Genomic DNA, 144179 nt, shown 5'->3' on the forward strand with positions numbered 1-144179 from the left:
AAAACACACGAATACATTAAAATGATCAATAAAAATCTCCAAATTCAATACATTTTTTAGGCAACATTATTACTAAACAAAACACCTAAATTACTCATTTTTCCCCTTGGGTGCTTGAAAATCCATCGCATTTTGATACCTCGTCGACTTCCTTCTTCCTTTCTTTTTTTCAACATCTTTGTGATGTATCACGTTTGGAAAGTTAATACCCGTCAGCCAACGAGAATCTCCTTTGCTTGGAATGGCTTCGAAAATACCATTGTAAACCATCGATACATTGTCTAACCTATAGATTTCATCAACCAACGATTCGTGGCTCAATTTCAAATGCACGCAACATGCTATAACATGAGAACAAGGAATACGACACGTTTTCCATTTTCCACAAGAACACAATACTCGAGAATCCTAACGGTATGCCTATTCCCCCCTTTTGGTCAACTTTCCTTGTGACTACTTCAAACAACAAAGAATTCCGAACATAAACTTTAACACTATGACCCCTAGCACGCACAATTGACCGACTCAACCTCTTGCTTGCATGATTAGTAAATAATCGACCTTTAGATAATTCGGTTACAATTTCCAAACGCCTTTCATCAAAATACTCAATCGTCTTCAAAAATAGTGCTCTAATCAATGAACTAATCGGAAGCTTTCTAGCATCAAGGATCGCGTTGTTCCAACTTTCCGCATGGTTGGTGGTCATCATGCCAAAAAGTTTCCCTACATCATATGCTAAAAACCATTTACTTAATGGTTTATCCTCAAATTATTCCTCCGTCCTAGGCTCCACAATCAATAGTTGTTCCCACAAAAAATCAAACTTCCTCTCTTGCACCTAAGAAGCCAACTCAACTAACCTATTTTTCAATCCCTTTCTCCTATGTGCAGTAGCAAAATTTGTAGCCAAGTGTCTAATGCAAAATCTATAATGGTCAAGGGGCTCGCACCATCCTGTTTGTTGTATAGCAGCAATAATCCCAGCATGTCTATCATAAATAACATAAATTCCATGTCTCATACCTTCCACAAATCTCCTCAATCTATCCATGAACCACCCCAACTAGAAATATTCTCTGATTCGACAATAGCAAATGCAAGTGGAAGAATATGACTAAAGACATCCACTGCCACATCACTCAATAGTACACCTAGATATGGACCTTATAGGTGAGTCACATCTATATGTATGACAGGCATACTACGTTCAAATCCATCAATGCTTGGTTTGAAAGTCCAGAAGAGTCTCTTGAATGTCACTTCCTGTTACAAATAAAGACATAATATACTCGTTAACTACAAAACATTACATAAATATGAAAAAGAATTTAAAAATCTATACGATACTAGTATAAAAAGATAGAATACCTCTAAGCTCCCACGATCTTCCATCTCATCCTCCTTAAAAACCCAATCAATCTTGGTTCCCATATTAAAAAATTGCAATGCTTCCATCAGAAAGGGGAGGTCTTCATATGATCCTTCCCAAGATCCATGTTCTTCATCCATTGCTAGATTTTTGGCATCTCTAATCTTCTTTCTTCCCGGTTGGTAACAAAAATACTTTTCTGCGTTGCCATCAACACTTTTTCTTTAACCGTGGGATCAACTACGATTTAATCCTTAACTAGTTCAAGAATATCATGAGATGTCAAATTAGGATGGTCTTGAGTAACGGTGGTGCACAAATATGTTAATCCCAAACAATCTAAACAAGAATTACAGAAGGGGGTTGAATGTAATTATGACTTCTTTTCAATGTTAAGAACTGTTCTTTTATAAATATATAATTGTGTTTGATTTAGCAATGGTGCGGAATGAAAGTAATATTGAAATCAAATCACAATGTAAATAAATACAAGTATTTAAAAACTTTCTGGTGGATTGAACTTTTCCACCAGAGATATATATTAAGTAGAGAACTATGTGTTACAAAATGTACACACCTGCTTACAAGTTGAGCAACAAGAACAGAGAAATTCTTTACAGATTTTTCCTTATCTATTTCTCTGGTAAAATACTTTCTAACTTGGATACTGTTCAACTTGCTACCCTTAGTTTATATATCACCAAGTTACATGATAAAAATATAAGATAATAAGACACGATATTTCTAGTCTAATTACAGGCTGCTACACTTCTCTTTCCAGCATCTTTGAATATCTTCTGTTTAGCATGGAAGTGGAAATTCTTTTATTCTCTAAAACCTGAATTAGGCTGCCACATTCCATTTGCATATATTCAATGCATGTGACTGTCAATTCACTATCAACTGCTCTTTTGAATCTGAACATCCGTTGAAACTTTGGTTGATCATCCGTTGAAACTCAGATTGATCATCCGTCGAGACTTATGTTGATCATCCATTGAAATTTTGTGAGTCATCCGTTGAGACTGTCTTCTTACCATTTGATTCTATTTCATTTATACAAGATTACAAGGCATCCAATATTTACAATTAACCATCCTATCTTGCATATAAATTTAGTAGTCAATCATGACTCAAATATTCTACAACATCTAGTTCACTAAGTTACTTAAGTATGCAGAAATGTACTACTAATCTTATTGTTACATAAACTACTCTTTCAATGGATGTTGAATTGATCATCCTTTGAAAGCTACAATTTCACTTAAATAAAATCTACTAAGTGTTTTATTCAAGTTATCATTAAGTACACAAATATTCCTAACAATCTCCCCCAATTTATGTCTACTGGAATTGTAGCCATAAATTAAGAGAAACTTGATGATAACAAAACACTCTATGAGTACAGAATAAGATAAAGTAGATCAAAATTTACAAGTGCTGCAGTTTATTCAAAAATATCACAAAGAAAGATTTGTAGAGTGTCTTACAGATCATTTTCTTGATGGCCTTGACTTTTTTCCCAGCTTCACAGCATTCTCTTCAATCTGATATTGGAGTTGTCTGAAAAATTCTGATTCATCATCATTTGTTAGATCCACCTTTTCTTGCATCTCCTTGGGAGTTTCATTGCTTGCATTTTTTAGCTGGTCTTCCAATTTGAAGAATCTTCTAATGTATTTTTCATCCTTGAACTCCATAATCCAGTATGGCCTCAAATGCACCCTATCTCTAGTAAAAGGAATTGTCAATACTCTTGGGAGTGCATTTGGTCCTCTCCAGTTATTCCTTATCTCCTCAATCTTATTTAGTACCATTTTCTTGGCAACTATATTGAATCCAAAGTTTTTCTTGATTGCAGAGAAGATGGTTACTGGAGTGGAATAACCTTCATTGAGAATTCTATGAAGTGGCCATGTAAACTCTTTACCACCCTTGTACTTGAAGACTAGTCTCTTTGGAAGGTGCTTGCAGGCATCAATAGATCTGACTTCTTCTAGCTTATCCAGATAGAGATTTATGTCTGAAAATTCCTTGATGTCACATATGTAGAGTTGATCTCCCTTGTTGACATTAGGCTTGGGTTTGGCCACTTGCTTGGATTTTAGCTTGGAAGGCTTGACTGTTAAGACTACTCTTTCCTTTGTCATCTTTTATTTGGCAAAGATTGGAAGATTTATATCAGGAAGAGACAAGCTATACCAATCTATAGGTTCATCCTTGAGAATCACAGGTTCACCATGAAAGGTGATGTTAGGATTAACCTTGAATTCATCCTCCTTCATTGTAGGTATGGCTGGTAGACTTGAAGTTGTAGATTTGACAGGCATGTAGTCTTCCTTATCATCATTCAAATCTATCTTCCTCTTTGCATGGATCTTGTATCTAAACTTCCTCTTTGGCTGTTTTGGTTCTTCCTTCTTTCCTTCATCTAAATTTTCAGTTGTCACAGCAGGCAATGTAACTTTTGTAGTTGCAGGCTTCTTGGCTAGGTTCTTAGCTTCTAAAACAGCTTTCTTTTGTTGTTCTTTAAGCCTCACCTTTTCTTCTTTCTTAGCCTCTGCAAACTGTGGATGTCCAGCCACCACACAGATTAGTTTACTATTCCTGTAGATCTTAGCAATTATGTTCTTTGACACTGTGTCTCTGGGATCTTTGGATAAGGCTATACCTGGCAAGTAGCTTCTTTTCATCTAGCCTAGGGGTTTCATAAGATAGGTCCAGTGGATTTTTGTCTAAATTCTTTGGATAATTTCTTTTTGGTTGTAAAATCATACTGGCCTTTGGAGACTTGATTGATGAGGGTTGACCCATTTCCATGTTCCCTAGGCTCATTTCATTGACTGAAATTTGTCTCAATTTGCAGAAGTGAGAAAAGACCTTGTCTTGATTCTCAATTGGACCAAATTTCTTCTTGATATTTTCATCAAGCTTCTTCCATTTTGCATCCAGTTCTTGCTCAACTGCTGCAACATCAAGATTTTTAGATTTTTCATTTGATTCCAACTTAGCAACTGTTATCTTGATCAGATCAATGCTATACAAGGCTGGTGGCTTGGTAAAAGCAATTGCTGGAACAATCACCTTGCTAACTTGTATGTTTAGCACTTACTCCCCCTTACTTGTTGACTCCTCCTGGCTAACTGGAATGATAAAATCTTTCTTCCCCTTTTTGTTAGCATCAAGTTGAGTGGAGGTTGAGGTTTGTGCAACCACTAGTTTTTGAAGGAGCTGAGTTAGTTGGGCTTGATGTAGATGGATTTGAGTAATTGAGGTTTCCAGAGTTTTGAGTCTTTTGTCCAAGGAGTCCACCTTGCTGGCTAGATCAGAATATTTCCTAAGTTGTATGTTGATGTCAAGCATGGTTGTATTGGGAAACTTAACATCCAGTCTCTCAATAACATCCTTCTTGACTTGATCAATTTCTGTCTTCAGCTCAATGACATCCAGATTTTGTTTGAGAGATTCAATTTGATGTAGTTGGAGAGAGTTTAGGTGTGCTTGTAGAAGTCTCTTGGTGTTGGCATTTGTAGTAGTTTGAAGAGCTATCTGAGTTTGTTGAATGATGTGAGACATAGTGGATTTGAAATGGTGCCCATCACATGTTTTGGAAAACACCCAAGATGGCATGTTTGATCTTGAGCTAGGGCCTGCATCTCCCCTATATCCATAAACTCTCCTTCATTATCATCTTCATCCCCAAAAATATCCTCAGAACCACCAGTTTCATAATCAACATCATCCCCAACTTTGGGTAGCATGGCTGTGATAGCATCCTTGGCCCTTTGGATAGAGGTAGTAGTGTGTACCAAGTTGAGCATTCTTTCAGCAGCCACATTGTCCTGTTCATCCAAAACTTGATAAGCTGAGATAGGGTGAGTAAATGCATCAGCTTCATAAGAAACAGAGTCTAAGATAGCTTGATATTCTTGCTGAAATAGCTGTTTCTTTTCAGCCTCATTGACATCCATTAACACACTTACAATGGGCTCTTCCCATTCTTCTATACCTGATTTTCTCTCATAATCTCTCTTTTCTTGCATCAAGGGCTCCCCCTGGCTTCCCACCTTCACACCCTCACCTTCACCTACTAAGGTGGGACTCCACTCGCTCACTTTTGCCAAGCTGGAAGAAATAGCTTGCATAGTTTCACTCATTTCCTCTCTTTTTTCCTGAGAGCAACTCAGCCTCTCACTCTGTTCACTCCCTTCCCTCAATCCTAGGAGTGACTGTACAACCACTAGATCATCCGTACTTGTGACTGAAGTTGAAATTTGAAGTGGTGCAGTGATATTCAACGGATGAAAAATATCCGTCGAAATAGTAGTTGAAAGTTTCAATGGATGACTGCTGTTAAGCACATCCGTCGAGATACAGTCACTATTAGACAGATGAAAAATATCCGTCGAGATAGTAGAAATGATAGAGTTTGGAGTAGAGACTACCGTAGAATCTGTGGAGATTGATTTGAGATTTTGCACAGTATTCTCAGTAGAATCAGAAAGAAAAGGCAAGTGAGCCAACAAATCATCTAAAATATGATGCTCACTTGCTTGAGATTTTGGCTTCTCCATGAGAGTTAAAGATGGAGAATCAGGAATTGATGTATGAATCATATCAACATCCATAGAATTTATGGGTGAGTTTGGTGTGTTAGGTGATTCTATAGTTAAAGATTTTAGTTGTGACTCCATATTTGTTGGAGCCACATCAATCTGACTTTGAGAAGGTGCATATACTGAGTCTTTGACTACATTAGGCACAGTGTGTGCACCTTGTGTATCCCCAATAGTTTTTGATTTCTTCTTTTTGACATAAATTTGGGATGAGCTTGTGTCCCTAACCCTTTTGGCATGTGCTCTTGGTTGTGAGCTTTGTTCAATAGTAATATCTTTTTGGGAGGATGCAACTATTAATGAGCTAATATCCTTATTAAGCACTACAGTTTGTTGGGAAACTGTAGTATGGCTAGGCTGGGATGCACTCACCTCTACATCCTTATCCTTAGGGCTTCTTTGATGTTCACCCTATCCCTCACCAGCCTCACTTTCCTTCACACTCCCCTCTTGGCTTTGTGTGAATTTTACAACTAGTTTCTTTTGGGAGAAACTAGAGGAGGCTTTCTTTGATTTGGATTTGGAGATTTTTGGTTTTGTGGCTTGGGTAGGCATTTGTTTGGTCACAGTCACGGATGTCATTGCCACAGTTGATTGCAAAGAAGTGATAGGTTGAGAAGTAGTAGGAACATAAACATTTACCTTACTTACCTGAGGTTATTCCATGATTGGCATGTATACAAGGGGAACATCCTTGTGGTGATTTGTCCTGTTTAGATCAGCAATTACTCTTCTCGCTTGGACCCAACAAGCTAACTTGTTTGTTGGGTTCTCAATTAAGAGATTCTCAGAAATAAAATTAGCTATCATCATGAAGAATCTAGCATAATAAATAATCTTAGACCTCTTCTTAATATCCGCTAATTTACTCCCTAACTCATACATAATAGAAGTGCTAAAATTGAAGTACTTAACACTAAGAAGCATGTAAAGCATTTGTACAAATGAGTAAGATACAGTATCGAAATTATGAAGTTCCACAGTACCATTCATAACATGCTCTCTAAAGAAGTGGCACTTGATGTCAATGTGCTTGGTCCTAGAATGTTGTACTGGATTTTTAGTAATTGCAATGGCACTTGTGTTGTCACAGAAAATAGGAATCCTATTCACCTGTAGACCATAGTCCAAACGTTGATTTTTCATTCATAAAATCTGAGCACAACAACTACCAGCTGCAATATATTCAGCTTCAGCTATAGAAGTAGAAATTGAGTTTTGCTTTTTACTGAACCAGGATACTAGCTTATTTCCTAGAAATTGGCAAGTTCATGTTGTACTTTTTCTATCAATTTTACAACCTATATAATCTGCATCAGAGTAACCAGTTAGATCAAAGCCAGAATCTCTAGGATATCAAATGCCAAGTTTTGGTGTTCCTTTGAGATATCTGAAAATTCTCTTAATGGCTATTAAATGAGATTCTCTAGGATCAGCCTGAAATCTAGCACAAAGACATGTAGCAAACATTATATCTGGCCTACTGGCTGTTAAATATAAAAGTGAGCCAACCATGCCTCTATAACTTGAAATATCCACAGACTTTTCAGTAGTGTTTAATTCAAGTTTAGTTTCAGTGGTCATGGGAGTTTTTGCAGATTTGCAATCCATTAAGTCAAACTTCTTCAAAAGATCATGAATGTATTTGGTTTGACTAATGAATATTCCATCACTAACTTACTTAACTTGTAAACAGAGAAAGTAAGTTAGTTCTCCCATCATGCTCATTTTATATTTACTTTGCATTAGTTTGGCAAACTTTTTACAAAGTTTTTCATCTGTAGAACAAAATATAATATCATCTACATAAATTTGAACAAGTATACTAGAGCCATTAACAGTTCTAAAGAATAGATTTTTGTCAACAGTACCTCTTGTGAAGTGATTTTCTATGAGAAACTTTGACAAAGTATCATACCAGGCTCTAGGTGCTTGCTTCAATCCATAAAGTGCTTTCAAGAGATAATAGACATATTCTGGAAAATTTGGATCTTCAAAACCAGGAGGCTGACTAAGATAGACTTCCTCCTCCAAGTCTTCATTTAGAAAAGCACTTTTGGCATCCATTTGATAGACCTTGAAATTGGCATGGGCTGCATAGGCTAAGAAGATTCTGATGGGTTCAAGTCTTGTAATAGGAGCAAAGGTTTCATCAAAATCAATTCCTTCTTATTGACAATAGCCCTTAGTAACCAATCTAGATTTGTTCCTGACTACCATGCCATTTTCATTCATCTTGTTTCTGAATACCCACTTAGTGTCAATAGGATTTTTTTCTTTAGGCTTAGGTACCAGCTTCCATACTTTATTCCTTTCAAATTGGTTTAGCTCCTCCTGCATAGCTAAAACCCAATTAGGATCCAACAGAGCTTCCTCTATCTTTTTAGGCTCTTCCTGAGATAGAAAGCTGCTATATAGACATTCATCTTGAGTTGCCTTCCTTGTTTGTACTCTTGAAGATGCATCACCAATGATCAGTTCAAATGGGTGATCTCTAGTCCATTTTCTCTATTGAGGTAGATTAGCACTAGATGAAGAGGCCTCATTGTTGTCTTGATGTATGACAGAGTTTTGATTAGAACAAAACTCCCTTTGAGTTTGTGGATCTTTGACTTGTAGTTGGGGTCCTTTCTGATTGTGATCTGGATTGGCCCTCAATTTCTATTGATGGTTCAACGGATGTTGAGTTTTGCCTTTCGACGGATGATGCAGATTGTCTAATACCAATTCTAAGGTCCCGTAAGAGGGCTATTTTAAGCTAGAAGGGGGGGTTGAATAGCTTAATTACCAATTTAAAAAATTTTGTGGCCTTTTAAAACTATTTTATCCCTTTTTAATACTTTATCGAGTGGTATGCAGTTTATATGTGCGGAAAATAAAGTGCAAGGAAAGAAAATACCACACGGTGATTTTATCCTGGTTCGCGATGGCGCAACCTCTAATAGATTTGCTCACCCCTACTCCAGTCCCCGAGCTCCTCTCCCGGACTCAGTATTTTCCCTTATAATAAACTCGCTCCTTTAGTAGGCGGAGAAGCCTTTACACCCTTTACAAGTATTTGTCTTGGTGCGTAACACAAGGGTCACCACCTCAAAATAAATGTAATACCTACACAACTTATCTTAGACAATAACTCCCCGCTATTTCTTCAAAGTTGTTGTAGAGCCTTTGTATGGACTTGGCTTCCTTAGCTTTTGCCGGTCTTGGATCTTAGTGATCCGGTCTTGGGTCTTTCCTCTTCTTCACGGTGCGAAGACTACTAAATGCCCGTTAGTACGTCTAGGACTTGGGTCTTAGAATGAGAATCACCTCACATCACTTCACCTCACTACAAAATTAATAAGACAATCCACGAAACAAAACAAGTGGGAAAAGATTTGTTTTGAACTAGTATGTTACTGTACTAGCCCACAAGTAGTATAATATCCAAATAAGAATATTAAAACTAATTAGTTATACTTGACTTGAAATAATACAAGATGGTCAAGTATATTTATAATTACTCCTTTATAGATTTAATAAAGTTGTGGAGTAATATGAGAAGTCCCTTTTTATATTAAGCACTTATGGCTTATGACTTCTTGAGTATTCTTCTTCTTTCGATTAAGTATTTATGGATCGAAGAATACTTTAATTACAACCTCGGAATTGTAATTTTACCTTTAAGTATTTCAACTTAAGGTTTTAAGGTATACTTGTATATTGACGATTATAAGGTCAAAGTATACTCTTTTAACTTCGAGCACGTTTATAAGATTTATGAGTCTTAGCCAAGATCCAATTAAATAAGTGCAAGTAATTGGCTTAAGATTGTGCTTTCGAAGTTTGGACGAATAATTACGAGTATTTTATAGATATCGTAGTATAACCCCACTGAACACTGAAAGATGTTCAAAGGGGCTTATACGATATGACTCGTAATTGTTTATATACACGATATGTGTTAGCCAAGATCCAATTAAATAGCGTAAATTAATTGGGTAACTCGTGGATTTGATTCGTCCTTAATTTTAACGGATGATTACGAAGTAGTTTATATGGAACAAGCTATAATCCCCGGGAACACTAAAGATGTTAGAAGGGATTACACTTTTACTTCGTAATATTTTATATGTACGTTATTAGTTAGACAAGATCCAATTAAAGAGCATTAAGTAATTGTCTAACTCGTATGATCCGTTTTAAGTTTTGACAAATTACGAAGTGTTTATATGAGACAAGTAATAATCCCCCGGAACACTAAAGATGATAGAAGGGATTACACTTTTGCTTCGTAATTATTTTATGAGCACGAATGAATGTTAGCCAAGATCCGATTAAAGTGCAAGAAATAATTGGCTAACTCGTACTTGTGTCAAATATAATCTCCCCCTTGGAGATAAAGTACTTTTCTTTTTAGATCTTCTCATTGGAATGATTTTTTACGAAGATCAAGTACTTATTCGAATTCCGAGTTCAAATCTAAGTTCTCCCCGAGAACTTCCTTTATAAGAGAGCTTGTATTAGAGCTTAAGATAAAGTAGAGAAGTTAAGTACAAAGCTTAAATACAAAGAACTCAAATAAGAAGCTAAAACTAACCACTTTTGAAAAACTGTCGGAAAAGTTTGCCGGAGGTTCGGCCGGATTTTGGCACTTTGGTCGAACTTGGGCAGCCCTTCGGGAGGCCGGGAAGTGGTAGTGGATGAGCTCACTTGGTGGGATAAAGCTTGGTTGGGTGAAGCTAAGCTTGAGTTTCAAAAACCTTGTATATATGTAAGTATATAGAAGAGAGAGAAGGTTTTTGAGAAGAAGTGTGTGTATAGAATTTGAAAGAGATGAAGAGAAGCATTTCTTGAAAAAATCCCAGCAACTTTGTGGCTCTTTAGCTTGTTGAAAATGGGTTGGGGTGGGGGTTTATTTATAGGAGAAGTTGGGTGGAATGAATGGTGAAGATTTGAGAAGGAATGGATGGTGGATGGAGTGTATCACATGGATTGATGGCATGGCAAGTAGGTTGTGTTTCTTTGCAAGTGGGAAGGAAGCACAATCTAGTACTCATTCAAATCTCAGCTGATATATATATATATATATATATATATATATATATATATATATATTAAATATATATTTTCCTTTTCTTTTAATCATTCCTTAATTACTTTAATTAAGGATTAAGCACCATTAATTATGACCACCCCAAAAACACTTAAATAAATATCATAAAAAATATGATAATTACCTAAATAATATAAAATGATGTCCTGAAAGTTTTGGTCAACTTTAGTCAATGGTAGCTAGGTCAAACTTGGTCAACTGTGGGCCCAACTGCCTCGATTTTTGTGCCGGGAAAAAAATTCTCTGAAAGCTACGAAATTTTTACCATACTTAGAAAATACCATTTAAATGATTCATACCAAATTTCAAGTCATTCTAGTATATGGAAGTATTTTATCTAAAATTAGAACTGTTTTGTCAGCCTTTCTTCCGAGTAAAAATACCATTGGTCTTGAAATAAAGGAGATGGATCTTTTGACTAAAGTTTTGACTTGTATAAATACTTAAAATATATTTTCTAATATATGAGATATATTTGGGTGATAGGAAATGTGTTTGAGTATTTTTTTTGAATAATTTTCTCCGAGAATTGCTGATTTTACGAAACGGGAGAAAATTACTGTGAGTATACAGAAATGAGTTGCAGAACTGGATATTAATATTCCAATCATGAATATTAATAATATTTGAATAAAAACTCTTTTGATTATATGTAGAGATATATTTTGGAGGGAAGAGTTAAATGTTTTTGATATAGCACGAGACTTCTAAAGAATATCTCTGATATATTCTTTATTCGAGCTTTTTGCCATATTCCTGTTGCAACACAGATCTAAGAAATATCATATCTTGATGTTTCTTCTTCAATCATATTTCCTTAGAGATATATTCCATAAAGATATAGTTTTGATATTTTGCAAGAATGAATATCTCTTTTATCTGTTTAAAAGACATGATTTTGCTAGTTTGACTTTGATTTGGATCAATTAAATTCATGTCCTAATGGAGAGGATCTACGTGAATGAAGAAATTACTGATGAAGATGATGATCTTGCTCTGACTTCAAGAAAAGTTTTTAAGACAACCTCTGACATGGCTCAAGTTGTTCAGAGTCAAGAGATAATAAGTTCTGATATTTCAAAGAAGCAAGTAACCTCTGACATAGCTCAAGTTAACTTGATATCAGAAGATAAATCAAAGACACTCCTACCAGGATTCACTAAAGCAAAACAGAATCAACCTTTGAAGACTGTTGCAAGTGGTTTTGAAGCAAGAGTGGTTACTGGAAAGGAAGCAAGAGATAAAACTGGATTGGGAAGTGCTGATGAAAGAAGAATACAAAACACTACCAATGATCCAACTTCCTTGAGTGAACCAGGTATTGGAGCAACTCGTGAGAGATTGAATCAACTGGAATCTGTACAAATGGTTTACCATACCTACTTGAAAGAACACATCTTGTTGTACTTCATGACAGATGGTAGGGTTTATCATATAAGGGAAAATGCCATTCCATTGAAGTATTTTGAAGAACTGGAGCATGTATTATTCTTACTTCAAGTGAATGACAGATAACTGAAAGTGCTACAAACTATTTGAAGAATCAGATTCAGAGACAGAAAAGGCTTTATTCTGTTAAGTCTAACAGCACATATCTTCCAAAGTACAGAGATCACAAGGGTGATAAAGTTGAAATGAAGCCAAACACTGTCAAGATTATAACTACCTTTCCGGGTTACAGGGCTGTGGAATTCAATCTTGAGTCTGATAAGGCATATTTGATCAGACTGGATCAGGATGTAAGAAAAGCTAGAATTAATGATCTCAGGGCTGCAATCTTTCAAATTGGTGAAGATACTGCAGAACTTAAAGATGCTAAAAGGAGGATGATTGATGAACTCAGATATGCTGAGAGATGTTTGTTGAAGAACTATCTCAGAACAACTCCTGACATCAGAGAGATCAGAAGATGAAGCCAAGTCAAGATCTACAACTGCTTAAATTCTGATATGAGTACAGACTGAAGTTGTTATCAGAAGTTAAAAACTGGTAAAGCTTTAAGGACTGTAAGTTGTAGTTATCTAGTCTAATTCTCATGCATTTGTACTTAATGTTTTTGACATCATCAAATATCTGTTAAACTTGTATATTATGCTAATTTACAAGTTGGGGGAGATTGTTAGATATATTTGATAATGTCATGGCTAATATGATTTATGTTTAGTTTTTAGATCTTACTTAAACAGGATAAATCAGTACTTACTGGAAGTCAAGACTTAAGGATATCAGTACTTATATTATCAGGAGATAATCATCAGAAGATGGATATCAGAACTTAAGTACTGAAGGACGTTCAGATAAGGACAGCATCTGATTAAAGGAAAGAAGATCGAGACAAACATAAGAAGAGATATGCATGAAGAAGGAATTCTATGAAGAATAGAATACTTGGAAGAAAAGATATCTGATTGATATATTTTAGGAAGCAGAATTATATTCCATATCAATTAGCGATTATCTTGTAATTGTGTAGTATATAAACACAGACATAGGGTTTACACTATAAGTGTTATCATATTCGAGAAGATTATTCATTGTAACCCTAGCAGCTCTCGTGATATTTGTTCATCACTGAGAGGTAACAGTTCCATACTATAATAGAGTTTATTGTTTCAATAAAGTTTATTTTCTGTTACTTGAGTTATTAAAGTTCGATTTGATTGTACTATACACTGTATTTACCCCCTCTACAGTGTGTGTGTGACCTAACAAGTGGTATCAGAGCCTGTCTGTTAACACACAAACAGTTTAAGATCCAAACACAATCATGTCTGATACAGAAACTCCAACTAAGCCCACCAAAACTGAAGAACCCCCAAAGACACAAATTTAAAGTCGGTATGAGACTATCAGAGTTCCCATATTGAGACCATCTTAATATGCCATATGGAAGGTGAGGATGACCATGTTTCTGGAAGCTACAGATCCAGAATATCTTGATAGAATCAAGGAAGGACCTCACAAACCAACCAAGCTCGCAGTTGCAGTTGCAGGTGAAGCAGCAAAAACTGTACCAAAGGAGAGGAGTGATTACACTGCTGAATATATCGCATCAATTGCTAAGGATGCTAAGGTACGACACTTACTGCATAGTGCCATTGATAATGTAATGTCAAACAGGGTAATAAACTGCAAGACTGCAAAGGAGATATGGGATGCTCTGGAAACAAGGTGTCAGGGAACTGATACAATTAAGAAGAACAGGAAGACAATACTCACTCAAGAGTATGAACACTTTGACTCAAAGGCTAATGAGTCATTGACTGATTTGTATGATAGATTTGTCAAACTCTTGAATGATCTGTCACTGGTTGATAAGGAGTATGATCTTGAAGATTCAAACCTTAAATTCCTGTTAGCTCTTCCTGAATGCTGGGATTTGAAGGCGACAATAATAAGAGATGACTACAATCTTGATGAAACAACTCTTGATGAAATTTATGGAATGCTCAAGACTCATGAACTTGAGATGGAACAAAGAAGCAAGAGAAAAGGTGGAAAGTCAAGGACTGTTGCTCTTAAGGCTGAAGAAGAATCCCCCAAGGCAGCTACCTCAAGAAAAGACAAGGGTAAAGCTCTCTTCACAAAGTCTGATACTGAGTCATCAAGTTCTGAAAGTGATGATGACTCAGAATCTGAAAGCTTGCCTGAGACGGATGCTGATGAGGAGATGATGAAGCTGTGTGCTCTCATGGTGAAAGGGATCACAAAGATTGCATACAGGAAGTTCAGGAAGGGAAAGAAGTTTTCCAGGAAAGGCACAAGTTCTGATAAGAAGAATTTCAGAAGATCTGAAAGCAAAGGAGGAAAGTCTGACAGAGGAGATTATACAAATGTCAAATGCTACAACTGTGGTGAGAAAGGCCACATATCTCCTGATTGCAAGAAAGTGAAGAGTGACAAAGACAAGGCTCTTGTCACAAAAAAGAAAAGCTGGACAGACACCTCAGATTCTGAAAGTGAGGAGAATTATGCCTTGATGGCAAATGCTGATAAGGCAAGTGCTGAAAGTAGTCCTAAAGCTGCTGAATCAAAGGTACCTCAAACTACTTATGCATTTCATACTGATGATATAAATGAGTTGAGAAGATATCTTAAAACCATGTTTGTTAGTTATAGAGATCAAACTTTAACATATGAAAGATTAACTTCTAAAAATCTTGTTTTTAAGAAAAGAAATGATTTCTTAGAAAAGGAGTTAGTTATGTTCCATCAAACTCGGAAAGATAGAGCTGATGCTTTTTATGTTAGGGATGAAGTGCTAAAAATGAATGAATCTCTAAAAACTGAGTTAGAAAAAGGAAAGAGAGGTTATCAGGACTTGGACTAACTCTGGCAGAACAACTCAGAATTTGTTAAGTAGTGAAAACTGGAAAGAGGGCTTAGGTTATGGAGAGGATAAGAATGATAAAGGAACTGAAGGTATTAAGCCTGTAGTTGTTAAACAAAAGCCAAAGTTAAGACCTGTCAAGTTTGTAGCTGTAAAGTCTGCTAATGAGATATCAGAAGTTAAAAAGGAATTAACTTCTGACAAACTAAAACAGGAAAAGACAGCTGAAGTAAACATAGGCTTAATGACTAAGAAGCAGCTTAAGCATAAGCTGAAAGATGTTAAAATGCAAACAAGGTAAAATCACCTAGGAAAAATAGGAATGGAAAGGAAGGTGTGAATAAAAGCAATGATTATAAGCCTGTTCCTGAAGCTCCTAGGAAAACGTGTCATAACTGTGGAAGTTCTAACCATCTGGCTTCTTTTTGCAGGAAGAATAAGAACATAAACTCCTTACCTTCAAAGTCAGGAGTTAAGAGTCAGTCTGTTACATATAAGCCACAAAATCCTTGTTTTCATTGTGGTAGTTTATGGCATTCCATTTATACTTGTAAGGAATATCATAGTTTGTACTATGATTATTATCAAATAAAACCTTCTTTAAAGAAAGTTTCCATTGTTCCTTCTAGTGTAAGTTCTGATTCAAAGTCTGATAGTGTAAATTCTGATAAGAAAAATGTTAACATAAACTCTGATGCTAAATCCGCTGTAAATGTTAACAAACTTAATAAGGCCAAAGGATCCAAGCAAGTCTGGGTCCTTAAAACTAATCATTAGTGGTCTTTGTGATTGCAGGGAAATAGGAAAAACATCCTAGTTCTGGATAGTGGATGTTCAGGACATATGACTGGAAATAAAGCCCTGCTATCAGACTTTGTGGAGAAAGCTGGCCCAAGTGTTTCTTATGGAGATGGCAATATTGGAAAAACATTGGGATATGGCAATATCAATCTTGGGAATGTCATCATTAAAGAAGTAGCTCTGGTCTCAGGACTTAAACACAATCTGCTGAGTATAAGTCAAATCTGTGACAGAGGTTATCATGTTGATTTCTTTGAAGAATACTGTGAAGTTGTAAGTAAATCTAAAGGCAAAGTTGTTCCGAAAGGATACAGGCGTGGTAACATTTATGAAGCTAAGCTTTCAACAAGTACTGATGGTTCTGCAATCTGTCTGATGAGTAGAGCATTAATTGAAGAAAGCTGGAATTGGCACAAGAAACTCTCTCATTTAAATTTCAACAATATAAATGAACTAGTCAAGAAAGATCTTGTGAGAGGACTGCCAAAGTCAGTATTTGCTCCTGATGGCCTTTGTGATTCTTGTCAGAAGGCCAAACAAAGGAAATATTCATTCAAAAGCAAGACTGAATCATCAATCCTTGAGCCTTATCACCTACTACATGTTGATTTATTTGGTCCAGTAAATGTCATGTCTATTGTAAAGAAGAAATATGCTTTGGTCATAGTGGGTGAGTTCACCAGATACACATGGGTGTATTTCTTGCACACAAAAAGTGAAACTGCATCTATCTTGATTGATCATGTCAGACAACTGGATAAATTGGTCAAAGACTCAGTAAAGATAATAAGAAGTGATAATGTTACTGAGTTCAAGAATTTGATAATGGAAGAGTTCTGCAAAAACCATGGAATCAAGCAGGAATTTTCTGCTCCTGGAACTCCACAGCAAAATGGAGTTGTTGAAAGGAAGAATAGAACTCTCATTGAAGCTGCACGTACAATGCTTGATGAAGCAAACCTTCCAACCTATTTCTGGGCTGAAGCTGTGCAGACTGCTTGTTTTACTCAAAATGCAACACTCATTAACAAGCAAGGAAAGACACCATATGAGATGGTGAAGAAAAAGAAGCCAAATTTGAAGTATTTTCATGTATTTGGATGCAAGTGTTTTGTTCTTAAGACTCATCCTGAACAGCTATCTAAATTTGATTTAAAAGTTGATGAAGGAATTTTTTTTGGATATCCACTTTCCACAAAAGCCTTCAGAGTCTATAACTTGAGAACAAGAGTGGTCATGGAATCTATCAATGTCTCTTTTGATGACAAGAAAATTACTGGACTTGAAGATTTTATTGATCATGATCAGCTGAGATTTGAAAATGAGGACTCAAATTCTGATACTGATAATCCTGACAATCTAAGTCCTGATACTGCAAACTCTGATGGATTAAACTCTGATGTTATTGAAACTGTGGTGACTACGCCAAAGGAAGATGCACCTATGCAGGGGGAGCATACTCAAGATCTTACCACATCTCAAGAAGCATCAGAACATACATCTGGCTCTTCAAGTTCTGATTTGTCAAGTTCTGATAAGCCAAGTTCTGACAGGTCTGAAAATCTAAATTCTGAAGAATCCAACTCAGAGAGCATAGTTTCAGGGGGAGCATCAGAAAATGAAAATGAAGACAACATGGATCATGGGGGAGCATCCAGTTCTAGAGAAAACCTTCCATCTGCAAGGAATTGGACTAAATCACATACACCTGATTTGATAATTGGAAATCCTGATGCAGGTGTCAGAACTAGAACAAGTACTTCAAATAAATGTCTTTACAATTCTTTTCTTTCTCAGACTGAGCCAAAGAAAGTGGAAGAAGCTCTTCAAGATGCTGATTGGGTGCAAGCAATGCAGGAAGAGTTAAATGAATTTGAAAGAAATAAAGTCTGGACCCTAGTACCAAGACCAAAGAACAGATCTGTTGTTGGTACAAAATGGGTATTCAGAAACAAAACTGATAGTGATGGCATAATTACAAGGAATAAGGCAAGGCTGGTTGCAAAAGGATATTCTCAACAGGAGGGAATTGATTATGATGAAACATTTGCACCAGTTGCTAGATTAGAAGCCATAAGGATATTTTTGGCTTATGCTGCTCACAAAAAGTTTACTGTCTTTCAAATGGATGTGAAAAGTGCTTTTCTCAATGGAGAATTGGAGGAAGAAGTATATGTTGAACAACCTCCAGGCTTTGTAGATTCCAAATATCCAGATTATGTCTACAGGCTTGATAAAGCACTTTATGGACTTAAGCAAGCTCTTAGAGCATGGTATGAGACTTTAGCTCGGTTTCTTCTGGAAAGTGGATTTAACAGAGGAACTATAGACAAAACACTGTTCTACCTCAACCATGGAAAGGACTTACTTCTGGTCCAGATATATGTTGATGATATCATTTTTGGCTTTACAAATGACAGACTTTGCAAGAAGTTTGCCAAACTGATGCAGTCAAGGTATCAGATGAGTATGATGGGGGAACTTAGCTATTTTCTGGGCCTTCAAGTCAAGCAGAATGAAGAAGGCACTTTTATTTGTCAAACTAAGTACACCAGAAACTTGATGAAGAAATTTGGAATGCAAGATTGTTCAAGTGCATCCACTCCCATGGCCACTGCAACAAAACTGGACAAGGATACTGGTAAATCAGTAGATATTACTGATTACAGAGGTATGATTGGCTCTCTACTCTATCTAACTGCTAGTAGACCTGATATCATGTATGCTACTTGTCTTTGTGCAAGATTTCAAGCAGATCCAAGAGAACCTCACTTAACAGCTGTGAAAAGAATATTCAAGTATCTTAAAGGAACAGCTGATCTGGGATTGTGGTATCCCAGAGAATCAGATTTTAAACTAATAGGTTACTCAGATGCAGATTTTGCAAGTTGCAAAATTGACAGGAAAAGCACAAGTGGAAGCTGCCAATTTTTTGGAGGCAGATTGGTTTCTTGGTTTAGCAAGAAATAAAAGTCAATTTCCACATCAACTGCAGAAGCAGAGTACATTGCTGCAGGAAGCTGTTGTGCATAGATTCTTGGGATGAAGAATCAGTTACTGGATTATGGGTTAACATATTTCAAAATCCCTATTTACTATGATAATCAAAGTGCTATTGCTATGACAGGTAATCCAGTTCAACACTCAGTGATAAAGCACATCAGCATTAGGTACCACTTCATAAGGGAACATGTGGATGAAGGTACAGTGGAATTGCATTTTGTTCCAACAGATCAACAACTAGCAGATATCTTCACAAAACCACTGTGTGAAGCTACTTTTACAAGATTGGTAAATGAACTTGGAATGGTTTCAGGTTCTTTCTCTAAATCTGCTTAGTTTTGTTCTGATGCATCAGACTTTATGATCAGTATTTACAGAAATTACTCTCTTTGTGTATTATGTGCTTAATTGAAAATTGCTTAAGTACTGAATGTTGTCTGATGTGACTTTCTAAACTTTGATAATGATATGTCTGTTTATGTAACTATTCAATCCTATGAGGATACATTGCTAGATGCTGACCTAGTAATCTTCAATATACTAAAGATCCCATGTTAGAAGTAGTTATTTCTATGGAAAACTATTAACACAAGCAAATTCCGATATTTAGCTTAGTTGAGTTTACTTTGTCTATCTTATTACTAAGTCACAAACTATAATCATGCTTCTCATCTGTTAAGTTCTGATGCTAGTAAATCTGTTGAATGTACTAAGTGCTGATAAACCTCACTTATCAAAAGAAAAAGAAAAAGAATCAAGGATTAAAATCAGGTAATCCTTTGAGATCTAGAGTAAAAATGTGGAAGGGACGACCCAAGTGCAATGCTGGTATTAAGTAAATATGCATCAGAAAAGCAAAATATTTTCTTGGTGACTTTTCACACTCTATGATTACTGGAGAAATACTCTGATAATAGCATAAATTCTTATAAGTAGTCGTGACTCACTTACACTGAGAAGCCACTATAAAATGGAATTTAAAAAGATGCACAAAATTAGCACAAAAACAGTTGAGGTGGACTCAAACATGCACTCATTCAAAAGTGGGCCTCAGAATAATGACAGGTTTTTAGTAAAGTTTTAGTTATGCCTTATTTCTAAGACATACTGAAGTGAATCAGACTTTACTCTATGTCTGATATTTAGCTTAATGCACACAATAAACACTCCATATAAATGATGAAAATTCCTGTGGTGATCTATGTTATTTTAGATGAACAGTTTATGTATCAAATTGCATATATTCTGAGGACAAGTTCTGATTGAACGTTCTGATGATTAAGTTCTGTAGAATCTATATCAGAATTTGTGTGAGGAATTACAAAGATAGGCATTCATTTTTCGAGTTAAGAAATTATGTTCTGATGACTGTTAAGTTCTGATATAAGTCTAAGTTCTGATATTAAACTCTGATCCTTTACTTGACTTATTTGTGGATAAAATCTAAAAACAGTCTCATTTTAAATCAGAATATATTTGGGTAGAATATTAACAGTCAATATCATTAGGGATAGTGGTACACGTAATGCATAGTAATTTTTTACTTGTTACTTGTGCGCATTTAACCCTGACTTACACTTCCAATGACTGTTTTTCGTCTTCCCAAGTCTAGGGAGACGAGGTAGAATTAATTCTACCTGTCAGCGTTAAATTTCTTTGCATCTCCTGGCATTCTCTTGCCTATATAAACGAACACTTCACATCAGCCTATACATCAATTCCTTCCTCAAACACTTACTCTCTTTTCCCTCATATACACAACATCATGGTTAACTACAATATGTTTTTAAACTATGAGACTTTCAAATGGAGTTAAGCTGTGAAGCCTGGCAGCAGGAATGGCACATCACTGCCATTCCTGATGAGATATGAGACTCAGTTCCCCAGGAGGTACTCATCCACCTCCTGTTCTTCTATATGGACTATCATCGCCATCTGGAGCGATTGGAGGAGGAAAGGCTGGAAGCTCTCCGCCAGCAAGAGCGAATTATCAGACTCGCTATTCTGTTTGTCGAGAGTAGGAAGAGGAAATAATTTATTTTCTTCTTCCTGTTTTTCTTCATCGTCAGCCTTGCCCTACTTCTTGAGCTAGGACAAAGGCTGTTGATGTTAGGTTTAGCAGCTTAGGACAATCTTGTAAAGTTCTGATGTAATTTAAATTTTATGAATGTATTCTCTTAATATATTAACGAAATCTTTTTTTTGCAAGTTCTTGTCTCTGAGATGTTTTGTAATGCATTGATAAATCCTGATAAATATTCATATTCTGATGACCATATCTACTTTGATTTAAATTAAGTTCTGATCTTACAATATCAGTACTTGTTTACTTGATTTATTTTGGTCATACTCACTCAAATTTTTTTTCAGAATATTGGTGTTGCGGTGAAAAATAATTGAATAAGTGGGAACAGTTTAAATTTTGAATTAAAACTGATTTACCTCAATTAATGGAATTACTGGGTAAGTGGAACGGTTTTTCCTTGAAAAACTGCAAGTGGGTAAGTCATGATTACTGTTTTCCCGTGCCCATTAACTATTCATTATTACTGCATGTCTGACAGGTGTCCAACGGTTATATTTTTTTTCAAAGTATAAGTAAGACAGAGAGAGGATTTTCTAATCTTTTATTGACTTTTACACTTTATCTCTCTATTTGCTTTTACTCTCTTTCATCTCCTGACGTTGGTTTTTCATACAGACATTTTATCAAACACCTAACAGGCACTCTTAAATCTCAATTATTCTCATGGCACCTAAGGATTTGATCATTGATGGGGCCAAATTTGTTCCAAATAACTATGCTACAATTCTTGATCATGCTGAAGCTCCGTCTGAGTTGCATTTTATGCAAGATCTTCTTGCACACAGTGAAATTGGGTATGCATTGACCCAGCCTTCAACCTTTTCAAGCCAACAAGTTCTGACGTTTTGGTGGACTGGGCACTTTGATAATGGTGGTACACATGGTACTCCCAGTATTGTTTTTGAAGTGGATGATTCTACACATATGGTAACTCCTGGTACAATTCGCAAGGCCCTACATTTACCAGAAGGATGTACTTTTTCCGGAGGAATCAGCTCTTCAAGAGTTAATGGCCCGTTTGGGGTATGAGCAGAGTTTGGCTAAGCTTGGGCAGTTGAAACGGGCTCATATTAGAAAGGAATGGAGCTTCTTCTTCGACTGCATCACTAAAGCTTTTGGAAATAAGTGTTCCAACTTTGATGTCATCCCTATAATGAGTCATCACATCGGGTATGCTATCATTAACCAAACTCATTTCGATTTTGCAAATGCTGTGATAGGTTTTATTGGGGATAGGATGATAGAGGATAGGAATGTAGTTTACTTTGCTAGATTCTGTCAGCTTATATATAATTTGTGTTGTGCTAATGAACCCCAACCTGCCAGTACCTTAACTCTACCATTTAAAATTGCAAAACGAGCCTTTAATGACTTGGTAAATGCCGATCTTAAGAAAAAGGTGGTTAGACCGTTACAGATTCTTCAGTCTGTAAAACAGATTTTGGTAAATGTTGATCCTGAAACCTATAGATCTGTTTATTCTGATGTCCAACCAACCACCACCTCCCAAACACCACAGCAACCATCAGAACATACCACTCATACTACTCAACCATCCTTCAGAACATATCTCAAATCATATCTCTCCACTTCACAGACAGCTCAACCCTCATCCTCAGCACCTACTGTGAACCCTTCTTCTTCCAAGCCTAAGAGGACAAAGACTGTTCCTCAAACACCTCAGAAGAGAAGGAGGATTGTTTTGAGAGATGAGTCTGATAGTGAGGAACAGGTTTCTACATCAGAACCTGTTGTAAAAGAAGCTGAGAAAGTTCCTTCTCAGAAGGATTCTGGAATTAGGGGATCTGAGCTTCTCAAAAGGCTTAGAAGAATAACTTCTGCTGAACCTCCCAAGGAATCCCCATCTTCAAAGAGATACAAGAAACATAGAGCAAAAAGGCCAGTTTCAGATGATGAGGAAGCAGCACCTAAGGAAGGAGATCAGGAATCTCTGATCTCACAAGAAAAGGAATCTGCACAAGCCCCTGCTTCTCCATTAACTCCAACTACTGAAGCAGCTACTGAAATGGCTAACACACCATCTGTGTCTCCTATTCACAAGACTGTGTCTCCTGTTGATCCAGGAACAAGTGCTGAAATTGATATTCAGAACCTGGTTGTGCCTGAGGTACTTTACTTAGAAGCTCCAAGAGCAACTAATCCATCAACAACACTTGTTACTGATGCTGCTCAAACTCCAAAATTATCTATTACACCTTCTCTACATCTAGATGATGATGATCAGAATAAAGGTGAGCATCAGGACATGGCTGTTGATCAGAACTTGGATCCAGATCAGCACTTAGAGGATGATGCTGAAGCCTCAATTGCTTCTCATACTGTTGTTTTATCAGAAGATGCTGATTCTGAAAGTTCTGATGTTGCCAATGCTGGAGATACTGGTGATGCTGCTCCAAATGCAGATGCTGATGAAGCAGGTCCTTCAGGACATGCACCTCAACAAACTATTCTTAAATCTGAACTCGTTAAGAAGTTTGTTACCAGAGAAGCACCAGTGCCTTGGAGTGAAACTCCTGCAGGACATGAGTGGACTAAGGAATAGAACTCAGTTACCTGTGCTCCATCTGCACAACATCTTGCTGAGCACTTGACAAAAGCTGATGAGATGTTAATCACTGATGATTTCAAAACACAGCTTAGAATCACTGCATTGAGTACAAAAAATCTACATGGTCTCCATTCAACTACTCATGCAGAGATACATAAGATTCATGAAGAATTAATGAAGCAAGAACAAATTCAGAAGATTGATAAGAAAAAATTCTTCCAACCTACCTTTGACAGAGTTGCTTATATTGAGAAGACTCAAGAGAATCAACAAGCTCAGATTGATGATATTCTGAAAAATCAATCTTCTCAGCAATCTCAACTTAATGAAATCCAAGCCTCAGTGGAATTGCTTGTCTCTCTTCTCTTACCTGCTGAAGCCAAAAAGGGGGAGAAAGTAATTAAGTCCAAATACAAAACTGATAAGACACTGAAGGGGAAGGATGATGAAAAAGATGACCATGGAAACTCTGGAATGGGTAGAGGTCATAGTCAAGGTAGAGGTTTCTCATCAAGAAAAGCTGAAATCACAAGTCACAGGACAAGTTCTGATACTGGAAAAAGAATCACTTCTGCTACTGGTAAAAGGATAAGTTCTGATGAACTTTTAGATCTTGATGAAGAAATGTCAAGACAGTTATTTCTTCAAGAAAATCCAGGAATGGACTTGGAGAGTTCAATGGAAGAAGAAGCCAGACTTAAATCAGAAAAAGTCAAGTCTAAATCTGAAGCTTCTGGTAAAAAGAAACTTCCAAAACTCAAAGGCATTGTGATAAAAGAAAGGACAAATACTGAAGCAACCATGGCTAAATTACAACCGCAGATAGATCCAAGGTCCAAGGGTAAAGAAAAAGTTGGTGAACCTATCAAGGTTTATGTGCCTCCTGTGAATGAAGAAATTACTGATGAAGATGATGATCTTGCTCTGACTTCAAGAAAAGTTTTTAAGACAACCTCTGACATGGCTCAAGTTGTTCAGAGTCAAGAGATAATAAGTTCTGATATTTCAAAGAAGCAAGTAACCTCTGACATAGCTCAAGTTAACTTGATATCAGAAGATAAATCAAAGACAATCCTACCAGGATTCACTAAAGCAAAATAGCCTCAACCTTTGAAGACTGCTGCAAGTGGTTTTGAAGCAAGAGTGGTTATTGGAAAGGAAGCAAGAGATAAAACTGGATTAGGAAGTGCTGATGAAAGAAGAATACAAAACACTACCAATGATCCAACTTCCTTGAGTGAACCAGGTATTGGAGCAACTCGTGAGAGATTGAATCAACTGGAATCTGTACAAATGGTTTACCATACCTACTTGAAAGAACACATCTTGTTGTACTTCATGACAGATGGTAGGGTTTATCATATAAGGGAAAATGCCATTCCATTGAAGTATTTTGAAGAACTGGAGCATGTATTATTCTTACTTCAAGTGAATGACAGAATAACTGAAAGTGCTGCAAACTATTTGAAGAATCAGATTCATAGACAGAAAAGGCTTTTTTCTGTTAAGTCTGACAGCACATATCTTCCAAAGTACAGAGATCACAAGGGTGATAAAGTTGAAATGAAGCCCAACACTGCCAAGATTATAACTACCTTTCTGGGTTACAGGGCTGTGGAATTCAATCTTGAGTCTGATAAGGCATATTTGATCAGACTGGATCAGGATATAAGAAAATCTGGAATTAATGATCTCAGGGCTGCAATATTTCAAATTGGTGAAGATATTACAGAACTTAAAGATGCTAAAAGGAGGATGATTGATGAACTCAGATATGCTGAGAGATGTTTGTTGAAGAACTATCTCAGAATAACTCCTGACATCAGAGAGATCAGAAGATGAAGCCAAGTCAAGATCTACAACTGCTTAAATTCTGATATGAGTACAGACTGAAGTTGTTATCAGAAGTTAAAAACTGGTAAAGCTTTAAGGACTGTAAGTTGTAGTTATCTAGTCTAATTCTCATGCATTTGTACTTAATGTTTTTGACATCATCAAATATCTGTTAAACTTGTATATTATATTATTTTACAAGTTGGGGGAGATTGTTAGATATATTTGATAATGTCATGGCTAATATGATTTATGTTTAGTTTTTAGATCTTACTTAAACAGGATAAATCAGTATTTACTGGAAATCAGGACTTAAGGATATCAGTACTTATATTATCAGGAGATAATCATCAGAAGATGGATATCAGAACTTAAGTACTGAAGGACGTTCAGATAAGGACAGCAGCTGATTAAAGGAAAGAAGATCGAGACAAACATAAGAAGAGATATGCATGAAGAAGGAATTCTATGAAGAATAGAATACTTGGAAGAAAAGATATCTGATTGATATATTTTAGGAAGCAGAATTATATTCCATATCAATTAACGATTATCTTGTAACTGTGTAGTATATAAACACAGACATAGGGTTTACACTATAAGTGTTATCATATTCGAGAAGATTATTCATTGTAACCCTAGCAGCTCTCGTGATATTTGTTCATCACTGAGAGGCAACAGTTCCATACTATAATAGAGTTTATTGTTTCAATAAAGTTTATTTTCTGTTACTTGAATTATTAAAGTTCGATTTGATTGTACTATACACTGTATTCACACACTATAGAGGGGGTGAATACAGTGTATAGTACAATCAGTTCAAGTTTTAGTTCATGAAATATGGTTTTAACAGACTCAAACTTAGACTAGAAACACATCTTCCTCTCTAATGAATTGAGGAATAACTGTGGGAGTTGCCTCTTGAGGCTCACAGTGCATCAGGGGCACTTGTGGCCTTATGTGTTAATTAGTGATTTGAGAATCAGCAAGATTAGAAAATGCTTCAGGCATGTTAATGTTGCAAAGTGCAAAGAAAGATGAGATTAGCATACCATAAGGCATATAATCTACAAGATGTGCATTGATCATGTTTAGAAGAATAACATAAGATATGCTAAAGTGGATTTTGTTTGTGCATAAAAGGTACATGAGTTTAATATCAAAGAAATCAAAGTACTTACTTTGATTTGGTTTTGGCATAACATTTGCCCTAATGATTAGAGCAATATGCTGAAAAGTGCTAGTGAAGTGTTTGAAATGAATACCACAGTTAATATCACATAAACCATCAGGAATGTCAGATTTACAAAAAGTGCCAAGCATTAGTTCAAATTCAGATTTGTTAAAAACAAATAGAGACAAGATGTCCTCACAAGGCAACTCACACAGATGCAAAGGTAAATGCAGTGCCATATTAATGCTTTTGTTATCAACACAAATGACCTTTTTGTTGACTGATGTAGTGAAATGCAATATACCATCTACCCCTTTTATGACATTCATGTTACAATAGAATTCTCCCATGAGGTGTGTGCAATAGTGCTTGCCTAAGTTATACATGAGACCATCCCACCTAGCCCTTCTAATTAAGAATTCCACTTCACCCTTCACATCAACACAAGTACCAGGTTGGACATTTTTGATAAGTTCAAGAAACTTTTTGGTGTTTGAAGGGTTTGACAGTTTTGGTGGAGGAGGCTTTGGTGTGTTCATAGAGGTGTTTGTGTTTTGTCTTAGGTTAGCTTTTCTGGTGTATACTTTGGCTTGCAAGGGTTTAGGAGGTCTAGGGTTAGGGGATTTAGGGTTTTGATATTTTCTGCTTTGATAGAAAGGGATGGTATGGTTTTTATATCCCTTTCTGTATTTTCTTGGAGGGAGGTGTCTTTTGTGATGGTGTTTGGGTAGTGAGGTTGGAACAGGTTTGAAGGAAGAGGTCTTATGGTGATGAAAATGATTTTTCTCCATATCTTCAAGAAGATATGGGTTTTCAATCAGTGGTCTTGGTTAAGGGTAAAAAGGGTTAGCATTTGGGTTCATGTTGCAAGTGAAGTGGAATTTATGCAACTAGTGTGTGTGAATGCAACACATAGGATATGCATGTATATATAACCATTTAACACAGATGCAAAGAGAAAAGATTTTAAAATTTAAGATTTTTTTTTTAAAAAAAAATTATTGTTCATGAACAGTGAAACACATTTAATGCATGCATGGCTGTGTTATACAAAAATCCAAGTAGATACTAGGATGATGCATATGAGAGAATGATGTAATGCAGCATATTAACACAGATTCATAAATTATTCCAGCAAGCAAATAAAGAATGTATTAAATCTTTGTCTTTGTGTCTACTTTAGAAAACAACACAGTACATAAGTACAGATTTTGGAAACTGTGAGACATAAAGTTGACATCCTAGCTTACTCTACTACACAGGAACTGTACTTTAAGTGTAGAAGCATTTAAGGATAAGCTGTGTGTGAAGTGAATTTGATTGAAGAACTGAATTTTTTAATGCAAATAAGATCTGTTACATTTATTTCTCAAGAAATTATGTTATTAATGAGATGCAACCAAAGGAATGTCATGCATATTAAACATATAACAGAGCATACACAATCAGTGGTCATTTAATTCAAATAGCATTCAAGGCAATACAATACTCAGATCATTTATATCAGATAAAACACTTTAAATGCAGTAAGTTAAAATACAATGTCACCTTAATTTTCTAAGTGGCCATTAATCACAGTAGTGATCCAGATACAGGGATGCTTAAGGCTCCCCTGTCAGGTCTTACTGTGAGCGCTGGTGTGTGAGTGTATTAGTTTATATTACACAAATTAATGTACACAATACCTTATTTGATTTTTTGTAAATGCTTAAGTATAAATAAACACAGACTAGTAAACAGTGTTGCACTAATAGTCCACAGATCATCATGCATAGACTAAGTACATTCTATCAAATAGGCAACTAGGGGTTGGAGACATTTCTTATCCAGATTCATTGTATAAGACTTCAATCAGGATAGCTTGCACATTTAGTTGATCACACATTTAAATATTTCAACAGTCTTATATCACTCATAAATGGAATAATACTAATCAGTAAGATTACACAAAGTTTAGCAGGTAAGTATTCCAAGAAACCAAGATAATCAAGTGTTAGCAGAAGGCTTTAAAACATAACTAATACTTTTTAATCCTAGACATATTCCTTTTTATTAAAAAAATTCTTTGAAAACTAATGTGTATAAGTTGTGAAAAGGAGACAAATAACATCCTGTTAATAGTACATAGATCACTAGCATTTAAACATTTCAATAGTTTTACAGAGATTAACAGGCACTCAGGACATAAATATATGTAATTGTCATTGAAAACCAAATTACCAACATTCTTTAGTACACCTTGGTAGGTTTATTTTAAAAAAAGGGATTCAAATATTACACAGAATCATCAAGGAACTAGCAACTCAATACAATCAGAACACTGACTTACTTAGTTCAAGTATATCAACAATCAGTCAAACTTGTACCAAGAATCCATCATTAACCAAGCAAATTTTGAGACCTGATTTTTAAACAATTTCTCTGAGATTTTAATTCAAACCAGCAATATAACCAAGCATGTTAAGTATACTTTCAACTATCCAGCTCATAATTTACACTTATATTTTATAGTCCGTGTAAGCTTAACCAAATTGCCCTTAACAGTGATCATTTTAAACAATCATACATTCCAGAATAATCACCCTATTTTCTTGACTCAACTTTATTTCAAACAAATGATTACCAATTCATCAGATAAACATGGTTTGAACAGATAATCCGAAATCCAACTGAAAATCACAAAATCAACAGATAACACTAATTCCACCAAATAATGTAAATCCAACAGATAATCCGAATTTCAAATGACAACAAGTTCATCAATAATCCGAACTCTACTCTTTTCAATTTGATCACACACAAACTGAAATTAAACCACATCTTTACCAAAACCAATACGACTGAAATAGACAAATATTTCACACCTGAGCCTAGAGTCTGGCCTAACTCGTAGGTCTTACCTGGTTGACTCAGTCGCAGACTGAGTCAACCTCCGATTTAGTCTTCTCCGTCGTATGCAACCATATAGTCTTCCTTTTCTCAGAGAAATTAGCATTTTCCCGTCTTCTCCTGTCATACAACTTGAAATCGAGTCAGTTTTTGCTAAATCAATGATTCAAATCAAAGATAATTGAGTGTATATATATAAACTATCCGATTTGATGATTCTCGTTCGATTTAAGTATAAATCGTCGATTTTTATCATCAAAAATCGATTTGATTTCACCAACCCAACCATGATTTTTTAATCGTATATTCTTAACTACGATTATTGCAATATAAGCATAGTATCTGATGAATTTCATCAAGAATTGAAGATAGAAATGAAGAAGACGAATTAGGGTTCTTTTGAAGAGAGACGGAGAGAAGAGGCGAGAGAGATTAGGGTTAATCGATAGACTAGAGCGTGCACTGTACCAACAGTGTACGTTTTTATATTTTAGGAAATGAACGACCCGGATTTATTAGGGTAAGGTATGGATGGCTGGGATTAAAAGATGTAATCAGCCATTGGGCTTAATAAAATTGGGCCAAAAAAAACTGGGTTGGATTTGATAAATAGTTTCTATATTTAAAATATATGGGCTTGGATATAGAAGCTTTTTGGGCCGGATAATAATTTTTTTGATTTGGGCTGGATAATAAGAAAAACTAAAAAATAATTATAAATATATCTCGATTATATTTATCCTTAAAAATTTCGATATATTTAAATATATAAATATTAAAGATATATATATATACTTTAAATAACATGTATTTAGAAATAATTAGAATATATATTTAAGACCGAAACAGATATATATAGATATATATATATATATATATATATATATAATTAATTGAAATATAATTATTAGTTTGTATAAGAAGGATTTCTAAATATTTATAAATCTCATGGAATAATAAATATTCACTTGAATAATTTTATTTTCCCGGATAATCTGGGCTATTTAAGTTATCTTAATTCGATCAATAAATTTCTTTATTGACAAATCTGAGCTTCAGATAAACTTAATAACTTGATCGGGAGAATATCCTTATTGTTGAGATTTCTTTATGATTCTCAACTGTTCTTTATATAAACCATTATTTCATAAATTCCAACATTCCTAAATCCAAGCGGAGTTTAGTGAATCTTTCGGAATTTAATGGTTTTGTGAATATGTCAGCGAGATTGATCTCAGTATCAATATGAGTCATTTTTATATCGCCTTTATTGACATGATCACGTAAAAAATGATGTCTCGCATCTATATGTTTAGATCTAGAATGTAATACGGGATTCTTGCTAAGATCAATAGCACTCGTATTATCGCATAAGATTGAGATCACATCAAATTTTATATTATAGTCAGCTAGTGTTTGCTTCATCCACAGTATTTGAGCACAACACTTTGCAGCTGCTATATACTCAGCCTCGGTTGTTGAGATGGATACGGAATTTTGTTTCTTCGAAAACCACGAAACTAAACATCCACCGAGAAACTGACAAGTACCACTAGTACTTTTCCTGTCGACTAAATGCCCGGCATAGTCCGAATCAGAAAAACATACTAAGTCAAATGGTAATCCTTTTGGATACCAAAGACCAACATCGGTGGTTCCTTTAAGATATCTCAATATCCTTTTTACCGCAGATAAATGAGATTCTTTAGATGCTACTTGAAACCTTACACACTTACAAACACTATATTGAATATCGGGATGACTTGCAGTTATATAGAGCAAGCTACCGATCATTCCTCGATATTTCTTTATGTCTACGGGAATTCCTTTTGGATCTTCCATTAATTTATCGGATGTAGACATAGGAGTAGAGATGGGTTTGGCATTATCCATTTCGAACTTTTTCAACATCTCTTTACAATACTTGGATTGAGAGATATGGATGCCTTCATCAGATTGCCTTATTTGCAATCCCAAAAAAAAGTTTAATTCTCCCATCATACTCATCTCGAATTCTTTACTCATGTTTTCAGAGAATTCTTTACATAGTGCATCATTTGTTGACCCAAAAATGATGTCATCTACGTATATTTGTTCGAGCAATATATCATCTTTTTCTTGCCTCGTAAATAAGGTTTTATCGGCCGTTCCCATCTTAAATTTATTTTCTAGTAGGAACTTGCTCAACCTTTCGTACCATGCTCTTGGGGCTTATTTTAAGCCATATAGAGCTTTATATAGTTTATAGACATAATCGGGATGTGTTGCATCTTCAAACCCAGGAGGTTATTTCACATATACTTCCTCTTCCAAAATCCCGTTTAAGAATGCAGATTTCACATCCATTTGATAGACTTTGAAATTTTTATGACAAGCATAAGCCAATAGCATTCGAATTGATTCGACTCTTGCTACAGGTGCATATGTTTCATCAAAGTATATACCTTCCATTTGGGTATATCCTTGTGCAACTAACCTTACTTTATTTTAAACTACCGTTCCATTTTCGTCTAATTTATTTTGAAATACCCATTTTGTGCCAATAATGGAAGTATCATGAGGCTTAGGGACAAGTTCCCATACTTTACTATGAGTAAATTGGAGCAATTCATCTTGCATAGCAGAAATTCAATCCTCGTCTAATAAAGCCTCTTTTGCGGTCTTAGGTTCTATTTGAGATAGAAAACTAAGATGATTCACAATGTTTTGAATTTATGACCCCATTTGAACTCCCTTCCTTAAGTCTCCAAGTACGTTATCTAATGGATGACTTTTTATAGTGGGAATTGCTTGAGGAAGTTCATCTTCCTTTTCGTCCAATTCTAATGGATTTTTATGTACGGGAGTCCCGAGATCCATATTTTCGAATTATCGAATAACCTTTTCAATATCATCTTGTTCAACATTTTCTTGGTCAACAAGATCTTTATATTTCGCCGGTGGTTTACTTTCATCAAAAGCGATATTCATAGATTCTTCCACCACAAGCGATTTGAGGTTAAACACTCGATAAGCTTTACTATTGTTCGAGTATCCAAGAAATATACCTTCGTTTGATTTAGGATCAAACTTCGTAAGGTACTCTTTTGAATTTAATATGAAGTACTTGCTTCCGAATACTCGAAAGTAGCTTAGTTTCAGAGTTTTTCCAAAATATAACTCGTAAGGAGTCTTTTGTTTTATAGGTTGTAGCAAAACCCGATTAAGAATATGGCAAGCGGTTGACATAGCCTCGGCCCAAAAATATTTAGGTCGACGATATTCATTTAGCATTGTGCTAGCCATTTCTTGGAGTGTTCTATTTTTCCGTTCAACTACTCTGTTGGATTGAGGAGTGTATGGAGCGGAAAAATTATGTGTGATACCATGTTCATCACAAAAGTTGGTGAAACTTGAATTCTCAAATTCTTTACCATGATCAGTCCTTATATAGACTATGGTTTTATTTTTTTGATTTTGAATCCTTTTACATGAAGATGAGAAGGACTCAAAAGCATCATTTTTGGCTTTGAGAAATTCAGTCCATGTGAATCGTGAATAATCATCCACAACTACCAACGTATATGAGCAACCTCCGAGACTTTGTATAGGAACCGGACCAATAAGATCCATATGTAGTAACTCGAGAGGTCTCGAGATAGATACCATAAACTTTGCTTTGTGAGAAGCTCGAATTTGTTTACCAACTTCGTATGCTTCACAAGTATGATCTTTATGATAGTTTAGTTTTGGTTTACCTCGGACATGGTCTTTAGTTGATATATTCTTAATCAACTTCATGTTGGCATGTCCTAATCTTCGATGCCATAGCCATGGATCATCATTTATAGTGATTAGGCATACGTTTACTTGCTTGCTCATATCACATGTATAAACATTTTTATTTTTAGGGCAAGTGAGAACCAACTTTCCAAGTTTATCTAAGATAGAACAATGAGTAGTGTAGAAAATTACCTTGTAGTCATTGTCGCATAGTTGACTTATGGAGAGAAGATTGTACCTTAACCCGTTGACCAATTGTGTCACACCCCCAACTTTAACAGCAAAATAAATATAGCTATTACATCATTTTAATGAAGAATACACAACCAAATCCAAGATCTTACAGTTTAGGGTTTGGAACAGCCCAACACTACCAACTATTACATCTGATTACAAATACCGAGTCCTCACACAACTATTATTACTTATTCTACCTGAGCTCGAACATAAGCATCAGCATCACAGGTCTTACGGGCAGTCTGCTTGAATCTAACCATAGCTGCTAGCTGTAATATCAGGGTAAAGCAAGAAGTGAGCCGAATGCTCAACAAGTGCTAACAGCACAACACAAAACATAAATCGAGATATACTTTTAAGAATGTAAAAGGAAAGACATAACTAATGATAACGAGAGATAAAACTATGTGAGTTGGCATCATTTTGCTTGTATCAAAACAATTTTTGAAAATCATGTCTTAATCAAAATCATTTTATGACGCTACGGATTACAGCCGGTGATCAGCCGCGAAGTAATCCCGAACCTCGCTGGGTTCTAAAACATTAACGGGAATCCCTAGGCAACTTTTAAGCCTAAAATAAGTGTGGAAAGGACTCGCGTCTCAGTCCAGATCCACTATTCAAGAAAACATTTTTATCCCCCTTTGGGACTGAAAACCCATATTTTATTTATTTCAAAAGCTGATGCCGAATTGTAACAAAATCTCTTTTAACAGTACACATTTTTATTAAGGGAATATAGATCAACTCGAAACACGGAAAATATGGTACTAAATCTCAGGGCCATGATTCACAAAACTTTACTCTATTAGGGTAACCAAAAGGTTTCCATATGTCAGAACTTGGACAGGAAAATATGGTGAGACTAATGGATAATATGAAGGGGTAATGCCAAACTGGGCTCAAAGTAATGGTTTCTCGTCAAGGTACAGGTGTTGGATCATTAAGAAGATAAGCTTCACGAATACTATGGGTGTTAAGGTAATGATCTCTAGCTTAGGATGTATATATATATCAGAATTGTCAAGCTTTAGGATAGGAAAGAGGGTATCAATCAATGAGGAATCATGTTGGTAAGTTTCTGACTATCAGAGTTCAAGGTAAGGTTCTATAGGGGTTCAAGTATCAGGATGAGATATCAATACTTAGGAATCATCAACATGTTAATCAAGAGGATCAATCAAGTAATATAACAACTCTTTATTTTATCATGGCATTTAACTATCATGAAAAGACTTTTGAACTACTTGCAATACATACTTGAGGGTCCATGGCATCTCTATGTAATTTAAAGATAAGCGAGAGATACGCTTGATTTAAACATATCAAAATGACTCAGGATAATTGCATCGATAAATATGAATTGTTTATAGTAAATATGAAGGTCAAGTTGAATCACTTGCCTTGAGATAGGCTGGTCTGGTCTGACTGGTAGGAGCGACTGGAGCTTCACTCGACTTTTATGGCAAGTTTTCCCTCGTCTCGAGATCCTACATAAATAATAATAATCCTCATTATAATATATTCTTACCATCTCAACCTATTTACAACCCGAAATTAAACACGGATGGCACTTAGGCCTATATGCACTTAATTTATATCCACCTTTATATTTCAAATGTACACACATAGCCACATAATCACATATCGTATATTAATATCAAATAACACCATAATGCAACACTAGGCTTGGATGATCTCGACTCACAACTTAAGTCACTTGGTCGCTAAACTAGACAAGATCTTCAAATTTTGACTTCCTAACTCGATGTGCCTTTCCTAAATTATCCAAAACCTATTGACCCTCACTTGTGCCTTTTTCTCTACTGACCTTATACTATCTTACAACTATGGTGGTCGACCTAATACTCACTTCTAAGTGTTCTAAAACTATGTGATAAGTGAAAGTGCTCACTGGTGCAAATTTCAGAATGACAACTATGGTTTCTTGAGTACATTAGACACTCTTAAACTACAAGTTTTCCTTCAAAACTTTTACACAAGACTCTCCTGACCTAAGGGCATCTCACAAACTTGATGTGGCTCAAGGGCCTGGCTTGGGCCTTCTTGGGCCTAAGCTAAAAGTCCAAGATTCCCCTGTTTTTCTGGGCAGAAAATGCCCTGACTTGAATTAACTTATGACACATGGTTCTAACTCATATCCTATGAACTATGGTTGGAAAAACTTCTCTGACACTCCCTCTAACTAAGGCCCAATTGTGCCTAATGAGGGCCTACCCATGACATGGTCAAATCTCCCTATTTCTAAGTTGCAACAAAACTGTCCCCTGCTGGACAGATTTTGTTATTCTACTTGTGCACCTAACCAAATGACATGTAAACCTTCAATCAACTCCTAAAACCTTTTATATACTCCCAATACTAACTTCTGGTAGCTTGGGCCTCAAATTGCACACCAATGACATGGTCAAAACTCACTCTAAACCTCAGGGTGCTATACTGATTTTTCTGCAGAAACTATAACTCTCATTTTCCAAGGTTTTGACTTGACAACTCAACTAACAACAACTCAATACTTAAACCAAGACTTATACATGGTATTCTAATGAACTAACTCCCTTATTCTCAAAATAACCTTGGTGAGATCATCCTTACCTAAGGTACAATTATGGCAAAACAAAAGAGACTACACTTCACAAATCACAAATCTTCATGCTTTTGAAACAACAAGATATATATTTTTATAAAAGATAACCACGAATTATTACCATGCAACAAGAAGTATAAATCAATATTAACACATTATTCCTACTGAAATTAAGTCTCACTAACAAAATTTTTCCAAATGATCAAAATCTTACAACATTCTAAGAGAAATCCACGTGCATGCATGCCTTCGGGTTTTTCAAACCAAAACAACACATTTTCTACATATGTTCTATCATACAATTGACATGCAAGCCTAGCATAAGATATCCCTAGATGATCACTTAGCCTGCAAAGAGTTTTATCAAATTTTCACCACAAAATTCAAGTCATTATCATATAAACATGCAAAAATTGATTTAAGCAACAAGAATAGTCTTAAGGACCATTCATTCGGCTCCCATATGGTCATGGCCGAATGAAATGGATGGGAATGGCCATTTAATAATCAAGAGTTTCCCTCTCAAGATTTGGCACTTCTCCATTCCTTGTAGTCCTCTCAAAAACAACCCTAAACTCACAAGAATCAAGGTTGTATTTTGAGTTTCACTAAAACCTTTACATGCAACCTTTAAACTTAAACTTTTCACTCATCACTCTTTGAATTATGTATGATCAAGATATAGGAAGTAACATTTACTTGATTTCAAAGTGGGAGCTTGAATGAAGAATGAAGAAAAGGGAGGGGGGTATGGCTTCGGCCAAAAAGCCGAGAGGAGAGGGGAGAGCCGGGAGGAGGGGGAGGAAAGGAGGAGTGTGGAAATGGTGGGGTGAATGTGGAGTAATAATCATGTTAGTTTGGTTTTTATTTGGCCAAAGGTGAGTGGATTTGAGATTTTACAAGAGTAACCTTCCAATATAGTTAGGTAAATTTGCATGCAAGGGTAAAGTGGTAATTTGGTTAGTAGAATGAAAGTGAGTGGGGTTGGAAATGTCTTCCTTGCCCCTTAGTTGAATTGGAAGAGTATTTGCATGCAAGGGTAGCCATGTAATTTTCTAATTATAACAAATAAAATTTATAAAGATTTATTTTTATATAATAAAATACAAGTTCAAAAATTATAAAATTTATACCATAAAATAACTTGGATTTTTAGAGACTTTATAAAATCATTTTCAAAATTTGTGAACAAAATACCTTTTAAAAGAAAGTTTTTCCAACGCTTAGAATATTCCTTATAAATCAAAAATAAAGAAATTAAATAAACTCTTGCTTTGAAAAATCATATACTACACAAAGCAAATTTATAATGCAGAAATTTTCAATCACACTAGCGTACAATCATTGAATATATTTTCATTTGACTTTAATATTATACCCAATCCACAAATAATATTACATAAAATGTCGGTCGTAACATCCTCTCCCCCTTAAGGGATTCTGTCCCCAGAATCTAAGAGAAAAGATGAGGATGCCAGGAACGCATATCAGACTCTAACTCCCAAGTCGACTCTTCGACCTTAGGGTTCCTCCAAAGTACTTTTACTAACTTTACTGACTTATTTCTAAGACTCTTTACTTGCCAGTCGAATATTTTAACCGGTTGCTCCACAAATGACAGGTCTGCCTGAATTTCTACAAGTTCATATTCTATCACATGACTAGCGTCAGGATTGTACTTCTTAAGCAACGACACATGGAATACATTATGCACATGCTGATACTGAGGTGGTAAGGCCAACTCATAGGCCACCTTTCCCACTTGACTCAAAATCTCAAAAGGACCTATATATCTAGGTGCTAACTTCCCTTTTTTGCCAAATCTCATCAACCCTTTTCTAGGTGACACCTTCAGCAACACAGCTTCGCCAATTTAGAATTGAACGTCCTTACGCGCTGGATCCGCATACTTCCTCTGTCTATCTTGAGCAGCAAGCAACCTTTTCTGAATTAACTTGACCGAGTCATGCAACTGTTGTACCGATTCCGAGCCGAGAATTCTTCCTTCTCCCACTTCATCCCAACTTGTTGGTGATCTATATTTTCGCCCGTACAAAGCTTCGTATGGTGGCATGCCGATACTGGAATGATAGCTATTGTTGTAAGAGAATTCAATCAACGGCAAATGGTCGTCCCAACTTCCTGCAAAATCGATTGCACAACTGCGCAATATGTCTTCAATCGTTTGAATTGTCCTTTCACTCTGGCCATCAGTCTGCGGGTGGTACGCCGTGCTCATATTCAACTTTGTGCCAATACATTCCTGAAATTGCTTCCAGAATCTCGAGTTAAATCGGGGATCTCTGTCTGAAACTATTGATACGGGTACTCCATGCCTTAGTACGATTTCGCGCACATACAGATGAACCAACTTGTCCAGTGATGACTTCTCATTTATTGGAAGGAAATGTGCCGACTTCGTAAGACGATCATTTATAACCCATATTGCGTCATGCCCAGATTTCGTTCACGGTAGTCCCACTATAAAGTCCATAGCGATATTTTCCCATTTCCATTCTGGAATCTTCAGGGGCTGAATTAATCCGCTTGGTCGTTGATGTTCTGCCTTTACTTTCTGACAAGTATAGCACTTCGCAACCCATTCTGCCATGTCTCGCTTCATATTTGGCCACCAAAAGTTCTTCTTTAAATCTCGATACATCTTGGTGCTTCCCGGGTGGATTGAAAATTTTGAATTGTTGGCTTCATGGAGGATCTCATTCTTTAATTCAGGTACATGGGGAATCCATATTCTGGATGAAAACCTTAGTATCCCTTGCTCATCCCTCTGAGTATTAATCTCCTCTCCAGATAACTGATTCTTCTCTTTTTCCATTACTTCCTCTTGACACTTCTTTATTTTTTCCATTAGTGTTGGCTGAAAGGTCATTGCACGACAAACTTCCTCGACTTTTCCATAAGCACAAAGTTCCAATTCCAATCTTTCGACTTCTTCAGATAACTTTTTTGATGTTATCATTATATTCAATCTCTCCTTCCTACTCAGAGCATCGGCCACTACGTTCGCCTTTCCAGGATGGTAATTTATCGAACAGTCATAGTCCTTGATCAATTCCAGCCATCTCCTCTGCCTCATATTGAGCTCTTTTTGAGTAAAAATGTACTTTAAACTCTTGTGATCCGTGTAGATTTCACACTTCTCTCCATAGAGGTAATGTCTCCAGATCTTGAGTGCGAACACTATGGCAGCTAGTTCCAAGTCATGTGTCGGGTACTTTAACTCATGCGGCTTCAACTGTCTTAACGCATATGCGATCACTTTACTGTGTTGCATCAACACACAACCCAAACCCTTATGTGAAGCGTCGCTGAATATTACAAAATTCCCTTGATCATCTGGAAGTACCAACACCGGAGCTGTTACCAACTTCTGCTTTAACTCTTGAAAGCTATCTTCACATTCTGCACTCCATTCAAACTTTTGATTCTTTCTGGTTAACTTGGTCAATGGCATGGCGATCTTTGAGAAATCCTTGACGAATCTTCTATAGTATCCGGCCAATCCTAGAAAACTTCGCACTTCCGTAGGAGTCTTTGGCCTCTCCCAACTCATAACTGCCTCAATCTTTGCCGGATTCACTTTAACTCCCTCATTTCCAATAACATGCCCCAAAAATTGAACTTCCTTTAACCAAAACTCACATTTGGTAAACTTGGCATACAACTTCTCTTGTCGGAGTATCTCCAATGCTATCCAGAGGTGCTGCTTATGTTCTTCTTCCGACTTAGAATAAATAAGGATGTCATCAATGAATACCACGACAAATTTGTACAAATACTTCTTAAATACCCGATTCATCAGATCCATAAATGCGGCCGGAGCGTTGGTCAATCCAAACGGCATTACTAGGAATTCATAATGCCCATATCTGGTCCTGAATGCGGTCTTAGGAATATCTTCTTCTTTGATCTTTAATTGATGGTATCCCGATCTCAAATCAATCTTCGAAAAGCATTTTACTCCCTTCAACTGATCAAAAAGGTCATCTATCCTTGGTAGCGGGTAGCGGTTCTTGATCGTCACCTTATTCAACTCCCGGTAATCTATGCATAGACGCATACTCCCATCTTTCTTCCTTACAAACGGAACAGGTGCTCCCCATGGTGACGTACTTGGTCGTATCACTCCTTTATCCATTAATTCTTGTAGCTGGCTTGCCAACTCTTTCATTTCTGCTGGTGCCATCCTATATGGGGCCTTTGAAACTGGTTCCGTGCCTGGAGCAAGGTTGATCTCGAACTCAATTTGTCGATCTGGTGGTAAGCCTGGTAGTTCGTCGGGAAACACATCAGGGAACTCGTTAACTACAGGAATATCTTCCATTCTGAGGCTGCCTCTCTCTGAATCCACTACATATGCTAGGAACGACTCACAACCTTTTCTAAGTAACTTCTTAGCCTGAACAACTGTAAGAAATAGTTGCTCTTGCCTCTGCCCCTTAAATACTACCTTCTCCCCACTCTTCGTCTTTAAATACACTCTCTTGGTCTTACAATTTATCTGAGCGCTATTCTCTCCTAACCAATCCATTTCTAAAATTATATCAAACTCTCCCAACTTGAAGTGTATCAAGTCGGCTGAGAACTTATACCCCGAAATATCAATCTCACACTTTGGACAAAATTGATTCACAGGAATCTTCTCTTGGTTCGCAATTACCATATTTACTACCTCACTCATAACCATTTTATCACATTGGAGCTTATCAACAAAAGATTCTGATATGAAAGATCATGTTGCTCCCGAATCAATCAATACTTTAGCTTTGACATTATTAAGTAAAAGTGTACCTGCTATCACCTCAGAATTCTGAACAACATCCTTCATCTTCAAATCAAATGTCCTTGTTGTTGCTTGCGTGGTTGGTGCAGGTGGTGGAGGTAATGCCAATACCTCAGTTGGCACACTTGCACTGGTACTTGCCACGTTCATCAGAGCTTTGACTGGTCCGGTTGCCTTACACTCTCTAGCCATATGTCCAGTCTTCCCACACTTGTAGCACGTAACTCCTGGCTTCGGCATCTTGCACTCATTTGCCAAATGTCCCTTCTGATTGCACCTATAACAGGTCATGCTCAGCTTGTTGCATACTCCGGGGTGCCTTCTTCCACAGTGCTTGCATTCCGGTCTCTGGAACCTGTTTTCTCTAACTTGCCCTTGGTTTGCCTGGTTGTTCCCTTTTGATTCTTGCCTTTTGCCCAAATTTCCCTTCTTTTGAAAATTTCCGCCCTTCTGGAAACCAATCCTCTTTATATTCCGATCTTGCGAACTTCCAGCTTCAGACTTTTCTCCATAAAATAGAACCTTCCTCTTCTTGTTATCCCTCTCTTTCCTTGACTGCATCCCATTATTCTCAATCAGAGCAGCTTTCTGTACTACTCCCACATAAGTTTCAAGCTCAAATATAGCCACCCTATCTCTGATCCAAGGCTCCAATCCTTGCTGAAATTTCTTTGCTTTTTCCTCCTCAGTGCTGGTATACTTTGTCATAAACCTTGACAACTCAGTGAACTTCTTCTCATACTCCAATACAGTCATGTTCCCTTGCTTCAACTCAAGAAATTTTAGCTCCATCTGATTCTGCATGTACTTAGGGTAATACTTGTCCAGAAATAACTTCTTAAATCTCTCCCAAGAAACCTGATGAGTGACTTCCATAGCTTTTACTGATTCCCACCAATAGATGACTTCTCCCTTCAAGAAGTAAGTAGCATATGGCGTCTTCTGATCGTCTCCTAACTGTACCAACTCAAAAGCCCTTTCCATCTCCTTGATCCATGTGTTAGCTATCACTGGATCAGTGGTATCATGAAATGCAGGTGGATTCACATTCTGAAAAGCCTTGAAGGTGACAATTTGTCTAGGTGGTACTGGTGGTTCAGGTGGTTGGTGTGGCTCACGGTTATCTTGGTTTTCAATTCGTTGTTGAAGAGTTAGTTGTTGTTGAGCTATAGCATTGGTTTGCTGTTGCAAGGTTTCCAGTAGTCGAAGAATATTTGGGTCTGTGGTGGAGGTGGTTATTGGGTTCTTCTTTTTGGGAGGCATGATCCAGAAATAAGAGTTGTGTCAAAACAGATATGAATGATAAAATGATTCGAGGGTATCGCATGGCATTCTCATTTACATATGGGGTCAAGTTTCCAAATTAAGCAGATATGATGATAAATGCATAAAATAACAGTTGAGAGCAAATGGAACAATAGCACATAATTATTGAAATTTTAAAGGTCACAGTACATAGGATTGGGACATAGTCTGATTCTAGGAATAACAGGCTTATTTAAAGGAAAAACGGAAACAACTGGGGATTCCATAGAGTCTGATAGTACAACAATATGAAAGGTAAATGGAAAGAACTAAGGCACCACTCCATCTGAACGGGGCTTGGTAGTCTTTTCCTCTCGAAGCGTCTTCACAATGCTTTGCAGCTCATCTGCCACCATCTGAATGATATACTGGCTGGTACGGTCCCAGTGCGCTGGCATCTCCTCAAGCTTAGTGTTGACGTACTGAACCAAGGTCTCAAGTCTCGCAGTCATCTGCTCATTGGGCTTCCCTTCGTAGTTTTGGCTGTCCGGATACACGTTCTTCAGTCGGTCTATCAGTCGGTCATACTTGCCCTGAAGCATGTCGAACTCGCGCCTCAACTCAGCATACACTGTGAAAGCAATAGTGTCCTCCGACCCAGAGGATGACGAGGAATGCGCCCTTTGCTGACAACCAATAAGAGGAGTATTAATAATAATTTACTTAACCTACTCTCTCGCATAATATCTATAACCTACACACAAATCCTATAACCTATTTGGGTTGTCCAGGGACTCTAAACCGTAGCTCTGATACCAAAACCTGTCACACCCCCAACTTTAACAGCAAAATAAATATAGCTATTACATCATTTTAATGAAGAATACACAACCAAATCCAAGATCTTACAGTTTAGGGTTTGGAACAGCCCAACACTACCAACTATTACATCTGATTACAAATACCAAGTCCTCACACAACTATTATTACTTATTCTACCTGAGCTCGAACATAAGCATCAGCATCACAGGTCCTACGGGCAGTCTGCTTGAATCTAACCATAGCTGCTAGCTGTAATATCAGGGTAAAGTAAGAAGTGAGCCGAATGCTCAACAAGTGCTAACAGCACAACATAAAACATAAATCGAGATATACTTTTAAGAATGCAAAAGGAAAGACATAACTAATGATAACGAGAGATAAAACTATGTGAGTTGGCATCATTTTGCTTGTATCAAAACAATTTTTGAAAATCATGTCTTAATCAAAATCATTTTATGACGCTACGGATTACAGCCGGTGATCAGCCGCGAAGTAATCCCGAACCTCGCTGGGTTCTAAAACATTAACGGGAATCCCTAGGCAACTTTTAAGCCTAAAATAAGTGTGGAAAGGACTCGCGTCTTAGTCCAGATCCACTATTCAAGAAAACATTTTTATCCCCCTTTGGGACTGAAAACCCATATTTTATTTATTTCAAAAGCTGATGCTGAATTGTAACAAAATCTCTTTTAACAGTACACATTTTTATTAAGGGAATATAGATCAACTCGAAACACGGGAAATATGGTACTAAATCTCAGGGCCTAGATTCACAAAACTTTACTCTATTAGGGTAACCAAAAGGTTTTCATATGTCAGAACTTGGACAGGAAAATATGGTGAGACTAATGGATAATATGAAGGGGTAATGCCAAACTGGGCTCAAAGCAATGGTTTCTCGTCAAGGTACAGGTGTTGGATCATTAAGAAGATAAGCTTCACGAATACTATGGGTGTTAAGGTAATGATCTCTAGCTCAGGATGTATATATATATATCAGAATTGTCAAGCTTTAGGATAGAAAAGAGGGTATCAATCAATGAGGAATCATGTTGGTAAGTTGCTGACTATCAGAGTTCAAGGTAAAGTTCTATAGGGGTTCAAGTATCAGGATGAGATATCAATACTTAGGAATCATCAACATGTTAATCAAGAGGATCAATCAAGTAATATAACAACTCTTTATTTTATCATGGCATTTAACTATCATGAAAAGACTTTTGAACTACTTGCAATACATACTTGAGGGTTCATGGCATCTTTATGTAATTCAAAGATAAGCGAGAGATACGCTTGATTTAAACATATCAAAATGACTCAGGATAATTGCATCGATAAATATGAACTGTTTATAGTAAATATGAAGGTCAAGTTGAATCACTTGCCTCGAGATAGGCTGGTCTGGTCTGACTGGTAGGAGCGACTGGAGCTTCACTCGACTTTTATGGCAAGTTTTCCCTCGTCTCGAGATCCTACATAAATAATAATAATCCTCATTATAATATATTCTTACCATCTAAACCTATTTGCAACCCGAAATTAAACACGGATGGCACTTAGGCCTATATGCACTTAATTTATATCCACCTTTATATTTCAAATGTACACACGTAGCCACATAATCACATATCGTATATTAATATCAAATAACACCATAATGCAACACTAGGCTTGGATGATCTCGACTCACAACTTAAGTCACTTGGTCGTTAAACTAGACAAGATCTTCAAATTTTGGCTTCCTAACTCGATGCGCCTTTCCTAAATTATCCAAAACCTATTGACCCTAACTTGTGCCTTTTGCTCTACTGACCTTATACTATCTTACAACTATGGTGGTCGACCTAATACTCACTTCTAAGTGTTCTAAAACTATGTGATAAGTGAAAGTGCTCACTGGTGCAAATTTCAGAATGACAACTATGATTTCTTGAGTACATTAGACACTCTTAAACTACAAGTTTTCCTTCAAAACTTTTACACAAGACTCTCCTGACCTAAGGGCATCTCACAAACTTGATGTGGCTCAAGGGCCTGGCTTGGGCCTTCTTGGGCCTAAGCTAAAAGTCCAAGGTTCCCCTGTTTTTCTGGACAGAAAATGCTCTGACTTGAATTAACTTATGACACATGGTTCTAACTCATATCCTATGAACTATGGTTGGAAAAACTTCTATGACACTCCCTCTAACTAAGGCCCAATTGGGCCTAATGAGGGCCTACCCATGAGATTGTCAAATCTCCCTATTTCTAAGTTGCAACAAAACTGTCCCCTGCTGGACATATTTTGTTATTCTACTTGTGCACCTAACCAAATGACATGCAAACCTCCAATCAACTCCTAAAACCTTTTATATACTCCCAATACTAACTTCTGGTAGCTTGGGCCTCAAAGTGCACACCAATTACATGGTCAAAACTCACTCTAAACCTCAGTGTGCTATACTGATTTTTCTGCAGAAACTATAACTCTCATTTTCCAAGGTTTTGACTTGACAACTCAACTAACAACAACTCAATACTTAAACCAAGACTTATACATGGTATTCTACTGAACTAACTCCCTTATTCTCAAAATAACCTTGGTGAGATCATCCTTACCTAAGGTACAATTATGGCAAAACAAAAGAGACTACACTTCACAAATCACAAATCTTCATGCTTTTGAAACAACAAGATATATATTTTTATAAAAGATAACCACGAATTATTACCATGCAACAAGAAGCATAAATCAATATTAACACATTATTCCTACTGAAATTAAGGCTCACTAACAAAATCTTTCCAAATGATCAAAATCTTACAACATTCTAAGAGAAATCCACATGCATGCATGCCTTCGGGTTTTTCAAACCAAAACAACACATTTTCTACATATGTTCTATCATACAATTGACATGAAAGCCTAGAATAAGATATCCCTAGATGATCACTTAGCATGCAAAGAGTTTTATCAAATTTTCACCACAAAATTCAAGTCATTATCACATAAACATGCAAAAATTGATTTAAGCAACAAGAATAGTCTTAAGGACCATTCATTCGGCTCCCATATGGTCATGTCCGAATGAAATGGATGGGAATGGCCATTTAATAATCAAGAGTTTCCCTCTCAAGATTTGGCACTTCTCCATTCCTTGTAGTCCTCTCAAAAATAACCCTAAACTCACAAGAATCAAGGTTGTATTTTGAGTTTCACTAAAACCTTTACATGCAACCTTTAAACTTAATCTTTTCACTCATCACTCTTTGAATTATATATGATCAAGATATAGGAAGTAACATTTACTTGATTGCAAAGTGGGAGCTTGAATGAAGAATGAAGAAAAGGGAGGGGGTATGGCTTCGGCCAAAAAGCCGAGAGGAGAGGGGAGAGCCGAGAGGAGGGGGAGGAAAGGAGGAGTGTGGAAATGGTGGGGTGAATGTGGAGTAATAATCATGTTAGTTTGGTTTTTATTTGGCCAAAAGTGAGTGGATTTGAGATTTTACAATAGTAACCTTCCAATATAGTTAGGTAGATTTGAATGCAAGGGTAAAGTGGTAATTTGGTTAGTAGAATGAAAGTGAGTGGGGTTGGAAATGTCTTCCTTGCCCCTTAGTTGAATTGGAAGAGTATTTGCATGCAAGGGTAGCCATGTAATTTGCTAATTATAACAAATAAAATTTATAAAGATTTATTTTTATATAATAAAATACAAGTTCAAAAATTATAAAATTTATACCATAAAATAACTTGGATTTTTAGAGACTTTATAAAATCATTTTCAAAATTTATGAACAAAATACCTTTTAAAAGAAAGTTTTTCCAAAGCTTAGAATATTCCTTATAAATCAAAAATAAAGAAATTAAATAAACTCTTGTTTTGAAAAATCATATACTACACAAAGCAAATTTATAATGCAGAAATTTTCACTCACACTAGCGTACAATCATTGAATATATTTTCATTTGACTTTAATATTATACCCAATCCATAAATAATATTACATAAAATGCCGGTCGTAACAAATTGAACGTCGGAAATTTTAAATTTCCCATTTCCGATATCTCCGATGCCGACAATGTTTCCTTTACTACTATCACCAAATGTTACGCTCCCCGCGGTAACCTTTTTAATGTTGTTCAAGGGTGACTTATTACCGGTCATATGTCTTGAACATCCACTATCAAGGTACCATATGTCTTGTTTTGTGGCAAGACACACCTACATGCATGATTAGTTAAATTTATAGGTACCCATTTGTCTTGAGGGTCCTGGGGTTAGTGCATCATATATAACATTTGATTTATGAAAGAAGCTAGGCATGGTATAATTATCATTAGGCATGTAAATATTTCTAGATGCATAAAGCCTAGTTTGAGGTAGATAATACCTAGAGCTATCATTAAATCTTGATGGAGCATGATAAACATTATATCTATTATTAGCATGGTAATTAGCATAAGCATTTCTACTCAGAGGTTGTTGCCTTCTAAATGCATTACCATTTACATGATATTGTGTGTTTCTATTTTGAAACATACTTGGTTGATGAGACCATTGTTGCCTTGGATTCTCATATTCCATATTTTTGTGTGGCACACGTTTATCATCTTTCTTGTATGATTCCTTGCGAATCCATACATGCTTCCCCTTAATTTCACCCTTCTTGAATTTGCAATATTGAATGGTATGTCCCATTTTATTGCAATAAGAACATTTATAAGATGGTGATTCGGGTGAAGTCTTTATTGGTGATACAGATCTCCGAGTATTTCCTTTAGGAGGAGAATTCTTATTATATCCCAAACCTTCATGATTATATGAGGTTTTTGTATGCACCATTTGATCCAACATCTTATTGCCTTTTGTAAATCTTTGAATGACTTTTTCCAAATTTTCATTTTCTTTCTTTAAGGCATCAATCTTGTTATTAAGGATTCTTTCTTGATCCTTAACTTGAGCTATGAGTTTATAATTTTCTTCTTTTAACCTTAGAGCTTCACTTTTAAGCTCATTGGTTTTTAATAGCTCTTTTTCTTTATCAAGATTGTTTTTATAAGATGTTTCTATATCTTGAACATTTGATTCATTTAGAATCTTTAAGTTCAATAGATCAACGTGAAGTTTACAAATATTGTCATTCAATTGTATCTTTTCACGTTCCATCTCTTCGGCTTTGAGAATTAATGATATATTCTCCATTTCAAGATTGAGTATGTTTTCTTGAAGTTTATTTACCTCAATCTTGATGAGATGGTTTTGATTTTTTAGAGATGTAATCTCATTCTCATCTTGGACTTTTGAGTCCAACATCCGTGTATATTCTTTATTTTGAGTATGATGAATTTCCTCAATTTTCATCTTCTCGGACCATAGCAAATGAAACCTTTGTTCAACATCTTTATATTTATTTTTATAACTTACTACAAGTTTAATTAAATCATGTTTATTCATATCAACGAGAGATAAACTAGATTCATCTAATAAAGATTTAATTGATATATAGTTAGATGTTATCTCTTGATTTGAAGAGGAGATTTCCGTTGAGGTGGTTTCATCTCCGAGAGCCATTAAGCATAGATTGACCACTTCTTCACTAGCTTCCGGAGCTTCTTCATCTTCACTTAGATCCCAACCATTTTCGGCCACGAGACTTTGTCCCTTTGAAAGTTTAGGACATTCTCTTTTATAATGACCGGGTTGTTTACACTCAAAACACACATCTTGTGTTTCCTCCGGAGATGATTCTTTGGGTTTTAGAGGAGTGCAAATCGGATGGTTTGTAGAGGCATTGGCATTACTATAGGTATTTATATTTTGATTGCCTTTGCCTTTATTGTAGCTCGTTGACGGATAATTACTCTTATAATTGGAAGAATAATTTTGAGAATAACTTGGCCTTCCGTTAGAGTTAAAAACTCTTTGTTGATTATTTGATTTAAGGAAGCCTTTTCCGTATCTTTGAGCTTTGCTTTGAAGCACACGATGGAGTTATCTCGTGAGTAGAGCAATTTCACTCTCATCGAGATTTTGGAGTTCCTCGTTTAACTCCTCATCATTTTCATCTTCATCAATTAGTATGGCCTTTAGAGCCATATTTTTCTTTTTATCCTCCACCTTTGGAGCAACCTTTTCCGGAACATTATCTTCTTCGTAAGCACGAAGATTTCTGAATAGGTTATCAATCTTATACTCATTTAAGTTGTGCATCTCCTTTATAGTGGTGACTTTAACCTTCCAACTAGCAGGTAGAGATTTGAGCACTCTTCTATTCTTTTCATTTTGAGTATAATTCTTTCCAAGTTGAGATAACTCATCGATTATACGAGTAAATCTTGTTTCCATATCGATGATATTTTCTCCTTCTTGGAGTTTAAAGTTCTCATATTCTTGGATCAATGCATCCATCCGAGAATCTTTTATATCAGTGGTTCCTTCATAGGTTACCACTAATTTGTTCCATATTTCTTGTGCCGACTTGCAATTATTTACTCTTTTATATTCTTTTTCTGCCAGTGCACTTGTCAGAACCATTTCCGCCTTTGCAGTTATATTGTGGCTTCTTCCTCTAAGTTGTATTCACTAACCTTCTTTTCGACGATGGTGTCATCGATAGTTTTGGTAGAAATGCGAACACCGTCTTCGATAGCCATCCAAACTTTGACTCCTTGAGATCTAGCATAAATGTGAAACCTCGTTTTCCATGTTGCAAAGTTGGTGCCGTCAAATAGAGGAGGTCGTGAGCTAGATAGACCTTCACCACATTCAACAGGATTAATATACGCCATTCCGGATCACTTTTTATTGTGCCTGTAAATCTGCAAATCACTTAACAAACACGTTAAAAAGCACTTCTCTAATACCAATTCTAAGGTCCCGTAAGAGGGCTATTTTAAGCTAGAAGGGGGGTTGAATAGCTTAATTACCAATTTAAAAATTGTTGTGGCATTTTAAAACTATTTTTTCCCTTTTTAATACTTTACCGAGTGGTTATGCAGTTTATATGTGCGGAAAATAAAGTGCAAGGAAAGAAAATACCACACGGTGATTTTATCCTGGTTCGCGATGATGCAACCTCTAATAGATTCGCTCACCCCTACTCCAGTCCCCGAGCTCCTCTCCCGGACTCGGGATTTTCCCTTATAATAAATTCGCTCCTTTAGTAGGCGGAGAAGCCTTTACACCCTTTACAAGTATTTGTCTTGGTGCGTAACACAAGGGTCACCACCTCAAAATAAATGTAATACCTACACAACTTATCTTAGATAATAACTCCCCGCTATTTCTTCAAAGTTGTTGTAGAGCCTTTGTATGGACTTGGCTTCCTTAGCTTTTGACGGTCTTGAATCTTAGTGATCCGGTCTTGGGTCTTTCCTCTTCTTCACGGTGCGAAGACTACTAACTCCCCGTTAGTACGTCTAGGACTTGGGTCTTAGAATGAGAATCACCTCACGTCACTTCACCTCGCTACAAAACTAATAAGACAATCCATGAAACAAAACAAGTAGGAAAAGATTTGTTTTGAACTAGTATGTTACTGTACTAGCCCACAAGTAGTATAATATCCAAATAAGAATATTAAAACTAATTAGTTATACTTGACTTAGAATAATACAAGATGGTCAAGTATATTTATAATTACTCATTTATAGATTTAATAAAGTTGTGGAGTAATATGAGAAGTCCCTTTTTATATTAAGCACTTATGGCTTATGACTTCTTGAGTATTCTTCTTCTTTCGATTAAGTATTTATGGATCGAAGAATACTTTAATTACAACCTCGGAGTTGTAATTTTACCTTTAAGTATTTCAACTTAAGGTTTTAAGGTATAATTGTATATTGACGATTATAAGGTCAAAGTATACTTTTTTAACTTCAAGCACGTTTATAAGATTTATGAGTCTTAGCCAAGATCCAATTAAATAAGTGCAAGTAATTCGCTTAAGATTGTGCTTTCGAAGTTTGGACGAATAATTATGAGTATTTTATAGATATCATAGTATAACCCCACGGAACACTGAAAGATGTTAGAAGGGGCTTATACGATATGACTCGTAATTGTTTATATACACGATATGTGTTAGCCAAGATCCAATTAAATAGCGTAAATTAATTGGCTAACTCGTGGATTTGATTCGTCCTTAATTTTAACGGATGATTATGAAGTAGTTTATATGGAACAAGCTATAATCCCCCGGAACACTAAAGATGTTAGAAGGGATTACACTTTTACTTCGTAATATTTTATATGTACGTTATTAGTTAGACAAGATCCAATTAAAGAGCATTAATTAATTGTCTAACTCGTACGATCCGTTTTAAGATTTGACAAATTACGAAGTATTTATATGAGACAAGTAATAATCCCCCGGAACACTAAAGATGATAGAAGGGATTACACTTTTGCTTCGTAATTATTTTATAAGCACGATTGAATGTTATCCAAGATCCAATTAAAGTGCAAGAAATAATTGGCTAACTCGTACTTGTGTCAAATATAATCTCCCCCTTGGAGATAAAGTACTTTTCTTTTTAGATCTTCTTGTTGGAATAATTTTTTACGAAGATCAAGTACTTATTCGAATTCAGAGTTCGAATCTAAGTTCTCCCCGAGAAATTCCTTTATAAGAGAGCTTGTATTAGAGCTTAAGATGAAGTAGAGAAGTTAAGTACAAAGCTTAAATACAAAGAACTCAAATAAGAAGCTAAAACTAACCACTTTTGAAAAACGGTCGGAAAAGTTTGCCGGAAAAATTCGCCGGAGGTTCGGCTGGATTTTGGCACTTTGGTCGAACTTGGGCAGCCCTTCGGGAGGCCGGGAAGTGGTAGTGGATGAGCTCACTTGGTGGGATAAAGCTTGGTTGGGTGAAGCTAAGTTTGGGTTTCAAAAACCTTGTATATATGTAAGTATGTAGAAGAGAGAGAAGGTTTTTGAGAAGAAGTGTGTGTATAGAATTTGAAAGAGATGAAGAGAAGCACTTCTTGAAAAAATCCCAGCAACTTTGTGGCTCTTTAGCTTGTTGAAAATGGGTTGGGGTGGGGGTTTATTTATAGGAGAAGTTGGGTGGAATGAATGGTGAAGATTTGAGAAGGAATGGATGGTGGATGGAGTGTATCACATGGATTGATGACATGGCAAGTAGGTTGTGTTTCTTTGCAAGTGGGAAGGAAGCACAAGCTAGTACTCATTCAAATCTCAGCTGATATATATATATTAAATATATATTTTCCTTTTCTTTTAATCATTCCTTAATTACTTTAATTAAGGATTAAGCACCATTAATTATGACCACCCAAAAACACTTAAATAAATATCATAAAAAATATGATAATTACCTAAATAATATAAAATGATGTCCTGCAAGTTTTGGTCAACTTTAGTCAATGGTAGTTAGGTCAAACTTGGTCAACTGTGGGCCCAACTGCCTCGATTTTTGTGCCCAGACAAAAATTCTCTGAAAGCTACGAAATTTTTACCATACTTAGAAAATACCATTTAAATTATCCATACCAAATGTCAAGTCATTCCAGTATGTGGAAGTATTTTATCTAAAATTGGAACTGTTCTGTCAGCCTTTCTTCCGAGTAAAAATACCATTGGTCTTGAAATTAAGGAGATGGATCTTTTGACCAAATTTCTGACTTGTATAAATACTTAAAATATATTTCCTAATATATGAGATATATTTGGGGTGATAGGAAATGTGTTTGAGTATTTTTTTTGAATAATTTTCTCCGAGAATTGCTGATTTTACGAAACGGGAGAAAATTACTGTGAGTATACAGAAATGAGTTGCAGAATTGGATATTAATATTCCAATCATGAATATTAATAATCTTTGAATAAAAACTCTTTTGATTATATTTAGAGATATATTTTGGAGGGAAGAGTTAAATATTTTTGATATAGCACGAGACTTTTTAAAGAATATCTCTAATATATTCTTTATTCGAGCTTGTTGCCATATTCCTGTTGCAGCACAGATCTAAGAAATATCATATCTTGATGTTTCTTCTTCGATCATATTGCCTTAGAGATATATTCCATAAAGATATAGTTTTGATATTTTGCAAGAATGAAATATCTCTTTTATCTGTTTAAAAGACATGATTTTGCTAGTTTGACTTTGATTTGGATCAATTAAATTCATGTCCTAATGGAGAGGATCTATGTGTTCTTTAATTTTATGTTTAATCGTACAAATACCAAAATAAATAATAAATCGAAGATATCCTTTAAATTTGTTCTTGATCACTTTCATCATTATTGTCTTCATGAACCATCTCAACATTGTCAAATTTGAGGCTTTCATGGAAATCTCCATCTTGTAGTCCTTCAATCTTTTTATCATCAAATACAACAAGTACATATTCCATAACTATGTTGGTTCTGATATTGTAGACTCTATATGCTTTTCCAACTGCATATCCAACAAAAATGCCTTCATCTGCTTTGGCATCAAACTTTCCATGTTGATCAGTTTGATTCCTTAAGATATAGCATTTACAGCCAAAGACATGACGAAAGTTCAGTATTGGCTTCTTATTCTTGAAAAATTGGTAGGGTGTCATGCATTTTACTTGATTGACCAAAGAAATATTATGAGTGTAGCATGCAGTATTTACAGCTTCAGCCCAAAAGTATGTTGGCAACTTTGATTCTTCTAGCATTGTCCTCGCAGCTTCAATAAGAGATCTGTTTTTCCTTTCCACCATACCATTTTGTTGTGGGGTTCTTGATGGTGAGAATTCATGCATGATCCCATTCTCTTCACAAAATGATCTCATCACAGAATTCTTGAACTCGGTTCCATTGTCACTCATGATTCTTCTTACTTTGAAATCAGGATAATTATTGACTTGCCTTATGTGATTGATGATGATTTCACTAGCTTCATCTTTGGATTTTAGAAAATATGTCCAAGAGAACTTTGAGAAATCATCCACAATTACTAGGCAGTATCTTTTTTCTTGAGATGGACAATATATTGACTGGTCCAAATAAATCCATGTGCAATAATTGCAAAGGTTCTTCGATTGTTTAATCAAGCTTCTTTCTGAATGATGCCTTGATTTGCTTTCCTTTCTGACATGCATCACACAATCCATCCTTTGAGAATTCCACTTGAGGAATACCTCTTACCAAATCTTTCCTGACTAGCTCATTCATAGTCTTGAAGTTAAGGTGGGATAGCTTCTTGTGCCATAGCCAACTTTCATCTTGACTTGCCTTGCTAAATAGACAAGTGACAGATTCTGCATTTGATGAGTTGAAATAAACTAGGTATACATTCCCTTTTCTCACTCCAGTGAGAACCACTTTGTTGCTTCTCTTGTTAGTCACAACACAGGCTTCAGAATTAAATGTTACTTAGTTGCCCTTGTCACAAAGCTGACTGATACTCAACAAATTGTGTTTGAGTCCATCCACTAGAGAAACTTCTTCAATGATGACATTATCCTTTGAAATCAAGCCATATCCCACAGTATAACCCTTGATATCATCTCCAAAAGTGATACTTAGGTCAGCTCTCTCCTTGAACTCAGTGAGCAGGGTAGAACCTCCAATCATGCGCCTTGAGCAACCACTATCCAAATACCAAAGATTCTTTCTATTTCCCTGCACGCAATAAAATCAAATCAAGTTGATTTTGGTACCCAAGTTTCCTTGGGTCCTGTTTTGTAGCCTTTTTCTTAGGTTTCTTAGACTTGTCCTCATTTGACTTAAACATTTGAAGCTCATCCTTAGTCAATTGAGTACAGTCCTTAAAACCATTCATCATTGCAGAATTATCATGCACAGACTGATTAACATGGAAATGCATATTATATGCAAACATGTTATTCCAATATAGCATGCTAAATGGCATTTGTGGCATACTAAATGCAGCATAGTAAGGATCTTGAGCAAATGACATATTAGTAAACTGTGCATTCGAATTATGTGCAGGCATAACATTTACAGGCATTATAGGCATGCTGGGAAATGAAGGTGGTGCAGACATGGGAGCAGACACAGCAAGTTTACAATTAACAAACAAGTGATTAACACTACCACACTTAACACGGGTTTTTTGGGTGCATATTTATCAGGTGTGTAGTTGTTATGTTTGTTAATTCCTACTTTCCTATTTCTATTATTTTTCCTTTTAGATTCTGCTTTTACTTCAATTTTCTCCAATCTGTCATTCAATTGCTTGATAGACAGATGCCCTACATTGACTCTCTTGTTCTTGTTCACTTGACTTGTTTCTCCTGGAATAAAGTTCTTATAAACTGATCCATATTTCTCATTTAGCTTAGCTAGTTTAGCTTTGCTAATAGGCTTTTTCTCACTCGACGGATGATCCTTTAGATCTTTCGACGGATGACATTCATCATCCGTCGAATCTACATTCGTAGAAAGTCCTTCTACCAAATTAGAGTCTAGTTTCTCTTTGCTCTTTTTCCAGGCTTCATCATGGAAGGATTTTATACCTTAAACTTTAGTAATTTGGGCATGGACATCTCTAGATGATTTACATGCCTTAATTACTTCCTGTTCTCATTCAAGATGCTTTCTTAAAATCTCCTCTTTCTTTAAGGATTCAGTTAGTTCATCTTTAGCAATCTTACATTCTATCTTTAATTGTTCAAACTCAACAAATTGAGTCTCTAGCACATTGTTTTATCTCACTTAGAAATAAATTGTTCTCTTTAAGATTGGTGTTTTCTTTAGTGAGAGACTTGAGTATGACACGTAGATGGTATAATTCAGTAGACATGTCATTTATGGCATCGTTAAACTCAGCTTTAGATAAATGTGCTAGGTTAGTGGTAAATACCTGATTGTTGGATGAACTGACTTCTGTTTCATCTGATTTGGACATAAGTGCTAGATTAACATAGCTTGTATCTTCATTCTTTTCTAATCCATCTGCAGCCCAGTCATTTTCTTGAGTGATGAAAGCCCTTTCCTTTTGTTTGAGCAACTCAAAGTAATTCTGTTTATAATCAACAGGCTCAAACTTTTTTTACCAGAATTAGACTTTCTGCATTCATTAGCAAAATGACCTGCCAGGCCACACTTGAAATATTTAAATTTGGACTTATCAATCATGTTTCTGTTTGACTTGGATGCTCCAAAATTCTTTTTGAATTTGAGCTTTGCAAATCTCCTGGATAGAAAAGCAAGATGCTCATCTATGTCATCCATGTCATCTTGACTAAAATTGTCTTCACGTTCAGCTACTAGCCCTTTTTCCTTACCTTCACAAACTCTATGGTTTGGTGCAGATTCAACAGCTTCAACCTTTGTCTCATTCTCCTTTTCTTGCTCAACAACTAATGCAATGGATCCTCCCTTCTTTCTTCATTTCTCCAGCTTCTCATCTTGCTCTATTTCAAGCTCATAGGTCTTTATATCCCATACAGTCTATCCAATGTGAATTCCTTGTAATCTTGAGAGTTTCTCAATGAGACTGTCATAGGCTTCCATTCCTTTGGCAGAGATCTAAGGAATTTGAGGTTTGAATCTTTTGTTTGATAGATCCTTCCATGTAGTTTTTAGAGCATTCAGTAATTTTTGAAATCTACTAAAAATGTCAGTGAGTGATTCACTTTCTTCACTGTGGAAATGCTCATATTGCTGAATCAAGAGTTGCATTTTGTTTTCCTTTACCTACTCAGTTCCATCACATATAAATTGAATTGTGTCCCAGACATCCTTAGCAGTTTTGTAGTTTATGATGTTGTTAAACATGTCACCATCAACACCATTTAACAACATGTTCATGGCCTTTTTATCCTTATGAACTTGTTCAATATCAGGATCAGACCATTCTGCTCTAGGCTATATGACAAATGGTTCATTTCCTGTAGCAGCTCTCATAGGGACATGTGGACCTTTCTCAATGAAATCCACATATGCTTCATCTTGAGATAGGAGATGCAGGTGCATCTTCACCTTCCAATAGTGATAGTTATCTTTGTCCAGAAATGGATTTTTTACTCCATCTTTTATGCTCATCTTGTTAGTTGTTGAGATCTTTAAACTCTTTGTTCTTCAAGAGCTTGCTCTAATACCAATTGTTAATCCCAAACAATCTAAACAAGAATTACAGAAGGGGGTTGAATGTAATTCTGGCTTTTTTCAATTTTAAGAAATGTTCTTCAATAAATATATAAATGTGTTTGATTTAGCAATGATGCGGAATGAAAGTAATATTGAAATCAAAGCACAAAGTAAATAAATGCCATTTATTTATACATTGAAACTTTGTGAGTCATCCGTTGAGACTGTCTTCTTACCATTTGACTCCATTTCATTTATACAAAATTACAAGGCATCCAATATTTACAATTAACCATCATATTTTGCATATCAATCTAGTAGTCAATCATGACTCAAACATTCTACAACATCTAGTTCACTAACTTACTTAAGTATGCAGAAATGTGCTACTAATCTTATTGTTACATAAACTACTCTTTCAACGGATGTTGAATTGATCATCCGTTGAAAGCTACAATTTCACTTAAATAAAATCTACTAAGTGTTTTATTCAAGTTATCATCAAGTACATAACATATTCCTAACAAAACATGTGTGTGGTCCCGAAGTTTCCATAATTTAAAATTTTTCAAGTGATTTTCTCAACCTAGCTTTTAAATTCCATTCACAACCATTATCCTTATTCTTATAAACCAAAATCCAATACACATCACTTGATCTAACCACCTTAATCTCTTGATGATTCCGGATATGAAAATCTCTAACCGTATGCATCAACACTTTTTTTGAGTCGAATATCATCCCCTCCCTCAACTCCATTGGCTCCAATATCTCATCCCGTGTAATCAAAGCTGGCTCACCAACATCATACGCATCCAAACCTCTACTACTAACCGTATCACCACCAATATACATACTACTAGTAGTTTGACAATCAAAACCCCTACTACCACTACTTTCGGAAACTCTCGAACTAGTTTCCACAACTCTCGAACTTGTTTCAATCAATGCACAAGTTGAAATTTTTTGTAAATAAATTTTAACAAAGAAAGGAGGTCCATTTGAAACAATAATTCCAAACATCATCTCAACATCATCATCAACCGGAATAATACCAAACTTCATATCATTGAAATTTTTCCATCGATAACACAACTTAAAATCATATAAACTCCTATCAATTTCCAATTTCAAAAATAACACCTCGCGCAAATTATTAAAATTCATACTAGAATCGAGTCCTACTTGCTTAGAAACCGGTTTATCATATACGTAACCCTCTAATTGAGTTTATCGTATATTACCATCGGTATAAATCCATGCAATCACCGTAACCGATTGTGCTCCATATCCCAAACCCGAAGCCATTAATAAATCTGTAAGAATTTATAAAAAAATATTCCTAATATTTGGATTTTTAGGTTTGTAAAGTGAGAAGGAGGAGACTGAGTTTTGTATGTCGTTTTACAAATAAGAAGGTAAAACGTTACGTCGTCCTCCGTTTTTGCCATTTTACAATTTTTGATTATAAAACCAAAATGTGACATGAAGGAACGTTAAATGGCTTATTTTTTAAAAAACGTAAAACGGCACACGAAAGCCTATTAGGGTATAAGTTTTTATATTTTTTTAAATTAAAACAAAAACGGGAGACGAAGGGGTGTTATGATTATATATATTTTTAAATATGTAAAACGAAACACGATAGCCCGTTATGTTTATTTTTTTAAAACACTAAAAATGGATGATGAAATATCGTTTTGGATTTATTTTTTTATAAAACAAGTAAAACGGAATATGAAGAAGCGTTTTTGCAAAACGTTCGTTCATCTGCCATTTTGCTTCAGTTGCATTGAACTGTTCCTTTTTAACAGTTCTGTAATCCCCTGTTTTGTTCAAATTAAATTTCTAATACTACTTAAACTGTAAATCATCCCCAAATTAAAAAAAATGATACAACCAACAAATACGAATAAACACCAACAAAATATAATACAACTAAATACAAAATGAATTAAAATAATTAAAAAGTTTGAATCCTAATAAACAACACAATGTCTCCAAGACTTTTTTTACAAGATTCCAAAAGTAAATTCCTAAAAATAGAGAAAGTAAGCACAAGCGACTTTATCATATGCATTTTCCAATATTTGCATAGTGCCTATAATCCACAATCCACTCCATCATCTGCATAAAAAATGAATTTTTTAAACACACTTAAATAGTTAAACAGTTAAAGTTACAATTAAGATGCATAAACATACACAATTAAACACACACACTTAAGAACTTAAAGTTAAGCTTACTATCATATCTTCGCGCACTTCTGCCCATCTGTTCCATAGTTTGGAGGATTATCAGTTTTCTTTTAACGTCATTTACCCTGAGAACTGTAGAAATGTCCATACTTCCCGGGATGGTCCTGCGAACTCTGGTCATGGAAACTCTGGCCATGGGTACTCTGTGAAGAAGTGACATTCGTACCGGCATCAGGATCAGTAGGAGGTGTATGTGTAACATGGAGACTGAATGATGGAATAGAGAAATCCATATCTACCCGCTCAGTAGGCCGGTGAGAATGATACAGAGGAGGAGGCTGCTCAGTAGAAGAATCCTCGATACGAGGCTGCTCAATAGAAAGGTCCTCGGTACGAGGCTGCTCGGGAGTAGGAGTCAAGCCAAGATCAAAAGGGGGAACATATCCATACCTATCCATAATCTGAGGATCATGTTGGACGCGACTATATGATCCCAACACATGAACAAAAACAGTATGTGTAACAAAATCACATACATGAGGATCCCGATCATCCCCAATATCCGTAGCCATAGGATCCATACGAGCATGATTAGATGACTCGGGCACATCATGAGAATTAGTATATAATGGAATATCATCATCTCCAAACTCTGCAGCAAAAGGATCATCGTCAACCAAAACTCTAGCACGCCTACCAGCAGCAGCTCGTGCACCGCCGCATCTACCTCGACAGGCCGGTTGCTGCCTCTCCTCCAACTGCCTAGCTTTACGAACCTCCACAGGCATCTCATCAAAACCATGTAATATGTACTTTCTGACAAAATCACGACAGTGGTCAGCAAAATGAGACACATCAGGAAGAACATCCTGTGTCCGCTCAGATATCTGCCCGAACATAAGATACTCAAAAAATAAACAAAGAAAAGACACACATGTTACAAGATTCTTGTATGAAATAAGGAAACTACTAAAGAATTTATAATGAAACTACGAAAGCAAAACAACCTATAAAATAAATTGAATAAACAAGAAGAAAACTTACAATGCGATGATTAAATGCACCAATACGAAAAATGAATCTAACAGTCCTCTCTAAATACCAAGGATGGTACTCAGGCACTGCACTCTCAGCAACAATCATATCTCCAACAAACAAATGATCTAAATAATGTGCCGATATAGATGTTCTAGCTGCATGTTTCTGAATCCATCTGATTTTGTCATTGCCCCTCAAGTTTGTACTATGCTCTGCCTCCGAGTAAACAACAACATGTATAGTCTGTACGAGCCCAAACAGTCTAGCAACTCTATCAGGGCAGTGAGACTCGACTATGAAAATACATATCAAAGGCCAAATATGCTCACCAGTCAAGCAATAAGCAGGAAGATCAGAAATGACATCGAGAGAGTAAGGCTGCCATATAAATTGAGATGGTCCAAGCCCATCCAATAGCGTCCAAATAACTGGAAGAGTACGACCACCCATACTAGTGTAGGAGTGACCATGAAGCCACCTATAATGACATTACAATAAACAGTCAATTTTATATTTAAATTAAAAGTCTGATCATATCAAGTTCATTTAAACGCTAACTCATACGGTATCATATCAAGTCATTTAAACACATCTAAAACCTAATTTGGGGATGAATGAACCCTAAAAAATTAAAAAGTGTTAAATTCTAATCTAACATGAAAATAAAGTCTGGTTCCCAGGGTTTAGGGTCCATGGTTTAGGGCCTAACCTAAAGGCCCTAAACCACGAACCCTAAACCCTAACCCGTTCCGTATCATATCAACTTCGTTTAAACGCTAACTCGTTCCATATCATATCAAGTTCATTTAAACGCTTTTAAAACCCAATTTGGGGATGAATGAACCCTAAAAAATTAAAAAGTGTTAAATTATAATCTAACATGAAAATAAAGTATGAGTCCCAGGGTTTAGGATCCTTGGTTTAGGGCCTAAAGGCCCTAAACCACGAACCCTAAACCCTAAGCCGTTCCATATCATATAAGTTCATTTAAACAATTCAAAACCCAATTTGGGGATTAATGAACCCTAAAATATTAAAAGGTGTTAAATTTATAACCCTAAACCCTAGCCGTTACGTATCATATGAAGTTCTTTTAAATGATTCTAAAACCCAAACAAATTAATAAATGCTAAATACCCGAGTCCACATGGAGCTGTAACCTGACCCTCCCAGAAACAAGCATCAAATAAGATAGAAGAGGTGCGAATGGGAGCAAGAGTGGGCAATCTCTCCTATGCCCATAACTGCAACAATAGCAGAAAACCAACTACCTCATCAACGTCCTTTTTGCTTGTCTTGCATAACTCCCTATACAAATATGCAAGAACTGCAGCATCCCAAGCATAATCTCCGCATCTGTCTAGATCACGAATAAAATATAGAAACATGGGATGGAAGAGACCTCCCGAATGATTAGTGAAAAGTACACCACCAAATAGATGAACAAGATAACACAAGACCTGAAAGCGAATATCATCTGCTGATGCATCCTGCGGTAAACGTGATGGAGCACATGAAGCAATAAAAGACAACCGAACTCTTGATCCATTCATGTCTTTCTTCAGATCCGGATCTTTACCAAAAAGCTCAGCAACATAAGAACACCAACTCATATCAGGGCCAGGGGTGACATCAGAATTAACAGCATCACCATCAACAGGAAGCCCTAAAAGAACATCTACATCCTGTAGAGTAATAATGACCTCTCCCATAGGCAAGTGAAAGGTATGAATCTCTAGCCGCCATCTGTGTGACGGCCTCAACCCCGGGGTCAGGAGTTGACGTCACCAAACACAACTACCAAAATATAAATAACAAGATTATTATTAAAATATACTAACTTGACCCCAAACCAAGTTCTGATCCAGGTTCAAGTATAATTCAGGTTCTCCTTATTACAAACTCTTTATTCAACATCTAACACACACAAATTTTATTCAGCAACTCATCAGACCTCATGGCCTGATACAAACTACCTCAGAGGAGCCGGGTCCAGTAGGGGCGGGAACATGGGTCGGTCTGACTGATCTTCTAGGCATCTGCGAGATATACATAACAGTTTGCAAGGGTGAGTAGAATTGCTCAGCAGTATCAAAATATGAATAACGGAATAAAACAGTAATGTAACAATAATAGGAATATAATTGTAATCAGGATATCAACATTTTATAATAAAAATAAGAGATAACTGGATATTACTGACTAGCATGCTTCATCAAAACAACATAGCAGTGTGCTGTAAAAATACCAGAGTCTAATTTTAGCATGCTAATCATATTTATAAAACCGATGTATCAACTACTAATGCCCTTAGGGGAATCACAAATCCAAATCAGATACGTAGCGGATATGTGAAGACAACTGATTAGGCTATCAATACCAGACGGCTCCAACTGCCATCTCATTTACCAGTTCCGGAACTCAGAGACTAGCTAGGTCTCTAACCTGCTGGACTAATCGGTTATACAGTGCGCGCAACCGAATTAGCCTCTTACGCCACCTCAATAGGCCTACTCTGGCCCCAACGTATCCCATATCTGATCGTTTTATCCAGTTTTCAAAATCACTTTAACCTATCTCTTTTTCAAAATCAATTATGTCACAGCACACTATTCAAATCCTCTTTTCATTTTAATCACGTTTAGAGATAGGTATTTTCAGAAGTTACTTTTCCCCAAAACACAATTTTAAACATCATTTTCAAATACAGGGGATACATAACTTAAAATGTTTCTGTTCCATTACGAGAATAAAACATTTAGCTATTCATACGTACTGAACCATAAAAGAATGGTCAGGGGTACTTGCCTTGCAACGCTTTACAAAACCCTAAGTAGCTTTCACGCTGACTTTAATCCTGAGAAAACTCGATCGGAATCTACAAATACAAAATACCCTAATCAGTTATACTGACATGCTTCATATCCTCAAATTTTAACAACTCAATCCGATAACCCGACTCGTATTATTATTATACACATAATCACATAGTCACGTAGTCGGAATATTGTTAGGGGTAACACATATAATATAAATACGTACATTTACGAATATATATTTTTAGGAAATTTTGGCAACATCTTATTTATTTATAAGACTACCCGTCGGTTACAATCGACGTCAATAATCCACAACAATCCATATTTTCATTCCCATACCAATTCCATATTCTCACACAATTTACTTTCAAAACATTTTATACGAATCATCTTATTTATTTATAAAGTTTAGGACTCAGAACATCGTCATCACCGTCCGCTCGTAACGAGTCATCGCGGAACGGTGGCAAAATTTATTGGTGCCCGAAATATTCGGGTATCCAAATAAATTCCACCGATTTATTAAAAATAATTTCCCACGTGAATTAGTAATATCACGAATTTTACTCAATAATTCCTGCAGAAAAAGGGAATCGAAATTAAAAATTGCAACAAACAAGTCCAACTGCTCAACTCCGCCCAACAGAGAAGGCCCAACAAGGCCCAATTGTCAGGCCCGAAAGGAACAAGCCCACAGAACCAACCCAACAACAAAGAACACAGCCGCACAACACTATGCACAGCCGCACCAACACACACGCGCCACCACGCAGAACATACACACATACACACCCACTTACACACACAGGTACACACATATATATATATGATTGTACACACACACATATCAGAAAAAGGAGAGAGAGCGGTAATTACTATCGAAAGAACAGAGCAAGGCGGCGGAATTGAATCCCGGCGACTCAGGAAACAACAGGAGGAAGAGACGAAGGAGAAGAAAAGAAAAAGAGGGGGGGAGAGTAAAGAAAATACAGAGATAACAGGAGAGATCGAGAGGAGAGAGCGAGAGATTGAGAGAGAGATGGAGGGATAAGGAGGAAGAAGAGAGAAGTAAACAAAATAATAAAAAAAATGAACTGCAAAATTCTCTGCACAGCACGCGTAGCAACACAAATGTCCCAGTGTTGCCACGTATTTGTAAACTTATATTATATATACAGCTTTTCATTTACACGCACGGATTTTATCCTGAAATTGCGAAACTTTCGGGTAATAATAATTCTAAAATTCACCAAACTAGTTTTAAAATTTTATTAATATCCCGAAGTTAAATAAACATAAATTTCGCAATTTTTAAATAAATTTTGAAATAAAATTTATGCCCGCATTTAACGAATAAACGAAACAACGCGCGGGTGAAACGAATCTCAAAAATTCCCAAAATAATTTTTAAAATTATCCGAATATTATAACCTTCATAAAATATGAGTTTCGTAATTTTTGATGATTTCCATAATTAAATATGGATTTTTACAACCAAACACACTCAGAAAATCATAAAAAAAATAAATAATTAATAAAATATTGATTTCTCAATTCTATAAAGTCCTAAAAATAATTATTAAAATTATAAAATTATAAAACCAATTTTAGAAATTATCCAAGTATTTATGAAATTAAAGCTACAATAAAATTACTCTTTTTAAGCAAAATAAAATCATATATTTCATTAATAAATCACACAATTCAATCCCACATAACAACAATCATAAATAATTAAATAACAATCCATAACTGCTGCCAAAACCAATACACACATTTTATTTATTTACTTAAACCTTTATTACACTTCCAAATATTAGAAATAAAATAAAAAAACACGAGTCGTTATATTCTTTCCCCCTTAAAAAAAATTCTATCCCCAAAATCTGACTTAGCTAAATAAATGAGGATATTTATCAAGTATGTCTGACTCTAATTCCCAAGTAGACTCTTCTACTCGAGGATTTCTCCACAAAACTTTTACTATAGGAATCGATTTATTCCTAAGGACTCGTTCCTTACGGTCTAGGATTTGGACCGGTTGTTCCACATAGGACAAATCTGGTTGAAGCTCAATCGGTTCGTATTATATGACTTGATTCGAATTAGGGACATAGAGCTTCAACATAGACACGTGGAACACATTATGAATGTGCTGCCACTGCGGTGGTAACGTTATCTCATAAGCAACCTTTCCCACTTTCTTCAAAACCTCAAAGGGTCCTATAAATCTAGGGCTAAGTTTACCCTTCTGACCAAATCGTACTAACCCTTTCCAAAGTGATACCTTTAGTAACACCAGAGCTCCTATCTCAAAGTCCATATCTTTCCTATGCAAATCTGCATACTTTCTCTGTCTATCTTGGGCTATTTCCAACCTTTTCCGTATCAACACTATGGCATCTCTAGTTTGCTGAACCAACTCAGAACCTAACATTTTCTTTTCTCCTACCTCATCCCAATACAACGGTGATCTACACTTTCGTCCATACAAAGCTTCGTAAGGGGGCATCCCAATGCTGGCATGGTAACTGTTATTATACGAGAACTCAATCAAAGGTAGGTGTTCATCCCAATTACCCTTAAAATCCAAAACACAGACTCTCAATATATCCTCTATGGTCTGAATCGTTCTTTCACTTTGGCCATCCGTCTGAGGGTGATAAGCGGTGCTCATATTCAACTTCATTCCTAGGCACTCTTGGAATTTAGTCCAGAACCTGGAATTAAATCTCGGGTCTCGATCCGACATTATATGAACAGGCACTCCATGTTTGGTAACTATCTCATCCAAGTATAACAACGAATACCTTTCATTGATCGAAAGAAAATGCGCTGACTTAGTCAACCTATCGATGATTACCCAAATAACATCATGATTCGCTCTCATTTTTGGTAATCCCACTACAAAATCCATAACAATCTCTTCCCATTTCCACTGGGGAATCTCCAAAGGTTGTAACAATCCGCTCGGTCGTTGATGCTCTGCTTTCACCGTTTGACATACATGACACTTACTTACCCAATTAGCAATATCCATCTTCATTCCTGGCCACCAAAAATTTCTCTTCAAATCCTGGTACATCTTGGTACTACCAGGGTGGATAGAAAACCTGGAGTTATGCGCTTTGTGTAATACCTCATTTTTCAATTCCGTTACATTAGGATTCCAAACTCTTGATGAAAATCTATACAAACCTTGACTATCTTTTTTGAGTACACTGCTCTTCTCCTGTCAAAGTATCCAACTCTTGTTCTATAACTCCTTCCTGACACCTTTTGATCTTTTCCATCAATGCTGGCTGGAAAGTGACTTATATAGTTGCTCCTGACTTTCGTTAGGTACTCGAACTTCAATTTCCATTCTTTCCAAGTCTTGTGCCAATTCCTCCGCAATCTTAACCATATTCAGCCTTTCCTTTCTACTCAAGGCATCAACCACCACATTGGCTTTACCTGGGTGATAGTTAATCGAACAATTGTAGTCCTTAATCAGCTCCAACCACCTTCTCTGTCTCATGTTCAAATCTTTCTGCGTGAATATGTACTTCAGGCTCTTATGAACTGTGTAAATATCGCATTTCTCTCCATACAAGTAGTGACGTCATAACTTTAAAGCAAACACTATAGCCGCTAACTCAAGGTCATGAACTGGATATTTCTGCTCGTGAGGCTTTAACTGTCTGGAGGCATAAGCAATCACTTTATCATGCTGCATTAACACACATCCCAACCCTTTCAAAGAAGCATCACTATAGATTACAAAGTTTCCCATCTCATCTGGCAATGCTAACACTAGAGCTGTCACTAATCTTCGTTTTAATTCCTAGAAACTTTCTTCACACTTTTCCGTCCAAATAAACTTCTCATTCTTCCTGGTCAGCTTGGTTAATGGGGACGCAATCTTCGAAAAATCTTTAACAAACCGTCGATAATATCCTGCTAATCCAAGAAAACTCCTTATTTCCGTTGGTGTCTTCGGTTGCTCCCACCTTGATACGGCTTCAATCTTTACTGGGTCTACTTTGATACCTTCCTTACTTATTACATGACCAAGAAATTGTACTTCCGTCAGCCAAAACTCACACTTAGAAAACTTCGCATACAATTACTTTTCTCTTAACTTCTGGAGGGCAATCTGTAGATGCACTGCATGATCTTCTGGGTTTTTCAAATATATGAGGATGTCATCAATAAATACAATGACAAACTTATCCAGATACTCCTTATATACCCTATTCATCAAATCCATAAAAGCTGCTGGCGCATTCGTCAATCCAAACGACATCACTAGAAACTCATAATGGCCATACCTCGTTCTGAATGCAGTCTTGGAGATATCTTCAGGCTTTATCTTTAGTTGGTGGTAGCCAGATCTTAAGTCAATCTTTGAGAAGTAACATGCTCCCTTAAGCTGATCAAACAAATCATCAATTCGTGGCAAAGGATACTTATTCTTTATCGTCAACTTGTTCAGCTCTCTGTAGTCAATACACAATCTTATACTTCCATCCTTTTTCTTCACAAACAGCACTGGAGCACCCCACGGAGAAACACTGGGTTGAATAACTCCCTTGTCCAATAATTCCTAAAGTTGCTTAGCCAATTCTTTCATTTTCATCGGGGCCATCCTGTATGGAGCCTTTGAAACTGGTTCAGCTCCAGGAGTCAAATCAGTAGAGAACTCTATCTCTCGATCAGGTGGCAATCCTGGTAACTCTTCTGGGAAAACATCAGGGAATTCTCTTACTATAGGAATCTCATCTAAAATAGGGGTCTCTTTCTTCGTTACCACCATAAGAGCCAAGTACGCCTCACATCCTTGCCGCAACAATCTCTTTTCTTGCATTACTGAGAGGAACTTCCTATCTTGCCTCTGTCCTTGGTAACTGATCCTTTTATTATCGGGGGTATGCATAACAACCCTCTTTTTTTTACAATCTATATTCGCCTTATATCGAGACAACCAATCCATACCTAAAATAATATCAAAGTCTCCCAACTCGAACGGTATTAAGTCAACAGGGAACATATACCCTGAAATCTCTAGGGAACAACTAGGACAAAATTGTTTTACAGGTACTTTATCTTTATTAGCCACTTCTATGGTCAGAGGTTCGTCTAGCTCTTCTAACATCAATTTCATTTTATCCACACAATTCACAGATATAAAAGATTTGGACGCTCCCGAATTAAACAAAACGTTAACAAGTACAGAATTAAGAGTATGCGTACCTGCAACCACATCGGAGTCATGAACTGGAGACTTCTGGGTCATCTTGAAAGTCCTAGCTCTCACAGTACTGGTTGCTGGTCCTTGGGACACACTCCTTCCCGCATTAACTTGGGTCAGTGACTTGCAATTCCTAGCTATGTGTCCCACCTTGCCGCAACTAAAACAAGTAACTCCTTGAATCTCAGACTTACACTCCGTGGAATAGTGACCTTTCTGTCCACACTTAAAACAATTAACATTCTCTCGGCACTGTCCACTGTGCTTTTTCCCACATGCCTTACAATCAGCCACTGGCTTACTCATCCTCGTCGGGGCAGAGTTAACTGAAGTAGTACCGGGTTTTGCCTGGGGGAAATCCTGCCTCTTGAACCTCTTATTCCTATTCCTTCCAAGCCAACGCTGGAACCTCCGACTCGCTATTCCTGATTCTGATCTAGCGTGTCCACTTTCAAATTTCCTTTTCTTCTTACCCTGCTCCTTTGCAGCTAATTTCTGATCATTATTTATCACCAGGGCAGCTTGAACTACCGAGGTATATGTTTTGAGTTGTAAGGCTACAACTCCACTCCTTATTTCTGGCTTCAACCCTTGCTGAAACTGCTTCGCTCGTTGAGCTTCCAAACTCACATATTCTGGTGCTATAGGGGTCAACTCCGTAAACTTCGCTTCATATTCCGTGACACTCTTATCTCCTTGTTTCAGTTCCAAAAATTCCACTTCCATTTGACTATGGAGACAGTCCGAAAAGTATTTTTCCAAAAATAACTCTGTAAACCTGGCCCATGGAACTGGACTTTCTCCTTCTAGGGCTCACGTAGATTCCCACCAATAATTCGAATCATTCCTTAGAAAATAACTAGCATAATCATTCTTTAAATTCTAACTCACCTTGGTGAGCGCAAATGCCTTTTCCATCTCCTTTAACCATATCCTGGCAGCAACAGGATCTACTTCTCCTTTAAACTCTGGGGGCTTCACCGCTTGAAAAGACTTAAAACAAACACCCTGATTTGCCCCTCTTATCTCATGTTGCTGCTGGATTTGTAGTTGCTGCTGTTGGATTTGCTGTTGTATGAGTTGTTGTTGTTGTTGTTGTTGTTGTTGTTGCAATTGTTGTTGTTGCTGCTGGAATTGTTATTGCTGTTGGGCCAGCTGTACAGACTGCAGACACAACAAGTTCATCATGTCACTCACGGAAGGATCCCCAGCAGATCCGTTATTGGGCTGAGAGTTTCTCTTTGGTGGCATCTCCTGAAACATAACAGTCATATATAAGAAAATGGATTGCTCCAGCAGTTTATATTTATGCATCAGGAGAGCGTTGCCACTAAGACAATATTCTCATCCCCGGTTTAATTGGATTTGTCCTGAGTGAATGATTATAATCTAAAAATGCCAGCAACAGAAATAACAATAATAATAACAACAATAATAGCAACGCACAATATATAAAACTGAACAATAAGATAAAGCAGCTGAAATACAATAACCAACAGAATCCAACTAGTACCACTGAAAATCCAACTGGAAAGAACCTATCCGAGTACACACCAAAATTGGATGTCATAGCAGCATCACCTACTACAAACTATCACAACATAACGTACATATATAAAGTAAACAACTACAGAACTCCTAGAAGGCAACTCTGAGTTCTTTATCTCTCTACTGTGACTCTGTCTAGCCACTACCATTGCCACCAATGGAACCTAGCTCGAACACTAGCCAGTTCACTAGGTCCTGATACTGCACAGCTCTGAACTCTGAACTAATGAAACGGTCAACAGATCTAACCCTCTCGACAGCCATCTGGGTCAATGCTCTAACACGGGCTCGCACCTCAGGGGAAGGGGCAGAAATACCCTGGAATGGTGCAATAGGTACCTGATCCAACTGAGCAGCAAACTCCGGACTCTGATCTCTGATAAAGGAAGTATTCACCGCCCTATAGACATGGTAAGAGATCGGTGAAGAAGTACCACTAGGGGCCACAGGAGGTATCGGAGGTCTCATCATGGAAGAACTGGGATCACAGCCGGGAGGGAAATTCCTGACAGCAGATACAGACATACGTACCCAACGGGGACGAGGACCTGATCCAGGGATGTCTCTAGGCACAAAGGAAGGGACTGGTGGAGGAGGCATAGGGGTCTCCTCAGTAACAACATCTTGGGGTCTCTCAGAATCTGAGCTATCCGAATCAGAGGGATTCTCCCGAGATGGAGAACTCGAAATCGCAATAGGCCACTGCCAACATAATAAATATACAGGCAAGACATAACCAGGTCAAGGCAATTATATCAAAACATTTAATAGATGCCAGGGTAACGCCGTCGGAACCCTCGACTGACTCTAAAGGTTTGCTCATCTATATGAGTTGCTGACTCACACCTAAAGACTCACGTTATCACCTACTCGACACAATCTCTAACCTGAATCAGGGACTTGAACCTGTAGCTCTGATACCAACTATGACGGCCTCAACCCCGGGGTCAGGAGTTGACGTCACCAAACACAACTACCAAAATATAAATAACAAGATTATTATTAAAATATACTAACTTGACCCCAAACCAAGATCTGATCCAGGTTCAAGTATAATTCAGGTTCTCCTTATCACAAACTCTTTATTCAACATCTAACACACACAAATTTTATTCAGCAACTCATCAGACCTCATGGCCTGATACAAACTACCTCAGAGGAGCCGGGTCCAGTAGGGGCGGGAACATGGGTTGGTCTGACTGATCTTCTAGGCATCTGCGAGATATACATAACAATTTGTAAGGGTGAGCAGAATTGCTTAGCAGTACCAAAATATGAATAACGGAATAAAACAGTAATGTAACAATAATAGGAACAGAACTGTAATCAGGATATCAACATTTTATAATAAAAATCAGAGATAACTAGATATCACTAACTAGCATGCTTCATCAAAACAACATAGCAGTGTGCTGTAAAAATACCAGAGTCTAATTTTAGCATGCTAATCACATTTATAAAACCGCTGTATCAACTACTCATGCCCTTACGGGAATCACAAATCCAAATCAGATACGTAGCGGATATGTGAAGACAGCTGATCAGGCTATCAACACCAGACGGCTCCAACTGCCATCTCATTTACCTGTTCCGGAACTCAGAGACTAGCTAGGTCTCTGACCTGCTGGACTAATCGGTTATATAGTGCGCGCAACCGAATTAGCCTCTTACGCCACCTCAATAGGCCTACTCTGGCCCCAACGTATCCCATATCTGATCATTTTATCCAGTTTTTAAAATCACTTTTACCTATCTTTTTTTCAAAATCAATTCTGTCACAGCACACTATTCAAATCCTCTTTTCATTTTAATCACGTTTAGAGATAGGTATTTTCAGAAGTTACTTTTCCCCAAAACACAATTATAAACATCATTTTCAAATACAGGGGATACGTAACTTAAAACGTTTCTGTTCCATTACGAGAATAAAACATTTAGCTATTCATACGTACTGAACCATAAAAGAATGGTCAGGGGTACTTGCCTTGCAACGCTTTACAAAACCCTAAGTAGCTTTCACGCTGACTTTAATCCTGAGAAAACTCGATCGGAATCTAAAAATACAGAATACCCTAATCAGTTATACCGACATGCTTGATATCCTCAAATTCTAACAACTCAATCCGATAACCCGACTCGTATTATTATTATACACATAATCACATAGTCACGTAGTCGGAAAATTATTAGGGGTAACACGTATAATATAAATACGTACATTTACGAATATATATTTTTAGATAATTTTGGCAGCATCTTATTTATTTATAAGACTACCCGTCGGTTACAATCGACGTCAATAATCCACAAAAATCCATATTTTCATTCCCATACCAATTCCATATTCACACACAATTTACTTTCGAAACATTTTATACGAATCATCTTAATTATTTATAAAGTTTAGGACTCTATACATCGTCATCACCGTCCACCGCCCGCTCGTAACGAGCCATCGCGGAACGACGGCAAAATTTATTGGTGCCCGAAATATTCGGGTATCCAAAAAAATTCCACCGATTTATTAAAAATAATTTCCCACGCGAATTAGTAATATCACGAATTTTACTCAATAATTCCTGCAGAAAAAGAGAATCGAAATTAAAAATTGCAACAAACAAGTCCAACTGCTCAACTCCGCCCAACAGAGAAGGTCCAACTGTCAGGCCCGAAAGGAACAAGCCCACAGAACCAACCCAACAACAAAGAACACAGCCGCACAACACTATGCACAGCCGCACCAATACACACGCGCCACCGCGCAGAACACACACACACACACCCACTTACACATACAGGTACACACACACACACACATATATATATATATATATATATATATATATATATATATATATATATATATGATTGTACACACACACATATCAGAAAAAGGAGAGAGAGCGGTAATTACTACCGGAAGAACAAAGCAAGGCGGCGGAATTGAATCCCGGCGACTCAGGAAACAACAGGCGGAAGAGACGAAGGAGAAGAAAAGAAAAAGAGGGGAGGATAGTAAAGAAAATACAGAGATAACAGGAGAGTTGTACACACACACATATCAGAAAAAGGAGAGAGAGCGGTAATTACTACCGGAAGAACAGAGCAAGGCGGCGGAATTGAATCCCGGCGACTCAGGAAATAACAGGCGGAAGAGACGAAGGAGAAGAAAAGAAAAAGAGGGGAGGATAGTAAAGAAAATACAGAGATAACAGGAGAGATCGAGAGGAGAGAGCGAGAGATTGAGAGAGAGATGGAGGGATAAGGAGGAAGAAGAGAGAAGTAAACAAAATAATAATAAAAGCTGAACTGCAAAATTCTCTGCACAGCACACGTAGCAACACAAATGTCCCGCTGTTGCCACGTATTTGTAAACTTATATTACATATACAGCTTTTCATTTACACGCCCGGATTTTATCCCGAAATTGCGAAACTTTCGGGTAATGATAATTCTAAAATTCACCAAACTAGTTTTAAAATTTTATTAATATCCCGAAGTTAAATAAACATAAATTTTGCAATTTTTAAATAAATTTTGAAACAAAATTTATGCCCGCATTTAACGAATAAACGAAACAACGCGCGGGTGAAACGAATCTCGAAAATTCCCAAAATAATTTTTAAAATTATCCGAATATTATAACCTTCATAAAATATGAGTTTCGTAATTTTTGATGAATATGGATTTTTACAACCAAACACACTTAGAAAATCATAAAAAAATAAATAATTAATAAAATATTGATTTCTCAATTCTATAAAGTCCTAAAAATAATTATTAAAATTATAAAATTATAAAACCAATTTTAGAAATTATCCAAGTATTTATGAAATTAAAGTTACAATAAAATCACTCTTTATAAGCAAAATAAAATCATATATCTCACTAATAAATCACACAATTCAATCCCACATAACAACAATCATAAATAATTAAATAACAATCCATAGCTGCTGCCAAAACCAATACACACATTTTATTTATTTACTTAAACCTTTATTACACTTCCAAATATTAGAAATAAAATAAAAATACACGAGTCGTTATAATCTGTCAACAAGAGCTGATATGGGACTCAAATCCAGCTGTAAAGATGCCACTCGATCAACACTATAGAAACCAGTAGACTGAAATAAAGGGACCATACGAAGATTTAGCGGTGGAGGATCATCTTCATTATTAAGGTTTTTTCGGCGACACTTCAACATATCACCACCACCAAACCTCCAAATATCTAAAGATCTATGTGTATGCTGAAGATAAAGAAGGCTAGGGTTAACAGGTGCCGGATGCACGTCCTGCAAACATATAGAAGTGCAAGTTAACAATAAGCAATAAACAAGTACGATCAAAACCTTTCGCTTAACATATAGATATTAAGAACTGAGATGTTAGTACTAGTTCTAGAAATTAGAACTGATGACTTAACATCATTCAGATCTCAAGAATATCTAAATTCGATTCAAAAGCTTTCCAACTACATTTTACTCAATATTTGATGATTGATCAGATTTAATTGGTCTTTATTTATGATCATGTATCATATATAGAGGTTAATTGGCACACATTGATGGAATCAACACTTTTAAGGGCGGTACAAATGATAGAGGGAAGAATGAAATCCAACTCGAACCTATTGTACACGGGTCATCAATGTTCGCTACTAGGTTAGGACCTCGTTGACACCAACAACTTCACTGTCATACTACATTATTAACTAGTCTCTGAGAAGATAAATGAAGCAACCAAATACTGTATGTGAATTATGGATAAAATTTAAAAACAGGTTTCCAATATTCCAGTGTATGAATAACAAGCTAATAACAAGCTAATACCGTTGAACTTGCTGCACATTTCAGTACTTAATTTACATGCTAGATGAAATTTATGCAGTGGGATTAATAATTATTTCAAACCTTTATTTTCATGTGATATACTTGTGTGTGAAATATAATTAAGAATCGAAATGTTGCAGATGAGTAGTGCAGTAGACATACTGTTATGAGCTGAATATTTTAATTATTCCAGTAACTAATCTATTAAATATAGGAATTAACAAATTCATTTGGGTAGAGATAATTGGTTAAGCCAAAGTATGTGTAGTACCATGGATCAGCAATGTCTGGGATCACCCATTTTATAATTCGTACTAAGAGTATCTTCCTATCTATTTTATAATTTTGCAGGTGGAAGACTTCCAGTGTCATGGTATCCGCAATCATATGCAAATAATGTTAACATGAGAAACATGAACATGACACCAGATCCTGCAACCGGCTATCCAGGTCGAACATACAGGTTTTATCAGGGACCAACAGTATACACATTTGGTGATGGACTAAGCTACTCAAGATTTAGTTATCACCTTGGTAAAGAACCAAATCTTGTATCAATACCACTGGGGGAACAACATATTTGTAAAAGATCTTCATGCAAATCTATCGATGCTTCAGAGCAAACTTGTAAGATTGCAAAAGTAAAATTTAATTTGAGGGTGAAAAATTTAAGAAGACTGAGTGGAGGCCATTCTGTTCTCTTGTTTTGGACAATCAGAAAATTCAAAAATAAAGATATCACAATATGGAATCTACAAATACAACTCACCTATGTTAATTAAAGTCTTAACCGATACTGATAGGGTCAGGTCAGCTTTGGTGACTAACAAGTCTGATCATCTAGTGGCCATTATTTTGGGACCTCAGCCCAAATGCGACAGAAAGATATAACATATTTTCATAAATAAAAGAAAAACTGACATAGAAACAACATATTAAAGAAAGAAAAATAAGACATTGAAAGAAACAAGGTATGTTAATGATGAAAAGCAGGTCATGTCATTGGGTAATTTCATCAAACAACATGGATGCAATCCAGATAATTACCTCAATGTTCATGATTGATGCAGGTGAGTAACTTGATTTCGAAACTCTACTTGTGCGTGTAAATCGCACTTCTCCCTCTCCAAATTACAGAGTTACGTGGTGTTCTCAAGATATGATGTCCCGTGTTCTCCAGACAAGCAGTGTGTTTTGTTATGTGTTTAACATGCAGATATTTTTTGTTAATGTAAAAATACCAAAATGGGGAACGATGTACCCTTTTTGTGCTTTTAAAAACGAAAGTTTATATACCGTTATAAAATGACATTTTGGGTCTTTTTCACAGCAAGTGACATTCTGGGCATTATTTATTCAAATAGTGACATTTTGGTCCTTTGTTCGTTTTCTTTTTTTACAAAAAACACGTGATACCCATTTTTAAATAATGATATACAATTTTAAAATGTGTATTGGAGAGATATTTTTGACCAACTTTAAAAAATTTGATAATTTTGTCACAAAATATTAAAAAAAAGATAATCAAATTAACTCTTCTTGAACAAAAACTGAGAACCGAACTTATAAAAAGTCCGGAAAGAAGGCCCAAGAACAAGATGGATCGAAAAGTATAAACAATTGCACCCACAATTGATTGCAGACCCGGTGGATCCAATCCTAACTACCTTGAAATAAATCATTCATTCATACACCCCCCTTCTTCACTTCATCTATACACACACAATACATACAAAATACTGATGCTCTTGCTGTGAAATTTTACAAATTAGTATAAGAAATGGCGAAAGCCTATGTTAGAGATAATGTGCCATTATCGAGATTTGGAGTACTGGTAGCACAATTGGAGTCTATAGTGTTTACCTCAGCTCACAAATCACCTCATCCTCTTCTCTGCTTCGATCTCCTCTCCGATCTCATTTCCGCAATCAACGAAGAACCTAAGGTCCTTTTTCCTATCTATTTTTCGATACTCAGCTCTCGAGTTTATGTTAATTATTGTTGTTTGTATTGCTGTGTTTATAATTCCGATTCGTTGTTTCACATTTACTTGAAAACTACTGTTCACTTGTTTATTTTTTGTCGCTAGTAGGTTAGAAATGCTGGTTAGCTTTAAATCAACTGTTCACTTGTTTGTTATTGTTGCTAGTAGGTTTTGAATTGTCAGTTAGTGTAAGTTTTGTAGGAAGATGTTAGTGATCGAGTGAGGTTTAACTGTATCCGTATTGTTTGAGAAGTTTTAGAGTAGTTTCTAGTTTTTTTTGGAATGGAGAGGAAGTTGAATGGAATATAAGTAATGCGGTACAAAAACTTGATATCACCTTGTGCTCGGGAACGGAGATGTTAATCCAGTTTTCTAACTTATTAAATAAGATGATGCATCTATAATTTTTGAGTGCAGACTGCATAGAGCATTGGGATTTGTTACCACGTCAATTATTGTGTTGTAGACTTGCCTGTATTCTTTATGATAGTGGATATAGAAGTTACATAGTAAAAAAAAAAAAAAAATTATAATGAAGTGGTTCATATTTTGTTGAGTTTTTATATTCTTAGTGGCTAGATCCTAACTTTTTACTGATGATTAGAAGGAAGTTTCTTGTGTTATATACTGTGAAGTCGTAGCCTTTAAATATGAATATTTATTTCTTTTATATTGGATTGGGAAAATGTAGGAATCTTTAATTCTATGGCAAAGGAAATGTGAGGATGCACTCTATTCTCTAATTGTTCTCGGTGCACGGCGGCCTGTGCGACATTTGGCATCAGTGGCAATGTCAATGATAATATTAAAGGGAGATAGCATCTCAATATACTCAAGGGCAAGCACTCTCCAAGGATTTCTTTCTGATGGAAGGAAGAATGAGCCTCTACGAGTTGCTGGTCCGTCATAAATTTTATTGCTTGCTGTTTTGCTTTTTATATTTATTCTCTTAAACATAATCCTTCGCTGCTTCGTATTTAATGTTCTAATTTGCTTAACTACCCGTACTCATTGCAGAGAAACATTGTCCTAGACTCCTAGTTACTATATATGATGTATCAATTTATGTTGTTTTTTTTAGTCCATCTAAAGATCAATGATCGAGTGAGGTTTTTCCACTAAGGTGCTTTTTGGTTCTTGGTATCTCAATCCGATCAACAGAAATCTTAATGTATTCCCATGTGTGAGTGTTTGATGGAGGTTAATTGATTGCTACAAACTCATTCCCCTTTTACCCCATATCCATATCCATTCTCATTCCCCTCCCTTCATCTACACTTCCATCACAATCCGAACACCTTCCTAAGCGATGCGTAAAGTTTCTCACTATTACAATTGTTGGCTAAATAAGTGCGGCTACAGGTTACAAGAATTTGACACTTTTTCATTGGCTAACATAACAATTTACACTTTAATTTTAGTAGTTCACAATTGTTGAGTCTGCTGATTTTTATTCTTGCACTAAAAATGTAGATACTTTTTGCATTAATAAAATCTCCAATTTTAACGTCTTTATTTTATCGACAACCAATTAGAAGATAGATGATAATAAAAACTTGATTTTTTTCAATAGAGAAGACGATTAGCAAGTAGCAACATACTAGAAGACAAATGAAGAAAGGCCCACTTGCCTTCAATACTAGGTGCATGCTTCATTAAGTTTCAATGCTAAAGTTGCAATGGTGTAAAATATTCTCTTTTATAAGGGCCTAGCAGTGCATTAAATAACCACTTTCGTCCTCTTATGTTTCCTCTCTTTCACCCCCTAAATAATGCCAAATCCCCTGTTTAACCCATTACTTGAAGCATTTGTATATAAATAAATTTAACTTCCTCATTGATCATAAAAGAAATCCTGTCAAAAAAAATCATATAACAAAATTTAATGTGTAATAAATTTAATGTGTAATAAGTAATATTAAAGCTTTTAAAAAAAAAAATATTCTATGCGTATATGTTTTCACTATTAATACAGGGCCCGGTTTCGTGATTCTATAGTACCTCAACAGCTTCAACCATTAAATGAAGCAGTCAAGCAGAAAGGGAAGTACTAGGTCTGTAATGGATAATGTCGTAAGCGTTAGAATAGTCCTGTCACTACTTGGTACTCTTTGAAAATGACCTTGCATTAAAGAAGATCTTATATTATCACCTACGGACCACGAAATTACATTCTTAAAAGTAGGTTCCCTTATTTAGTAAGTTACCAATATATCTGAATGTAGTCAACATTTCTCTATCGATGAGCAAAGTTATAATTTAAACATAAATAATAATTCTGGTGAAGATGCAATGAGTTTATTTTTACATTCGTTTCATTACAAAGGAGCCATGATACTGTTTACTTGAAACATAAATGGAGCATTTTATGTTAGGGTCATCTTGTCTCACCTCATTTTTATCAGATGAAAGAAGAACAAGAGCAAGAAGCGACTTCCTCGTCAAATATTTTTGGATGTGAAGTAAACCTTTATTTATATTGGTCGATTAGTTTCAGTTCTTAGATATCTTATTATGAAGTTGCAAGACCATACAGTCTACTTATTCAGTGGCTTGCTATTTCTTGAGAAATATGTTTGGGACTCTTATGGAGTCTGCACAGTAGTGATTAGACCAAAAATTGATTTCAGGCGGTTGTTTTATGTGACAGTTATTAAGGTCATTTCATTCACTTCACCAACTCCCGCCCTTGTATATGGTGCTCCCACCCAGCACAATAATTTGATACTGCTAATATGAGTAGTAATGCCATCTGCTTCATACTTGTTCTAATAAAGCGATTTTAGGTGGTAATTATATGCAATAGTTATTAAGGTCGTGTCATTCACGTCACCAACTCCTGCCCGTGTATATGGTGTTCCCACCACAATAATTAGATACTGCTAATCTGAGTAGTAATGTCTTCTTCTTCTTCCTTGTTTTAATAAAAGTACTCATTCATTAAATTTATATGCTATGTTGAAATCATATCTTTTGTAGGTGCCGCACAATGTTTGGGATATTTATATCGACATTTTGGGAGAAAAATTACTTCTGGTTTACTTGAAACAACAGCTATTGTGACAAAATTGATGAGATATAATGAGGTAGTCCAACATTAATTAAATCTTTTAGTCCATAGTTTTTTCAGCACAAGGGACATGGTCTTTTGATAAGTTAGATTTATAGTTTAAGGTCATAGATGATTTGTTAGCTTAAAGGATTTTTCGTCAGTAAAGTTGTTTGCCAGCATGAAAAAACTGTATGTAGGCAGAATATTTAACTAGTCTTTTTGAATTTTAAAAAGACTTAAAGAGTTGGAATGTTTGTCACCACTTGTTTTGTTTAGCATGTTTCGAAGTATTAATAATTTCCATGACATATCTAGCTTAATATTTTAGTAAGGCATGTGCTTGGAAACATTTAATTGTTGCAATATATTAAGTTTAGGTTAGTATGAGATTGAATACCTTAATTATTAGTGCTCATTATGATATATATATCTATACTCTATAGTGTTAAAAATGAGTTAGACGAGAACATACGATATGATGTTACAAATGACTTAATTGAGAACTTATGATAATTAAGATGTTTAAAAAACTTGAAAATCAGTTGAATATAATCTAAAAGTTCTGATGCTTCTGTTGCAAACGACAAATTTTGTTTGAAAATTTCAAGAAGGTAAAATATGTTATATTTAGAAACTGTAATTCATCTAAATTTATGTTATAAGGACTTCATAAAACTATTGGAAATTGAGAAGTCCAGTATAACGACAATTTCCTTCGAGGAAGGAAATCAATTCTACTAAATAGTAAGATAATGTCCAAAACTTAATGCGTAATAAGATTCTAATACCTTTCCCAAATTGTGCAGTGGAATTTTAATGTCAGGCATCCTAAGTAATATTTGTATACTTTTGCTTACAACTTCAGCTGACCAACATTTAAAACATAAAGTTCTATTTCTTTTCAAGTAAATAGATAAGATGTGAATCACCAAAAATAAAATAAAATAAAATGGGTAAGTCTTGATTGATAAAGAAAGAAGAAGATAAACTGTTATTGTCCGCGCGAATGATTCCCTTTTCTTTTTGCTGCATGGTATGCTATTAAGGCAAAATTTTGTTTCAGTAGCGTATCTGTTCTCATCCGAAGTGTAACAGGTTAGCATTCAAAAGATTTTCTATTAACCCCAGGTTTACATTAAATAGATCTTAATTATGTTCATTACTTGGAGTAAGCTCTACTCTGAACATGTGATTCCATTATCCTGTTAATTGAATGAATATTAGCCTGTAAAAAAAAAGAAGTAAAAAGAGAAGACAATATTATTTGTTTATTTCAATGCATTTTATAAAATTATTTTTTTTAAAAAATGTTACTATATTTTAAATGAGTCAATGTTTTCGTACAAAAGAAAATTTAATTTCATATGTAAATTATTGATTAACATAACAAATTCAGGAAAAAAATATTTCACTTCTTCAGTGGCTTAGGGCGGATCATTACAAAAAAGGTAACAGGATGGTGTAGTAATATTTGAGGGTGTTTCCATGATGTCTTGGGTGAATACGCTTATTAATGTTTGTAATGGAAATCACAATTGTGTAGTCAATGATTGTTATTGCTTTGTTTATATATGTTATAATTGGACCCAAATAAACACAAAAGACCATGCCTGTAGTACATTTCTTGGCTTCAGCTCTAGAGTTAATCTGAGGAATAACATTTGTTTTTTCATATCTCATGATTCCAATAGTTGTTACCCCCTACCTGAAATACAACTGTCAACTACAGGATTTTGTGAGACAAGAAGCTTTACAAATGCTTTGGAATGCTTTGGAAGGTTCTGGTGGCAATGCTGCTTTTCCTGCATATGCGGAGGCATTTCGTCTCATCATGCGTCTGGCTATTGGAGACAAATCATTTATCGTCAGAATAGCTGCTGCAAGGTGCCTCACAGCATTTGCAAATATCGGGGGTCCGGGTTTAGGAGTTGTAGACATTGATAATTCGTCTTCTTACTGTATGAAGGTATTTTTTGTTTTCTCCGTTTATGTTCCTCTTTTACAGACCAATCCTTCAATTTTCAATCTCTGAAGCTACAATTTGCAGGCTCTTGAGGATCCTGTATCATCTGTTAGGGATGCGTTTGCTGAAGCTTTGGGAGCTTTGCTTGCTCTTGGAATGAATCCTGAGGCACAGGTATTGTTCTGCTGTCAAGTTTTTTATTATTTTTCTCACAATCTCAAAGCATTCTTTTCATACTAGGTTCAACCGAAAGGAAAAGGTAATGTAGCACCAAAGAAGCTTGAAGGCGGATTGCAAAAGCATCTCATTTTGCCATTCACAAAAGGTACTTTACTCTGTTTTAACAAAATTCCCATGTAGTTATTACTAGCGGAATATGAGCACAGAAAAATTTCTAATTTTCAGTTATTCATTGAGCTCTGTGTGAAATGAATATGCTACTTTAGTACTCCTTGAGTCCCATTTCAGTTGACAGAAATTGACATTTGAGGTAAATTCGACCATTTATGTCATGTGCTTCTTAAGAGTAGCAAGTGGATGGTGTTCAAGGGTAGCATCAATTGTAGTTGGACAAAGAAAGTACGCAGAATGAATGATATCCCCCCATCAGTAGATGAACAATAAAATTACAAAGTTGTAGTTTTCTTCTCAATGCTATGATAGTCTTAGAGCCTGAGTGTCATGATGAAATATATGATTGAGAAATTTTGAAGACAAGGGAAAAAAATAAATAAGATATGCCTGTTATTCCATGCTGATCTAGTTTACTCTTTTGTATAATTTGGATTTCCTTAAAGCTTTCAAATTAATCACATTTAATGACAATCAACTCGATAGTCCGTCAAAGTACATTGTAAATCCACTAGTTTACAAGCCTGACTCTATACCAAAATTCTTCCAAAATAGTGTGTTGTAGCTAGTTTATATTGACTCTATTGCTTTTCACTAAGCTTAAGTTACTAAAATACATGCCTATTGTAATACTTGATTAGCGATTCTTTTATCCTACATTATGTTTTTAATAAAGTAACCTATATTGCAGCTAGTGGGCCTCGGTCAAAGAACTTACGAATCGGATTAACCTTATCATGGGTGTTCTTTCTACAGGTATCATTGAAAACTCAATCTTTGGAAATTGTTCAATTTGGTTCTCGTTGTAAGGAGTACTTTAGGAGCAATTAATTAAAATTTTATCTTCGGGAATTTCCGGTCTAGAGTTTTATCTTGCAAACAACTTTCAAACCTACATTGTATTTTTGACCGTAATGTGCTTAATATTGTTATTTTAACATAAATCTTGCAGGCTATACGTGTAAAGTATCTGCATCCAGATAGTGAGCTGCAAAACTTTGTTGTACCAATTATGGACATGCTTCGTGCGGATGCTTCCGTAGATGCACAAGCTGTGGTATCTATTTATTAGGATTTAATATTTATATTTGTTGTTTTGTTTTACAAAGTTACTCAATGCACTATTTGAAATATTATATATACTCCCACCGTCCCACAATAGTAGTCTCTTTTGAGAGAATTTGTTTTCCCATAATACATGTCCTTTTTTAATTCTCAATGCAAATGTTGGCATTATTCCAAAACTACCCTTCTTGAAAGTTGTATAACAATTAATGACGGTTGAGTAAGAGTCTACATTCACGCATTTATAAAGGGTATAAGTGGAAATACATAATCTAATATGCGTAATTTTTTCAAGAAAGTGTTGTATATGAGAGTGGGACGGAGGGAGTGTATATATATATATCTACATACATATATATGCAAATGATCAAATAGAAACAAACTTTTAAATAGAAACTAGAAACCTCCTATTTAGTACTATCCACCCACCTCATTTTCAATTCACCCCCAAATGCTCCCCCAAGTCCCAAAACCCCACACTTCAACCGCCATCACCCCTTTTCTCCACCGCCCGTTCCTCTCCATTTCCTCCATCTTCCTCCCATCACGTTCTCTCAATGTTTATTTTTTCAGCCTCTCTCTCTTCCCCACCTCTCTCTACACTTAATAATCACTGTATTAATAATTAAGGTTAGTGATTTCTGTTCGTGGTTGTTGCACTGTCAAGGTGATGAACTGATTTAAGGTGGTGGTGAGATAGGCGGTAAAGTTATAATGGCCGTGTATAAGATGTAATAACTCAGTATTAATTTCTAATGATTATTACAATATAAATTGGTGATTTTTATAGCACATTTTAGTGATTTTGTAAAATAAATTAGTGATTTCAGCGTTAACCAGGCATTTTAGTAATTTGTGTAATAAAAAATAGTGATTTTAGTTTAATCTCAGAAGAGTTGGTGAACATTGTGTAAATCGACGATTTATGATGAATTTTATTGATTTTGCGTTTAATTCTGATGAATCGTTGATAGAAGAAGGGAGGAGTAGCTGATTTATTTTGTGTGTATATATGTCACGACTACTAATAAAAAGAGTGAAAAGAGGGAGAGTGCCGGTCGCTAACAAAAGGGAGGGTGCTTAGTTAAATTTTAATGGACTGGGCTTGTTTCTATGTTTATATTCCAACCTCTGTACATTTAAATTAGTACTCAATTCACTATTTGAAACATTACACATAAACACACAAATCTGTAAGAATACTGCTTAAATTATTGGAAAACAAGTGAAGTTATACTATAGTGCAGATTAAGATTTCTATTCTTTTGTTTAATATTAAATATTGCTCAACAATATATATATATATATAGAGAGAGAGAGAGAGAGAGAGAGATTACTTAGTACTCAATGCACTATTTGAAATATTACACATACACACATATTTGTAAGAGTAGTGCCTAAATTATTGAAAGACAAGTGAAGTTGTACTACAGTGCATATTAAGATTTCTATTCTTTTATTCAATATTAAATATTGCTCAACATTATGAGAACTTGTATAAAATATAATTGAGCAGCCGCATCCACACCCACACCCTAGATGACAGGTACGAAGCCAACAAATGTTCACAAAGGGGGCCCGATTTTTTTTTGGCCAACACATAAAATATTTAACGAAACAAATGCGCAAGAATACTAGTAAAAACTTTATAATGGAGCTCTAAGTTCTTTCAATAACGAAACTCATCTATAATCGAGTCAAAATAAATATATATGCAAAAATAAGTATGCATATTTTATCTAATTTTAAATTTGGACTTGGTCTAATAAATCAATAAGAGAATTTTAATGAATTATAATTTTATTTTATAAAGGCCAATTTTTTTTACAGGGGCCAAATATTATATTTATATAAACATATAGATAAAGTATAATATTTTTAAAAATTGTAACATATATGCATGGTTGTAAAAATCGGAGATTTCCGGTTAATCAACAATCGGAGAGTCGCCGATCTAATATCATGAAATCTCCGGAAAAATCGTTTTTCTAGTAAAACAGGTCAAACACTTTAAAAATCGGGTCAAACAAGGAAGAAATCGGTAAGCTTAACTTGATATACTACGAATTAGAATTTTCCGGGATGCTTTCCCGATGTAAATGGAGCCGGAAGAGAAGGATATACATATACATATACATATATACTGTGTATAAACGTTTGGCAGAAAAGGATGGGGAATAAAAATTGCATGGTTTTCAAGACTCCATTAACCCATACATGCATATTATGGGCCTTATTTAGACAAAGTCCATGAACTACACTAGCCAATTCTGTAACGTCACCATAACTATATTTATATAAATATAGTGAAATCATAAAATTTTTAAAATTAATTTAAATATAGTCCGAGTAATGCTCCGATTAATCGTTCCGATTAATCCCCGTTTTACCAATTAATCGCTAATCGGTACCTCCACCGATTAACAATTTTTACAACACTGGATATATGTATCAATATTATGACAACCGGGGGGGGCATGGCCACCTCTGGCCCCGGTGAAGCCTCGTCCCTGCTGGATGACAGTCTTCAAAGCTTTTGCTTAACAAATTTTTATAATGTGAAATGTTTTGCATTTTGCACTTATCTCCTAAAAGATAATCATCTTTAGGTTTAAATTTTGATAAAATGTTCACTTAAACAAAAAATTGATAACGAAACTGAGAGAGATAAGATAAGACAGCTCGAAGATTCATTGATAGCCTAGTGGCGAAACTCCTTCTCCGCACTCCCCTTACAGTTGGGTGAATTTTATGTGGGACTTCAGTGTTCATTAACCTATGTTTTCAATGATGATATATATTTAAAAAATAAAGCTACTGATCATGGATTCCTTGTCTTGAAGGCATGCGTTCTTTACATTCTTCGGGTGGGTGTGACTGATCAAATGAGTGAACCTACTCAAAGGGGTTTCTTAGTTCTCCTGGGAAAGCAGGTTTGCTATATCGTTTAACATTATCACTTACTAAATTGGGATTGGTGGCTTTTTGCCTCTAAACAAAATTTTATTGTCAATGACAAGTTAGTGTTCTCTGTTACAGCTACAGGCCCCTGATGCTTCCCCTGCTATACAAATTGCTTCTTTACGTACCTTGTCATATGCCTTAAAAACACTGGGAGAGGTGAGTTCTTATCTACTAGTATTTTTTAGATGTCAGACTTTGTGATTGCTGTTGCCTACGTGTCTAGAAATTATATGTGATTGCTGCAGTGTAGTATAGTATTAGGGTTTTGGGACCATCCGTGAAATTTGGAGCAGGGTTTTAGGTTTTTTAAGGAATTACTTTGAAGCATAGTAGGGAGATTATCTTATCTGTAATTAATGAAGAAGACCGTGTAAAAGATATGTTGCATAATAAACCATTACCTGAGAAGATTAATTTTGTATGTAGCTGTGTTCATGCAGTCAAACTCCTGTTTTGCGAATAAATTACTAGTCTCTTAATATAAATTATATTTCACTCGTAAAGTGTAGTTTCTACATTATACGGGGAATCTACTATCATTATATATTTATCATGTTCATTTTTCTTGCTGTATATATGATTGATGTCGTTGTTTTCAAAGTGGCTGCATGCTACTGCTGCTTAATGCGAGTAACCCTGTTTCCGTTGGTCTTAATTTTCTTTCCAGTGTTGATTTGAATTATGGAGAAGTTGTACAGTTGGCAATTTCCTAGTTTACACCTTTGTAGATACACAAAAGAATTTTACCTGAACAAAATGTGGATGTTTGCCCACTTCTAATCCTGATACTGGACATAGAGTGATGAAGGCCAGTAAAAGAAACTGATGCCATTAGTCGAATTGCGAAGAAACTTCAACTCTTGTGGTTCAAATTTTATAAGAAGGCCCCTAAACTTGAGAAAGCTGTCTGTGGTCATTATGGAAGAGACCAGTATTTATCACTTTCTATTAATTCTGACTCCTATTCTATTCATTTGCAGGCTCCTCCCGAATTTAAAGAAGTCCTTGACAACACAGTTGTTGCGGCACTCTCTCATCCTTCACCTCTTGTAAGCCTCTTAGATGGTTGACTTTCTCTCACGAAGACAGTATTACCTCTCATTCTAACATTCTTTATTTTCCTGCGAATAGAAGCTGATTAAAATTGTTGCCAGGTGCGTGTGGAGGCTGCTTTGACATGGCGCGCGCTGGCCGAGGTTGATCCAACCTGTGTTGGAGGTTTAATATCTTTTGGGGTCACAACTTTGAGTGCATTGAGGGAAAATGTTGCATTTGAGAAGGTAAGTTTCAGTATCGTATGTTTGAGGTCATTAAGGGTAGAACTTTTGGCTAGGCAGAATATATTCTGTTAAATTATGTAACACTTGAATATTACACCAGTGGGTGTAGTGTGTTATGTTCTTGTTCCTTTTCATCATACATTTTATGCTCCTTGTCTATGTTTTTTTATATAGATATCTTATCTTTATTTCTAATTTCTACTCTGCATTCTGTCATTAAGGGTAGAACTTTTGGCTAGGCAGGATATATTCTGTTAAATTATGTAACGCTTGAATATTACACCAGTGGGAGTAGTGTTATGTTCTTGTTCCTTTTCATCATACATTTTATGCTCCTTGTCTATGTTTTTTTATATAGATATCTTATCTTTATTTCTAATTTCTACTCTGCATTCTGTCTTAATTTTTTATATCGAACAGTAAAAAATATCATTTCATGAGCCAGTTTAAAATTTTCTTTTGTTATAGGTTTAGAGCATAAAATACTCACAACCTCAATCTTGACACCACTATAATTAACATCCTTTCTCCAGCTGCAAACTCGGTCTTTGTTAGCAGTTTCCAAGTGGATTTAACGGATCAGGATTGATCTCGTCCAGCTGAGACTGATCTGCTAATCTCACTGTTTTCCCTATGATGTTTAACTTAACCATGTATTGTAATTTCCTCAGTATGTAGCATTAAAAGGGCCCTTTCGATGTTGGTATGTACTGATTTTGGTCATCACTCATATTATATAGTAATATTACTAATATATACAGTTAATAAATTACAACTTTATTGTTTGTAATTTCACAATTAAAGTGGAAACTAATTGTTAGCATTATACAATGTAGTTGAAAATTTAATATTAAAATATTGTCTATACTTACTATATTATTAAAGCCGAAATATTAAATGTTTGGTTTGGTCTGTCGGTACGTGGTCCTAATTTTCTTTAGAAATTTTTTTACCAAAAAATATTCCCCAAAACTCCTGTAATCCAAAGTAGCTTTTTTTGTTAAAATTTATCTCTAAGATGGTGTTTTTAATTTAATCAATTTCTAGACAAAAGACATAATCCACAATGTTTACAAAGACATATTAAAAAGAATAAGTAAAACGAGTTACGTAAGCTACTTTTATTTAATACAACTTAAAAGTAATAGTAGAAACAATTAAAAAAAATATTCTTAGTAAAAAAAATATGTATTGTATTTTTCAACACAAATAAAATAGATACAATAACCAATTAAAACTAATAAAAATATTAGAAAATTCCAATAAATAAAATATTAAAAAAAATTCAATATTATTTGAATAATATTAAAAACATTATTAAATTTAAAAAATTTAAAATATGAAATTAAAATAAAGAACCCATGTCACAGGATTTAAGCTAGTATATTTAATTCAAAAAGTATTATATAATATGCGGTTAAATATTGTTAATATATTATTTTTTATGTTAATCTTAATTATTAACCATTATTCAATAATTATTTATAATTGCCATAATTATTGAATATTTTAATATATGATAACAAAATAGAAATCTTTTTCCAACATTCAACTATAAGAAACTTTATATTGTTCTGTTATGTTTAAAATCACATAATTTTTTTCTATAATTCAATTATCTTATCTAATATATAATATACCTGTGATCATAACCATGTCATCAAAAAGTAAAATATAGCAATCCCCCCAAATTTAAATTCTACCGCAATGGGATTTCAATTTTTTATCTATCATTCCATTTTTTTCCGGTAAGGGTTATCCTTTAATTAATATATCTACAATTTCATGTAATGAGAGATATCTTACAACACTATTTATATCTATTACTAATTCATAGGTTTGTCGTAATTCCATACTTAATATAGAAAGTAAAAACATAACATAAACATTTTATACGTTTTTGGGAAACTTAATGTCAACATGTTATATCTATATTTTCATTACTATTATATATAATTACGTTACTCACTGTTTAGAATTTTGAATAATTCTAAAATGTTATTTCAACATATAAAAAATTATTACTTGTCAAAAGTTTATAATTTATAATTTACTTTATTTTGTTATTAGCTTTCAATATTTTAAGTACAAAAAAATAATCTTGTTAAATACTTGTTTGATGTTTAATATATCATATTTTGGGAAAAAAATGGGTATGTCTTCTGCTTGGCACATTTTATTAATTATATTAGTGTATTCACATCACCGTTTAAAACTGACATTTTAGTGAAGTATACTACCACCGGTTTTGAATCATTGTTTCCTTGCATTTGAACAAACTTTATGGATTTTCAGATAATTGTTGATTTTCATGTTTTGTTACATATATTATATCAAGGAAACATACTTCTTTCCTATATTATGGGAACTCTTCATTTTGCCTTTGAGTACTTGTGTCGGACGCTCAAAACTCAGACATGGACATCTAGAATTGGATACTTAACTAGGTAAAAAGTATATACATTTTTCAAAATGTTACCGAGTTCAAAACTTGGACACGTATTTGTGTTATATACTTTTAGTCGAGTCCAACTAACGTAGCTTCTTTCAACCTATAGGGCTATTTACTTGGGTTATATAGTGCTTGCACAAGAATTTTAGTTTCTGCTAGCGTCCGTACCCTTCTTTTCTCACATGTTTTTCTAAATTGTATTAAATGTGTCTTTCTAACGAAAGAGTTTTGTTTATTGAGGTTCTTGACTTTAAGGGCATTCATTTTGGGTTACACAAAAGACAAATGAGGATGTTAAGAGGTTATGTGGACAATTGGAACAAACTTAAATAATTCATCCTTTATCGTTCATTGGTACTTTGTTCATTCTATTTATTCTTAGAGTTAAAGGAGGAGCAGTTTCTGAACCATTCTAGCTTCATCCAGTTAGCATTGGATTTACTAGAAAATATTATTCATGTTTCTGATCTTGTGCATAATAGTAACTTCTATGTTGTCAGATTTAATTGATTATTTTTTTTTCTCAACTTGTAGCTTAGTAGCTTAGGCCTTAGTGCATTGCTGTCCTTTTTATTTATAAGCATTTATAAATAACTTGCAGGGAAGCAATTTACAGTACGAGCTTGATTCTTTGCATGGACAAGCTACAGTCTTGGCTGCATTAATGTCTATCTCCCCTAAATTGCCTCTTGGTTATCCAGCAAGGTACTACTTCACCTAATGACTGCATAAGTTCTATAGACAACCATATTAGAAAGAATGAATCTAGAGCAACACTTGGATCAATGAATATGATCATCCTTCAGCCTTTCTTAAAAACTGAATTGCTTATACCGATCTATTTGTAATTAAAAAAAACAATTTTTTTTTGTGAAATGTTTTAAAAATCCTTTTTAGGATATAGGTTATAATTTTTTTGAGTTCTTGTATAAATCTTTTATGAATTCAATTTATGATTTTTAGAATTTTTAGAATATCTTGGCCAACAGATTGCCGAGGTCAGTGCTTGATGTTTCCAAGAAAATGCTAACGGAATCTAGCAGAAACCCTGTGGTGGCTACTGTTGAAAAAGAGGCTGGTTGGTTACTTTTGTCATCACTGCTAGGTTCCATGCCTAAGGAGGTAGGCACCAGTAATGCATACACATGTGTTTACATATATGTAGTAACATAACTTTAGTCTGCCTATATATCTTTTCCTGTCTCCTAATTGTATATGATGTATTTCGGGTGCAGGAGATGGAATACCAGGTTTTTGATATTCTTTCCTTGTGGACTCCTGTCTTCAGTAGAGATCCAGAAAATCAGATTAATAAAGAAGAGGATCTGTCTTCTGCTATTAGGTTAGAGACTTAGTGTGTAATGCTCACTGCAAGATGAGACCGACCTATTATATATAATTTGAAGGACTTAGTAATGTGTATTTTTGCATACATGCATGTACTATTATATTTTGTGTGTGGAAAACTGGTCGTGAGGTAGTTCTGTGGAGGTTCACCTAAGATTCGACTAATGTAACACCACCAGACCATTTTCTGAGAATGAAAAGGTTGAAAGAGTTAATGGTAAGCACATTGGAGCCATAGTAATGGCGACTCTGATAGCTTCCACCATCAAGTCTCTCCATAAAATTGTAGAAATTCAATTCCCATCTGCCAACCTGAATTCTATGAGAAAAATTACCAAAATAACATTATGATATAAAGATACGGGCTGTTTTAAAATTTTAACATTATAAAGTTAAGAAGTTAAGAATCATTATTGGATATAAAAACGGAGATGATATAGGGTTCGATAGACGTAGCCTAAGAGTCTGCCACAGTTATGTGTACATTATTGTGGCTGTAGATTTTCTATTTCTGAAGGGGGGGTGGCGGCGGCTTGGCACTCATTTGATTAGGAAAAAGTAAGGTGGGGAGATGATAGTATGTTGGAAAAGAGGTGGATCGAATGAAGCTTTGGTAGCATTGGCCGCGGAATTTTCTGGAAACCGGAGACTTCCGAGAGTGGGGGAGGTCCAAGGGCTGTTTCAGTTGAGAGTTTTTAAACAAAAAACTCGAAAGAATGTGTCGTGGAAATTGGGGACACCAAATTATAATATACTATGTTAATATTTTAATACAATTAGTTTAAATATTCTGGGGCTCTGAGGTTGGCTTCATGAGCAGTTTTGCCATACATATGGGCAGAATTGTGTAATGTTAAGTAAGATAACAGTCGTCCTATCTACAACTCCAGGCAATGTTTGTCTTGCTAATAGCAGTCTCTAGAGTCGGTATTTCTTTCTCAATGAATAATTTATGTCACTTGTTTCCTGTATTAAATAGTTCATGGTCTTATGCCACACGATACATTTGCTTTTAGATTGAGCTGAAACTGTTTGCTGTTGGAACTAATCCATAATCATATTTTGAACTTCTTCTTGTAGTGTGTGGGCTGCTTCCATCGATGCACTTACTGCATTCATAAAAAGCTTTCTTTCTCCTGGTGATGTGAACCAGAAAATTTTGCTTCAACCTGTGCTACTATACCTGAGTCTGTATGGCGAAGTTCTAAGAATCTTCCTTATCCTTGATATATAAAAATATATTAATAACAATTTTTTACATTTTAAATATTTAACTGTTATATGTTATTGGATCAGGGCTTTGTCATATGTATCTGTTTTATCTGCAAAGGAACAACCTAATATAAAGCAGGCATTGGACTTGTTCACAATCAGAATATTAATAGCTTACTCGTCCCTTTCTGATCCAATGACATATAAGAGTGACCACCAGCAAGTTATTCAGATATGCACGACGCCTTTCAGGTATTTATAGACATGTCTGTTGCTATTGCCTTTATTATGGGGGTTTAGTACTTTCATGTTAAGTATTGTTGCAATGTATAGCTGTCGCCCTTTTTAAAAATTTGGTCCACTTTTCCTGTAATATTTATGCTTCTATTTCCTTATGTTGGACTGGCAAAACAGGGATGCATCTGCTTGTGAGGAAAGCTCATGCCTGAGAATGCTGTTAGATAAGAGAGATGCTTGGTTGGGACCTTGGATTCCTGGAAGGTATTTAGCTTTTGAAATATAATGCTGTATATAGGTGTGTGTGTGTGTGTGTATTTATACTGTTTCCACTTTTACATTGAAATGTTTGATGAATGGAGTACCTGCCATCTAGTTTTGTGTGCTCCTAAGTCCCAACTACATTTTCCTTGCGGTGTCCTGAATTTTGAATTACACTATAACTGTAAAATGTTAAATATGATTATTAGTGTTTAACCTTTCTGTTGTATTATTAAGTTATCAGTCAGTGCTGAGTAATATAATTTCCAGGGATTGGTTTGAAGATGAGCTCCGTGCATTCGAAGGAGGAAAAACTGGCATTTTGCCATGCGTGTGGGAGAATGAAACTCCTATTTTTCCTCAGGTAAATGATTAACATTTCTAAATATAATTTTTCATGCCTTCTTTTAGACGGCTTTTACTTTGTTTGTCCCTATTCCTTAACTACATATTTATAGTGTTTTTGGATGTTCTCTAACATAAAGAACATGAACTTCAATAGTCTTTGGTTCTATTAACACTTTTTTCGTTGTTCTCTACTTCAGTTTTCTTTATTCTTTATTAAAATTATGAAAAAGATACTGTTAGTATTGTCAGTTAATGTATGTAAGTTTTAAGATTTATAATACAGTATTCTTCCTTTTTACATTGCTTGAGCAATTGACTTGGATACTAAATAATGAATTGGATATATAGCCGGAGACTATCAGCAAGATGTTGGTGAACCATATGATCCTTGGCTTTGGAACCATGTTTGCTTGTCAGGTGGGGGGAATGTCCGACTGACTATTTGCATTGACATTTCTACTTTGTTTTTATTTTTAAATGCTGTTTACATGATCAGGATAGTCGTGGGATGCTGTCTCTATTTGGCATGATAGACCAGTGTCTTAAATCCGGGAGAAGACAAGCCTGGCATGCAGCCAGTGTGACCAACATATGTGCCGCATTGCTTTCTGGACTGAAGGTCTCATTTGTCCTTGGATTTCTTGTAATATTTTGCAAGCAGTTTCAACTGGCTTCAATTGACACATTGTTCATGTTTCTACAGGCTTTGCTTACTCTACGTTCCCACCCACTGGGAATGGAAATACTAAATGCAGCACAGACTATCTTTCAGGTTTTTAAGTGCTCTGCCTGATATTACAAAATCTACAATGTTTAAAAGTCATATTAATTGTGAAGTCGTCAGCTGAACTTTTTAAGTATCTCTTGACAGAGTATTTTGGCTGAAGGTGAAATTAGTGAGTCACAACGAAGAGCTTCTTCAGAAGGTCTTGGCATGCTAACTCGCCTGGGAAATGATATGTTTACAGCTAGATTGGTCAGTTCGACATTGGTCAAATATGCATATTTTTAGTCCATTTTATGCAACAACGTAAGATACTTTTCCACTATCCTGTGGGCTATTTCATGTTCTCACATGTTTTAGTTCTTTTGGGAAGCAGACGAGGTTCCTGCTTGGTGATGTCACCGGGGGAATGGATTCAAATTATGCTGGATCAGTTGCCCTTGCAATTGGTTGTATCCATCGAAGGTAAAATCGATCTATTTCTGAAAATAATTTAATTTTCCGAGTCTGACACGAGAAAAGAAGATAAAGGATTATTGTACTCCCGCTGTCCCAGTATAGTCATGCTGAATGCCAAATAAAAAAAGAGTCACTTCTAAAATAGTATCTGTCACATATCTTGTGTTCCTTTATGAATTTGCTAGTAAAATCATTGCTCTTCTTTACATATAGTATATATTGTGGACACTGCAGTTATGGTATTAAATCCCAGTACGCTTGTAAATTTTCAATGCTTTTAGTGTATCAAGTAGTTTTATGGTATTATTTGAGTTCTTTTTATTGCAACACTACTAATTACCGGGAGAGTACATATATATTTGGGCTTCCTTAAGTGAAATGAGGAAACCTAAATTTGGACAGAGGGAGAATAATTTTTTTATGGAAAATGTTTATAGTTTGTAGTCCGGTTTCATCTAATTGTTTGTTACTGAAGGCTGAATCTGAGCTGATTAAAATGTGTTCAGTGATAAGTTAATCATTTGTGCTGAATGACGTTGTACTTGTATATGATGCCATTTAGGATTTGACTGCAAGTTTTAGAATTTGGCCAAATATAATTGTAAAAGTAAACATGAATTGCTTACTACTGTAGAAACTGAGAGATACTAAAATTTAAGGAGGTATGCATTGAAAGCAACACGTTTAGTCGTTTGGCATGTGGTAAATTATAAAGGAGAACTCTAATGGCAGTTTAAATATGTTTCTATATTAAGACACTCCTCTACCTTAGTCTTTTTCCCAAAATTGTGATAGCCTATTCGTTGATTATGATATTTTATGTATACAAACGCTATCTTTTCACCTATTGCTTTCAGGATTTCTTTAATTGGTACAATCTTTTTTTGGTAGCTACTATATCTTTTGGCCATTCCTTTTATAACAAGCTTAAATATAATTGCCCATCAACACCTAGGTAATTAGGTGGTTTTGAATTCTAATGAGTGATGACATTCTAATTCAGAGCTTAAAAACACAAGTACACGAATTTAATGATGAGGACTTTTAATGTTGTTTTCACACCCTTATTTTAAATGTTAATAATGGTCTTGTATCATGTTGCTTCCCTACAGTGCAGGAGGAATGGCTTTGTCAAGTTTAGTGCCTTCAACTGTGAACTTTCTTTCGACGCTGGCTAGAAGCTCTGCAGCTGGTTTGCAGATCTGGTCTTTGCACGGACTTCTTTTGACTATTGAATCTGCTGGATTGTCTTATGTGTCACATGTGCAGGTATACATTGAAGTGCCAATGCTAAACAGAATTATGAGCTACTTTCCTGTTGTAAATCCAGTTCTAAATTTTGAGATATCTTTGTAGTTTGTACATTGTCCATATAGCCTATATAATCAAATGATGAGTTTTTCCGCACTCCTAATTAAATATCGTTAAAAATGAGTTTTTTCCCCACTCCTATAATTTAACAAACAGTGACTAACATACCCTATTTCAGTATACCTACTTAGATAGCAGGTGCTCTAAACTAGTAGTTACATGGGCCGGTGGCACATTATACATCTTTTCCTATTCGAATATGTTATATGTATTTCATAAACATTAATGGCGTTTAGTTTTGGTACGCAGACTTTCGGAATTAGTCCGACTTAGAGTTGCTTTAGCAGCAATGAAGTCTGTGTAATTTAAGTCATGACAATTGTCGTATTCTACATTGGAAATATGTGTACACAGTCAAGTACTTGATGAATTTCAGACCATAGTACCTACCTTGCATTTTAAGTTTTCGTTGAATGATAAGGTTCCATTTCTTGTCTGTTTCTGCAGGCAACACTCAGCCTCGCTATGGATATACTTCTATCTGAAGAAAATGGGCGCGTAGAACTTCAGCAAGGAGTAGGTCGCCTAATAAATGCTATTGTTGCTGTACTTGGTCCTGAACTTTCCCCCGGAAGCATGTTTTTCTCGCGTTGCAAGGTTTTCTTTTCTACATCTTTTGCCTCTCAAAGCTTATAAATTTCTTTACACTCTAACTGATATTATTCTAGTTGGTTCATTACTGGTTTCATGTTTGACGTACTGCTAACGGTTTCTTTATATACAGTATGTTATTGCAGAGATAAGCTCCCACCAGGAAATCGCAACACTTCTCGAGTATGTCAGTTCATGTTCTATTTTCAAATTGTAGTCTTGCAGTAAAAATGTAGAAATTTGTTACCCTCACTTTTGCTTGTCTTTCATGTTCTCTTCTTGTTTCATCACTTGTAGCTCTGATCCTTGTTTTGATGTGACGTACCTTTAAAATAAGTATTTAACTTGGCATCTGCAATATTGCAGGAGTGTCCGCTTCACACAACAGCTTGTTCTTTTTGCCCCACATGCTGTTACTGTACATTTTCATGTTCAAAATCTCCTTCCAAATTTGTCTTCGAGACAGGTATATTAGATGTCCGTGCTCAAGTTAATAAATGGTTACTTTTAGTTGGCATAAATAACATATGGATTGTATGTACAACAGCCAACTCTAAGGCATCTTGCTGTGTCCACTTTGCGGCATCTCATAGAAAAGGACCCGGTTAGTTGCAAAGTTAATGTTCTTGTTTGATCTTCATTTCCTGTAAAAAAAAAAAAAATCTTTGACCTCTTTTGATTAACAAAAATTTCTTATATGATGGTATTTTTTGTCTACCCTTGTGTATCCTGCTGTTTCTTTCTTCAACTGGTCTGACTAATGTCAGTTTTACTGTTATTGGCTGTTCTCTTATTTCTTTGGTTTTGGCCTATTAATGATTATTAATATAAATTTTCTTTGATTTTGGTATCCGCTCAATCAATTGTTAACTAGGTGATGAGAGTGCTTCATTTTTTCAGACTTCCTGACTACTTGTATTTAAAGTACAAGCTTCAGTATAAGGAACTGGACACTTTAACAAAAAATTCATTTTCAGTTTTTTCTCTTATTTCAGTTTTTCCTTGTATGCTTGCAAATCTATAATTGCTAATCGAGTTCTCTGCAGGCTTCCGTTATTGATGAACAAATAGAAGACACATTATTCCTAATGCTGGACGAGGAAACTGATATTGAGTAGGTTATCTACACAATTCACTTTATGATTCTACTTCGATGTTTGTGTATTGAGAGCTCGCTGTTTTCACTTCTGTTGATTTGTACCTATCAAATGCTTTAGTGCACATGTCTATAAAATAAACAAAACATGTAGAATTATAATTTAAGAATAGATTAACAATACAGTTTCATGCATGCATAATAGAACAACAATTTACTAAACAGGTTATAAATATAGAAGCACCAGTACTATATGTACTTAAAAAAAAATATCAAGTAATTTTTTTTTAAAAAATCCATGTCTTTTTAAATCTTAACAAAAAGAAACAATTTTTCCTCTAATTATGAGTATACAAATCATAATTCAACAATAACAAATAGGAACAATAGATTACAATTTCAATTTGCAGTGAAAAAATGATACGGATTAATAATTTATTTATAACCACGAGACACAGCAATGCCCATAATCAATTTTACCAACATAGAAGTTTAAGAAGCATGTGTACTGGTACAAATTTAATATTAAAATAAAATTAAACCCAAAACTATGTATATAGGAATTTGTAGAAAGTAGTGACATAAACAAAAGAATAGCCAATAAAAGAGTGAATTGAAGCTTACAATATTTCGCGTGGGATTCAAAATCCAACTAGTACTGGTGGACTGGGAAGTACAACACTGAAATCTATACACAAAGAATTCGATCAATAAAATAATATTAATATATTATTATACTATCATCACCCAATATTATAGTAATACTTAGTAATATAGACCAGTGGAATACTTAAACTTCTATCTCGGGACTTGTTAACCTTTCCCCTGCACCTAAATGATTGAAAACATGTAAAGAAATAAATTGGGCATGGTGATTCTGAATATAAGTAATTATTTTATTATTTTATACCTGAGATCCTCTCCTATACGTGGCTGTGTACACCTCCAAATATCAATACTACTCGTATAATGGTAGTAGTATTATGATAAGTAACAGCCCGCTAGAAGTACATACAAAAATCTATCTTATAAACAAACCTTAGGCTTATCACTAATTTCCGAGAATTTGATCAGGATTCGATAAGTAGATTCTAGATGTTTCTAGAATAAAAAAATGCATATAATTTGACACATAATAATATAATAAAAGTTTTGATAATTCAGTAACTAAATAAAATATCGGGGTATTAAACCCTTTTTCACTGTAAGTGAAATAGGCATGACTCCTAACCGAGTTTGGAAAAAACCGTTTAAGAATCTGTCCAACATGGAGCCTCTAGAAGTCCATCTCAACATTACTATCTTTGCAACTATGTACTTCTGCTCTTGGGATTTCGTTATTTCTCAACATCCAGATCCCTACATCATTTCCTGTGTGATGGCTACTATATAAAATTTTCCTTTCAGTTTTAACGTATTTTTTCCCCAACATCCTCTCCACTTTGACCATCCTGTATTGATACGTCGTGTCACATCATCATCAACCTTTCATTCTTTATAAATGATAGAACCCCAGTCCTTTTTGGGCATCTTTTGTTGATTTTGTCATGTATGGAAAGTGTGTTTCTCTTAAATCTGGTTTAACCTACCTTTTTCTGTTCCCTCTTTCTTTGGACATAAAAATGGACATTCTCAGTATTCAAATGGATGCACAAGTGAATCCATGCCTCTTTTTTGTTCCACAAGCAACTGCTAAGCCTCTTGGGAAATGTAGTCTGGACGTGTACTCTGTTTTCTTCCACATGTATGAACTGGTGCAAATTATACTGATATATTAAATTTCTTACTGTCGTTGATGTAGGATTGGTGGCCTGGTGCGTTCCACCATAATGAGACTGCTGCATGCATCATGTCCCTCATTTCCCTCTCACTGGCTGTCAATTTGCCGTAACATGGCAAGTTCATCCTCCCTTGTTCAGTTTCTATTAGTGTCAGTCTTGTACTATGCTCAAAATTTCTTGCTAATTAGAACTTCCAATAAATGTTGTGTGAGTTTGTGTTGTGTAATGAAACAGGAAAGACCTACTTTAAATCTTCCCTCCGGTCTAGGCTTGTCACATTTACAGATGCAAGTTAATAAAAATGTCTCCTTAAGGTCTTTTTTCATACATTCCTTAAAATTATTTTTACATCCATTTATTCTTGTGCAGTAGTATATTTGAGTTTTCCTTTTCAATGCCACTTGCAACTTATATTTGTGTATTATAACATCACAAGTAGCTATTCACTTTCTTGAAATAATTTGTTCATAAAACAGTGAGTTTTAAGTAGTTCTGTCATAGTTGTTCTTTCAAACTAGAACCTTTAGTCTATGTGTAATTTCTTGGAGCTAGCCCTATAAGAAACAGTTTTGTATTGGGGTTCGAATAGTTTATGGAGTTTAATTATGTTACATAATAAGGAAGCTTGCCAACCAGTCCTCTGTGACAGTAATCATCCACGACCTTCTATGCTTTGCGGTTAGGTTACTAGAAGAACACGTTGCTCTTTTTGTTCTTCATATAAAATCATCCTAGCTATAAAATCATAATATTCTTGACAACGAAACATGATAAGAAGTTCCCAATAATTCGTGCAATAACACTCCAAGTGTCTTAACTAAAACTACTTGTTAAAGCAATACTATTCAATTTGTCATTTGTAACATGTTGTACACAACTGCATTTGGCTCGATCAATGATTATTTAAGTTTATTATTACCTTTAAATCAAAGTTTGCTGTAGAATGAATTATTAAATATATTTCTTTCAGATTCTTGCTACATCAACAAGAAGGGGTGACAACAACTTGACACATGATCACGTTAATGGCACAGACGGTGAGACAAGAACAGAATTAGGAGAAGATGACGAGAACATGGTTTCTAGATCTAACAGCTCACCTGTTGTTCGTGCTAGAAGGGATAAGCACCTCAGATATCGAACCAGAGTTTTTGCAGCAGAGTATGTCATTCTGCTATAGCATATTCTTTCATGTATCGAGAATTGAATGAGTTTATACTGTTACTATTCTGTTGGTTGTTATATTGCTTCTTTTGATTTGTTATCCTGCTTCAACTGCACTATACAATTTTAAGGCCAGACATATTCATTCATATATGGAGAATTAAATGAATGTATACAGTTACCATTCTGTTGGTTGCTGTATTGCTTCTTTTGATATGTTGTCTTACTTCTACTGCACTATACAAGTTTAAAGCCAAACATGTTTTGTACTTTTGCACCACTGTAATATCAGGAGGAAACACACACACATATTCGAGATTCAATTCTACTGATATGGAGTACACACACAACATATATCACGCGGAAAACCCACGCCCCAACTTGTATTATTAATCAAAACAATTATCAATCAATACATAACACTTCAATGATGTCCCATACAATTATTACCCAATCACATTATGATAATAATTATCAACACATACAATCATTACTCAATCCAATTATGTCTTGTATCACCAAGTCCATATCATATATTGGGTTTAAACCCAACATATTATTGCCCGATCAATTTGCAATTTTTGTTATTATATTTTTTGTAAATAATTGAAACCATAATTAAAACATGGATGCCTAGTTAAGTATGTCATCCAAGTTGGTCATCAGAACCATTAGACATAAATGGAACATTTGGTGTAGAAACACTCATGTATGGTACCAATATTTGGTGTTTTTGAACTGAAAACGGTACTGGATGAGTGTCTACTTAGATATGATATGCTGTTAAGTTTTAGATTAAAAACAAAGCATGCTGTCAAAATTTTGGTTTTGATTGTAAAGATATGAGGCGTTTGTGGAATTTAACTACACGAATGTTAGAAAGTATTTGATTCCACCAACTTACTAGTCCTATTTCGGACTGAGAACATCAGTTTTCTATTGCAGTGTGACTTGATTTACTGAATTGTTTTGTTAGCTTTAGACTAGTGTGTAATGCTTGTATATATTTTCATGTTAATTCAGATGTAGTGGGCTGTAATCATAATAGTGGCTTCTATTAATCACAAGAAGATAAACCTCATGGTGTTTTTTTTTATAAAAAATTGTAGACATGTTTATTGGTACCCATTTCCTGCAACTTTGCTTCATGCATAGTCATTTTAAAATTAGATCAAGAATTGTATTACATTTTGAACATCAATTTTTTTTTGGTTTCCAAGTTTTGGTTATGCATGGAACTGAGTGAATTTAAATAATGATCTTGATACTGGATGTTTTTTTTTTACTATTGGTGTATGTATCTTCATTTGCATTGAATAAGAGAAGTGTGACTGCAAATTTTTTCTTGAGTATATGTATTACTTTGAACCACTACCAAATCTATTTTTAAAATATCTAAACACTCTTCTTGGAAACAAGGTGCTTGAGTCATATACCAGAAGCTGTTGGAAAAAATCCTGCTCATTTTGACCTTTCTTTGGCAAGATCCCATGGTTCTGGTGACTGGCTAGTCATTCAAGTGCAAGAGCTAATATCTCTTGCTTATCAGGTACTGGATACTACGAAAATCCCACTGAATTCCCAAAGGCTTGAATAATGTTTTAACCACTTGAAGCTGTTACTATTAACATGTTCTTATGTTTCACTTCTTAGATAAGCACAATCCAGTTTGAGAACCTACGACCCATTGGTGTTGGACTTTTAAGTACTATCGTGGACAAGGTTTTTCTCTTCATTGTATTTCATTCTTAAATTAGTACAAGACTTTGTAAGCACTTACAATTTATGATATGAGCCAAAGCCTTTTGCTTCATTTTGTGTTTCCTACTTGCCTTTGCTAGCATTTTTCATTAGATTTATCATGCTGCACTTACAACTTATCTAGTTCAAATTGAATTGTTTGATTGAGGCTTTCCCTTGTATGTATTTTCGGCTGGACCGAGCTACTGGAAATTGGCTGGCACATATACGATAGACATTATTTTGGCTATTTATGAGCTTTAATTTATCTTCTTTAAACAAGCTGATGAGTTTTTTTTCATGTATACTCAACATGTAGAAAACACAGAGGGTATGTTTTCCTGTTTATCGCTAGGTTGCACCTGGTGTAGGACAAGGTTAAGAAAATGGTTTAAACATGGGTAATCCCTATCTAAGCAAGAGAAACAGTAGAACACACAATGCATCTGTAAGTTATATTTATAAGAAACACAGATATATTATTAACTGATGAACAGATTACAATATTTAAACTACAGAGAGAATATAACTTCTCCTGATAACATGGCTATAACTGCACAAATACATAACTGCTAATATATAATCTGCCTAACTGAATCCTAAAACTATAATAATAGTTTAACACATTATTAAATATAATTTCAGTCCTAAAGCATATATTTAACACTCCTCCTTGCTTTAGGAGCTGCAAACACCAATCTTTTGCCTTAGAAACTGAAACCTACTCACTGGAAACGGCTTTGTGAACAAATTTGCCAACTGATCTTCAGACTTGCAGTAAATTAATGTCACAATCTCTTCCTTCTGCACTTCTCTTACGAAAAACAATTTTATGTTGAAATGCTTAGTTGTCCCATGAAACACAGGATCATGGGAAATAGCAATGGCAGCCTGGTTGTCAACAAAAATCTCAGTGCTTGCTTTTTGTTGTAGATTAAGATACAATAAAATTTTTCTTAACCACAATGCTTGATTAACCGTTGCTGTTGCTGCAACAAATTCCGTTTCAGCACTAGATTGAGCCACGGTTTCTTGTTTCTTCGATTTCCATGAGAACATACCAGATCCAAATGTAAAACAGTAACCCGAGGTGCTTCTCATGTCATCAGTACAACCACCCCAATCACTGTCAGAGTAACCTACCAGCTTGAAATTCTTGCTTCCTTGAAATTTAATACCATAATGACTTGTCCCTTTAATATATCGTATCACTCTTTTAGCAGCCTTAAGATGCAATTCACTTGCACAATGCATAAACCTGGACAAAACACTTATAGCATTCAAAATATCTGGTCGTGTTGCTGTTAGATACATCAAACAACCAATCATGCTTCTATAGTATCCCTCATCAACTGTATCACCACCATCATTCTCACACAACTTCTCCTTCTGATTCATAGGAGTGCTTACTGCCTTGCACTCTCCAAAGTTAAACTTATTTAATATCTCCTTTGCATACTTCTTCTGACATATGAAAATTTCATGCTCAGCCTGCATAATTTCCATACCAAGAAAGAAAGACATCAACCCAAGATCTGTCATCTCAAAAACTTTCTTCATTTCTTGCTTAAACCTTGTAACTAGGCCTGCATTATTTCCTGTTACTAAAAGATCATCAACGTAAAGTGAGACAATCACAACATCATCATAATGACGTTTGACATAAAGAGTAGCCTCTGACAAGCTTTTTTTAAAACCCAAGCTCAACAAATGATCATCTATCCTTTTGTACCAGGCTCGTGGAGCCTGCTTTAAACCATAAAGAGCCTTCTTGAGAAGATATACCTTGTTCTCTTCTCCCTTCCTCTTAAAACCTTCTGGCTGTTCAACGTAAATTTCTTCTTGCAAACCACCATTTAAAAATGCTGATTTTACATCCAGCTGATGGACTCTCCAATTCATTTGAGCGGCTATCGCAAGTAAAAGCCTTATGGTGTCCAAACGAGCCACTGGTGCAAAAGTGTCTGAATAATCCACACCAAAAACTTGAGAATATCCTTTAACCACGAGTCTTGCTTTGTGTTTATTGACAGACCCATCAGCATTTAGCTTGGTTCTATATACCCATTTGACTCCAATAACCTTTCTGTTTTCAGGCCTTCCCACTAGAATCCATGTATTATTTTTCTCTATCATGGACAACTCCTCGTTCATTGCAGCTACCCAATTTTTGTTTTTTCTTGCTTCTTCATAATTTGCAGGTTCACAAACAGCAATGTTGCATCGTTCATAGATATCAGACAGGCTCCTAGTTCCTCTTACGGGGACATGATCCACCATTTCATTTTGCAAGTCAACATTTTCTTCTAATTCTTCAGTACTTGAACTAGGAAGATTGAATTTCAATTCCGTCATCAAATGATTTTTCTTCTCTGCAACGTCATTCCAGTTCCATTCCTCATTCTCCACAAAGTTAACATCCCTGGTAACAACAAATTGTTCGCTTTGTGGATCGAATATTTTATAGGCCTTATTAATGTAGCCTACAAAAATACCTGGAGATGCTTTTTTGTCCAGTTTATCACGTTTGTTCTGCGGAATATAAGTGAAACACAAACAGCCAAATATTTTAAGAAATTTTAGTGATGGTTTCTTATCATACCAGGCCTCGAATGGTGTTTGATCATTTAGTGCCTTCGTCGGAAGCCTATTCTGAAGAAATACAGCTGTATTTGCTGCCTCCGCCCAAAACGACTTTGGTGAATTTTTTTCATGTAGCATACATCTGGACATTTCCAATATGTACCTGTTTCTCCTCTCACTAACTCCATTTTGTTGTGGCGTGTAAGGAGCTGTTAGTTGATGCTCAATGCCAGCACTTTCACAAAACTGATTGAATTCATTTGATGTGTATTCTTTTCCATTGTCTGATCTCACAATCTGAATTTTGCAGCCACTTTCATTTTCAACTCTTGCTTTGAACTTCCAAAAGACTTGAGCTACTTCTGATTTAAACTTCAAGAAAAATATCCAGCACATTCTAGTGAAATCATCGATGAAGATAACATAATAAAGACTACCTTTTAAAGAAGGTGTTCTTTGCGGGCCACAAACATCTGTATGAATTAATTGCAGTTTTCTTGTTGCTCTTCCAGATACCTTAGGAAATGGTTTTCTAACAAGTTTACCAAATTGACATGCATCGCAGTTTGAAATCCTATCTTCAAAATCTGGAATATCTTCTGCCATCAATTTTGACTTCATTTGCAACAACCCTTTGTGATAATAATGCCCAAGTCGTTTGTGCCAAACTTCTGTGATATTTTCCTTGATAGTAAATGCTGATTGCTCCTCCTCCAATGGATTTAAAGAAAAACTCTTTCCTTTCATTCTAATAATAAAAATATCTTGATTGGCTGCATCTTTTATTAAACAATGTTTGTCTTCGAAAATAACTTTAAATCCTCTCTCAGTTAGTTGACAAACACTCAACAAGTTTTGTTGAATATCAGGTACATAAAGAACATCAGAAATAAGCCTAGTACCTGAACAACTTGCAATTGCAGCAGTCCCTTTTCCTTTTACTGAGATGTAATCACCATTTCCAATCCTAACTTTTGTGATATTGGTTGGCCTTAAATCTCGAAGAATCTCCTTGTCATTTGTCATATGATTGGTGCAACCGCTGTCGATTAGCCAACTCCCACTTTCTTCACTACTTGCAAAACAAGTAGCCACAAATAATAGATCCTCCTCCTCTGGATCAGCCATCTTAGCATCCTCACCTTGTTGCTGATTTTCATTCTTGCATATAATAGCTTCATGTCCCATCTGGTTACATTTGTTGCATTTAACATCAGGTCTCCTCCAACATTTGAATGGAGGGTGACCCTTTTTTCCACAATGTTGACAAGGAGGATAATCTTTTCTAAATCCTAGTCTTTTATTTTCGAATCTGATCCCGTTACCTGTTGTAGAACCTTCTCCACTTGAAACATGATACTTTTTGTACACAGACCTCTTATTTTTCCCATCGTCTTGATGCTTCATTGGTAGGGCTCCTTCTATAGATCCTTCTTGTCTCATTGCACGTCTCTGCTCTTGTGCTTGCAAGGCACTTAATAGTTCTGTAAGTGTAATCTTTGCAGATCCGTGGTATTTTCAAGAGTAGTAATTGTGGCCTCAAACCTTTCGGGCACCGTGACGAGAATCTTTTCGACAATCCTGGAATCTGCTATTGAAGAACCTAACAAACTGACTTGATTCTCGATGTTAAGAAGCCTGTCAGCATACTCCTTTATTGTCTCCGTCTCTTTCATCTTTTGCAACTCAAAATTACGAATCAAATTCAACACTTGCATCCCACGAATTCTGTCATTTCCTTTGTACTCAGACTTGAGGAAATCCCATATTTCCTTCGCTGACTTTAGAGACATGATTCGAGTAAAAATGGATGCTGAAACTGCAGCAAACAAACAGGCTTTAGCCTTTGATTTCTTTATTTTCTTCTTTGATCTGCGCCATCGTAGCATTGTCAGAAAGTTCATGAATTTCGTAGTCTTCCACAACTGCTTCCCAGAGATCTAAAGCATCCAAATACGCCTCCATGCGCACTGCCCAAGTCTGGTAGTTATTTCCATCGAACACTGGTGGAACAATCGAAGAAAATCCAGATTCGGCATCCATTAGTTGTCTAATACGTACAAACACAGATCCCTTAAGAAGAGAGCTCTGATACCATTTGTAAGTTATATTTAGAAGAAACACAGATATATTATTAACTGATGAACAAATTACAATATTTAAACTACAGAGAGAATATAAATTCTCCTGATAACATGGCTATAACTATAACTGCACAAATACATAGCTGTTAATATATAATCTGCCTAACTGAATCCTAAAACTATAATAATAGTTTAACACATTATTAAATATAATTTCAGTCCTAAAGCATATATTTAACAACATCCTTAGATTTATCAAGTATTTTAACAATATATAATATATAATATTCAAAATAAGGTCGTTTGCGTTTGATGTTAAAAACTGCTGGGTAGTGTAAAGTGTGCCGTGAAAAAAGTGTTCTAAAAATCGATGACTGTCAATATTTTTAGTATGTGCATTTTTTGAGATATATAATATGAAAAAATAATGTGTTTTGGTGAGATTTGATACTGACACTCTAGCTGCTTTCCGCAAAAGCTGAGGAGTAGCTTTTTTCAAAAGTATAGGACTTGCTTTTTTTTAAACAGCTTTTAGGCCAAAAGCACTTTTCAGTAAACCTGCTTTCAAAATTTACCACATTTTTTTATCTGCGTTTTAGCAAAAAGTAGTTGTTGCTGTATTAAATAAAGAAAATGAATCCTTTTTTTATATTATTCTACTACCTTAACTTGGCCAAGCGGATGTCCGTCGTCCTTAGTTATCAAAGGTTGAGGGTTCCAGCCTGAGCGGAGGCAAAAGTGTGGATGAATAATTAAATTTCATATAACTCTTTCTTGAAAAAATATTAGAATATCTCAAAAACATTATCTGCCTGTATAATTAGACTTCTAATAGTAAGAGTACAATTAATTTTTTTCCCTCAATAGTAACATAAGTTTAAATAGAATTTATATGTTAACTAGTTTATATCCCGTGCAATGCACATGTTACTTTTAATATTTTTAGTATTTATCTTTGTTATAATATTTTAATTGAATTGAATTTTTGAAATAATAAACCCTGTTAAGCTAGGTTTAAAAATAAGTAGGTCATAGAGATGTGTTTTAAGTAAATAGTTATATGTGTTTTTAACTGTTGTAATTAGAATAGGATTGTAGAAAAGTTAGGCCTGTTATAAAGTATTAAAGATGTGTTATATTATATTTTGGGCCCAAGTAGTAAAACTAACTATCGAAGCCTACTGCCTAAGTACCGAAAATAAGGTACCTTACTGACCGACCAGCCGACTACTGACTTTTAATGTTTCAGCTTAATATAGTATAGATTTCTTGCTCCACTACATTTGTTAATACATACCAGAGAGTAACTCAGCTGAAACATGTGAGTGACATATCTTCAACTTTAAAGGGAATGCAAAGCGAGCATCTTTATGTGTAAGGATATCCATTATAGGTTAATTTGTCGTCGATGCTAATGATCAGTATCCAGTTGACACAGTTCCTGAAGCTGAAAGGAAGTTCCCAAGTCCCTGAATTAATAGAAAAATATTTTTAACTAGATATTAGGAGCATAATTCAATATAAATAGGAAAAATAATAAAAAGTACCAATGAATCCCTAAACATACAGGATATTGCAGTTGTCATCATGATACAGCATTCTGTAAATCTGCGTATTGTGCACATCACATAACCTTCTTAATATTACTAAAAAGTAAATGATTATATAACTTTGTAGAGGATCAACAATCAACAATTCATCCAACAAGATATCTTTGTTTTCTTTGACCAAGCATGTTTCTCTGTACAGTTCAATAAGATTAGATTGGAAAATAGTTTAGTATGTTAATATTCTGTCTTCCCCAATTTCAGTTTGGAATGATACAAGATCCTGAGCTTCCTGGACGCCTATTGCTAGAGCAGTATCAGGTATTCAAAGAAGCATATTGGTGTCCTAAATGTGTATAAGTTTCATTACAATTTACATTCATTGTTTATGAATCATTTTCTATGGAGATACCGCTGCACCACTGCTGGACAATTTATGCTAATCTTGTTTTAGAATGATGTTTTAGACGGTCTTATTAATGTCAGTAATTAGTCTATTGCGTTGTACAGGCCCAGCTCATCTCTGCAGTCCGTACTGCATTAGATGAATCCTCTGGTCCTATTCTTTTGGAAGCAGGCTTGCAGCTGGCCACCAAGGTTCGTGGCGTAATAATATTTCCTCCCAGTGTTCCGAATGATTTGTAAACTAATGCTATGCTATGCAAAAATATTTCAGATGCTAACAAGTGGAATAATTAGTGGGGATCAAATTGCAGTCAAACGGATATTTTTTCTTATTTCACGTCCTCTGGATGACTTTAAGGACCTGTATTATCCATCATTTGCAGAGTGGGTCTCGTGCAAGGTATGCCCTTTCAACTCAGTTATGGTTACATTAAAGAGTCGACTTTTGATGGGGTCGAGGGAGCTTAGTTGACAAAATATGTATTTGTAGATAGTAATTACATATACATGTGTAAATGCTATGACATAAACTATAAGGTATTGACCATTATAGAACTTAGTTATAAGCTACGTAGTATTATAATTATTGTAAGTTACAATAACACTTATTAGATAATGACTATAGTAATTACAAGCTATATAATCATTATATAGGCTAGTAATCGTTACAATAATTAATCTGTTTGAATACTTTATTTGCCAAATGAATAACAGTTAGCAATTATATATATGGGTAGAACTCCATGGAGAACCATCTTATATAGAGAATCGTGGAGAACCATTATTTTAAAAAAATAGAAAAATATATAATTTTTTCATTTTTCATCATATTTAATTACAAATTTTAATTACCAAGTTAAAAATCGAAGTTACACAATTTTTTTATTTTAAAAATCATTGAAATGTAATTAAAAAGTTTAAATTGGTTCTATAGTAGAATCACAGTATAATCATACTTATTAAAAATTATTCCACCGTAGAATCAAATATTAAATAAATTATTTTTTTTATTTTTTTGTTAATTTTTTTATTATATTAAAATATAATTATTATTCTAGAGTAGCATTGAATTATACATTTTTTGAAATAAAATTTTATAATTCAATGATGAGATTCTATAATAGAATCAATGGTTCTCCACGGTTCTTCATATAAAATGGTTCTCCGTGGAGTAAAGGCATATATATATATGTTATATTAGTAACATAACATATCTATAGTCTTATACTATATTATTAAATCCGAAACGTTAAAGTTTTTCAGTTTTTGTTGGTGGTCGCCGGTCGGTCGGCCAATATATAGGCCACGGGCCCCAACTATTTATATATATCAAAAATCCTCTACACCCATTAAAACTCCCTTTTCTAAATAAACACAATCGCCTTTACAGACTTATTCTTAATATCTACTTGCAAACCTTTAAGCAATTGTAATACAACACCCTTTCAGAATTGCAAATTATTTATTTATTTCAGAATTGCAATTTATTGTTTACATAAAATCTCATTGAAGTTATATTATCATCACACTGTTATCTATATTAAAAATGTAATGATGTTTTAAATATTATTTAATTTTAACAAACGTGTAATAGTTAACAATAATTTTATGAAAAAAATCAGCTTTTAAGAAATAATAAATTTAACCCCATGCATTGCACGGGGTTTAACTCTTGCTTGTATAAAACCTAATAACATATGTGTATAAAATAAAAAAAAACGGACGACTATAGCATTATAACTTAAAATCTAAATTAAACAAGTAAAATATTTAAATATAATGAATACGTTGAATTATTAGATGAACACGGTTATATTTAAATAAATATTACTTTCATTTTTATATCTTATTACTTACAAGTTATATACCAGTTGACCGAACTGCCTCTAAATTCCAAACATAAAGGGTAGGGAGGTACAATTTTTTTACTTTAAGGGTTTATGTGTCGAAATGAATATACTTAAAGGGCCGGAGTATTAATAACCCTTGTTTATTCACAATCTATTTTCCTGCTTTGTAGATCAAGATCAGACTTCTTACTGCCCATGCCTCTCTTAAATGTTATACCTATGCGTTCTTGAGGAGGCAACGTAGTGGTATCCCGGATGAGCATCTAGCACTATTACCATTATTTGCAAAGAGTTCAAGTTTACTGGGAAAGTATTGGATACGCACCTTAAAGGACTACAGTTATGTCTGCTTCCGCCTGCAAACTAAAAGTGATGTAAGTGCAATAGAGGAAACTTGTTTGTGTAGTTTTGTAAATACTGTAACAGTAGTTAAGTTGTAAGTGTTGAATTTTATGTCACCAATTATTTACTCTAAATTTTGCACAATCTATACAGTGGAAACCTTTTCTCGACGGAATTCAATCATCCCTGGTCTCCTCAAAGTTGGAGCAGTGTTTGGAGGAAGCCTGGCCAGTAATCTTGCAGGCTGTTGCTCTTGATGCAGTTCCTGTGAATTTTAGTGAGAACGGATTTTCCAGTGATAAAGAAAATTCATCAAAAGGTGAATTGTATTCTGGATATAGCATGGCTGAACTGGATTCTAAAGAATATCAATTCCTGTGGGGTTTTGCTCTGCTTGTTCTGTTTCAGGGAAGAGACAAACTTGATAAAAATATAATACCTGTGGGTTCTGTCAAATCTAATACTGGCAAACATTCTTTGGCCGAAGATACACTTACAGCTTTGAAGTTATATGAGATTGTGTTGCCAGTGTTCCAGTTTCTCTCAACGAAAAGGTTCTTCAGCAACGAGTTTCTCACCATGGATGTCTGTGAAGAACTTCTGCAGGTTATACTCTTACAGCATGAACGTATGCATCTTTCATGGTCGAGTCTTGCTTAATTTGTCCTTATGAAAGAATTGAATTGTAATTTTTTAGTTACATAAGTATATACTGATTGGACAATTGTATATTTTCGGTGGTCAGGATGAAAAAAAGCACATCGGTATAAAAAATTTAGATTGTGTTGGACAAATTATATAACTGTTGTTCTAGCCATTAGCTAAAATGTTAGACATATATTATAATTCTGTTTCTGAAGCAACGTGAAGTACCACGGTTGCCTCAAATGGGGATTCTTTAACATTTAAACATCTTATGATTAAAACCAAGATATATCAATGACTAAGAAGGTTTCAAGCACACAGCTTTCTTCTAAATAGCTGGTATCCCTGAGTACAATTACATTTCTTTAGTGATTGCTCGATGGTGTCTGATAATAATGGTTTTAATTATTAGCTGAAGGTCTTTTTTATTAGTTATCAACTAAGAATAGGTTGCGGATAAATAATTTTTCATTTTCACTTAGGTACCCATTTCAACCAACCTTTGTAGATTTAGAATGCAACAACTAGGCCTGACCTCTTTGAAATGGAGCTAGTACATGGTATCTTTATGTGCTATGATTTCTGTCGCAACAGACTACGGTGCAAAAGCTGGTCTAAAATATACAAGCTACCTCTTTCATAACACATCTGCTTGAATGAAATGCTAGTATGTCTGTGATAGAAAATTGCTTTTATTTCTGCTATAGTTTTCATTCTAAATAATTGGTTGTGGGAATTTTTTTTGCTTTACTAATTATGTTTCCAACTTACGATGTATCTGTTTGTAATCTTGATTACATATATTTTCTTTTCACATGTCAATTTGTTCAGATATCTCTTGGGAAAAAATATGGAAACAATAAAACAAAATTAGCAAAAATTTATATGTGTTGATCTTGAAATGTCTTGACCGTAACATCTGTTAGGAGGCAAGTATGCATCATCGACCTTAATGCAAATCTGCATCATATTCATTCCTATTACTATCCATGCTTTGGGAGATTGCAAACTGTTTATAATATCTGGTTATAATGTGTGCAGGTGTTCTTTTACTCCACTTATATGGAGGATACATGGGATAGTCTTGCAATCTCTGTTCTGTCACAGGTAAATTTCTAAAAGTACCTTACTCTTTGTTATTTTAGATAACACTGATAATTCAGCTTGTACAAATAATCTGTTCATAATACACAGGAAAAGAACATCTAGGCTCTAGCAGATTAATGGAAATTCTAGTGATAATATTATGGAATTGGTTTTACGGTGTAATTTTTTCCCCCAAGATCTGTTTGTATTTTGACTTCCCTTTGATATTACTTGTAATTATCCAGATCAATGAATATTCATCCCTATTTTGGTTGGTTTTTCTAGTTTAAATTTATGCGAAGAAATACAAATTATTAATATATACTATCTCTCTCTCTCTCTCTCTCTCTCTCTAGTGATAGTATTATGGGATTGGTTTTACGTTGTAATTTTTGCCCCCAAGATCTGTTTGTATTTTGACTTCCCTTTGATATTACTTATAATTATCCAGATCAATGAATATTCATCCCTATTTTGGTTGGTTTTTCTAGTTTAAATTTTTAGTGATTAAAATGGAGAAAGAAATACAAATTATTAATATATATACTACTCTCTCTCTCTCTCTCTCTCAAATATTAAGATTGTACAGAAATGTTTGGGATAATTTGTTTCCCTTCAATTGTTTAATCGCTACATTCATGTCATTCTCCTATTACAGATTGTGCAGAACTGCCCTAGGGAATTCCTTGAAGCAGATAAATTTTCATATTTGGCAGCTGAACTGTGTTTAGCTTTCTTGTTCAAATTTCTGCGAAGGTATGCATAGTTAGTGGACTTTATATGATAAAATAGCGACTTTGGTAATGCAACAGCGGTTGATATTTTGCTGCATGGTATTTTCTGCAGTGCTAATGCAACTTCTCCATGTCTTCCTAGTTGCGAGGATATGATTTCTGTGTCTCTAACTGCAGCAAAGGAAATTTTGTCACGCTCTGCAATAAAGGTGAATTATTGCTATGTTATATCCCGTATGATTTTTGTAGTACTTTATATCTTAAAAATTAATTAGTAGCTTGATGACTTGCTCGTTTAGAATGCTTGTGCAACTCATTCATCCGTCTTTTTATCTGCAACAAAAGCAATCTTTCTCATTAAAGGATAAAATTACATATTCCTGCAGAAACAATTACAGTTGATGCTGGCATATGTTTTGATGGGCTACAAATGCACCGAAGGAGCTTCAACTGAATCCTGTTTTTCTAAAGCTAATGAATTTCTTCAGTCTACAAGTCATATATTAAAAGATCAAGTTGATGGTAAGAACTATAGATTTTCTAATGTTCCTTTATTTTTTCTATGCAAAACTTTAATGCTCTAGACTTTGATATTTTTGTACTGTTAATCCCCTTGCTACTTCTTGTTCATATTAAGAATGTCTACATTTGTAAAATTTCATTTGCTGAAGTATTTACAGTTGTCACATTTTAAAGTTGATGTACATTAATTATCTTGCTTCCTATAAAAGCTGTCAGCAAAATTTCATGTGCCGTAACCTGTAACCAATCTATATTTTTCATTTAAGATTATTATCACTATGAAAATCTTTCTGGTACATCAAGAATAACAAATATATAAAGTAACATCTAAGATACTATTGTGTACTAATAATTTTTACTGTAATAAACAGTAAATTTATGTTTAAAAAAGTATAAAAGACGTTAATACCATTTAAGATGATTTTGCAGAAAAATCTAAGCTTGGTGAAGATGGTATTTCCTTATTACGAACAATAATTGGAGCTTGCATTGATTTGTTTATCAATCTAACTAAGGATTGCATCAAGAGCATACATCTAGTGGAGAATAAGAAGTCTAACTCATGTAAGTTGCTGCAAATGAAACTTGCATTCTCCTTGGAGCAGATGACTTCATTTGCTAAGCTGGCATATGAAGTCGAATCCTTTGGGGACAACGATGAAAGCAAACCAATGCTATATACTGTTTTAAGTAATTGCACTCGGTGTATCCAAGCTAGTCTTACTGATCAGGAAAAACAGGTAATGAAATCTAAAGCAAAATATATTTTCGAAGTCATTATCTTGCAGTCATATATAGTATAATGCAAAACTTTGTTTTGGCAGGTTAAGTTAGTTGGGTTGCAAGTGTTAAGAAGCATCTTACTACATGGAAATCATGGTGAAAGCAGCTGTTTTATAATATTCTTCATTAGTGAGATACTTAAAGATGTTCTAACTATAGTTCAACAGAATTTAGTGGTATGATTCTATAATGATTGTCTTGCCTTTGGAAGCTTCATATTAATAACTTTAAGTAATCTATTATATTCTGCTGAGACAGAAACCCATAAATATGGAGGCAGTTCTTGTAACTGGGGAATGTTTGAAAATCTTGATGCTTCTCCAGACACTATCGAGCAGTACTGAATGTCAGAAGGGTCTTATGCACCTGCTATTGGAAGTTGTTGTACTTGTTATATTGACAACAGAGACAGATAATTCCCAGGTAATAGTTGACGCTCAAATATGAGTTATAAGTCTATATTATCTTTTTATTTATTAACGTCATATATTGCATTTATGTGTAGGAAGCCAAGGATTTAAGAAATACAGCAGTAAGACTTGTGTCTCAACTTGCACAAATTCCTAAATCTGCAACATATTTCAAAGATGTTTTGCTAGCAATGCCTGCTGGACGAAGAGAGCAACTTCAGGTGCCTCTTGAATTGATTTACTTTGTGGCACTCTTAAAGTTTGATATATTTTGCAATTTGTTATGACTTGGGAGTTAGCAGTTAGCACTTCTACAGTGGTATATTTTGTCGAAGCTATATGTACCTCTAGTCGTCAAATGAACTTACATTAACATCGCTGGAAATTAAGTTCATTTAACCTTTTGGACTAAAACTTCCTACAAAACTCAAAGTTTTTTAAGTGGTGTTATGAACTTCTGTTTGCTATTTATGAATCGTGACCTCAGAGTTTCGGTGGCCTATTCTGAAAACTACCAGATGTGTATACTATAACAAAATGATCTGAACGTAACCCATATAACTCTGAGCTCTCCAACCATGAACATCATTTATATCTGAAATCTAGGGATATAGGTGGCTTATTTATATACCTTTAAGATTCTGGTGTTATTAGTGGCAGCTACTGAAGAATTAAAGAAACTAACGAGACCAGTTGGCAAACTCTAGAGCTAATAACGACCTAAACTTTTAGGAGGAGAATGTAAGTTTACCGAGTAGGGTAACTACAAATCCACTTGGCTATTTATAAAGTATGTCGGGGTGATGTTTATAATCAGTTTGCATATAGGTTAGTGACCAATCTGCAGACCTGCATATAACCCACCATTAATATTTGGAATATAATTACCCTGTTCTTTACAGGCTACCGACTCTTTTGTACTTTAATCGTTAAACTATTTTTACTCGAGGAATTGCTGTTCTAATCTGAGTATCATCGTTGTACTTTTTCAGGCTGTAATCCGTGCTTCTGTGATGCAAGATCAGAAAGCAACACAAATTAAATCATCTACACCACAATTGGTGATTAAGTTACCGCCACAAGCAGAAGAAATTAAAGACAGAATGGTGTCTTCATCGTCTCCTAAAGAACATGAGACCAGTAGCGAGGAAGAGGAAGACGATGACTGGGATACTTTTCAATCTATTCCAGCATCTGCGAATGAAGTTGATCCAAGCACAAAAGTAGAAGAGACAAATGAAGTTGATCCAAGCGCAGAGGTAGAAGAGACAAATGAAGTAGATCCAAGCACAAAAGTAGAAGAGACAAATGAAGTTGATCCAAGTATAAAAGAAGAAGAGACAGATGAAGTAGATCCAAGCACAGAAGTAGAAGAGACAAATGGCATAGATCCAAGCACAAAAGTTGCAGAGACAAATGAAGTTGATCCAAGCACAAAAGTAGAAGAGACAAATGAAGTAGATCCAAGCACAAAAGTGGAAGAGACAAATGAAGTAGATCCAAGCACTAAAGTAAAAGAGGCAAATAAAAAACCTGTTTCAGATGTTAGTACTGAAGACACCGAGTTCCTAGATGAGAGGGAACTATCATCTGCAGTGGAGAGAACAGATGAGAGGAAAGACCTCAATTCCAATTTCGAGGAAGGACATAGTAAAGTGAATATGGAGGAGGATGAGGTTGAAGGGAAGGATATAACAGATGACTAGATGTGATCATGTGAGAAAGCATAGTTGATGGACTGTCAGAAAGCTAGGATGAACGGGTAAAGAGTAAATCCCTGGTCAGCAGTCATGGCAATAGTGTTGTGCTGCTACTTGCTATTTCCTAATATGGTAGGATGGTAACTTGGCTGATACAGGGCATCGTCCAGTTGTTGGTCTAACGATTATAGCATTGCTAACTTGCAAAGACCAATGCACTATACCTATTTCCCGGCTTGGGAGTTATGACCAACCAAGAGAGCTTGAAATGGTTGTCATTCCACCTTTTTCTTAGATTTTATTGCTAAACGGTGTATATAACGTCTGGCTACGGATTTCATATACCCTGGAATGTGCTTTTAAGGGCAGAGAGTTCATTGTGTACAAAGTTTACTGGCAATATGTGAGGTTATTTTTTTCTTTTCTTTTTAAAAGGAGTAATTAGATTGATCTGAAGTTTGTATTTTAGACAGAAGTGGTTTCCATTATTTTATTGTACTATACATATATGGTTTGAATGCGTGTAAATTTATTGCAACAGTTATCGAAAATGGAAAAACTTGTATTTGGTACTAATTAAAATTGTTCAATTCATTCAGCAGTTGTTAAAATTGACTGACTTTTATAGCTAAATGGTCACAGTTAATATTTAATTGAACAGTTTCCCTGGACCATCAGGACTGACTTGTTTTTTCCATCATACCATTTTATACAAATATTGTATGCACGTTGTTCTAAAGGCAAATGATCTTCTCGTGGAAAGTTGTCTGTTTCAGTTTGACAAAGATAAAGCAATAAAGCATGAAATGCAAAATATGTTTCTAATTCAAAAATCTTAGAGATAAAGCATTAGAAATGCGTATACTGCAATTTTCAGTCGGTTTAAAAAAATTCAGACTTTAACAAGAAGAATTATTGCAGTGTAGTTAACTAATTTTGGTGCTGGCCCTAAATGTCATATGGGGGTTAAAAATGACCGTAAATGTCACTTCAAAATGGTACATCGTGTACCGTTTATGCAAAACACCTAAAACGGAATTTCGTGTAACGTTTTGACATTTTAATTTTTTTTATGCGCAAAACGGTAGATAAATTACCGTTTTGGTACAAAACGCTATATGATGTACCGTTTTGAGCCAAAACGCTACTTCAACCTCCGTTTTGCACATTATAAAAAAATTAAAAAAATATAAAGTACCAAAACGGAACACTAAGCACCGTTTTACATTGGGTCATTATTTTCAAAAATGACATTTTGGACCATTTAATACTAAAAAATGATATTTTAGTCAATTCTTCACTAATTTCATCCATACGCACGTGTTTAAAGATAACGTTTTCTATTCGTCAAAAAAAAGATAAAGTTTTCTATGCTTTTGAGAAACTTGGCTTCATTGCATACAAGGGGTTTTGGTTGTACGCTGTAAAGAATCAATCGCTTGCATCAGATTAATCATCCATCAATTTTGGATTTCTTTTACCAATTAAACTTTCAAAATAATTTAAATTTGAGAGCCACATTCGGAACACAAATGATAGGAACAAGGGAAGAAGCTGTTTTTCTCTTCTACAGGTGACTTGGCTGTGAATCTGGTTTTTCTACGATTAGTTGAATGAAAAGATCTCCGTGTCAATATAAACGGGGAAGACATCTTGGAGGATGTTATTGAAAATTGGAACGGTAAAAAAACGGTAACACGTGGTTTGGAATAATCGGGATTAAACCAGTTTAGAGTTACTATAATATATTTCAAATATTTTATTTCGGGGACGGTTTTTTGAAGGATGTGGTTGTTATCACTGGCGGAGCCAGCACTACATTGTCGTGGAGGTCAAAATATTTTCTTAAAAATTATAATAGTAGATAATAGTTTATAATTAAAAATAGTAAACTTCTTATATTTTACGATTTATAGTGACATTTCTCGTGTTCTAATGAAAAATATAGAAAATTGGAATTATTTTTGTTTATCAAAAGATATGAATGAATCCCGTGGGTCAAAAGATTAAAGATGGATTATAGATGTTGTCCAAATATTTGTCAATTTTCCTTGTATATTTTTAGTCTGGTATTCATAGAGTGGGGTTTAAAGACTAAACAAATACCCCTTTAAGTTTAACAAAGTCAACCAGTTAAATATTATATATATATATATACTCATTATAAATAACGGTTTTTCTATTGTATACCTAATAGCATACAATAAATCATAACTCTCATGAATTGGGTGTGTTTTGATAAGTTTTCTAATCATAAATGTCGATGAGTAGCTATATTTATAATAATTCTACCTTCGAAAATATATCTAACTTATAAAATTTAGTACTTATTATGTGATTTTGGGCCCCCATTAAAAAAACGTCTATATAAATATATTAAAAATCTATAAAATCTAGTGAGGTCCGGTGACCCCACCAGCCCTATACTCCGTCAGCCACTGGCTGTTATATTATTGTACAATTTGAGTTTTGTTTTGTATCGTCGACAATGGTATAGTAACATAAAATAATTTGAGAGATGGACTAAAATGTTACTATTTCAGTAAAAAATGCCCAAATTATTATTTTTCAGAATTATGGTCCAAAATGTCATTTTATAACGGGATATCGTGTAACATTTTGAAAACATGGCAAAACGGTACATGAAGTACCGTTTTGCTACTTTTTTTTACATTTTAATGGTAAAACGTTAGATGAACTAACGTTTTATGTTTTTTTTTTCTTTTTCTTATTTGAGCTATTTTTGTTGTATTATTTAGGGGCCCGAAAAAATCACTTAATATTACACTTTTTCATATTTATTTTTATTTAATATTTTTAAAATTTAAGATTATACCGAAATTTAAAATTTTTTAACATTTAGGGTTAACCAATCCCCTTTTGGGTTTTAAAAATATTTAAAAAATAATAATAAATATTATACCGATTCCCGTTAACTGCCCTAAACCCTAGGACCAAAAATGTAAATTTTAAATTAAACAATTTTAAATTTAAAAGTGTAACTTAATTTAAATAATTTGTAACATTTTAGGTTTCAACAATCCCCTTTTGGGTTTTAAAAATAATTTAAATAATTTTTTTAGTATGTTAGGAATTAATAATTTTTTATTTGAGGTTAAAAATAATTTTTATTAAAAAAATTATATGTGTTAAATGTTAGATAAAAGTGGTGTTTAGGGTCAAAACGCTACGTGATGTAGTGTTTTGGGTGTCAAAACTCAACACATCTCACGTCTAGCTTTAAAAAAAAGAGGAACATACTTAACGGTGTTTAGTGTACCGTTTTACTTGCTAAAAGTTAAAAAAAAAAATTAAAAAAAAAAAGAAAAAACAAACGGTATACGAAGTATCGTTTTACCAAAACGCTTAACTAAGTGTCGTTATAAATTGACATTTTGGGCCATTATTTTTAGAAATGATATTTTGGACTATTTTTAAACCCAAAATGACATTTAGGGCCACCACCCAAATAATTTTGTCTTTCAAGAGAAAAATACGTTTACATTTCAGTAAGTCGTAATGCCATAGGTTAGGGTTTGTCTTGACATATATTCACTTTATGTTATCAACTTTCGTTTAATTAAATTTGTTACACTTTTTATATATTATGCATATGTACACACATAAGTCGTTGGTCTTTCGGGAAACAGTCTCTTTATTTTTTTTGAATGAGGGAAAGACTGTATACATCTTACTCTCCCCGGACCATGCGATGAGGGAAATATATTGAACTTGTTTGATTTAATTTTGGTTTAAATGTGTATGCTGCTAAATCTTAAATGTTATACTCAAAAATTGAAATAGCTGATATATAATCATAAATTCTCCTCCCGTAAGATTCGAAACTGTGACCAAAAGAATAAATATCCCCTCTTTAACCAACTGAGTCAACCCTTGCAAGCACTTTGACAGTAATTTCGTAACATCACATTTGATTCTCATAAATCAATTTTTTATTAGTATATATATATAACAAAATTTGAATAAGTATCTATATGATAAAATGCATTCAATAATTTTAAATTTGTAAAAAATATTTCAATACATTTTTTATTATAGTTTGATAAATACTAACTGTTATTCCCAAACAATCTAACAATGAATTATAGAAGGGGGTTGAAAATAATTCTGGTTTCTTTTTCAATTTTAAGAACAATTCTACTATGAATATATAATTGTGTTTGATTTAGCAATGGTGCGGAATGAAAGTAATAAAGAAATCAAATCATAAAGTAATTAAATACAAGTACTTAAAAACTTTCTGGTGGATTGAACTTTTCCACCAGAGATATATATTAAGAAGAGAACTCACTACGCCATAAGTGGCCTACTGTAATGCCACTCCTGGTGTTACAATAGGCCAAAAAAGTGTTACAATTGGTCTATTGTAACACTAGATAACACTAGGGGGCGTTACATCTGGTAGCATTACAATAGACCCTATATTGTAACATTTTTTTTATCTATTGTAACACCAGTAAAAGCATTACAATAGGGCTCTATTGTAACAATTTAATGTCCAAATGTAACACCTGATTAGTGTTACAATAGCTTGATTGATTTTTTTAAAATGTGGGCCCCAGAGGGTGGGCGCACCTGGGACCCACTTATGGGGCCCACCTGTTGGGCCCACATAACTTAATGTAACACTATGTTTATCTATTGTAACACAAATTCCACGATAATGTAACACACATTTCACAATTATGTAACACTAAATGTAAGATACTATAACAGTAAATTAGGCTAATGTAACAGTTAATATATAAATTTTTGAAATGTCATTCCTGTTTTTAGAAGAATCCCATAATATAAGTCCCGAACATACCACAACTACATGACCATTCAAATAACTCCCAACTCCATCCACCAAGTCTCAACTCCATCCACCAACTAAAACAACTACACCAAAACAATCTACATTCAAAGTCTATTCACCAACAAAAACAACCACCACTACTTAATTGTTAAAATAACGAAACTAGTTACGCGATTATAATAAAACAAATTCGATGATTACAAAATACTTAAATCGTGTTGCCTTCAGTTCCTTGACCTCGAGTGCCTTCAGTGCCTGGAGTGTGAGTTCCACTGGCAAAAAGAGTGTCATTCTCAATATTTATATCCCGAGTAAAACACCACCTAAAATTCAAAAGGTGTAAGGGTTCTGTTATAGGCTCCAGAGCGAGCAATTCCACAACAGAAAAGATGAGGGGCATGTGCCAGGAGGTTTGCAGTCATGAATGCACCATAAGAATGACCTCCAACAGAAATTTTGTTTTGATGAGCCACCTAACCAAAGTGTGCCACTGAGTTAGTAAGTCTTTATATTTAAAATAGAGCAACTAAATTTAAAAAGGTTAGGAGCTTACACCACGGCGTATAACTTTTTCCACTGCAGCCTCAGCACTTGCAACTAGCTGCTCCACGTACCTGTTGGACACATAATATTAATAAAATCAATTTGGAAAATCCGAAGAATTCAACAGAGAGCTGGAACCTTGGTATTTCCGTAAGATGAAATCATGAAAACAAACAAGTTCCTCATAATGTTTGGTTATTAATCTATTAATCAATTTGGTGGAAATTAAGTACCTCCGGTTCATTAGCCAGGGTCTTAGCAAGTGCAACTCTTTGAGCTTGTCCAACTGATAATTCACTACCTAGCCCATCAGATAATGAGATCTCAAGATCAGCAAGCTTAAGCATCTTATGCACTTCACTGTCACTAAGTTTCTTTCCTTTCAATTGTAGTCCGTATCGTATACTATCAACAACTGTACCTGTTAATATGATAAAAAAATAGTTACACACTTTAAGTATACCAAATTCCAAGCAAGACTGAACAAAAAAAATTATCATTTACATCCACAACCAGTAAATCTTCTTGTGCTTCTTCTATAAAAACACAAATTATCAGATCAAACACACATTTAAAGTTTTTCAAAAATGTATACACAAAATTAGCAAAAAATGACTAAGATTTGAGGGAAAATTATAGTGTTGTACTTTTAGGGGGAAAGAGAAGAAAAATAATCAAAATAACTAATATTTGAGGGAAAAATATATATTTGAAAAAAGAGTGAGTACATGATGTCTTTTGAGTTGGTGTCAGGTTTAATGATAAAAGGATAACAGAGCATATGGTTCATCTGGGATCACTACATATCTGAATTACGTCATAAACTGTTAAAAAGGTAAAAGAACTTAAAAATCTGACCAAGAACTTCGTAGTAGAGAGATTTAAAATAACAAAAAAAATCCACTAGCCAACATTTGAACTACTAGAAGGCAGAAGCTTCTTTCTGCAAACTGGCAGTTTGTTTTTCTCTTTATTGGTATAAGAAACATCTGACCAAAACATTTAACATCTACTTAGTAATTTTCAAAATCTTAAGGCGCTTGTGAGTGAATTATAACCCGAGCTCCTGAAGCAAGCCTGTTGGAAGTAAAATTAAAAGATATAAATGACTTTGAACCAAGAAACGGGAGCAGCATGCCTCATAGAGTCATGGAGCAAAATGAAAGAAACAAACACTTAACATAAGAAGTAAAAAATGTCTAGTATAGCCACACTTTAGATAATAATAATAAAGCAACAAACCTCAACCAAGGTAGTACAAATTGATGAGCCCAAATAATAGTAACCAGAAATCTTCCCATTCAGCTGTGCACGACCTGCATCGTGTATGATAGAACACAACATGTACATCTGCAGACATATATAATGAAATCAATTAATTACTCTAATATGTAGAAAAAAAGGTTTTGTACCTTGTATATGCCGGTCCTATGGAGCCAAACAATTTGGTCAAGAAATAAGTAAATTGACATTAATGCGTTTTTGGACTACAAGAAGCACTGAGATGAACTACTAATTACAAATAAAATACAAAAATAGATAAAAACAAATAACAATAAAGACTTAAGAATAAGAACTATTTAATCCACCTGAGTAAAATCATACAAGTATAAACGTTAGTAATCACCTTAACCGGAGCAATACAAAGTCTTCGATTTATTCTTCAAACCCCATTCGAACTTGTTCTCAAAACTATTAAAAAAATAGTTCACATCTATTAAACTGGTAGTATTTACCACTTTAAAAAAGAAATGGCAAAATCCCCAATTTATGAACTCTTAATCGCCTGAAAATTGAAAAGCATCAAAAGCCAGTAACCCTAATCGGAAAAACTAATTGGAGAAACCGTGTGTGTATTTAAATACCTTTATTCAATTATGAGCTTTGTTTATCATGTTAGGTCACACAACACTATAGAATAGGGTTGAATATAATGTTTATACAATTAAATCGATTTAGAACACAAGCATGTAACAGTAATCAAGTTTATTCAATATAATAAGCTCTGTTACAAAGTAGGTTAAACTACTCTCTCAGTGATGAACAATATCACTAAGAGCTGCTAGGGTTACAATGAATACTTTTTCTCGTGAATGATAACACATATAGTGTAAACCCTAAGTTGTGTTTATATAGTACACAGTTAAAAGATATCTTCTAGTTGATATGTAATATAATTATGTCTCCTAAAATATATCAACCAGATATTATCTTCTACAAGTCTTCTAGCTGTCCAACTCTCCATGCATATCTTATATTGTTTAGTCTAGATCCTCTCCTATAAATCAGCTGCATTCCTTATCTGAAGTACCCGCACTTAAGTCCTGATATAAATCCAGACGTCCTTAAGTTCTTATATAAGTTCTGACTTCAGAAAGTCCTGATTTCCAGTAAGTCCTGATAAGTCCTGATATTAAGTTCTGAAACTAAACACAACAGATTAGACATGACATCACAAATATATCTAACAATCTCCCCCAACTTGTAAATTATGAAAAATATACAAGTTAATAGATTTGATGATGTCAAAAATATTTAAGTACAAATGCAATGAGAGTTTATTTAGACAACTAACTACAACTTACAGTACATGTAGATTTAACAATATCACTGGATCAATCTGAATCCAAAGTGATTCCTTGTAAAGTCTTTTACCAGCTTGTCTTCAGCTTTTCTCAGAACTTCAACTAACTGTGCTTTGACTTGCATCGGTTCTTCATCTTCATTATCACCAATTTGATAAATGGCTGTTCTGAGTGCTGGAATAGATGTTCTTTCAAGACCATCTCCAAGTCTGATAACTCTAGGATTTGAAGAGTCTTCATTGTAGCATAGACACTTTTTCTTTCAGAATAACTTCCACCTTAGCAGAGTTCTTCCTCATAGGAATTTCTCTTCCATCATCTTCAGTTATTTTTGGAATGTACTGAGAAGCCTTTGTACCAGAAATTCTGAGAAGATCTCTTATAGCCTTCAAAATATATTCTGACCATCTTCTTATAACATCAGATTTTACTTCCAGAAGGTAGTGAATATGTTGAACCTCTTTGACAGACTTCTTTAGCACATCAGTATTAGCTAGTCTGTAAGTTCTGCCATCATTGAGAAATAAGATCAATTTCTCTTTTAGATCATCTTTATCATGAGCATCCATCACAATTTGAGCAGACAACACTTTGTCAAGGTGCTTTTGTTTGATTTGTTCATATGGTTTATCTGTCAACATGAAAGGATCTCTGAGAGTAACTTCTACTCCTGTTTGTATCTTTTCTTCATCAGAACCTAATCCAGCTCTATCTCTAGGTTTCTTGGCTCTTAACCCAAACATTGCAAGTTGATTAATCATTAGATTGGACTTAGGTTCCACTGGAGTAGCTTTGTTCCATAGCAGCTTCTTCTTATCAGCAATTGTCATCTTGCCCAAATCAACTTGAACTCTGTCAGAGGTTGATGTCTTGATGACTTGATCAGGATTTGCTGTTTCATTTATACCTTGCTGTTCTAAAATGTCTTCACTCTGAACAACTTGAGCTACGTCAGAGGTTGTCTTAGATTCTTCTGTTATCTTCTTTCTTTTTCAGAGTTTTAACAGTTTCATCTTCAGCAGCATCATCATCAAATACTTGAACCAACTTGCATACAGGTTTTATCAGGATTTGAGTAATCTTCATCTCCTGCTTCTTTATTGGTTCATCAATCTTTGCTTTCCCTTTTGCTTTGGGATCAATTTCAACTTGTGATCTTGTCTTGGGCTTTGAAGCCTCATAAGTTGACCTTTCCTTGATCACAACGCCTTTTACCTTAGGCCTTGGAGGTTTCTTTGCATTAGAAGCTTTAGACTTAGGATTTGTCTTCTCAACTGCAAATATAGCTTCTTCCTCCTGTAGAGTCTCTAAATCCATTCCAAGATTATGCTTGAGAAACAACCTTTTAGCAATCTCTTCATCAAGAGTCTGAATCTTGGGATTCTTATAGTAGACAATAGTCTCCCTTCCCTTAAGCTTCAGAGTTTGTAAAAACTTCTGAGAGTCTTGACTTTCAGCTTGAATTAGAATATCAGAACTTGATATCATACTTTAATTATCAGAACTTGCTTTCGGAACTTGAGCATTCACAACTTCAAAACTTGTATTCTTCTGTGTAGAAGATTTGCTAGAATCGGAAATTAGTTTTTGTAAAGAAACTTTGCTGCTTTGCTTTCCTTGACCTTGACCTTTTCCCTTGCTAGGGTTTCCCTGGCCATCTTCAGAATCATCTTTTTTCTTAAGAGTTTGGCTAGTTGAGCATTTGGACTTAACTATCTTCTCCCCCTTTTTGGGATCATCTGATAGGAGTAGGGAAAGAAGGAGTTCCACTGAAGATTGGATCTCAGTTAATTGAATTTGTTGTGCATCTTGATTTTGCAAGACCTCATCCAGTTGGGCTTGCTGTTTTTCTTGAACTTTTTCAATAGCTTCCACTTTCTCATGAATTGGTCTGATAAACCTATTCTTGTCTAGCTTGAGTATCAGGTCCAGCTTATCAGCATTTTCCTGAAGTTTATCAACCTTGGCATGAGTAATAGAGTGTTGACCTTGAAGACTTTTAGTACTGAGAGTTGTGACTTTAAGTTGAGTTTTGAAATCAGAACTTGTCAGCAACTCATCAGCTTATGAAATATGCTCTGACAGAACATGAGAGCTAGGAATGAAGTCAGATTCATTCCACTTCTTGGTCCATTCAAATCCTCTGTGAGTTTCTTCCCATGGAACATGAGCATCTTCTTCAACAAATTTAAGTAGTGCCTCCTTTCCAAGAATTGGAGCATTAACTGGAGTACTGTCTCCAGAACTTGATAAAATCTCCTCATCTTCTGATAATACAAGAGTGTGTGTAGCTGAAGGAGATTCTGGAACTACTTCATCTGTTTCAGGATCCAAATCCAGAATCGGAGTAGTACGAATATCAGCATTTAATGGAGAAACAGGTGGAGTTAACTCCCTTGCTTGTGGTGCTTCCAGATACAAGACAATTGGTATATGTAACCTGTGAATATCAATTTCAGGACTTAATCCTGAATCTTCAACTGTAGCTGTTTCTTTGAATGGAGAGATAAGAGGTGTGATCACTGTGTCTGGAACAGTGTCTTCAGGTGCTGGAAGAGCTCCAATGACTATTGGTTCTGATGAGATCAGAGATTCCTGATCCCCTTCCTCAGCATCTTTAGCATCCTCAGATTGAGGTTGTGCCATATGCCTACCTGCTTTCTTCTTCTTTGATCTGGATTTTGGTTGTGAAGATGTTGCTTGAGCAGCATCAGAACTTGAAGTTCTTTTCCTTTTCAGAATTCCAGAACCCGTAGCTTCATTCTCTTTCTGAAGAGTTGACTCTTCAGCTTCTACTGTCACAGGTTCTGATGCAGGAACCTGCACTTTGTTAGGTCACAATTTGTTTGTAGAAGGGGGGGTTGAATGCAAACAATACCGTTTCGTCGAATAAAATGCGGAATAAAATTGTGAAACAAAATTCAAGTTAAATAAAACTTTTATTAAACTTGAAAGGTGTTACAACTACGGTATCGATTACAAGGGATTAATCTCAAATCAATTATTACAAATTTAGAATAAATTCGACATGAACTTTTTCTATTTTTGTAATTAAAAGATCAAATGCTAAAAGCGATTTGAGATTAAGTTCTAGGGATTTTAATCCGCTAGATTGATATACAAGAACAAGATAAGTAATTCTAGTGGTTTGGATTTAACATTAACAAACTAGAATATTTGATCTTGAATAAGCAGATGGATGATGAAATATTTTTCTTTTGTTCTCTGCTTTTTTCTTGTTCTGTATGTTGCTGCTCTATTTTTTGGATTATATGATCTTCTGCTTCTTTTTCTCTTTTGAAGTAAACAGCCGAATGCAAATGAACTGCAATGACAATCCTTTGAACCAGCATGACTTTCGGTATGACAATTGATTGTCATACCGATTGTTACATAAGTACAATTCAGATTGTCTTGCAAAGATTAATAACAGATTTTTAATCTAATAAAAATTCTAACAAGACAATCAAATGAATTAGCATGACTTTCGGTATGACTATTGATTGTCATACCGATTGTCATACTAATACAATCAGTTTGCCTTGTTCCAATTTAAATAGATTTTAAACCAATTAAAATTCTGTAATTCCTTAATATTAATTCTAAATTAATTAATCAATTTAATTCAATTAATTAATAAATTAATCCTTGCAGATATAATTTATTTTCTTAATTAAATTATATGACTTAATTAATTAATGGAGAATTAATACTAACCCTGAGCAGCAACCATTCTTCTGACAATCTTCTGAAAGTCACTGAGACTTATGAATCAATTCCGTCACTTCAATGCTGACACTCGATGTACTGTCTGGTTCATGAGTGACTAACTTTCGTGACGTTTCTTCATGTCTTGACTTTGTTGTTCTGATTGAATCCTTGTAATAAATGATACCTTGACGAGATCTCTGTCACTTGATTAAATCCACGATCTTGATTTATATCACTGAGGCATGATCAAATTCTTGAACTTCTTCCAGTGAATCTTCAAGTCTGCAGATGAACAATGTTTCTTTATTCTTTGACAGATGTTACTTTGTGAGATCTCTCTGATGCTTGATCCACTATTTACTTATTACATTCTTATTTGAGTTGAGTTAAATACTCGAATAAACGAGTAGGCTATGACATATGCCTTTCAATCTCCCCCTATTTGCTTGTTAGACAATAACAACAAATACCTAGAGGATAACTCAACTAATCAAATAAGAAAAAGATATAAACAATAATGTAAAGTAAATAGCAGAAAAGTTCTGGATTATATTTAACATTTTCCAGATTCCAAATGAAATTTACAAGTGAATACAAGATAGATGTTCCTCTAGCCTGAACATATAACTACATTAGACTATCTTGATTCATAACGCTCTAATCATATTACATTGAGTTTTGAGCTAATTGACTTTAACTGTCTTCTCTTCTGACTTCACCTTCTTCTAAATCTTGAAGCAATTCCTTGTCAAAGATACGATCTTTTTCTGAAGTGAAGCTTGCAGGTCTGACTGGTTGAATTCCAACTGTCTTCAACTTATTCTTGAGTTGATTGTACCTTTTAACATTCTTCTCACAATAAGCTTGAATCAAGTCAGCAGCTTGAGTCTTCAACATGGATGAATATCCAGCAGTTCTCAAATGATGTTCCATCCAGACCAGATGCTTAGCTGAGTAGTCTTTAAGAGATTGTACATCTAGTTGACAGATTTGAAGACAATCAGACTTAAAGAATCTCACTTGATGAGGATTGTTGACCACTTGAGGACTAGCTCTGCTGGCAAACTCTTTAAGCCTTTCCCGAAGAACTTCATTCAACTCTGAGCTTCTTTTCACTTTGTTTAAAAGAACCCAAATCTCTGACAACGAACGATTCTCAAATAGATGAAGTGACACCTTGAATGATCCTTCACTCTGACAATATACAAAAATGCTCATCTCATTTAGGGATCTATCAAAAGCAGCTGTGATCCTTGAGACTTCAGTCTTGATAGCATTCATGTACATGTCATTGTTAGGATTTGAGATTTCCAGCTTGTCAAGAAGATGTAAGAACTGCCTATCATTGTTAGTGCATAGCTGAGGCATATCGAGTACTCTCCTAGCTTCATCCCACTTTCCACCAATCTTCAGTCTGACATCTCTTCTCCTTTCTTGAGCTTTAATGTCATGAAGACGTTGCTTTTGAAGAGTTTCTGTTCTTTGAATGTCTTTTCTCCTGTCAATGATCTGTGAGACCTTCTTAAGTTCAGCTTCTTTTCTTTGCATCTCTGACTGCTCTTTCTGAAATTCTTTCTCAAACCTAGGATCCACTGTATCTTCTTCTTCCCAATCTTCAAAATCACTTTCTTCTTCAGCTTCAAATAACCCATCTTTATCTTCCTGAACTGGTTCAGTGGGAATGTCAAAAATATCGAAGTCATCCTGTTCTCCACTGTAGTAGGCATCATCAGCCTTTCCTTTATCTCCAGCAGAAGTATCTTCTCCAGCAGAAGTATCTTTTTCTTTCCCTTTGGAACTACTTCCTTTCTTCTCCCCCTTAGTTGAGGGATCCTCTGCTGACTTTCCTTTGAACCCTCCACCACTTCCAGAGCCTGATCCTCCACCAGACGGTCCTTCAAAATAAGCTCTTTGATCTTCATTAGGGCAATGAGAATTCTTGATCATGTAATATAAGTGCTTCATGCCTTCATTTAGATGTTCCATGCCCGTCTCTATCTTTACAAATCTTGAGTTGTCCAGTGAATGATTCATCTCAACGAGGTCTTCAAGAGAAGTCATTCTTGTATGTAGGGAGCAGAAGTTGGATATGTCATCAGCTGATAAATTTGGAGTGTCCTGAATAGAATTGAGCTTTGGTATTACAGCAGTCTTTAAATCTGAGATGTCATTCCTTATGATTGCAAGCTGATTGTCGACAGAGGTGGAAGAAGAAGACCGTTCAACCACTTGTGCTTTGAATGCTTGAGCTTCAGCTTGACTTTTAGCAAGTTCTTCTTTCAGTGCAGCAATCTGAGCTAACAGGTTGACAGTATCAGTGTCTGTGTGTGCTCTCACCTGAAGTTCACTCGTATTTGGTTCACTCATCTCACGTGCATGTGTTTCTCTCAATATGATTGCTCGTGAGGAGTCTTCCAATTGCTGTTCTCGTGTACCTGCATTAAAAATCACCCTAGCCTCTTCAAGAGAGGTCAGTGGTGGTGCAATGGGAATTCGCGAGTCCCGATCCTCAGTCAATGCTATCAAATCTTTTGGAATAGATGTCTGAATTGCTTCAGGGATAGATTGACCGAGTTGCCCTCCACTTTCTCCAGATAAATCTGCGAGTGGAGAATCCCATAAGGGAGCCAGAGTTGTTGGATCTGGGAGGGGAGAAAATGACTCTATTAAAGATGGCGGAGAGTCAGATTTTCCCTCTGAAGCATGTGACTGCTCTTCTGCCGTAACTATGGCAGCACTGTAACCGACTCGACGTGCACTCCTCGCTGGGTGTCCTGAGTATTATCTGGGGAAGTGTATGGTTCCATTGTGAGTAATGGAATTGTGCTTGACTCAGTACAGGATGCCATGGCCCGATGGCGAATTTCAATAGATGCATCCTGTTGAGAGAATGCCTCTAGTAACTGTTCATTGGCCATTTCAAAGTCCATGTCCTGTTGGGAGGACAAGGATGGGCTTTCAGATGCCTCAGAATAGGTTTTTCTTTTCTTAGGAGGAGGCAGAGCTGAGGGTTCACTCATATTTAACATTGTACTACTTCCTAGTAATCTTCTGGGTAACATTTTAGACAGTGGGGGAGAGGGTGAGATAGAATGAGACTCTGTGTTTGGCTCTATGACCTGGGATTGAAGCTGTGGTTCTACAACTTCATGGTCAGCCCTATCAACCACTGAGGGTCTGTTAACAGAAGTAGGAAGAGAGTGAGAGTGAGAGTGAGAGTGAGGAGTTACTACCTGTAATGGAAGAGCCTGGGTGGCTTGAACCACTGGAGGTTGAGGTTGCTGTTCATGGCCGGGAAGATTAAAAATAGGCAAGGGAATATAATTGGCCATGAAAGCAGATACAAGTACTGGTACTTGCATAAATTTGAAGGTTGTGTCTTGGCGAGTGTAAATCTTTTTGCTAACTGGTGGGGGTTCAGTTACAGCAGAGTTAGCAAAAAGTGCTTTGTGTTCAGGGGTGAGTAGATGATCTGCTATGAGCATAAGAAAACGAGCATAGTAACATGATACCCTACGATTTGTAGAATGATCACGTAAAGCAGAAGTTAGACGTCTCAAGAGAATGGGAAAAAGTAGTTTGCCAAAATTGATCCTTTGATTGAAAACAACCGCAAGACCAATATACTGCAGGGTGGAAGTAATGTTATGAAAATTAGATTTTGTACAGTTGGCAAACACTTTGGAAAGTGTATCGAAGAATATATCCCATTCAGACACCAAATTTGATTTAGAAAGTTTGGTTAAATTGATCACCCCCTGATAGTGAATGGCATTGAAAAAATTTGTGATATCATTTTCAGAGGGTAAATTACAGAAATTGTCTAGTGGAAAATTTAAAGCACGATTGACGACTGTTTCATCAACTACATACTGTGTGTTTGCGATGGTGAATGAAAAAGATTTTGAATCAACGGCCACAGTAGAAGTTGTGCAAATCAGTCTAAGTAGATCGACGTTTAAAATTACATTTGATTTAATAGCAGAGCTAACAATCGAATGATCATTTAAAAATCTAATCCAAGGCTTAAATTTTTCAACATCACATTTTTCCGGATTAAAATAACCAACTTGATTATGCGCGACAATTTGGAAATTGAGAGCCATTTAAAATAATAATAAGACACACGTTTTTCAGAATTTTAAGAATAATATTAAGAAAATTCGAATTAATTAAATTAATTTAATAATTCGAATTAAATTAATTATAATCGAAAAATTTAGACCGAAATGTATCTCGTTAAAATTCTTAACTCACAAGCACAATTTTGATAAACCAAAAGACACAAATCTGAAATTAAAATTAAAATGGAGTTTGAAGGGGCAAACTTATTTTAATTTGATTTTTGCATTTTTTATAATAACTTTTATTTTTAAGAAAATTTCAGCAGCACTTCTTTATGTATATACTTGTATGTATATATCACAAAGTGATGATTAAGAGTGCTGAGTAAAAACTCGAGCAAAGAAATAATTGGATTGATGGTTTTGTTCTTGTTCGAGGAGAGAGAAGAGAGTAAAAGAGAGTGAAAACTGTTCAAATTTTTAAAGAAATGAAACTGCTGTGATGGTTTAAAACAATACACAACACACGCTTATATATGACAGCTGGTATGACAATCCGGGATTGTCATACCGATTGTCATACCAGGCAAAAAGAAGGAAATGAAACAAATAAAATAAGTATTAAAAATATAACTGGTATGACAATCTGATAGTCATACCGATTGTCATACCAGTACAAAATAAAACAATATTATTCTGATATTAATTTTATTACTGGCATGACAATCAATAGTCATACCGATTGTCTTGCCAGTTATAAAATTAATCTGATTTTAAAATAAGCAGTCATTATTTACTAAAATGACTTTCAGCAAGACAATTTTAATTATCTTGCCGATTGTCTTTCTAGAATAAGATAAAATAAGCATTAACAGATTTATATTTACATGTTTACTGAAATGATTTTCAGCAAGACAATTTTAATTGTCTTGCCGATTGTCTTTGCAGTAATAAAACAAAATGAATATGTACAGACAACTATTAATGTACTGAAACTTTATTTCAAAATAGTAAAACTAAAATAAAAACTTATAATTTTTACAGAAACAAAGATAATATATCAGAATTAATTATTTTTACTCCAAAAATAGATTTCTGTTGAATTTTAGCAAATAAAATTCATAGAAAAATATCTTTAGAGGAAATAAAATATTCTGAGATATTTTAAATTAACAAGTAGAGTAAATAACATAGATAAGATAATATATATTACATAGAAATAAGCAAGAAATATGATAAAATGATAAAATAAATTTGCAAATGAATTTTTCATTTATGAAAAATTCATTTGTAAATTCATTCAAGAACAGATTCCAGATATTAATTAAATTAATCACTAAAACTATTTAACATGCCCAATTTACCAACTAATCTGGTAAATGTGGATTCGTCAAGTGGTTTAGTGAAAATATCTGCTATTTGTTCTTCTGTTGGAACAAAAAATAGTTCAACAGTACCATTCATGACGTGCTCTCTAATAAAATGATACCTGATGTCAATGTGCTTTGTCCTCGAGTGCTGCACAGGGTTGTTGGTGATGGCTATTGCACTTGTATTATCACATAAAATAGGAATCTTGTTCAATACAGAGCCATAGTCTCGTAGTTGGTTCCTAATCCACAAGATCTGAGCACAGCAGCTTCCAGCAGCAATATATTCAGCCTCGGCCGTTGAGTTGGAAACTGTTTGCTGTTTCTTGCTGTACCATGAGACTAGCCTGCTTCCTAAGAATTGACAACTTCCTGAGGTGCTTTTCCTATCAACAACACTTCCTGCATAATCTGAATCTGTATATCCGACAAGGTTAAAACCAGATTCTTTAGGGTACCAAATACCTAGATTTGGTGTTCCCTTAAGATATCTTAAGATTCGTTTAACAGCAACGAGATGAATATCTCTAGGATCCGCTTGGAACCTTGCACATAAACATGTAGCATACATAATATCTGGTCTACTTGCAGTAAGATAGAGTAACGAGCCAATCATACCTCTGTAGCTTGTGACATCTACCTTAATGGAGTTTTCACATGGTCCAAGCTTGACAGCTGTAGTTGATGGAGTCCTTGCTGATGCAGAATCCTCTAGATTGTACTTTTTGAGGAGTTCCTTGAGATACTTGGATTGACAAATAAATGTTCCATCTAACCTTTGATTTACTTGTAATCCAAGAAAGAACTTCAGCTCTCCCATCATGCTCATTTCAAACTTGCTGTGCATTAACTTAGCAAATCTCTTACAGAGATTATCATTAGTAGACCCAAATATTATATCATCCACATAGACTTGGACTAATATAGTATCATTCTTATGTTTTTTAGAAAAGAGAGTTTTGTCTATGACACCTCTAATAAAGATATTTTCAATAAGAAATTCAGAGAGAGTGTCATACCATTTTCTTGGAGACTGTTTTAGCCCATAGATAGCCTTGAAAAGAAAGAAGACAAAATCCAAATGATCTGGATCTTCAAAACCAGGAGGTTGCTCTACATATACCTCTTCATCCAGCTTTCCATTCAGAAAGGCGCTCTTGACATCCATTTGATAAACTTTAAAGTTTGAAAATGCCGCGAATGCCAGAAATATCCTGATGGCCTCAAGTCTAGCCACTGGAGCATAGGTTTTATCATAATCAATACCTTCAGCTTGAGAATACCCTTTAGCTACCAGTCTTGCCTTGTTTCTTGTAACCACACCATCTTCATCTAGTTTATTCCTGAATACCCACCTTGTACCAACAGCTTTCTTGTGTACAGGCCTAGGTACCAGTTTCCAGACTTGTTGACTTTCAAACTGATTGAGTTCATCTTGCATAGCAATCACCCAATCTGGATCAGTTAGTGCTTCTTCAATTTTCTTAGGTTCCATCTCAGAAAGAAATCCTGAGAACAGACACTCATTTTGAGTAGCACGTCTAGTTCTGACTCCAACATCTGGATCACCAATAATCAACTCAAAAGGGTGAGCTTTATTCCAGACTGTCTGTCTTGGAAGATTTGATCTTGATGATTCGCCTTGAAATTCATTGTGATGTTGTGTCCTACTAGATGATCCTTCAGCATCTCCCCCTGAGTTGTTGCCATGTTGACTTGAAGATTCTCCGTCAGTAGCAGTGGTATCTCCATTGTTTCCAGAGTTTCCATCACTATTACCTTGAGTATTATCAGGATTAACAGGTTCTTCAACAGCAACAACCTCAGGTTCTTGACCATGTTCTGACTCTGAATCTGACGTATCATCAAACTTCAGTTTCTCAGAAGGATCTTCAGTTTGGATACTAGGGAGTTTAGTGTCATCAAATGTAACATTGACACTTTCAGTTACTTTGTGTTGATCAATGATATACACTCTATATGATCTTCTTCCATATCCAACAAAAATACCCTCATATGCCTTTGCCTCGAACTTACCACGACGATCATCTCCATCCTTGAGCACGAAGCATCTGGCACCAAATACATGAAAGTATTTGATAGAAGGTTTCTGTTCATTCAAAATCTCATAAGGAGTTTTCATGAAGTCTTTGTTGATTAGAGTTCGATTCTGAGTATAACATGCAGTATTGACAGCTTCAGCCCAAAAGTACATTGGAAGACCTGATTCATTTAACATCGTTCTTGCAGCTTCAATCAATGTACGATTCTTCCTTTCTACCACTCCATTTTTCTGAGGGGTTCTAGGAGCTGAAAATTGTCTGGTAATCCCTTTGTCTGTACAGAATCCATTTAGAAGTGCATTCTTGAATTCTGTTCCATTATCTGACCTTATTGCTCTAACAGGGACGTTAGAATCTAACTCAATCATCTTGATATGATCAATCACAACTTGTGGTGTTTCATCCTTAGAGTGAAGAAATAAAACCCACGTATACTTGGAATAGTCATCAACTATCACAAGACAGTAACACTTCTTTGACATAGAAAGGATATTAACTGGACCAAATAAATCCATGTGCAATAATTGCAGAACACCAGTTATGGAAGATGTGTCAGTGCCTTTGTGACTTGCTTTCTTTGACTTTCCTTTCTGGCAAGCCTCACATAGTCCTTCTGGAGAGAATTCCAGCTGAGGCAGACCTCTTACCAATTCTCTTTTGACAAGAGAATTCATTGTCTTGAAATTGAGATGGGAAAGTCTCTTGTGCCATAGCCAACTCTCATTTGACGATGCTTTTGCATAGAAACAATTGACTTCAAGATTGCTTCCAGAGTTCATGTCAGCTACGAACAGATTTCCTTTCCGTATTCCCATTAAGGAGGGTTTTTCACTTTTCTTGTGCAGAATCTGACACTTCAGCTTGTCGAATAAAACATTGTAGCCGTTGTCACAGAACTGACTAATGCTAAGCAGATTGTGTTCAAGTCCTTGCACAAGATATACATTTTCAATGATAACATTTCCAGCTTGCAAACAGCCATATCCCTCCGTTAAACCTTTGCTGTTATCTCCAAAGGTAACCACTGGGCCAGCTTTCTCAACCACATTTGATAGCAGGGCTCTATCTCCGGTCATATGTCTTGACGATCCACTGTCAAGAATCCACACTACCGGTTGTACCTGTTTAATGCCCTGCAATACAAATGGATTAGAACTTCTTCGGAACCCAAGCTTGGCTGGGTCCGGCATACTTGTAAAATTGGCCTTTATCAGGCAAAACAACATTCTTAATTTCACTATTCTCAACATTCTCAATGACTGAACATTTGACCTTTAAAACAGCCTTATCAGATTTATGTTTAGGCTTAGGCACAAATGTCTCCTTTCTAACTTTAGGAGGACTAGCAGTCTTAGACCTATCATGCTTTCTATTATTCACATGCTGACGAGGAGTAGTCTTATCATTAGAAGCATGCTTACCATTAAAATAAGCAAACAACAGATTAAAAGCACAAGACATACAATCAGGAACACCACATGCTTTATGAGAAGGATTAACAATTGGCAACTTATGCATGGTAGACATGGCATTTATGCTATCCAACTCATGTGTGTCTGAGTTAGTCTCAGTTGCTTTCACAACCTTGACTGGAACTTTTGACACACTTGACTTGGAGACAGCTTTCCCATTAGCATTATCTTCAGCACGGATTTCTTCTTGAATAATAAAAGAGGTCTCATCAAATGGTTCAGCAATTGATTCCTTATAGAGGGGTTCATCAACACCCTTAAGCACATGTGGTACTTCCCTGCCTTTAGCACATACATGAGGAGGGGAGTTTATGCCTAATTTTCCAATAGCAGCATTGTAATCATAACCTATTCCATGTGTTTGATTAACAGCTTGCTTATTGTAAAACTCTTTGGACTTCGAACAAGAATTAAAGTAAGCTTTAACCTTAGCCTCAAGACCGGTGATCTTGTCTTTGAGAATAGTTTCGAGTTGTCTATAACAGTCAACTCTATTCTCTAGAAAAGATACTTGGTCTTTAAGTTTATCTTGATTAATGTGCACAAGTCTTAATTCATTGACCTCTTTCTCAAGGTCTTTGATTTGTTGATTTAACAATTCATTATCACGACGAGCACAATCTAAGTTACCTCTTAGATGATAAACCATTTCAGCATCAGAAAGTTTTACCTCTTTTCTTGACGATGAGGTGCTTGCATCACTAGCCATGAGAGCAAGATTCCCAACTTCTTCATCTTCACTGTCAGTATCATCCCAGCTTCTTCCCTTTGCCAGGTACGCCCTTTCAGATTTACTCTTCTGATTAGAATCGTAAGAGTTCTTCCTTGCTTGTTTTGGCTTCCTGCATTCTGTGGCAAAGTGTCCCAACTCATTACAGTTGAAGCATCGAATGGTGCTTCGATCAACCATCCCTGTTTTATACCCACCACTGCTGGTGTTAGAGGATGAAGATCCACCTTTCTGGAATCTGTTGTAGTTGGACTTGTACTTGAACTTGGGATTCCTTTTGAATCTGACATTTGAGAATCTCTTGACAATCAGGGCCATTGACTCATCCTCCAATTGCTCCAGTTCTTCCAAGGAATAATAATCATCTCCTGATTGATTTGTAGTAGGTGAATCAAATTCTGCTACTATCACATTATCTTCAACCTTGGAAGACTGTACCATTCTTTCTGACTGTTGAGATTGTTGTTGATATAGTGGTTGTTGTTGTTGTTCATCAGCTACCAGAGCAGTAGACGTGCTGACCACTCTTCCTTTCCCGTAAACTTCCTTCTGCTGAATCTGCTCCAACTCATAAGTCTTTAACACACCATAGAGCCTTTCCAAAGAAATCTCACTCAGATCTCTTGCTTCTCTTATGGCAGTGATTCTATGTTCGAGATGAGTTGGCAGTGTCAAAAGGAACTTTTTGTTGACCTCCCTGATGGAATAGTATTTACCATTAATGTTCAGGTTATTGATCAATGCATTGTACCTCTCAAACACTTCAGTGATTCCTTCTCCTGGATTGGATTTAAAGTATTCATACTCAGAGGTTAGGATTTCTAGTTTGTTCTCCCTAACTTCCTCTGTGCCTTCATTAATAATCTCAATAGTTTCCCAGATATGTTTGGAATCTTTACAATTCATCACATGTCTATTCATTAGGGGATTAAGGGAATCTACTAAGATTAATTGAAGGCTAGCATCCAGGGAAGCTTCTTCTATTTCAGCAGGAGAGAAGTCCTTAGGATCCTTCACATAAGTTCTCGCTTGGGTGATCACCACATCATTCTCTATTACCTCTGGTTCAATAACCATAGGAATTTTTGGACCCTTCTTCAACACTTGCAAATATTTGGGATTAGCAACCTGTAAAAACAGTAGCATCTTCTTCTTCCACATCACATAATTTTCTTTATTGAAAAGTGGAATTTTAACGGTTCCAACTTTTTGTGTAGTCATAATGAATTTTTGAGTGAATAAAAATTCAAGAAGTGAAAGAAACACAAAAGTCTAGGATCTTGATTTGTACGTTAATCAGAAGGCTCTGATACCAATTGTTAGGTCACAATTTGTTTGTAGAAGGGGGGGTTGAATGCAAACAATACCGTTTCGTCGAATAAAATGCGGAATAAAATTGTGAAACAAAATTCAAGTTAAATAAAACTTTTATTAAACTTGAAAGGTGTTACAACTACGGTATCGATTACAAGGGATTAATCTCAAATCAATTATTACAAATTTAGAATAAATTCGACATGAACTTTTTCTATTTTTGTAATTAAAAGATCAAATGCTAAAAGCGATTTGAGATTAAGTTCTAGGGATTTTAATCCGCTAGATTGATATACAAGAACAAGATAAGTAATTCTAGTGGTTTGGATTTAACATTAACAAACTAGAATATTTGATCTTGAATAAGCAGATGGATGATGAAATATTTTTCTTTTGTTCTCTGCTTTTTTCTTGTTCTGTATGTTGCTGCTCTATTTTTTGGATTATATGATCTTCTGCTTCTTTTTCTCTTTTGAAGTAAACAGCCGAATGCAAATGAACTGCAATGACAATCCTTTGAACCAGCATGACTTTCGGTATGACAATTGATTGTCATACGATTGTTACATAAGTACAATTCAGATTGTCTTGCAAAGATTAATAACAGATTTTTAATCTAATAAAAATTCTAACAAGACAATCAAATGAATTAGCATGACTTTCGGTATGACTATTGATTGTCATACCGATTGTCATACTAATACAATCAGTTTGCCTTGTTCCAATTTAAATAGATTTTAAACCAATTAAAATTCTGTAATTCCTTAATATTAATTCTAAATTAATTAATCAATTTAATTCAATTAATTAATAAATTAATCCTTGCAGATATAATTTATTTTCTTAATTAAATTATATGACTTAATTAATTAATGGAGAATTAATACTAACCCTGAGCAGCAACCATTCTTCTGACAATCTTTTGAAAGTCACTGAGACTTATGAATCAATTTCGTCACTTCAATGCTGACACTCGATGTACTGTCTGGTTCATGAGTGACTAACTTTCGTGACGTTTCTTCATGTCTTGACTTTGTTGTTCTGATTGAATCCTTGTAATAAATGATACCTTGACGAGATCTCTGTCACTTGATTAAATCCACGATCTTGATTTATATCACTGAGGCATGATCAAATTCTTGAACTTCTTCCAGTGAATCTTCAAGTCTGCAGATGAACAATGTTTCTTTATTCTTTGACAGATGTTACTTTGTGAGATCTCTCTGATGCTTGATCCACTATTTACTTATTACATTCTTATTTGAGTTGAGTTAAATACTCGAATAAACGAGTAGGCTATGACATATGCCTTTCACACTTGTTCATCCTCATCAGATTCATCCCTCAGAATAATCCTTCTTCTTCTCATTGGTGGAGATTTAGGCACATATATAGTCATTTTAGGCCTAGAAGATTTGTCAGATTTTACAACTGGCACCTTTTGAGAAGTACCAGAGGTTGGTTGAGAGGATTGTGCTGGTTGATTGTAAGTTCTGATAGTAGGCTGTGATTGAGAATTGGAAGGAGATGGTTGAGTATTGGTAGGTTGTGTAGGTGGAGGTTGTGCTGGTGCTACATCAGGATATATGGTATTGTATGTGTGAGGATCAGAATTTACTAAGAACTGTTTTACTGATTGAGGAATTTGGAGGGGTCTTAGTAAATTCTTCTTATTATCAGCAGATAATAAGTCTGTGAAAGCCTTTTTGTGAAGTTTAAAGGGTTCAATTATCTCACTAAAATTTTGAGGAGCATCAGAACAACCGAAATTATATATAAGCTGACAGAATCTAGCAAAATAAACTGTATTGCTATCTTCTTTCATCTTATCACCTATAAAACCCAAAATTGCAGTAGCATAATCAAAATGAGTTTGATTAAGAAGGGCATACCAAATTTGCTGACTCATTTTTGGGATAGTATCAAAGTTGGAGCATTTGTTGGCAAAACCTTTGGTAATGTAGTCAAAAAAGAAGCTCCACTCCCTCCTGATATAGGGCCTCTTCAGTTGTCCCAGCTTGGACAAAGATTTCTCATACCCAAGATTTGCCATCATATTTTGAAGAGCTGACTCCCCAACTTGTGAACTGTAAGTACAGTTTTATGGTAGATGCAAAGCTTGTCGAATAGTAGACAAGGTAACCGGATGCTCATCTTCCCCTGTTGAAAAAATAATACTCGGGGACCCATTTTCACCACCATCATCATATACCCCAGACCTCCAAAACTACAGAATTTGTTTGCCTGAGAGAAGCTGTGGTTGGGTCAGAGCATAACCAATTTCACTTCGAGCAAGAAAATCTTAAATGAAGTGAAGTTCAGAAAGAGCCTCGTCCTTGTTGAGAATAACCATGTAGTTGTTGGGAACAAACTTGGCTCCATCATAAATAAGATCTTTTGGTGCCATTTCTGTGAAAAATTAAGTGAAAAGTTGTGTTTGCAAGGTGTTTGATAAAATGCCTGTAAGAAAGTCCGTCAGAAGATAGAGAGAAAAAGAGAGAGAGAGAGAGAGAGAGAGAGAGAGAGAGAGTAAAATAAGAGAGATTAGAAAATAGTAAAAGATTATTGAAATATTTTAACTCTAGTATTTATACTCTCCAAGTGACAACGACTCTTTTTGGAAGTAGAACAAACATTTTACACCTGGCAGCATGTAAACAGTCAAAACATTATTAGTGGGAACGGTAAACGTGCAGTAATTATTGCTCACATGCGGTTACCAATACAAACACGCAACCCATTAACCAAATGATTATCACTGTTTTAATCTCACTTAATTATATTCTGATAAAATATGACCGTTACAGTAAATACCAAAAATAAGTCCAGTAATTAAATAATGCCACGTAAGCATCAGAGTTTCCATCAGGATTTGCATCAGAACTTGACTATTATCAGAATTTAATGGTCATCAGAACATGGCTTATGTACTCAAAAAGTGAATGATTGTTTCTGTAATTCTTCACAAAAATACTGGCTGGTTTCTTCAGAGTTTAATCATCAGAACATAATCAGAACTTGTCCTCATAAATTATGCAAATAATGCTTAACTGTTTATCTGAAACAACTTAATCACCATAATAATTTTCATCATTCATATGGAGTGATAGTGTGTGTATGTGCAAATGATCAGATAAAGGTTAAAGACTGATAAACTTCAGTATATCTTAGAAATAAGGCATAACTAAGAAAAGTGCTTAAAATCTGTCTTTAATTTTGAAGTCTACTATAGAATAAATTTAAGCAAGTATCCACCTCAACTGTTTGTGCTCATTTTATGCATCTTTTGAAATTCTTTTGACAGTGGCTTCTCAGTGTAAATGAGTTACAACTGCTATCAGAATTTATGCCGTTATCAGAATATTTCTCCAGTAATCAGAGAATGTGAAAAGTCACCAAGAAAAATTTGCTTTTCTAATGCATATTACTTAATACCAGCAATGCACTTGGGTTTTCCCTGTCACATATTTACTCTAGATCTCAAAGGAACACCTGATTTCAATTTTTCTTTTCTTTTATTTTCTTCAGATAAGTGAGGTTTATAAATCATGTAGTTGATCCTTAAGATTTACTGACATCAGAATTTGACATATAAGAAGCAATAATCTAGTTTGTGACTTAGTAATAAGATACAGGGAGTAAATTTGACTAAGATCAAAATCAGAGTTTGCTTGTGTTATGGATTTTCACATAAATAACTAATTCAAACATGGGATACACAGTTTGTTAAAGACTACTATGTCAACATCTAACAAATAATCCTCATTGGAGTGAATAGTCACTGAACATTCAAAACACTTTCAGAGTTTATAGAATCACGTCAGATAACAATCAGTGTTTAATATGTTACAATTTAAGCACATATTACATGGAGATAAGACAATCTGTAAATACTGATCATAAAGTCTGATGCATGAGATCAAAAACTAAACAGATTTTGAGAAAGAACCTGAAACCATTCCAAGTTCATTTACCAGTCTTGTAAAAGTAGCTTCACATAGTAGTTTTGTGAAGATATATGCTAGTTGTTGATCTGTTGGGACAAAATGCAATTCCACTGTACCTTCCATCACATGTTCCCTTATGAAATGGTACCTAATACTGATGTGCTTTGTCATTGAGTGTTGAACTGGATTACATGTCATAGCAATAACACTTTGATTATCACAGTAAATGGGTATTTTAGAAAATTCTAACCCATAGTCTAGTAACTGATTCTTCATCCAAAGAATCTATGCACAACAGCTTCCTGCAGCAATATATTCTGCTTCTGCAGTTGATGTGGAAATTTATTTCTATTTCTTGCTAAACCAAGAAACCAATTTTGCCTCCAAGAAATTGGCAGCTTCCACTAGTGCTTTTTCTATCTATTTTGCATCCTGCAAAATCTGCATCTGATTAACCTATTAGCTTAAA

The 144179-nt window shown here is 35.2% G+C and overlaps 2 protein-coding genes across 7 annotated transcripts; one reads left to right on the forward strand and one right to left on the reverse strand.

Annotated features, from left to right (window-relative positions):
• The first annotated feature begins 76562 nt into the window (after window positions 1-76562).
• Window positions 76563-117684, forward strand: LOC141717869 (protein SWEETIE). 3 transcript variants are annotated; one of them, XM_074520089.1, is made up of 48 exons: window positions 76563-76904; window positions 77635-77842; window positions 79923-80029; window positions 81725-81961; window positions 82043-82132; window positions 82199-82283; window positions 83001-83065; window positions 83262-83366; window positions 86218-86307; window positions 86414-86494; window positions 87319-87387; window positions 87493-87618; window positions 90672-90775; window positions 91060-91192; window positions 91306-91412; window positions 92498-92608; window positions 92714-92881; window positions 93044-93130; window positions 93398-93491; window positions 93824-93892; window positions 93972-94094; window positions 94179-94247; window positions 94347-94451; window positions 94576-94664; window positions 95771-95927; window positions 96477-96626; window positions 96754-96803; window positions 96987-97086; window positions 97168-97224; window positions 97667-97734; window positions 99518-99611; window positions 100468-100658; window positions 102081-102210; window positions 102315-102383; window positions 108880-108936; window positions 109126-109212; window positions 109292-109420; window positions 111041-111244; window positions 111366-111818; window positions 112899-112964; window positions 113602-113699; window positions 113790-113886; window positions 114064-114199; window positions 114617-114939; window positions 115024-115158; window positions 115241-115405; window positions 115488-115613; window positions 116385-117684. In XM_074520089.1, the coding sequence occupies exons 1-48, from the start codon at window positions 76740-76742 to the stop codon at window positions 117096-117098; spliced, it is 6543 nt and encodes a 2180-aa protein (XP_074376190.1). In that variant the 5' UTR covers window positions 76563-76739; the 3' UTR covers window positions 117099-117684. The 3 variants fall into 3 exon arrangements, with proteins under 3 accessions (XP_074376190.1, XP_074376191.1, XP_074376192.1); XM_074520090.1 differs by having other exon boundaries at window positions 114629-114939; XM_074520091.1 differs by having other exon boundaries at window positions 113820-113886.
• A 4149-nt stretch (window positions 117685-121833) lies between these two features.
• LOC141717870 (ABC transporter I family member 17) lies at window positions 121834-124352 on the reverse strand. 4 transcript variants are annotated; one of them, XR_012573827.1, is made up of 6 exons: window positions 124082-124352; window positions 123697-123804; window positions 122959-123531; window positions 122688-122875; window positions 122465-122525; window positions 121834-122384 (listed from the first exon to the last, which is right to left on the reverse strand). XR_012573827.1 is itself a non-coding variant. In XM_074520092.1 (6 exons), the coding sequence occupies exons 2-5, from the start codon at window positions 123802-123804 to the stop codon at window positions 122496-122498; spliced, it is 345 nt and encodes a 114-aa protein (XP_074376193.1). In that variant the 5' UTR covers window positions 124082-124344; the 3' UTR covers window positions 121834-122384; window positions 122465-122495. The 4 variants fall into 4 exon arrangements, 1 of the variants encoding a protein (XP_074376193.1); XR_012573829.1 differs by having other exon boundaries at window positions 123468-123531; window positions 124082-124344; XM_074520092.1 differs by having other exon boundaries at window positions 123513-123531; window positions 124082-124344.
• Window positions 124353-144179: the final 19827 nt, after the last annotated feature.

The sequence above is a fragment of the Apium graveolens genome, chromosome 4, assembly GCF_009905375.1.
Source record: "Apium graveolens cultivar Ventura chromosome 4, ASM990537v1, whole genome shotgun sequence".
NCBI lineage: Eukaryota > Viridiplantae > Streptophyta > Magnoliopsida > Apiales > Apiaceae > Apium > Apium graveolens.

Bases quoted from the DNA above. Each gene is read 5' to 3' on its own strand.
- LOC141717869 (XM_074520089.1), top strand. From the start codon at position 76,740: ATGGCGAAAGCCTATGTTAGAGATAATGTGCCATTATCGAGATTTGGA. The intron at 93,492-93,823 runs GTAAATGATTAA...TTGGATATATAG, and splicing joins AAACTCCTATTTTTCCTCAG to CCGGAGACTATCAGCAAGAT. The intron at 112,965-113,601 runs GTAAATTTCTAA...CTCCTATTACAG, and splicing joins CAATCTCTGTTCTGTCACAG to ATTGTGCAGAACTGCCCTAG.
- LOC141717870 (XM_074520092.1), bottom strand. From the start codon at position 123,804: ATGTACATGTTGTGTTCTATCATACACGATGCAGGTCGTGCACAGCTG. The intron at 122,526-122,687 runs GTACTTAATTTC...TGTGTCCAACAG, and splicing joins CCCTGGCTAATGAACCGGAG to GTACGTGGAGCAGCTAGTTG.